This window comes from Dendrobates tinctorius, unplaced genomic scaffold (assembly GCF_039654945.1).
Source record: "Dendrobates tinctorius isolate UK_male_01 unplaced genomic scaffold, ASM3965494v1 ptg000086l, whole genome shotgun sequence".
Classification (NCBI taxonomy): Eukaryota; Metazoa; Chordata; class Amphibia; order Anura; family Dendrobatidae; genus Dendrobates; species Dendrobates tinctorius.
In genome coordinates this window covers 29,995,650-30,139,828 of record NW_027361754.1, presented here as the reverse complement: position 1 = coordinate 30,139,828, position 144,179 = coordinate 29,995,650, and the positions used below count along the sequence as shown (strand labels likewise).

The following is a 144,179-nucleotide window of genomic DNA, read 5'->3' as shown; positions in this document are numbered from 1 at the left end:
TAAAGGTATAGGCATTGTTCACATTTAAATAGTATACTTCCCATTCCAATCAAGTGTTATAATCATGACGAGTGTTTCAGGTTCAAGAAACAAACCAAATAGCTGCATATGGACACAAAATCATTAAAATAAAAACTTCCTTTGGCAAAGACACTGATAAAAACATATTACATCCAAGAAAAATCCCAGAATGATATAAATTCACAATAGGTGAAAATAATGTGAAAAATTTAAGCGGATTTTTTTTTTCTCCTCCTTTAGTATTGTAAGATCAAATCTTGTCTCTGATTTAAACCATTTGGTATTCTTGTTTCCAGAGTGAATATCCAGAAAGATTCTCTGTTTAAAAGTTTGCATTTGTGATCACCACCTCTATAGGGGCGATAAACTTTCTCAATAGCACAAAATTTTAATCCGCTTACAGTTGTGGCCAAAAGTATTGACACCCCTGCAATTGTCAGCTAATACTCAGTTTCTTCCTGAAAATGATTGCAAACACAAATTCTTTGGTATATTATCTTCATTTAATTTGTCTTAAATGAAAAAACAAAAAGAATTGTCCTAAAGCCAAATTGAATATAATTCCACACCAAACATAAAAAAGAGGGTGGACAAAAGTATTGGCACTGTTCGAAAAATCATGTGATGCTTCTCTAATTTGTGTAATTAACAGCACCTGTAACTTACCTGTGGCACCTAACAGGTGTTGGCAATAACTAAATCACACTTGCAGCCAGTTGACATGGATTAAAGTTGACTCAACCTCTGTCCTGTGTCCTTGTGTGTACCACATTGAGCATGGAGAAAAGAAAGAAGACCAAAGAACTGTCTGAGGACTTGAGAAACCAAATTGTGAGGAAGCATGAGCAATCTCAAGGCTACAAGTCCATCTCCAAAGACCTGAATGTTCCTGTGTCTACCGTGCGCAGTGTCATGAAGAAGCTTAAAGCCCATGGCACTGTGGCTAACCTCCCTAGATGTGGATGGAAAAGAAAAATTGACAAGAGATTTCAACGCAAGATTGTGCGGATGTTGGATAAAGAACCTCGACTAACATCCAAACAAGTTCAAGCTGCCCTGCAGTCCGAGGGTACAACAGTGTCAACCCGTACTATCCGTCGGCGTCTGAATGAAAAGGGACTGTATGGTAGGAGACCCAGGAAGACCCCACTTCTTACCCCGAGACATAAAAAAGCCAGGCTGGAGTTTGCCAAAACTTACCTGAAAAAGCCTAAAACGTTTTGGAAGAATGTTCTCTGGTCAGATGAGACAAAAGTAGAGCTTTTTGGGCAAAGGCGTCAAAATAGAGTTTACAGGAGAAAAAAAAGAGGCATTCAAAGAAAAGAACACGGTCCCTACAGTCAAACATGGCGGAGGTTCCCTGATGTTTTGGGGTTGCTTTGCTGCCTCTGGCACTGGACTGCTTGACCGTGTGCATGGCATTATGAAGTCTGAAGACTACCAACAAATTTTGCAGCATAATGTAGGGCCCAGTGTGAGAAAGCTGGGTCTCCCAGCAGGACAATGACCCAAAACACACTTCAAAAAGCACTAGAAAAAGGTTTGAGAGAAAGCACTGGTGACTTCTAAGGTGGCCAGCAATGAGTCCAGACCTGAATCCCATAGAACACCTGTAGAGAGATCTAAAACTGGCAGTTTGGAAAAGGCACCCTTCAAATATCAGGGACCTGGAGCAGTTTGCCAAAGAAGAATGGTCTAAAATTCCAGCAGAGCATTGTAAGAAACTCATTGATGGTTACCGGAAGTGGTTGGTCGCAGTTATTTTGGCTAAAGGTTGTGCAACCAAGTATTAGGCTGAGGGTGCCAATACTTTTGTCTGGCCCATTTTTGGAGTTGTGTGAAATTATCAATGTCATCTGTCCGTGCTGAAAAACTGCTGGGTCCGGACTGAAGGCTTCTAAGTTCCCCCACACTAGGTGAAACGTAATATTGCAGCATGTCTGCAGTCAAGGTGCATAGTGATGCGGCCATGTGCATAACCCCTGCAGATTATCACTATATCAGCATGTAAATATCTTTGCTGACAGCCTTTCGAGACCAAAGAAAAGTTGCAGGAAAACCACAAGCAAGATTTTTTTTTTTTTGCAGGTTACATGTTTATTATACCCATAAGACATAAATCAGAGATTGGTTGGTTAATATTGGAGCAACCATACTCCCAACTTTTGAAACATCACTATTTAATGACAGTGCATTTGCATGGTGCCGGATTGATAGCGGCTTGTCTTTTAGCATCAAGCACATATAAGAATCCCTCATATTTTACCTGCACTGTTGCTTTAGCTCCATTCCTCAGTGTAAAAATCTTTTATGCTTTCACAGTGTTCACTTTTTACTCACTTTCAACTTGGCCCCCTTTCCCCCCCAATTTAAAAGTCATAGTATTGGCATCCTTGCAATTGTTCCAGAAAATGAAGTACGCCTCCCAGAAAATTATTCGAATTACACATTTTGTAAAACACATTTAGTTCCTTTGTATTAGAAGACCAAAAAAAAAAAATACATACAAGTGGACATAATTTTACACAAAACCCCCAAAATGAGCCAGACAAAACGGTTGGCACTAGTGATGAGCGAGTATACTCGTTATTCGGGTTTTTCCGAGCATGCTCGGGTGCCCTCAGAGATTTAGTTTTTCGTCTCATCTGCATGATTTGCGACTTGCAGACAGGCTGAATACATGTGAGAATTCACCAACAAACAGGCATTCCACACATGTATTCAAGCTGTCTAGCAGTCTCAAATCATGCAGATTGAGACAACGAAAACTAAATCTCCGAGCACGCCAAAATACTCAGAGGACACACGAGCATGCTCGGAAAAACCAAAGCAACGAATATAACTCGCTCATCACTAGTTGGCACCTTTCCAAAATTGTGCGTAAACAACTTTGTGTCTAGCATGTGATGCTCTTTCAAACTCACCTGTGGCAAGTAACAGGTGTGCGCTATATGAAAATCACACCTGAAACCAGATAAAAAGGGAGTAGTTGAGTCAATATTTGCATTGTGTGCACCACACTAAGCATGGAGAACAGAAAGAGAAAACTGAGGTCTCGAGAACAAAAATTGTTGAAAAAGGATCAACAATCTGAAGGTTACCAGTCCATCACCAGAGATCTTGAGGTTCCTTTGTCCACGGTCCGCAACATAATCAAGAAGTTTTACAACCCATGGCACTGTAACTCATCTCCCTGGATGGCAAAGAAGAAATCGATGAAATGTTGCAACGCTGGATAGTCCGGATGGTGGATAAGCCCCAATTAAGTTCTAAAGAAATTCGAGCTGTCCTGCAGGCTCAGGGTGCATCAGTGTCAGAATGAACTATCCGTCGACATTTAAATGAAATTAAACGCTATGGCAGGGGAACCAGAAGGACTCCACTGCTGACACAGACAAAGCTAGACTGTAGTTTCCCAAAATGTAAGTGTGTAAGTCAAAATCCTTCTAGAAAAGCATTTGAGGGCAAATGCCTACAAAAGAAAAACTAAAAACAAACAAACAAAAAAAAAAAAACAGTGCCCACAGTCCAATATGGTGGAGGTTCAAAGACCTCTGGCACTGGGTGCCTTGACCGTGTGCAAGGCATCATGAAATCTGAAGATTACCAAAGGATTTTGGGTGGCAATGTAGTGCCTAGTGTCACAAAGCTGGGTTTGTTTCCTAGATCATGGGTCTTCCAGATGAAATATGACCCCAAACCTACTTCAAGGAGCACCCACAAATGGATGGAAACAAAGTACTGGAGAGTTCTGAAATGGCCAGCAATGAGTCTGGATCTAAACCCATTGAACACCTGTTGAGGTCTTAAAGGGATTGTCCACTACTAGGACAACCCCTTCTCATTTCCCGCACTTGACCCCAATAAGTAATAAAACAAAAAAAACAAAAAACAAAACCTCACCTCCAGTGTTGGCACCGTTCCTGCAGTGTCGGCACTCATGTCTTTGTGATGACATATGAGCCCAGCGCCCAATCAGAGCTGGTGTCAGTCTCACCTTCATACGAATTGAAAATGAAGAGGAAGTCTAGGCTGCTCTCTGTCTTCCTCTTCATGTTCAATTTGTACAAAGGTGGAGACAGCGACACGAGCGCTGATTGGGAATGCCACTGTGTATGTGATATTAGAAACCGTGGCTACTAGAGATGAGCGACTTTGCCTTTTTTAGGGTCGAGTCGGGTTTCATGAAACCCGACTTTCTCAAAAGTCGAGTCGAACGAAATAGGCCGACCTTAGGGACAAGTCGTGAAACACGAAACCCAATGCAAGTCAATGGGGAGAAAAGTTGGCAGTGAGTGGAGGACTGTCAACACACCTGGCATGAATTTTAACCCTAGAGGCGGCAAAATCTCTCTCTTCCCCTCCCGCTACGCTCCGCTTCTCTCATTGGCTGAAAAAAGTCACGTGCAAGCATTCGGCGAAACCCGACTTTGGCGCTTGGGTCACCGACCGCATGGCCAACTTCACACTGTGGTTGGGTTTCGTTTCATGAAACCCGACTTTGGCGAAAGTCGGCGACTTTTGAATCTGACCGACCTGTTTCGCTCAACTCTAGTGGCTACAAGTGAATTTGTACCTTGAAGATTTGTTGCAGATATTTCTGAAACTAAAATCATTTTGAGTCATCTGAACTGAGTAATTTGAGGTGCAAGTCTGCCGCGTGTGAATGCACCTCAACAGCGGGGATCAAAATCTTCTTGGTATCTTGGATTTTGATGTGCAACAGTACAGATCCAAAAGTACGCTGATGCATGATGTTAAAAGCCATACCGGATGTACAAGTTTGCAGGCGATGACTCAGTGTTTCTGGAAACTTGTGTGCTCAATTGCCCCAGCAGGTGGGCTTCAGCTTTCACTTGCACAAAACCGAGCACTGAAGAACCGTCCTCTAAACGTAAAGAAGTCTGACTGCAAGTTGTTAATCAGCTCTAACAAAAAAAAAAAAAAAAGAATCTGAATAACTGATGCATAAGAGATACCTTCACAGCATGGTTTCCACTTTTTCAGACTAGTGCATACTGCAATTGTATTTTTTTCACATGAATCGTGCGTATTCCCTGAATTGTGCTGTTGCATTTATCTGCAGTCTGAGTTCAGTCCATCAGGCGCATATTCCATTTACTAGAACAGAAAAAACCCAGACATATAATGATGCAATGTATACACTGAGCATTGGGAATTCCTCTTGGAGGTTCATTTATTGAGTCCATTGCTTTTACAGATACAGGTCAGCACACGACAAAGAAACTAGAAGCGATAAACATGTCAGACGTTGTATCCGATCAGGCCGCCTTTCCCGATGCATTCTCCAATGTAAAACCAGAAGAGGACCTCGGTGGCTACCAGGCCATTCCTCAAGGCTTCCTGTACAGACACAAAAACATCAAGACAATTAATACATTCTATATCCTTAGCTCAACAATCACAGACTGGTGGAGCTCCAGCACCTGGTACTCCTACTGATCAGCTGGGTGTACAAAGTATATGGCTCGGTACATTGGGCAGTGGCCGCTCTCAGTCCAGCAGCATAGAGTACATTCCCAGGATAAAGAGCTGAGCTGCAGTACCTGGTAGTGGTCACTGTATGGAGCTGTGCTGTTCGGCTCAGATCATAACTGGCCACCATCTGAGCAGGCAACAGCTGATCAGTGAAGGTTCCGGGTGTCAGAACCCTCTGATCAGATATTGGGGTTACGTAGTGGGTAACCCCTTTACACAGAAATGGTTACAACTCCCAACTTAATCACTAATAGGAGGGTCCTGCTGCAACTTCTCTGGAGATAGGTTGGGGACCGAGATGGTAAACTGCTGCAAATATAAAATTACAGGAAGGGAACCAAAGATGTCGGGAGGAGCACAAACAGAACCGTGACAGCAGACCAGAGATGCCGAGAGGAGTGCGAGCAAAGCCGCGACAGCAGACCAGAGATTATAGGAGGAGGGCAAACAGAACCGCGACAAGGGACCAGACATCACAGGAGGACGAACAGAACCATGACAAGGGACCAGATATCACAGGAGGAGCACAAATAGACTCACGACAGGGAATCCGAGATGTTGGGAGTAAAGTAGTCCGCCTCAGTAATAGTGAGGATCAGAGGTGGGCTGAGAAGACAAACTAGTGCAGGGGCTATCAAACACGTCTAGGAATGATGACCGCCTCAGCGTAACCCAGTTTCATTTGAATAAGGCTATCAGGGGTTTATAACTTAACTGTGCACAAGCGTGCTAATATATAACATTGTACACATTACTAAAATATCAGGAAAAAGTGCTAAACATAATAGGGTCACCGGAATAACATTTTGGGACCTGACAAACAGGGATGTGGATTCAGTAAGCCAAACCTCAGACTCCTCAATTTTGCTGATTCCCAACTGACTCCACAACACTGCCTCACTACTGAGCATGCACATAAAAGGTGCAGCACGGATTCATTTCAAGCCGAGATTGGGAACAGAACAGACATTTATAGGACATTTCATAACTTTCCCAAATTCTTATGAAAAATATTCAGCACATCCTGCACTGAACTACTCTACCCAATTTATTATACATTTCAGGAGTCAGTCCATTTTATACCGACTCCACAGCCCTGCTGACAAATGCCCTTTAGCAAAACAAACACCTGCAAAAAAAACAAACAAACTGCACTGTCATATCAATAAGGCCATAAAATCTGATCATAAAGGCTCAATCTTCCACCTTACCCTGACGGTCAGTTCAGACAACCGGCCCTTCTGGAAGGACTGTGCCAATCCCTTGATGCCCTCAATGGCTTTTGGAATCTCTGCAGGGCTGGGTGGCGTTAGCTCTATGCGGGCATAGTACCAGAAAGTGGCAAGTCGTGGCTTAGAGTAGCTGACGGCAGCTGCAAGAAAAAAGCAACAAGTGACATAATACAGATGCAGCTCTGCTTCCCTTTCAGACTTTAAAGCAATATCAAATGATCCATGGACAGACCAAACAAATGCAGATGGTATGCTTCCACAAGGGATATAACATCAGGTCATGTGTCAACATCCCCTTACTGTTAATTGTGCATTAAGTTCTTCAGTATGAATCAGACTCCCGACAACACAAGAGTCAAAGGGGGATTTCAATGTACAATACGGGACAGCCCAATCACAAAGCGAAGGATCCGAAGTGTAAAAGTTCTTCCTCATGGGCCAATAACCATCAATAAAACTATTTCCAGCCTCTATCCTGTGTAAACACTGCAGCAATCGTCCATGAGACCCGGAACTTTTTAGATTTTTCCACTGATGGAACAGTGTGAGAGCTTGATTTTTTTTTGTGTGCAACAAGCTGACATTTTTATTGATAGACTATTGATGTATATACAAAGTTTTGATTGCTTTTTTTTAATAACATTTTTGGGCATAAATAAAAATAAATTCTCACATTTCAATTTTTGTTTGCATTATGGCGTTAAACTCATGAGAAAGTGTGTTAGGTTTTCATTTATTGGACTTTTTTTTATTTTAACCTAGAACTTCAGTATTGCAATATATGCATTTAAGAAACCCCCATGACACCACAAGCTGAGCTTTATAGGAGCACAAAGATGATGCCATCTGTTGTGCCACAGCAACTAACCGGCATAATGCAGTGGCATTGGGGTGATAAGCATGCCTTCTGGACCATGGCACTTAAAGAATGTCTATCTCCCCCAGAACTAAAATTAAACCATTTCTATATTTATATAGGGGACTTAGCCCCAGAAAGAATCACTTGTAGAGTAGAATTCACTACTTTAGCATTATACAAGAACTGCTTTATTGGAAGGGTCCTCTGTGCACCCCCGGTAACATTCGACCCCCTAAATTACAATCCTCTGCTTGGGTTGATTAAAAGTGCTGGCTTTGGAGTTCAGCCTGATTTGAAGCCGCAGCCCTGCAGGAAATGTGGGCACAAACAGCGTCAGTGCGAGCAGATGAGTTCTCAGCCCTCTTCTTTCTGCTGCGGTGGCTCACACCCAAGAAACTGTCAGGGGAAGAGGACGAGCATGCGCTCGAGCACACTGACACTGCTGGAGCTGATCGAGTGCATTCTCAGTGTAAGAGTATGCTCTCAACCCCATCTCCTGTCACCATCATCTGCTCATTCCTGTCTGTAGAGAGTGACTGCAGACGGACCAGAGACAGAAGACAGCGCACTCGCGCACACTGACACTGCGTCCTCTTGGCTCCTGATTTATGTCAACATAAGGGGAGGATCCGAGGATAGTAACTCAGGGGGCAGAACTGTGCACTGAGACCTCGGCCACGATACGAGCCCACCAAGGACCCCTCAATTTATTTGGAAATAAAGCGGCTTTGTTTTTTGGGGGGGCATATTCCTTTTGAGCTATGGGGTGCATGTGTGTGTGTGGAGGGGGGAGGGACAGTCCCTTTCAGCCGCTTTGTTGGGGTGGAGGGCACAATCCTTTGTGTTTTTTTGTTGGGGTCCATACTCCCATTTAACTATCTTCTGTTGGGGGGGGGCACACACTCTGAGCTGTTTGTTGGGGGGGCACTCTTTCAGTATGTATTTTAAGGGGGGCATGCTCCCATTTAACTATCTTCTGTCGGGACACACACACCCTTTGAGCTGTTTGTCGGGGGGCACTCTTTCAGTATGTATTTTTAGGGGGGCATGCTCCCATTTAACTATCTTCTGTCGGGGGACACACACCCTTTGAGCTGTTTGTCGGGGGGCACTCTTTCAGTATGTATTTTTAGGGGGACATGCTCCCATTTAACTATCTTCTGTCGGGGGACACACACCCTTTGAGCTGTTTGTCGAGGGGCACTCTTTCAGTATGTATTTTTAGGGGGACATGCTCTCATTTAACTATCTTCTGTTGAGGGACACACTCTGAGCTGTTTGTCGGGGGGCACTCTTTCAGTATGTATTTTTAGGGGGGCATGCTCCCATTTAACTATCTTCTGTCGGGGGACACACACCCTTTGAGCTGTTTGTCGGGGGGCACTCTTTCAGTATGTATTTTAGGGGGACATGCTCTCATTTAACTATCTTCTGTCGGGGGACACACACCCTTTGAGCTGTTTGTCGGGGGGCACTCTTTCAGTATGTATTTTAGGGGGACATGCTCTCATTTAACTATCTTCTGTCGGGGGACACACACCCTTTGAGCTGTTTGTCGGGGGGCACTCTTTCAGTATGTATTTTTAGGGGGGCATGCTCCCATTTAACCATCTTCTGTCGGGGGACACACACTCTGAGCTGTTTGTCGGGGGGCACTCTTTCAGTATGTATTTTTAGGGGGGCATGCTCCCATTTAACTATCTTCTGTCGGGGGACACACACCCTTTGAGCTGTTTGTCGGGGGGGCATGCTCCCATTTAACTATCTTCTGTCGGGGGACACACACTCTGAGCTGTTTGTCGGGGGGCACTCTTTCAGTATGTATTTTTAGGGGGGCATGCTCCCATTTAACTATCTTCTGTCGGGACACACACACCCTTTGAGCTGTTTGTCGGGGGGCACTCTTTCAGTATGTATTTTTAGGGGGACATGCTCTCATTTAACTATCTTCTGTTGAGGGACACACTCTGAGCTGTTTGTCAGGGGGCACTCTTTCAGTATGTATTTTTAGGGGGACATGCTCTCATTTAACTATCTTCTGTCGGGGGACACACACCCTTTGAGCTGTTTGTCAGGGGGCACTCTTTCAGAATGTATTTTTAGGGGGGCATGCTCTCATTTAACTATCTTCTGTTAGGGGACACACACCCTTTGAGCTGTTTGTCGGGGGGGCACTCTTTCAGTATGTATTTTTAGGGGGGCATGCTCTCATTTAACTATCTTCTGTTGAGGGACACACTCTGAGCTGTTTGTCGGGGGGCACTCTTTCAGTATGTATTTTTAGGGGGACATGCTCTCATTTAACTATCTTCTGTCGGGGGACACACACCCTTTGAGCTGTTTGTCGGGGGGGCACTCTTTCAGTATGTATTTTTAGGGGGGCATGTTCCCATTTAACTATCTTCTGTCGGGGGACACACACTCTGAGCTGTTTGTCGGGGGGCATTCTTTCAGTATGTATTTTTAGGGGGGCATGCTCCCATTTAACTATCTTCTGTTGGGGGGGGCACACACCCTTTGAGCTGTTTGTCGGGGGGCACACTACTTTAACTTGTTGTTTTTCTGTGTGGCGGGGGGTGAACTATTTTGCTTTCAAACAGGAATATGCGAATTATGACCGCACTGAATTACCGCACCGCAAGACTGCGACCGATGGAAGCCATATCTGTCCCCCGAGCCGCCTGCTTCCTCCACAGACCCCATCCCCCCTCTCACCGCTCACGAGTTGAGGGGTCTTCACCGTCAGGGTCTTGACCAGTTTCTGTGCCGCCTGCGCCATACTGATACTACTGCTGCTGCCGGAGTCTGAGTGCGAGGCCCGAGTGTGAGCGCGTCAGGAACGGAAAGTGACCTCCAGCGCCGGGGAGGAGAGAGTTCCGGCTGAAGATAGAGCGTCTCCCAATGTCACCCGCCCAGAGCAGACGAGACTGGCAAAGGAGAGGGATAGAGCGCCGCCTCGTCACGTGACTGCAGTTGCAGCTTCTCATTGGCTAGTGAAGGACTTAGGGTTCTGGTGCTACAGTCTGGGGGCTACTGCTAGTGACAGTTTGTGACTAGTGATGGGGCGGGATGGCGACCAGAAATCACCGTCTAGACACTAAGTGATAATTTTAAACCAAACTGCTCCCCATAACATGGGGTAGTCCACCTGCTGGAGGATTTTTTTTTTACTTAAATGCTTCTATTTGTGGCTAAAAATCACTTTTGCAGGATTTTAGTTTCACCTTGGATGTGGTCACTGGTCATACATCAGCAGAGAGGAGCTCAGATAAAAGCTACAAACTGTCCCGTCAGAAGGCGAGCTTCCTGAAGGATTCTCCGTTAACTCATCTTGCCAGCAATAGACAGGAGGCTTTATGCAAAAATGGTGCAACAGGTTTTTGTTTTGTTTTTTTTTCAATGAAACGCATTTGCTGAAATTGTTTTTCGTAAAAAAAGAATATATAGTTACTAAAAGGTGGACAACCCCTTTAAGGCGGCCAGACAGTACAAGTGGTCAAGTGTAATTACTGTATTATCGCTAGCGTTATGAAAGTTGTATATGAACTGTTGAATTATAAAGCGCTGCAAAATATGTTGGCGCTATATAAATAAAGATTATCATTATGTGTTCTTTGGGCATTTTATTTTACTGCATTGGCCAAATCTAACATTATTTTAAGGCTATGTTCACATGTTGCATTTTGGCTGCTTTTTTTTTTTCCCAAGATGGTAATAGCAGAAAATTTTCCAAAGCGTTCAATTTATAATAGATTTGTCCAGTAGAGGGCTTAACGAGATCCTATAACAAAGCGATCACTAGAGATCAAAAGCCTGGAGGGAATTGTGCACGTTCACACACTAGGGACGGGCATATCATTGGTGCAACCTGCGCGACCGCACGGGGGGGGGTCCAAGATGTAAGGGGGCCACTATCACCATGAAAGCAGGTGAGATTGTACGTTATGAGCAGCTATTGGACTACAAGGGCCCAGGTACTGTTCCTGCACAGGGGCCCTCTCCTGTGTCCACCTTGGGCTGCACTATGGCTTGGGTGATCAGATCTTGTGTATAGATTTCTTAAAGGGAATCTGTCACTGGAAGTTGCAGACCTATGTAAATGGCCTGGGTCCGGTCTGATGGGCAGTTTTTCTTTTTTCCCCACCCCATCCGTGGCCCCCGTCCGCGCGTGCGCAAAGCAATCTTGCTTCGTGCACACGCAGTATGCTTTGCCCATCTGCGGGCAAAGTCGAATATCATTACTGTGCATGCGCCAGTCACCATGTTCCGGAAGTATTTCACTGTGTTCCGGGACATAGTGGCCGACGCATGCGCAGTAATGATTTTCGGCTTTGCCTGCAGTTGGGCAAAGCATACTGCGTGTGCGCGAAGCAAGATTGCTTTGCGCCCACGCGAACGATGGAGAAGAATACCGGAGAAGAGCGCGAACGGGGGCCATGGATGGGGTGGAGAAAAAAGAAGAAACACCGCCCATCAGACCGGACCCAGGCCATTTACATAGGCCTGCAACTTCCGGTGACAGATTCCCTTTAAATGGACTCCTGACCTTGGATCTGGAGATTTGCCATTCTTCTAGCCTCTCCGATCCTGGACTTTTATTTATTGCAGTATTAGTCCCATTTCAGTAATTAGTGATCATTGGGGTCTACCCTTTGGGACCCCAACAATTTGTAAAAGGAAGCCGCCATGGTGCGACCTGAGCTTTGTGTCCCCTGTCACAGGGGAGGCTGCAATCAGGGGCCGGGAACGTCCCTGCCCATAGTCCCCGCGCCTGCGCCATACTGGGCCTATACTGGACACATCAGCAAACGACCGCAGCTTCAAGAATAAAAAATGACATGAAATTTTTTTTTTTTTTTATAAATATAAAACAATCTCTGAAGTTTGGATCACCGCTCTTCTCCCAATTCAAGAATAAATAAAGCATTTGTTATTGTCACATTTGCAAAAAAAAAAAGTCCCACCTATCAACATACAGAATTACAGGACCCCAGAATTGCTGTTTTTCACATCCATCCTCTTTGATCACCCCCCAACGTCTGCGGAGAAAAGAAGCCGTCACTCGGCTCTAACAGAAAACAACCGAAAACTATTTTGTCTGTCTTTAAAGTTGAGTTTTTTTAGCCACTGAAATATATAAATAGAAAAGATACCAGTCTGGTATCGCCGTAATCATAAATGAAAAGACAAAAAATGAAGAATCCACCCCCCCCATTAACATGACACCTAGAGGGGAAAATAAGAACTGCAGGACGGAGAGCAGCGAGGGACAATTATCCTGCTACTGAGAAACACCTGGTTGTGGGAGGAGCGTCTGTCAGGGGCGTGGCTTAGCCAGCAGTAAATCGCAATCTGCCTCTAGCTATGTATTATCGGAAGCGCTGATTGGTCAGTACATGTCATATGACCCTCTCACTAGTGAAGCGCGCATGTGCGGCAGTATTAGGTGGGTAGCAACCAATGGGAGCGGCTTTTGTGCCACGGCTTAGCCAATAGGAGACCTCTAAATCACTGTGGTGACGTGTGTGGACGGTTCACCGCGGTCAGTGTGCGGGATGCCTCCGGTGGTCGCGGTGTGTTAATGTTACGTTCCCCGGGCGGGTGTGATGGCGGAGGAGGAGAAGAAGCGGGAAGAGCGGGCTGCGTCCCCGCCGTTGTTAGTGGTTTTGGAGTCGTCTGCTGAGGGTGAAGGAGCTACGTCGCCACATGACCCGGTCACTACTCCACAGGCGGCGGGCAGAGCGGCTCCCGGCAGTGCGGTCAGGCTTTTCCCTGGCCGAACACAGGAAGACAAAGCAGGAGAAGAAGAACCGCTGCTAAAGAGGACCGGGGTCACCTCACCGAAGGCGGCGAGGAAGGGGAGAGCGCGGCTCAGCTCGTCCTCAGACCGGGAGAGTCTGCTGAGCAGTGCGGGTGAGTGCGGGGCGCCGCCTGGCGGTCACTGCGGGACATGTGTAGGGCCGGTGGCGCACAGGATCTATAATTAGTAAATATGTGTAAAACCCGGTCTATAGACTCCCCCGCCCGGAGTATAACTTTACAGAGCGAGAGGGTGGCGGCTGAGGAGCAGAAGGCACCACCCCTCTGCTGACCCCATAACTGCAGAGACCATACCTCCTCTGGTATTAACATCAGCACAAACACTGCACCCCACCAGGATCTTCATGGCCGAGCAGCTGCATGCAGCTGTATATCACCAAGCACAATGCTGAGTGTCGGATGGAGTGGTGTAAAGCCGCCACCACTGGACTCTGAAGGAGACGTGTACTGTGCAGTGACGGATCACACTTCTCTATCTCCGTCTGATGGAGGAGTCTGGGTTTTGCTGACCCCATAACTGCAGAGTCCAGACCTCCTCTGGTATAACATCAGCTCAAACCCTGCGCCCCCGCTGGGAGCTGCATGGCTGAGCAGCTGCATGCAGCCGTACATCACCAAGTACAATGCCGTACAATGCCGAGTGTCGGATGGAGTGGTGTAAAGCTGCCACCACCACTGGACTCTGGAGAAGTGTTCTGTGCAGTGACGGATTACACTTCTCTATCTCCGTCTGATGGAGGAGTCTGGTTTGGTGATTCCAGGAGGATGTTACCCCCTGACTGCATTATGCCCACTGTACAGATGGTGGAGGGGGATAATGCTATGGGTTGTTATTGGGGGGTGGCCTTGGCTCCTTAGTTCCAGTGATGCTAAATCTTAATACTTCAGCACAAGACATTGTGGACAATAGTGGCTTCAGCTTTATGAGAACAGTATGGGGTTCACCCTTTTCTGTTCCCCATGACTGAGCCAAGTGCACAAGGTCCATACAGACATGGGGGGGGGGGGGGGGAACATGAGTGGCCACACAGAGCCCGGACCTCAGCCCCATCCAACACCAATGATGGAGATTGTGAGCCTGGCCCCCCCCCCCCCCCCCCCATCAGGGTCTGACCCCACAAATGCTTCTGGGTGAAGGGGGACTTTTCCTCATATATTGTGTATCAGATTTCCATTACATGTTCTAAGAAATTTGTGCTGATTTTTCAGCTGCTGTAGCAGAATATCAGGTGCATGTCCCTTATTTTTGTATAAAATGTTGACCGATTGAGGGATTAGAGGGCTGTGCTCTGTGACTCTGCTGCGCTCGGTGCTGCCTTTGGCTTCTCTTCTGTACTGTCACACCAGATCATAATTTGCCTTTAAATGGATTGTAAAATTTAAGTTATCTGTCAGAAGGGTTTTTTGCTCTGTAATCTGAGGGCGGAATGAAGTAGGGCCTGAGGCAGTGATTCAGCGATGTGTCTCTCATTAGGCTGTGTGCTGTTTTATCAAGGGTCCGACTCCACCCCAGCACTGATTGTATATTGTCAGCAAAATGCTAATCTAAACAGCTGCCAATCAGTGGTGTGGGCAGACTTCGCTTCCTGAGCTCTGCTACAGCTAAACTGTTTACTGGGTGTAGCAGTTGAGACACCACTGGAATCTGGGTCTCTTCCCCTACACTATGCTGCTCTTAGATGAAGCTCAACAAAAAGATGATTTATAGGCAATAATTGTATATAACAAAGTAAGTTTATTAGAAAACCATTTAAAAACACATGCCAAGATATGGGGAAAGAAGGGAGTGGGCTATAGGCTCACCGCCATGATCATAAATAGACGTGCATAGCCAGTCAACAGACAGTACAATAATATATAAGAGGTGTCTGCTATGAATAGTTAAATCAACATCATATCATAATAACATGGACAATTTCAAATGAGACCCTCATCTCCTTATGATAGTAACACCTGTGTACCCTAGGTAACATATAGCCAAACGGCATAACAGAAAAAAATTCCTTTCCTAATGATAAAATTACCTCCAAGGGATAACACAGCAGTACCGCTGTCAGCTGGGGGCTGCACGTGGTTTTCTAATAAACTTACTTTGTTATATACAATTATTGCCTATAAATCATCTTTTTGTTGAGCTTCATCTGTATTTTGATGATGGGCGTATTTAATCCATATGCACATGACCCATGAGATTTATTGGTAAATATCATGTGTATTCGTCTGGTTTGTTGGTTATGCTCTCAGATGAGTAAGCAAAAACCTGGTGCCCGATTCCCTGTAAGAGGCTCAGTGCGGTAGCCATGCTCGTGACCACCGCTGCCTCCTGACAGGGTATTTCGGAGCCCCATTCTTGAGATTACAGGAGTCGCACCCCCATCGGACTGTATATTATGTTCACATGCAGGGCGTGAGGTTGGCAGTGTGCAGGGGGTATACAAAGCCTTCTGGAGAACATTATTTACCTTGAGTGACATTACACTAATCTTTGAGTACACGCTCTTATTGTCAGGCATGGATGAAGGGCGCGCCATAGAAAAGTAAACTTAACTTTTTTGCGTTTCATGGTGATAGGCCGACCTTAGTGATCTGAAAAACCCTGCTGTGATACATCTCACAGATCTATCAGCACTTATTCCATAGGTTTAACGCGGTGATCTCATCCCATACATGTCTGACTGATGTGGATCCTACCCCCTGGACCCTGATCGCCCCATTCAGAGGATATCCGACCTCCTGTGAGTAGAGAAGAGGCAGCGTGCATCGGCTCTCTCCGCTCATTGCTGTGCTCTAGCCGTATCCCATCAGATCGGTGTGTAGTAACGATCACCATCACATAAAGCTCAGATCAGCTGTTCTTGCAGCTCTTGTATCTCGGAGGGTGATTATAACACCGTCTCCACAGGTGTGAGATGCTAGTTCGTTTCCTGTACATGGATATTAATGAGGACATCTGAAATCTGGGCTTGTGTGATCTGTGAAACTGAACAAGCGCTCAGGAAAAGAGAAGAATGCTGCTAACTAAAAGCTATTAATATGCCTCCTCGCACCCCATGTATTACTCCGTGGCTTATGTTAACTGCATTGCAGGTGTTTAGTCTGAACAGTCCTTGATGTTGATGTGTTGGAACCAGGGCTAAAACGGACAATTGTAAGGTTGGTTCCAAGCCGAATTTTGATGGCTGTATGACAGTCGGAGCATCTCCAAATTGTCAGGACTTGTGGACTGCTCCTGGCATACAGGGTGTAGTACCTAGGAAAGTAAGGACCGTCCTGAAATGAAAGGCCCCTGAGCTTACAAGGCATTTGGGGAGCAAAGGTGATTATTAAGAACTGTAGAACAAAGTGCTGAAAAATGTTCCTGCTGGCCATGATACAGGTGATGACTGTTCAATGAGCCTGTGCTGAAATTAGCTGTGATGGGATCATGAGCACTGGAACTGGACTATGGAGTAATGGAAGGAGGCCACCTGTATGATAGATCATGCTTTCTTCGATATCATGTGGACAGATCGGTGTGTCACCTATTGGGGAATAGCTAAGTGGAGGCCGTGTGATGGGGAAATGATCTGCTGGGAAACCCTGAGTCCTGATATATCGTGGCCACTGACCAAGATATAACCTAATGTCCGCTTTCAGCAGATAATGGCACACGGCAGGTGAGGTCCAGGTGACAACCTGTCCCCAAATTTCTCTGATCGCATCCCTGTCTAATGTGCTGGAAAAAAGTCTGATCAATGGAGGCCACAACAAGCATCTTGCTGGACATAAAAGAATCTGCTTGTGCCAGATATGGATGGACTCCTCCGACGGTCTTGAACCTCCTTGGGTGACTTCAGAGTTGAGATTGATCGTGTTGACTTTCTGATGTAATTGTACAGTTGCACACGTGGCAGCCCTTTACTCTCCTATTTATGGCATCCGACATGGCACCTTGGCAGTGATAAGTCTCACATACAGATAAGTATTTTCACTGTGAGATGGATATATGGCCGACAAAAGTGGTGACGTAAACCGAGGGCAGATGACTGGAGTACGGATAACTCAGCAGATGTCAATATGGTTGACACTGATCTTCCTAAATTCCTACGTGTTTATCCCCCTCCTACAATGCATCATTTGGCAGCTTGCGCTTATCCCTTAGATCACTGCCAGCCTCTCGGAGGAAAAGTCCACATGACGTCTGCACTTTCTGTATCTGGCATTTCCTTTTGTCATTCGAGAAGGCTGCAATCCTATAATGAGGTGTATCAGGACTAGTTATCCCGCAGCTAACAATGACCAGACAGTAAGGGAAAAATCAATGAGCCGGTGACTTCCGATGTCTGAGCGTCGCCCCCGCTCTGAATCACATCATTATGTTTATTATAGATGTCTACTTGTTGCGTGGTATTGCCATTAATGGCATATGTTTTGTTTAATATTTCATCTGTAGGTCACGCTGCTCACGAAGAGCTGAACGTCATTCTGGATGACATTGAATTTGCTGATATCATTCACAGAGCGGAGCAAGCCATCGACGGCGGGGTCTTCCCAGAACGAATATCCCAGGGATCAAGTGGAAGTTACTTTGTTAAAGATCCAAAGGCGGTGGGTATTGTTCAGCACCCCGATATGTTTGCGTGCCTCAGCTTTTGGCGTTTTCACAGCAGTCAGATCTCTCCGTAAAGGATGCATGGATGAAGGTGGACACTACTTTTATTTATTTTTATTATTAATCTTTATTACATTTCAAATAAAAATACATAAGGCGCTAATCGTGCCGGGTTCAGCAAGTCAAATGTAGCCACCGAAAAACAACAATAAACCGTATCCTCACAATATCTGATGGCTGAACGCAATCAGAGGTAATGTCACAAAGTGATTAACTGGATGTAAAGATTCTCAGAGCCATATCTTTCTTTCCATAAGAGGAATGCATGCCCTAGCAGATGCAATTGGGTGTTCCATATTGAATGTTTATACATTTTTAAAGGGATGATGGACAAGAGCCAGATCCAGGTCTGAGATGAGATCTGTGATTTTTACATATCACTAGCTGTACTTTTTCCCAGAAAAGGGAAAGAAGTTTGCAAGATCAAAAGAAATATGTAACAGATCACCCTCCTCCCCACGTCTGCAACACGTGACACTGGAATATGGTGTTGGTAAGCTGGAACCTGGGATAATTATTATTTTTTTTTTTTTTTACGGCCTCTTGAAATTGTGAGCGGATGAGTGATTTGTGTGTTTGGGTACAGACACGTCTCCACTAATCCTTCGTCAGGATACCACCCAGATCACCCTCCCAATGGGTCTGAAAATGGTTTTTTTTGGCTGGTTCAGGGGAAGGGAATTTGAGAGACAAAATATCCCTTAAGGGACATGTGTTCAAGCATACATAAAAATGACTTTCTAAAAAGCTGTAGGCTGGAGTGAGAGAGCTGAGCAGAGGGGCCCTGAGGATGTGCCTTTCGAAGGCCATATGTTTTCAACTCTGAAATGCATCACACTCCAAATCAGCCTCAGTTTAGCCAGGAATGAAAAACGTCATCTTCTATCCCTGGGGGGTAAAAGTGGATTACCCAAGATGGGGTGCATGGAGGGGGATTCATGAACATACTGTAGCATTATTGCTGCATGAAAGAATAGTCCCAACCGTGGGATGAGTTTTGAGTGCAGTAACCATAGAAAGGTCTAACCAGGGAGTAGTAATTTCTGGGATGTTAGTGAAGCTTTGTGCAATCCAAATACAAGCTTTCCTAGAACTATTCGTACATCAGTCCAGAGCTCTACAGAGGTGGGAGGCAATGTAATATGATCTAAAGTCGGGCAAGGCTGCACCCCCTGATGACGTAGAATGGTACAGTATGGCTCTCATGATGTGGGGAGGTTTACCAGACCATACATATGAACTTAGCCTGAATCTCAGCAAGACTCCCAAAGAAGGACGAGGGGATGCCAATCGGAAGAGCTGGAATGACACCTAGTATTGGAGGGGGAATACTAATTTTAAAGATTGCACCTTTTAATAAATTAGGTAGTGCTTACTCCTCACCCCTGTCATTAACATTGGCATGTGAAACTCCAGCCTTAATCAGCGCCTTAATGTATCTGTACACAGAGATAATTTTTTTTTTAATGGAAGAGGTTTTGAAAAATGACCGTACCTAATACTTTCTTCAAGCATCTCCTGATGGAATCCATCCCCTCCGAACTAGGCGCTGTCCAACCAAAAAGCTGCAAGAAAAAAAACACTCCCATCCCAAAAAGAGAATCTCCTCAAGCTGTCTCCATTTGAAAACTTGTCTTTTGGAACGTATGAAAGAACAACGTGTGAACATGGCCTTAAGGTCCTTTGCATCTGGTCAAACTATCTTGAATTGGTAACGGGTATAGTCTCACCCTGCACGTTCCTTACCACAGTACGTTCACTATGCAAGTTTGGCAGCAGCTCTCCTGCAAAGTCACTCTCCATAATGAAATATATAGATATGGAAAGTGCTTTCCATCGGTCTCAGACTGCAGAGCGACCGGAGCTGTCGGGGCTTTCTGCTAATGGGCATAAGCTGCCAAGAATAGGAAAGAAATGTCACACCTGCACTGTGCACTTCTCCTTCAGCTCAGATTTACACTCCGAGCATATCCTATTATATGTATTATACTGTGCTAATATGGGCAAAAGGCATTGTACAGGAGGAGGTGATCTGTATATAGAAGTAGTCATTGTACAGGAGGGGGGGAGGAGGTGAGCGGTGCCATCACCTATTGTGAATGTTGGATCCTGTGTTATCAGAAATTGTGACCCTGTCTTTTTTTTTTTTTTTTTTTTTTTTTTTTTTTTTTGCTACTTTTCTAGAAAATAATTGGAGTGTTTAAACCAAAATCCGAAGAGCCTTACGGTCACCTTAACCCGAAATGGACCAAATATTTTCACAAAGTCTGCTGCCCCTGCTGCTTTGGGCGCGGTTGCCTTGTCCCGAATCAGGGATACCTATCTGAGGCTGGAGCATATTTAGTAGATGAAAAGCTGGGCTTAGGCGTTGTACCTAAAACCAAGGTAAAGGCATTTGTTTTACAGTTCTCTGACGGGTGGGATGTATATTGAACCATATTCCCCATTGCAATCACTGAAACTTTTGATATGTTAATGGATTACACTGCTACTGTACCGGTGAGAGATGACTGGGTCAGCCTGATTGCCCTGTTGTCCCCGCTCACCCTACACAGATACAGAACCTCAAAGTAAAAGTTAATTCAGCTTCCTGATGTCAGATGAGGACTGAGTCCCCAATATTGCAGCCAGAGCTGTGGAGCAGAGGAGTTAGTCTTCCATATTATAGTTTTCATCAAACCCTTTATCACTGCCTGTTTGGCTTTGATCGCTGGCCTAGTGTAAATGTTTGTCTTGTTGGCAGGCTCCTCCACCAGTCTTCCTGTAGAAATTTCAGATTTCACGTTTAACTCTTACCTGTTCCTTTTTTTTAATTCTCCCTTTTTGTTTTTATTTTTTAAGGCAGTCTGGCTCGTCAGCGAAACCTTTAACTACAGTGCAATAGACCGTGCTAAATCAAGAGGCAAAAAATACGCTTTAGAAAAAGTGCCAACAGTGGGCCGCAAATTTCACCGTATCGGTTTACCTCCTAAGGTAAGAAGCTGCCGGAGCCTCTGTCATAGAAAACGGAAATAATGCAGCATGAAAACATCTGACTCCCATTAGAACCAACAGACATGGGTACAAGTGGTGGGGTCCTTGGGTGTCATCTGTGTGATGGATTTGGTGCAGTCAAGTCTTCTGTTTTTTAAAATGGTTGTATTCATGGTTTTATCAAAGCAGCACATTCCTGAAAACTGGACCCAAGAGCATAGCTGCAAGTTCTTTATTCAGATACTTCTTGCATAGTTGACTTTTACATACATGATCTTTTTAGAGTTTTCATAATTTCTTCTGGAGCGATTAGCTCCCGGCCCCCAGGTTCCTGCAGGAAGCGGTGCCCTCCTGATGATAATTCACAGTTCAGACCAGCTGTATAGTTGTGCATCTGATGCAAATTGAGCGCCCTCCCAGACTGCTAAGCAGAGCTGACCTCTGCAGCCTGGGAGAAGCGCAGGGGGACGGAGGCTGATCGTATCCAGCGATCAGCAGGCCGGTGCCTTGCACCCCTTACTTGAGTAACAGGCCACTCTGAGTCTGTGGGCCACCTAAGAATTAAAAAAAAAAAAAAAAAAAATCCTCTCCAATCTTGAATGGACGGAGGATTTTTTTTTTTTTAAACCTTGCACTTCTCATTTAAAGAGGTGGTCTCAAGTGATGCAGCTTACATTGCAGACACTCTTCTTTCCTTATTTTTTGCAGGTCGGTTCCTTTCAGCTTTTTGTGGACGGGTATAAAGAAGCGGACTACTGGCTTAGGAGGTTCGAAACTGAACCTTTACCCGAGAACATCAGGAAGCAGCTGCAATCTCAGTTTGAGAGGCTAGTCATTCTAGACTATGTGATAAGAAATACCGGTAAGTGGTAGGAAGTCACGAGGGTGAGAGGGACACCATGTACACAGTGCATGTCGCTGTTAATACGATTTTCACCATGGGGTGATGTTCTGCCAATAACTATTAAATCAATCAACGAGTGAACACTTTGTATGGTCACTGGATGAATGGCGTCTTGTTTACATGAGTCGATCTGGAACGACCCTTATAAAAACTTTAGACAATTATAAGCCTATATCAGTGGACCTTTTATTCTCAACGAGTCTAGCTGGCATTGTGGAAGCGAACAGATTATATTATTTTTTTTTTTTTTTGTTATTGGTTGAGCCTGCTGATGACCAGTCACTTTGTTTTTCTTGCAGACCGAGGCAATGACAACTGGTTAATTCGATATGAAAGCCAAGAGGATTTCATAGAAGGATCTGAAAAATCCAGCGATGGTCCTGTACCTAAGGCAAGATGTCTTTTGTGTTGCTCTTGGTTTTTCCTGCTCATTATCAGTTTGCTCAGATGCTCATTGCTTTTTTTGTTTTGGTTTCAGGATTGGACAGAAAAGGAGCCAATTATTCAGATTGCTGCAATTGACAATGGTCTAGCTTTTCCATTTAAACATCCAGATGAATGGAGAGCCTGTAAGGAGTGCCTTTTTAACTTTTCTGCTGATGTGTGCTAATTTATTCACCAGTAAATATCTGCATTTTCTTACATCCGTTCCAGTTTAATCTAACTTTTAGCCTACATGTAAAAAAAAAAGTGGTGACCTTTAAGCCACTGACCAAGTCGGGTCGGTGCAGACAGCGACACACGGCACTCGTAGATGCATCATCACAACGTGGGTCTTAAATTGCCCCACAAATACTGTGACTGAAAGGCTTAAGCTTCAAGAAATTCAGATTTGGATTTCACGAGATTTGTTTCTCACAGTTGTTGCAACTTGCAAGACTCCGAGCGACCCATTCACTTTCATCACGGTGCTATGTAACATCGTCATTCTGTCATTTTTAGCTAATTTACGATACAGCAAATTGTCACTTACACGTTCCTTCTGTTCACCTTGCCATGCGCTATCCTCCTGAGCTTTTCCTATTCCATGGTCTGTCGATGCTGCATAGCAAAATGCATGAAAGAACAGGACATATTTGCCCGATTCTCTCCCCTCTTCAGACCCCTTCCTCTGGGCTTGGCTTCCGCAGGCAAAGGTTCCCTTCAGTCAGGAAACGAGAGACCTGATCCTTCCCCGCATCTCTGACATGAACTTTGTACAGGACCTTTGTGAGGATCTGTACGAGCTCTTCAAAGTAAGTGGGAAGTTTTATTTCTGCGCTTGATAAGAGCCATCTACCTGGGTGGCTGATTGTGAATAAAACGTTTTTATTTCCGCAGACTGATAAGGGGTTTGACAAGGCAACCTTTGAGAAGCAGATGTCTGTAATGAGAGGACAGGTCAGTCATCTTGTTGTTTTTTTATTTATTTTGGACTTTCCCTGATTATGGCCAAGACAGCTGCAGGTTCACTTGTAAGAAATGTTTTTATCAATATAACTGTCTACATCTGGCCACCCTGGGTACTAAATCCAGCTGGTCAGTGGGGACATCAGATCACCCCAATTCGATACGGATGACCTTTTGTGATCATAACCCCGGACAACCTCTCGTACATGCGATGGGGATGTCTTCAGTCCAACGTCATGCCAAAGAGCGCAATGCACTAAGTTCCTTTCTCTCCATCAGATCCTGAATCTGACTCAAGCATTAAAGGACGAGAAGTCGCCCATTCAGCTGGTCCAGATGCCCAAAGTAGTAGTGGAGCGAAGTCGTAGCGGGAGCCAGGGCCGGATTGTCCACCTGAGCAACGCGTTCACACAGACTTTCCACTGCAGGAAGCCGTTCTTCTCTTCCTGGTAGCCGAGAAGGGAACGGGACCTAATGTCTTAAATCTATAAAGCTGCTGTTTTGCACAAACACTGCAAAGAGTGAAAACTGCTGTCAGTCCTGTATAGCTGCCAAACCGCTGGCCTCCCGAAGCGAGGCAGTGACCTATGAATGTAATTCACATTAGTCCTGTCATATTCACAGGTGGTTTAGTCAGGGACGCTGTTAGGACTGCATTGACATGTACTGTATTTTTATATATATATATATATTCCCTTTTCTTTAATATATGAAGTAGTGCATTGAAGCCAATCCTCCTGTCGTCCCCTCTATATGCTGGAATGATGCTGCCTCCAATTCCAAATTGCTATTCTGGGTTGTGTATAATTTATAAAAATGAAATATTCTGGGCCCTGTGGTAAATAACCACATGGGTATTTGGGATTTCACTATGAGATGCACTCTTTTTTTTTTTTTTTTTTTTTTTTTTTTTTTCTTATTGTATTTTTCTAAAGTGCCCAGTCTATTTGTCAAGATAAGTGAAAATAAAACCTTTCTTGAATCAACCTAAGCAAAGAATGTGTAAGCCTTGGGATCATAACACCATACATGTTTCATGTCAGTGTGTAGGTCACTTTTTTTTTTTTTTTTATAACACTTAAAGGATATTGTGAAGAAACCGCGCCTCCCCGACTGTCACTATTACGTTGGAGGGATCACTTAGTACGGTTTCCCCACCAATATGGTATTCCGCACCACCTAGGGACACGTAAGGTCAGCTTGAGGGTACACACTGTTACACACACACACACACACACACACACCCCTGTCCACACAGACACAAGGAGTGAGAAAATGTGGCCTATGTAGCCACTGACATGGCACCACAACCCTGAGAGGCCACTTTGACTGCACCAGAGAAACAACCTTATCAGCCCAGTACGATTGTCACCAGTTTCTCGTTGGATATAATCCTGTTAACAGACGGGGCTTATTTCGAGCCAGATACCAGCCGTGGTAGCATTGGAAGTTCAGCCGAGAACACGGATGTGTGGATAACACACTATTATATATAGTGGTCAGATATGCAAATACAGGTAGTAGTACAAAAGGCATTAGTGGATGGAACATGTCAGCTACCAGTCTGATGTTCTAGCATGTTACCCAACTTGGCCCCCCTTTAGAAGTGAACAGCAAGCATGACAAAGAGAGAGTGCCTTACATAAGCCTTTTAACCTGTTGGTCGGTCACACCTCTCTCCCATCTCGACGGAGTTTTGTGGCTATGGCCACATGCGCACATCCAGTATTTGAGTGTTTTTACCCCAGTATTAGCCAAAACCAGGAGTGGGTGAAAAATGCAGAAGTGATGCAAATATTTCTATTATGCTTTTCCTCTGACCGTTCCACTCCTGGTTATGGCTTACAAATACTGGGGTAAAAAAACTCACCAAATACTCAGTGTGCACATGGCCTTAAACTCCTAAACCTACGAAGGATCACATCTTAACAGAAGGTCACAGGGTGGCAGTTCTGGCACCATCGGCTCCGGATGGGCCCCTGTTGGGAATTCGTTTTCTGGCCTACCTCTGGTTACTAATGAAAGTAGTGGAGCTGGTTATATTGACAGAGGGAAAAATAGTAACCAAATTCGCTTTGGGGTCTGTTAATTATAACAGAAATCATGGAAAGTTTACTACTAATGCAGACAGATGAAGCTGCAACCCATAATGAGGTCCTTGTTATGGGGGACTTTAACTACCCGGATATTAACTGGGAAACAGAGAAATGTGAAACCCATAAAGGCAACAGGTTTCTGCTAATAGCCAAGAATAATTATCTTTCACAATTGGTGCAGAATCCAACCAGAGGAGGAGCACTTTTAGACCTAATACTATCTAACAGACCTGACAGAATAACAAATCTGCAGGTTGTTGGGCATCTAGTAAATAGCGACCACAATATTGTACAGTTTCACTTGTCTTTCGCTAGGGGGACTTGTCAGGAAGTCACAAAAACACTGAACTTTAGGAAGGCAAAGTTTGACCAGCTTAGAGATGCCCTTAATCTGGCTGACTGGGACAATGTCCTCAGAAATAAAAATACAGAAAATAAATGGGAAATGTTTAAGAACATCCTTAATAGGCACTGTAAGCGGTTTATACTTTGTGGGAATAAAATGACAAGAAATAGGAAAACCCAATGTGGCTAAACAAAAAAGTAAGAGGGGCAATTAACAGTAAAAAGAAAGCATTTAAACTACTAAAGCAGGAGGGCACTGTTGAAGCTCTAAAAAACTATAGGGGGAAAAATTCTTCATCTAAAAAAATAAAGCTGCCAAAAAGGAAACAGAGAAACACATTGCTAAAGAGAGTAAAACTAATCCCAAGCTGCTGTTCAAATATATCAATAGTAAAAGAATCAAAAGTGAAAGTGTAGGCCCATTAAAAAAATTGTGAGGAAAGTATGGTTGTAGATGATGAGGAAAAAGCTAATATATTAAACACCTACACGGTTTTCACGGTGGAAAATGAAATGCTAGGTGAAATGCCGAAGAGACAAAGAAAACCTTATATTAAGGGTCACCAATCTAACCCAAGAAGAGGTGCAAAACCGGCTAAATAAGATTAAAATAGATAAATCTCCGGGTCCGGATGGCATACACCCACGAGTACTAAGAGAACTAAGTAATGTAATAGACAAACCATTATTTCTTATATTTAGAGAGACTATAGCGACGGGGTCTGTTCCACAGGACTGGCGCATAGCAAATGTGGTACCAATATTCAAAAAGGGCTCTAAAAGTGAACCTGGAATTATAGGCCAGTAAGTTTAACCTCTATTGTTGGTAAAATATTTGAAGGGTTTCTGAGGGATATTATTCTGGATTATCTCAATGAGAGTAAAGGCCCTTTTACATTTAGCGATGCACCAGCGATCCGACCAGCGATCCCACCCGGTCAGGATCGCTGGTGCATCGCTAAATGATCGCTAGTGAGCTTTCATACAGAAAGACCTCACAGCGATTCAGCAGCGACGCAGCGGACGATACTTACCATTCACACACAGCGATCCTGCGTCCTCCCGCCCGCCTCCAGCGTCGCTCGTCGTCACAGCAGGAAGTCTCAGCAGGAAGCGCCCGACGAGAAATGGAGCCGGACATTCTCGCGCGATCAGCGATGGACAGCGGGGGAGCCGGTCGCTGGTAAGTATCACACATAGCGATATCGCTAGCAATATCGCTATAACGTCACAAAACCAGTGACGTTTTAGCGATATTGCTAGCGATATCGCTTAGTGTAAAACCCCCTTAACTGTTTAACTCCATATCAGCATGGGTTTATGAGGAATCGCTCCTGTCAAACCAATCTAATCAGTTTTTATGAAGAGGTAAGCTATAGACTGGACCAAGGTGAGTCATTGGAAAAATCAAGATATACCACATCCAAAGCGTTTGATACCGTGCCACACAAGAGGTTGGTACACAAAATGAGAATGCTGGGTCTGGGGGAAAATGTGTGTAAATGGGTAAGTAACTGGCTTAGTAATAGAAAGCAGAGGGTGGTTATAAATGGTATATTCTCTAACTGGGTCGCTGTGACCAGTGGGGTATTGCAGGGGTCGGTGTTGGGACCCATTCTCTTCAACATATTTATTAACGATCTGGTGGAAGGTTTACACAGTAAAATATCGATATTTGCAGATGATACAAAACTATGTAAAGCAGTCAATACAAGAGAAGATAGTATTTTGCTACAGATGGATCTGGATAAGTTGGGAACTTGGGCCGAAAGGTGGCAGATGCAGATTAACAATGATAAATGTAAGGTTATACACATGGGAAGAAGGAATCAATATCACCATTACACACTGAACGGTAAACCACTGGGTAAAGCTGACATAGAGAAGGACATGGGGATCCTAGTTAATGATAAACTTACCTGGAGCAGCCAGTGCCAGGCAGCGGCTGCCAAGGCAAACAGGATCATGGGGTGCATTAAAAGAGGTCTGGATACACATGATGAGAGCATTATACTGCCTCTGTACAAATCTCTGGTTAGACCGCACATGGAGTACTGTGTACAGTTTTGGGCACCGGTGCTCAGGAAGGATATAATGGAACTAGAGCGGGTACAAAGGAGGGCAACAAAATTAATAAAGAGGATGGGGGAACTATAATACCCAGAGAGATTAGCAAAATTAGGATTATTTAGTCTAGAAAAAAGACGACTGAGGGGCGCTCTAATAACCATGTATATCAGGGGACAAAACAAATCTCTCCGAGGATCTGTTTATACTAAGGAAGGTGACGGTCACAAGGGGGCATTCTCTGCGTCTGGAGGAGAAAAGGTTTTTCCACCAACATAGAAGAGGATTCTTTACTGTTAAGGCAGTGAAAATCTGGAATTCCCTGCCTGAGGAGGTGGTGATGGCGAACTCAGTCGAAGGGTTCAAGAGAGGCCTGGATGTCTTCCTGGAGCGTAACAATATTGTATCTTACAGTTATTGTTAGGTTCTTTAGAAGGCTGTAGATCTGGGGATTTATTCTGACAGAATTTTATAGGCTGAGTTGGATGGATTAATGTCTTTTCGGCCTTACTATGAGTTCTCTTTCCGGGCTCCCTCTGGTGGCTACTGGAGGTAATGGAGCTGATCTAATTAACAAAGGCCTGCCACCTGATAATGAGGAGGATGACTGAAGATCTGGAGTCTCTGACTGGATTTAAAGGACAGCTGACTCCCTCTATCCCTGCTGGTGATTTTTTTTTCCTGCCTCCTGAGGTCTTAGTTTCCAGCTCAGTCCCTCTTTTTGCTCTGCTTTCAGAATATACCAGAGTGCTGATATAGTGGGCGAAGTCTAGTGACTTCAGTATTTTTCTATCAGACGTGTTGGGCATTTTTTGCAGGGTTTTTTGCCTGATTGCAGACAGTCTTTCCTTTCCTGTCTAGTTAGTGTGGGCCCCATCGTTTGCTCAGTCTATTTTCCTACCTGCGTTTGTGTTTTAATCTTGTCTCACCGACAGTATATGTTTGGGGGGCTATCTATTCCTTTGGGGTCTGCTCTGGGGCAGTTTAGATTTCCCCTTTCTTGCTTTAGGCTTAGTTAATTCTCCGGCTGTGTCGAAGCGTCTAGGATCATTGTAGGTACGCTCCATGGCTACTGCTAGTTGTGTGGATAGGATCAGGGGTCTGCAATCCGCTTAGTTACCAACCTCTCTGTTTTAAATCCAGTCAGAGACTCCAGATCTCAAGTCATCCTCCTCATTATTAGGTGGCAGGCCTCTGTTAATTGGATCAGCTCCAGTAACCACCAGCGGGAGCCCGGAAAGAGAACTCGCGACCCCTCTGTCAATATAACCAGCTCCACTACCTTCAATAGTAACCAGATATAGGCCAGAAAGCGAATTCACAACAGGCCCCCTTTACACTTTAAGACCAAACACTGCTTCTAGCCATTCTGCGTAGCTCTCCACCTTGGGTGCGCGAAAGGATCAAGACCCTGGAAGGCCTTTGGCTGTTCCAGAGATCTAAAAAAAAAAAAAATGTAATTGGTGTGTGGCTAGGCCGTATGATAACTCCATATTCTCCTATCTGACTGGATGAAGCAGTTACACAGGAAGAGAACCCCTATGGATACTAGCTAGGCTGGTGGGATGTAAGTTTTCAATGTGGAGCTGGTGTGGCTGAACACCTGCTGAGCCAAATGTCCTGTTACAGCTACACATGCTGAATGATTGTAATCTGCCATTAAATCCCCCCCATATCCTTCAAATATAAACACTTTTCAGGACAGTTCTTTAAATGCATGTATTTTATGAAAAAAAACAACTATCATTTCACTTTTGAGGCTTTGTTTCTTTGATTCTAAGTAAACGCATTTGGCAGCAATTGGTGATCTCATTGTGACAGTTTACAACTGCACGTCAGACCAGAAAGTTGTACTGATCACTATCACTAAAAATCAGGAAAAAAAAAAACTGCTTCAAGTTTTCAGAACAAGCTCATTTCTGCTACGCCTCATTGGGGGACAGAGACCGTGGGTGTTATGCTGCTTGCCACTAGGAGGACACTAAGTAAAACAGAAAAAAAGTTAACTCCTCCCCTGCAGTATACACCCTCTCGCTGGATGAGACTTCTCCTGTTCATGCTTAGTGTCTGTAGGATGCACTTGGGTCTGGCTTCAGACCCCACCGTTTTTATTTTATTTTTGAATTTTCTGTAAGTTTTTATTTTTTAATTAACGGAGTGAAGGGGGCAACGGTTCCTTTCTACGGCCCGCTCCCCCCCCGAACCAACAACAGGCAAGCACACGGAGTATACCTCCCCGTACACTTTCCTGCGACGTTTGGGGCTGATTCCCCTGGCAATAATGGCGATGATCCTTACGACTGACGGATATGAGGGCAGGCGCACGGAAAAGACTGGACAGCGCTTCCGAAGGCCCTGAATCTGCCCCATAGCTCTCCATCCCCCTACCATAGGGAAGATCGATTGAGCATGCCCCTTTAAGAACTCCTCCAGCTCTGCTACATCAGCCCAGGAGGATGAGAGCCTGCATGGATGGCCCGGACAGCGCTGAGCACTGGAGTTGAGGTATGGGGAGAAGCGCTGACTTAGCGTCAGCGCTCCAGCGCCCCCACCCCCTCAGCGCTACCGCAGGTAGCCCAAAAAATGTAGTCCCCGGCTTGCTAGGCCGCAATTTCAATAGCGCCGTCCACTAGCGCTGCCGCGCCTACCGAGGGTAGGCCCCAAAATTTAGCCCCTGGCTTTTCCAGCTTACTAGGCCGCAATTTGAATAGCGCCTCCCTCGTCTTGGCGCCTCTCATCCCTTACGAGACGCGCAATTCTAATCTCGGTGGCCATGTCTTTTTTACCTTAGCCTGTTCTGGACATGAGCTGTGTTAAGCGAGCATTCTGCCGGATACCGGGTGACACCGCAGGGCCACCGCTATTCCTCCCGGGGGACACAGCACAGGACCGGGTAAGCTGCATCTGCCCTCAGAACAAAGCTTAACCCCTTCCCGGCACATTCCCTGTAGCTGCAGACAGACGCTGCCGTTAACCCTTTCAGGAGCGCTATGTCTCAATCTAAGGAGGCTAAACTGGCTACTAAAAAGCACACTGCGTTTTTTACCGTGTGTACAGACTAATCCATTATGCACGGAGTATTTGTTCAAGGGATGGTCAGGTCTCTAGAAAGCGGACCCATGACGCGTCCCCTAGTCTCGGTCGCACCTCAGCATCTGCGACTCCTGTCTCTCGCTCTCCCTCCCCTGGAGTTCTCAGCGAGCCCGACTCTGAATTCGAATCTGACACGTCAGCCCCTCAGAATCCCCCAGCTGATCAAGAGTCGCTTGATTCTTTTATAGAATCAGTCAACAGGATTCTGAAGTTGGATGAGGATAATGTTCCCGCTCCGGCACATCCTATCCTATTCTTAAGAAAACCAAGCGTATGCGCAGGTTATTTACCAGCCATCCGGACTTTAAGGAAATTGTCTAGAAACACAGGGATCGTCCGCATAAGCGGTTCACAGGGCAAAAGTCTACTCAGGCTAAATACCCTTTTGATCCAGACCTAATGAAGGATTGGTTACAGTCCCCTCTGGTGGACCCTCCTGTATCGCGTCTTGCTTCGAAAACGCTCCTATCAGTTTCTGAGGGTTCCTCAATCAGAAACCCCTCCGATCGTCAGATTGACTACCTTGCCCGTTCAGTTTTTGAAGCTTCAGGAGCAGCGCTTTTTCCATCTTTCGCGGCAATTTGGGTCACGAAGGCAATGGCCGCTTGGGCAGAAGTCTTGGTTACTTCCTTCCAGGGCACCAATCTTCCTCCGGAGGCAACCACGGTCGCCAGGCAGATAATTCACGCAGCGGACTTTGTAGTGGACGCCTCTTATGCCGCCAATTGTGCTGCTCAAACTGCCGCTAATGCGATCTCCATTAGAAGAGCCCTATGGCTCCGCGACTGGCGGGCGGATGCCACATCTAAAAGATCGTTGACTTCTCTCCCCTTTCAAACGGGTCGTCTTTTTGGAGAGAAACTGGATCAGCTCATTTCTGATGCTACCGGAGGAAAAAGTAAATGCCTTCCTCAACAAAAGGCTGTTCGGCCGTTTCGCCACCAACAGATGATGCACTTTCGATCTTTTCGCAACAATTCCGGTTGGTCCTCCTCTACCTTCTCTTCCGGATCAGGTCCGTCCCCGCGCGGAGACAGAGGCTCCCAGGTCTCATACAGACCTAACCGCTCTTGGAAACCCAGGCTTAGGACTTCTGGATCTAGGGGAGCCAGATCTCATAGATCTACCAATGACTTGTTGCGGTATCCGGCAGACACCGACAGAGTAGGCCGTCGCCTACTTTCCTTCAGCCACACTTAGCTCGCGATAGTTCACGACTAGTGGGTCAGGGAGCTGGTGTCCTCCGGATACAAGATAGTTTTCCTCTCCCCCTCCAACTCGCTTTTTCCTTTCCTCTCCCCCCAAGGGAAAGACAAGAGCCTTCCTTCGGGCCGTTCAGGCTCTGGTAAGGGACGCAGTCATCATTCTGATCCCTCATCACCAAAGGTTCACAGGATTTTATTCCAACCTTTTTGTGGTCCCAAAAAAGGACGGGACGATGCGACCCATTCTGGATCTCAAACTGTTAAATCAGTTTGTCAAGGTACGGTGATTCCGAATGGAATCTCCGATCAGTTGTCGCTTCCATGGAAAAAGGAGAGTTCCTAGCATCCATCGGATTTCCTTTTTAGGAATGATCTTGGGACAATAACCCGCTCTCCCTGGACTGTCGGATCCTTCTGTCCCTGCGGGTCAGACAAGCCCTCAGGTGGTGGACACCGAGGTCCTCCCTGAATCAAGGGAGGTCTTTTCTCCCAGTAAGATGGTTGATGGTAACCACCGACGCAAGCCTTCTCGGCTGGGGTGCGGTCTTTCGTCACCACACGGCACAGGGTCGTTGGTCAAACCGAGAGTCACGTGTCCCATCAACATTTTGGAGATACGAGCAATCAGATTAGCTCTACGGAGTTTCCACCATCTCCTCGCGGGTCACCCCCATCAGGATCCAATCCGACAACGCCACGGCTGTAGCGTATATCAACCGCCAGGGAGGTACTCGGAGCAGGATGGCCATGCACGAAGTGAGTCACATCCTCCATTGGGTCGAGACCAACCATTCGCCCATCTCGGCAATCCACATCCCGGGCGTAGAAAATTGGGAGGCAGATCTTCTCAGTCACCAAGGCATTGCCTCGGGAGAGTGGTCTCTTCATCCAGAAGTCTTTCAGCAGATTTTCCGTCGTTGGGGGACTCCGGATGTGGATCTCATGGCCTCAAGACTAAACAAGGTTCCTCGGTTCATGCGCCATCGGAGCGGACACCCTAGTTCTGCCATGGACACCGGTTCCATCAGGGTCGATCCCCTCTGGTGTTCTCCATTCCGGCCATATTGGGATTCCTTCAATCCGGATTAAAGTCAGGACTCGCGCTTGGCTCGCTCAAGGGCCAAATTTCAGCCTTGTCAGTGAATCATAGAATCGTAGAGTAGGAAGGGACCTCCTGGGCCATCTGGTCCAACCCCCTGCTCAAAGCAGGATTCGCTTAATCATCCCAAACAGATGTCTGTCCAGCCTCTGTTTGAAGACTTCCATTGAAGAACTCGCCACTTCTCGTGGCAGCCTGTTCCACTCATTGATCACTGTCAGTTTTTTTCTAATATCTAATCTGTGTCTCCTCCCATTCAGTTTCATCCCATTGCTTCTAGTCTTTCCTTGTGCAAATGAGAATAAAGATGATCCTTCTACAATGTGACAGCCCTTGAGATATTTGTAGACCGCTATTAAGTCTCCTCTCAGTCGTCTCTTTTGCAAGCTATACATTCCCAAATCATGCAACCTTTCCTCATAAGACAGGGTTTGCAGACCGGTCACCATTCTGGTCGCTCTTTTCGGAACTTGCTCCAGTTTGTTGATGTCTTTTTTAAAATGTGGCGCCCAAAACTGGACACCATATTCCAGATGAGGTCTGACCAAAGAGGAGTAGAGGGCAATAATGACTTCACGTGATCTAGACTGAATGCTTCTGTTAATACATCCTAGAATTGCATTTGCCTTTTTTGCTGCTGCATCACACTGTTGACTCATATTCAGTCTGTGATCTATTAGTATACCCAAGTCTTTTTCACATGTGCTGTTGCTTAGCCCTGTTCCTCCCATTCTGTATATGCTTTTTTCATTTTTATTGCCCAGATGTAGTACTTTGCATTTTTCCCTGTTAAAAACCATTCTGTTAGTTGCTGCCCACTGCTCCAGTTTATTTATATCTTTTTGAATCCTCTCTCTCTCTTCTTTAGTATTAGCTATCCCTCCTAGCTTTGTGTCATCAGCAAATTTAATCAGTTTACCCTCAATTCATTCATCTAAATCGTTGATAAAGATGTTGAACAATTCAGGGCCCAGGACAGAGCCCTGTGGTACCCCACTTGAGACATTCTTCCAACTGGATGTGCAGCCATTTATGACCACTCTTTGGGTCCGATCACTAAGCCAGTTATGAATCCACCTAACAGTTGCCTTGTCCATTCCATACCTAGTCATTTTTTCAATAAGGATTGTATGAGATACTTTGTCAAATGCTTTGCTGAAGTCAAGATATAGTATATCTACAGCATTTCCCTTATCCACCCAATCCGTGATTCCATCATAGAAGGAAATTAAGTTAGTCTGACATGACTTATTAGTTACAAACCCATGCTGACTGTTTAATCACTTCATTCTTATCCAGGTACTGACATACATGTTGTTTAATTATTTGTTTAAAGATCTTTCCTGGTATAGAAGTCAGACTCACAGGCCTATAGTTGCCTGGGTCCACCTTCTTCCCCTTTTTGACGATAGGAACATTTACTCTTCTCCAGTCTTCTGGGACTTCTCCTGTTCTCCAAGAATTTTCAAAGATTATGGAGAGGGGTTAATAAATTTCTTTTGCTATCTCCTTCAGTACTCTGGGGTGTAATTCATCTGGACCTGGAGACTTGAATTAATTTAGGTTAGCTAAGTGTTTCCTCACTATCTTTCGGTTTATAGATATCCTGGATTCTTCTATTCCCTTAATAGGACAGTGAAGAACAGTTGATGTTATATTTCCTTTCAGAGAGAAAACAGATGTAAAATAGGAATTTAAAAGTTCAGCCTTCTCAGCATCCTGTCTTACCATTTCATCATTTTCATCCTGTAAAAATCCTATTGCATCTTTGAATTTTCTTTTACTTTTGACATATCCCCAAAATCCTTTATTATTGCTTTTGACGTCTCTTTCAAGCCTCAATTCATTGTCAGCTTTAATAATCTGATTTGTGCCCTGCAGGTTCTGCAGACAGCATTATATTCTTCTTTAGATATGCCTCCCTCTTTCCATTTTATAAACATTTCTTTCTTCCTTTTTAGCATGTGTTTACGTTCTGTGTTCATCCATCATGGCTTCCTATTCTTCCCTCTTTTCGGAATTGTTAACAATTGTGCTTTGAGAACTTCATTTTTCAAGATTTCCCATCCTTCCTGGACATTTTTGTCTTTAAGGATATCCAGCCATTGGATTCCTCCAATTCTCTTTCTGAATCCCTTAAAATCTGCCTTTCTGAAATCTAACCTTGATGTCTGAGTCTTCACAGGTCTTCCTCCTCTAGTTATCCAAAATTCTAAAATAGCATGGTCGCTACCTCCTAGGGTCCCAGCCACTTTTACCTCCGCAACCATTTCCTCCCTATTTATAAAGATTAGATCCAAGGTAGCAGATCCCCTTGTTTTCTCCCCTACCTTTTGGAAGATAAAGTTGTCAGCAAGAGAGGATAAGAATTTCCTTGACCTGTTAGTTTTGCCTGAGAGAGATTCCCAACAAATGTCTGGATAGTTGAAATCTCCCATGACAACTGTGTCATATTTTTTGGAGAACTGCGCCATTTGATGCATAAAGAGTTCATCCATATCTTCAGCTTGCACAGGCGGCCTGTAGTAAATGCCTACAATGGTGTCCTTTCCATTGTTCTGTCCTTGTATTCTTACCCAAACAGTTTCCACAGAACTCCCTGTCTCTGAAGATTCAATCTCTGTACAGATATACGCGTTTCTAACATACAATGCGACACCTCCTCCTCGTTTATCAAGTCTGTTTCTTGCAAATAAGTTGTATCCTTCTAGCCTAGTATTCCAATCATGTGATCATCCCAGTAAGTTTCAGTGATTCCAATGACATCATATTTCTTTTCCTGTTAGTAGTTCCAGTTCGCCTTGTTTGTTGCCCATGCTTTGTGCATTAGTATAGAAAGAAACATTTTAGTTTGTGATTGGTTTCTTTCTCCAATATTTTTATTTAGATTCTTTTGTCTTTGTTCTTCCTTTCGACTTCTAATAGAAGAGTTCTCAATAGCATTTGCCAGGTGTATGGCTTTATCTGGCCTTTTGCTTCCCTTCCCACATTGTTCTAGTTTAAAGCTCTCCTGATGAGTGTAGCAAGGCGACTTCCAAATACATGTTTTCCAGTCTTCGTAAGGTGCACCCCATCTCTAGCAAGTAGTCCATCGTACAGGTAAATCACTCCGTGATCCAGAAATCCAAATCCTTGCTGACGGCACCATCGATGTAGCCAGTTGTTCACCTGCAGAATCTTATTCCACCTCCTTGTTCCATGGCCATCCACTGGGAGGATGGAAGAGAAGACCACCTGCGCTCCCAATTCTCACTTTCTTGCCTAAGTTCTCTAAGTCACTGCAGATGGTTTCCAGGTCGTTTCTTGCTGTGTCATTTGTCCCCACATGTGTTAGCAGGAATGGGTAGTCATCTGTAGGTCTGAAGAGTCCTGATATCCTGTCAGACACATCTTTAATTTTTGCACCTGGAAGACAGCACATTTCTCTTGAAGTTCTATCCGGTCTGCAGATAGCGGCCTCTGTTCCTCTCAACAGGGAATCCCCCATGACCACCACTCTCCGTTTCTTCTTCACAACATTTTTCTTTCTCCATCCAGAAGGATTCTGAAGGCGTACAAGGTTTCTGTTTGTAGGAAAAGTCTTATCCCGATGTATTTCTTCATCGTTCTCCTGCGTGAGAGCCTGGTACTGGTTCCCGAGCAGTATGGGTGCTGACTGCCTCCTGATCCTCCTACTTCTCTGGGTCACATGCTTCCATTACTCTGTTTCTTCTGGTGCACTTCGAATTTCTTCTCTTTGTGACATGAAGAGATAATACTGCTCTAAGAACTCTTCACCTTCCTTAATGATCTTCAACGTAGCTAACCGCTCTTCGAGATTTTGCAACTTTTCCTCCAACAGGGACACAAGCTTGCATTTGTGGCATGTGAAGTTTGGCTTTTCCACTGGTAAGTCTGTGAACATGTAGAAAGAAATGCAGCTCACCAAATGGGTCCTTGCCTCTTCCATATTGTTATAGTTAGAGATTTCAAAATGATGAAAAATGAGCCAAAATCCAGATTTCCTCTTTTCAGCTGCAACGGCCAAAATCCAGTGATCGTTGAGCTCGCGGAGACTCTTCACTTATCCCAGAAGGCACTAGGAATATGCAAATGAACTCCTCAGGACTCTTCCCCTGGTTTGCTTTTCCAACGCAAAATTGCCACCAAACTTCAGGTCAAGACGTTCATTCAGGGAGTCTCCCATGTAGCACCTCCTTATAGAAGGCCATTGGAATCATGGGACCTTAATCTGGTTCTCGGGGCCTTACAAGAGGCTTCTTTCGAACCGCTGCAGGATGTGTCACTGACCGTCCTCTCTTGGAAGGTGGTCTTGTGGCAATTACAGCATTTAGACGAGTTTCGGAATTGGCGGCCCTGTCCTGCCGTTCTCCATTCTTGAATTTTCATCAGGGCAAGGCAGTTCTCAGGACGTTCCAGTCCTTCCTGCCCAAGGTCGTCTCCTCTTTCCATCTCAATGAGGAAATCGTTTTGCCTTCCTTTTGTCCGGCGCCAGTCCATCACATTGAGAAGGCCCTCCCCACCCTGGATGTGGTTAGGGCTCTGAGATGGTACATCTCGCGGACGGCTCCCTTCTGCAAGTCAGATGCCCTGTTAGTACTTCCTGAGGGGCAAAGGAAGGGTCTAGCCGCTTCAATAGCAACGCTAGCCAGGATGATTTGCTTGGCAATTCAGGAATCCTACCGTGTCAGGAACGCGCCTGTCCCAGCAGGGATTAAGGCGCACTTTACCCGGTCAGTGGGCGTGTCTTGGGCCATTCGGCACCAGGCCTCGGCAGAACAGGTCTGCAAGGCTGCGACTTGGTCCAGTCTGCATACTTTTACCAAACATTACCAAATTCATTCTCAGGCCTCTGCGGATGCAGCTCTTGGCAGACGCATCATGCAATCGGCAGTACCATAGTGTTAAGTCAGTGGTACATGGGGTATTAGCAGTTGCATGCTCCCCACCCAGGGACTGCTTTAGGACGTCCCACTGTCTGTGTCCCCCAATGAGGCGTAGGAGAAATAGGGATTTTTGTGTACTCACCGTAAAATCCTTTTCTCCGAGCCAATCATTGGGGGACACAGCACCCACCCTGTTTAGCCTATTCGCTCACTGTAGCATTCTTAGGTTGTGACATAGTTATCATTATTGTTGACTGTTTAAGCTCCTACTGCTTTTTTCACTGAACTGGAGAAGTCTCATCCATCGAGAGGGTGTATTCTGCAAGGGAGGCGTTAACTTTTTTTCTGGTTTACTTAGTGTCCTCCTAGTGGCAAGCAGCATAACACCCACAGTCTCTGTGTCCCCCAATGAATGGCTCTGAGAAAAGGATTTTACGGTGAGTACACAAAAATCCCTATTTTATAGATTCTCAGTGAACTCATTTTGAGGCCAGAAATTAGTAGAGAGGCAAAATTTATTGAAACCCAATTACAAAAAAAAATTCTTTATACATGTTTATATAGTGATGGGACCTGAAATGTCCTACAGCTCGGTTTGGTCCATTTCCTGACTTTTCATTCATTTCCTGACTTTTCATACACCACTCTGGCTTGGGAGCACTCCACTGACTTGGATCTATCAGTGGAGTCTTGTGACCTGGATCCCCACTGATCTGCTGGGCATTTCTGTCTGTCTCATATATTGGGGCAGGGGAGTGTAGGCAACCTATAAGGTCTTCAAGGCCCCATTCACATTACAGTAAACTTTGCCCAACGGACTAATTTTGGCAGGTCTTGCTAACCACAATGTGAGGGCTTCTTCAGCCTCCCCAAGTGGTGTATGGTAGATTAAAAGGGGGACCAAACAGACTATTGCTGCTTTAAGTTATACACAGTGTATTCAGCTCCAGCAGCTTACTGTTTTTTTTTTGGTCTTAAAGTGGATCAAAGCAGTTTACTGTGAGGTCCAAAGAATTAGTCACTCTGTGTCCACAAAACATGTTTTTTGAATATACAAGAAAAAATTCCCAGACAATCCAGGCTTACGGTGACTGTAGTGACATGGATACTGATGACTTGGCTTTATGATAGGCGATTGGGAGTCGAATTCTAGCACGCCACACGTCAGCTCTATAGTAGCGGTGGGACTACTTACGTTTAACTTTATATACACCTGAACTCTACTTGGCAGCAATGCCCTGCACTACAAGCTGCAGAATAGAGCTGTGTTGGGTAGATGGTGAGAGGGATATGGTACTTGATAAGTGCTGCAGTCAGTAAGACCCTGGGAAGGGTAAGAGATGAAACTAAGCAAACTGCAGCCAGTGGACAGTAGATTTACATTTTCAGAAATTTCTTTTAGACCTCAGTGCAGAGCCTCTCACCTAGTCAAATAATTACTCATACTTTGCACTGATGAGGGGCAACACCCCTGAAACAGTGTCTGCACATTTAGATTCTGGTTTGGCTTTAATCCTAAGTCATATTGTAAGGCTCGTTAAAGGGACGATAGTGACTTGTAGGATTGCTGATGCCAACAGGTGGCACTATAGAGTTCTAGTCCTCTTCCTCTCTGAAGAGGCAATTTGCATTTTCAGAAAAGATCTCCAGCTCCATTTTTAAAGGGAATCTGTCCGCAAAAACAAAGTCCTGTTGCTTGGTTCTCCACGATGTGGCCAATCTATTAAAATACACCTTCCATCTCCACCCCACTATTCCTTGACAGCTCTGGCTTCATAGTCAGAAAAGGGTTGAGATTGATGGAAAATGTATATAAATTATTGGGCTAACTGTGGCCCACTGAGCGCTGGGACTTGGTTGGCACAGTCCCCCTTGTGCTGACAGTTCCTTTAATGTGTAGTAAGCACCCTCTAGTGGTGGTTTCAGGCACCCAGAATGGGATCTTTTAGCCGTCTGTGTGGAGTGTTTCAGAGCTCAGATTAGAAGAACACTGCTATGTTTTTGAGATCAATTAGCACAGAACCTTTGCAATAAAACTGACATGATAAAGGGTACAGATACTTAATGGACAATCAAACACATTTATTCTGGTTATGACCCTTTAATCGCAGAAATATTCATTAGTCGGTGGCTGATTTCATGTGAATGGCACAATCACACTGTGATACTTGAGAATATAAAAAGAAAAAAGGACCTTTTAAGGGGTTATCCCAAAAAAAGGTGTTCAGGGAACTGCTGCAGTGAGCGTAGCGCATCGCTGGGCTTTTTCTGGCAGTCTGATATTGAAATGGAGGCCGTGCACCTCTGCCCCATCCTTACATCTGCGCAGAGCCTGTTCTCGGGATCACAGGGCATCCCATCAGTTGCACCTCCTGCGATCATTAATTTGGGCATTAGCCTTTTAAAGTATGAAGGAGTGCAAATGCCAGTGGATAATTCTGTACCGTCCGAGTCTTTAATGAACCCTACTTAAGCCTCTCTGTGTTTGGTTTCATAACGGATTAATATATTTAGTTTGCAAAAGTTAATTTACTCTGTCGCCTAATTGGGGGACACAGAACCGTGGGTGTTATGCTGCTGTCCACTAGGAGGTGACACTATGCATAATCTGAAAAAGATTAACTTTGGCTCCTCCTCTGCAGTATTCACCCCTGGACGGCGTCAGCCTTCTCCAGTTTTTGCTTAGTGTCGCAAGGAGGCACACCTAAGATTTTTTTTTTTACTCCGTTTTTTTCCTTGATTTTCTTCAACGGATTACAGATGAAGAAAAGCGGGTCTCCAGCGAGACTCCCGGCATGGCTCCCTCCTCGGTCCCCTATTAAGGGGTACCCGGTTGAGGTCGAGGTGGCTCTTCCCCATGTCACTCCTTCCCCAGTCCTTCGGGTACTGGTTCGAAGTCGAGAACCCCCCCTCCTTCCCCAGTTCCCTTGGGCTCTGGGTTGAGGTCGAGGATAGGATGAAGCCCCCTGACGGTGACAGCAGCACCCTCCCTAATCCCCCTCTGGGGGCATTAAGTGGAGACACCGCAGGTAGGGCCTGTACCAGGCACCATTCGGCCACTTACAAGTCCAGGGACCCCAGCCCAGCTGCGGGCTCCTGTTGGGACTGGGGGAGGTGCAGGCAGGCATGGCACTTGTCAGAGACAGGGCTCCCTGCGCCCCTGTCTCTCCGGCAGCACCAGCTGCATAGCGCCTCAAAGGGACCCCCCACAGGGCCCAGGTTGCGCTCATGACCCCACCGCTAGCCTACCATTCAATCCGGGGGGGGTCTGGTTTGAATCTGACCCCCCCTGGACAACCGCGCCGTCCTGGAGCCCTTCCGGGCATGAGGTATCAAATTTAGGCTGCGGCTTCCGCCTAGCCGAAGTAGCCGCCTTATTCCCTCCCCCCGGATGACGAAAATGACACTCTGCAGTGTCATAGAAGGGGCGGATCGAGTCAGGAAGGGCGCGCTTTTACATAGCTCAGCGCGCCATTTTTCAGCTCTCTGCCCCCTTCATCTCAGAATTCCGGTGGCCATCTTGCTGCACCTGAAGCTGAAGGCAGCACAGCGGTCTCTGGGGGGGCACAGGACTGGGATTTATCGGCGCTGGACCTAGGGGCGCACCGGTGGGGTAAGATCACAGCTGGGTTCTCTGTACTCAGCTGTGAGTTCATATAACCTATAACGCTCCCCTATTCCTTTTCCTCTGCGTAGATACCCCTGTAGGGCCTCTGCTAATCAGCCTCTAGGCACTATGTCGGGCGCAAGGAAAAGGACCAGACAAGACTGCTTTTATGCAGTCTGCACAGCCTGCAAGGCCACTCTCCCCAGCGGCAGCACGTACCCGCACTGCCGGGACTGTACCCAAAACACAGGATCAGAACCCCAAGAAGTCCCTACCAACGCTTCTGCGACCGCTACTGCGCCAGAATGGGCGACTCAGATATCGCAGTCTATGACAGTCTATAGATAACCTGACCTCCACACTACTGCAGGCTCAGCAGGGTCATGTCTCGGCTATGAACGTTACCCAGCAAAGGGACATCCGGTCTCAGGGACAGGCCGCTTCTGACAGTTTGAGACGTAAGCGGACCCACAGGTCGCGTTTATCTGCATCCTCACATAGCACTAGGTCGTCCCCCTCCAGGGAGAGACAAAGTGGCTCCAGGTCACCGAGACCATCCCTTGATAGAGAAAGACAATGCGGATCTCCACAACGATCCCAGACCACAGAACACCTCCGCCCTAGTTCGCCCACTAGGGAGCTCCTTAGCGATGCGCAAGACTCAGAGGGCACATGTGACTCTAACTCAGATAATGAAACAGAACACTCTGGTCCCTTGTCCCCCTAGCAATACGGCGCTAGTTGAGGATATAATCTCTTCCATCCTTCGGGTGCTGGACATTTCTGATCCAACCCCGGAAGCACCAGAACACAAGATTTCCTTCGAAAGTGTTCAGAAACCATCTCAGGTCTTCCCTAATCACCCGGAATTTCAAAAAATACTTTCTAAGCATTTTTCGCAGCCTGAGAAAAAATTCGCCAATCACAAATACTTGGAAGCAAAGTACCCCTTCCCACAGGACGACACTAAGGATTGGACAGATCCGCCTGAAGTGGACCCCCCAGTCTCTAGGCTGGCAGCACAAAGACTTCTCTCACTGCCGGACAGCTCAACCCTCAAGGACACAGCAGACAGACAGGTAGAACGCATGGCTCATTCAATCTTCGAAGCGGCAGGTGCCTCTCTGGCTCCCGCATTTGCTTCAGTTTGGGCAGCCAAGGCCATTATGGCCTGGGCTAATCTATTGCAACAGGGCCTCCAAGCTTCAAATCCTCAGCTGGTGGACCAGGCGGTGCAAATTGCAGTAGTGGCAGATTACATGGTCCATGCAGCGTTGGATTCTGCAAGAGGGGTAGCGGGAATAGCATCAAACGCCATCACAATCCGGTGTATTCTCTGGCTGAGAGAATGGAAGGCGGATGCGGCCTCAAAAAAGTCCCTGACAAATCTCCCGTACTTCAGTGGACGTCTTTTCGGTGAAAAGCTGGATACAATGATATCCAATGCTACTGGGGGTAAAAGTACTTCTCTCCCTCAACTAAAACCAAAACGCACGTTTAAAAGACGTAATCAATCTCGTTTCCGATCCTCTCGGAATTCTTCAGGCTGGTCCGTCTCGCGCCCAGCACAAAATCGTAACCGCTTCCCCCGCAGAGACAACCACGGGCGGCACAGAGGCCGGACAGGAACTGGCAGTCAAAAGCAAGCCAGGCAAAATCCAAAGGAGGAAAAGCTCAGACTTTCCCCTCATCATGACTCATGCCCTCCGGAAGACACCCCACTTGTGGACGGACGACTGCTACTCTTTCAGCAGGTCTGGCTTCCTATTACAGAAGACAAGTGGGTCAAGGAAATAGTGTCTTCAGGATACAAGATCGAGTTTACTACCAGTCCACCGCACAGGTTCTTTCTCTCCGTTCCTCCAAAGCCTCCACTCAAAGCTTGAGCCTTCCATCAAGCGGTTTCTTCCCTCCTGCAAGCAGGAGTCATAGTACCGGTTCCAGCAGACGAGCGCTTCCGAGGGTTCTACGCCAATCTGTTCGTGGTGCCCAAGAAGGGAGGCAGCGTCCGACCCATACTAGACCTCAAGCAACTCAACAAGTATGTTCGAGTTCGTCACTTTCGCATGGAATCCCTCTGGTCAATCGTTGCATCCATGGAAAAAGGAGAATATCTCGCCTCCATAGACATACAGGACGCATACCTGCATATACCGATTGCTCCCGCCCATCAGAGATTTCTCACATTCGCAATCAACCAAGACCATTACCAGTTTGTGGCCCTCCCGGTCGGTCTCGCCACGGCTCCCAGAACATTTACAAAGGTCATGGCAGCCACCATGGACGTTCTACACTCCAGAAGCATAGTAGTCGTTCCATACCTGGACGACCTTCTCGTCAAGGCCCCCACCTTCAAGGACTGCGAGGTCAACGTCTCAATCACAATCGACACAGAGTCGCCAGGGATGGTTAGTCAATTTACAGAAGTCCTCGACTACCCGAGTCAGTCTCTGGCCTTCCTGGGGATGATATTCGACACCTCCAGGGGTCTGGTGATCCTCACCAGGGACAAGACACTAGCCCTCCGTTTGGGAGTTTGCACTCTCCTCCGCAAGTCTCTCCGGTATGCCATGAGAGTACTTGGCAGGATGGCAGCAGCAATGGAGGCGGTACCATTTGCCCAGTTTCACCTCAGACCCCTTCAACTGGCCATCCTCAAGTCCTGGGACAGGAATCCATTCTCCCTCGACAGGGAGTTCCGGTTATCATCGAAAACCAGGAGGTCCCTGCACTGGTGGCTCAAGCCAACCTCGCTTGCAAGGGGAAAATCCTCTCTCTCCGGTCAATGGAAGGTTTTGACCACTGACGCAAGCCTTACGGGTTGGGACGCGGTGCACCTACATCACAGAGCGCAAGTGGTCACCAATGGAAGCGAACATGCCCATCAACATCCTGGAAATTCGGGCCATCTTCCTGGCATTGAAAGCCTTTCATCACTTGCTAGCAGACTCTCATATCAGAGTACAGTCGGACAATGCCACGGCGGTGGCATACGTGAACCATCAAGGCGGGATCCGCAGCATCCAGGCGATGAACGAAGTAACACGTATCCTACACTGGGCGGAGGATGCGAGGTCGGTACTCTCTGCGGTCCACATTCCGGGTGTGGACAACTGGGAAGCCGACTATCTCAGCAGACAAGGAATGGACTCGGGGGGTGGTCTCTCCATCCCAAAGTTTTTCGTCAGATCTGTCATCGCTGGGGGACCCCGGACGTGGATCTGATGGCATCCCATCTCAATGCCAAGGTTCCCAATTTCATGGCCAGGACGCGCGATCCGCGGTCACTAGGAGCAGATGCCCTGGTCCAGGACTGGACCCAATTCCAGCTTCTGTACATTTTTCCACCCCTCCCCCTGATCTCCAGAGTCCTGAGGAAGATCAAGCAAGAGGGAGTTCCCACCATCCTGATCGCTCCAGACTGGCCCAGGCGTACATGGTACGCCGACGTCGTGCAACTTACAGCAGACCCTCCCTGGCGTCTCCCCACACGTCCCGACCTTCTGTCACAAGGCCCGTTCTTCCACCAGAACTCAGGGGCTCTCAATTTGACGGCGTGGCCAATGAGACCTGGGTTTTGACCCAAGCAGGTTTTTCACCGGACGTCGTTAAAACCATGATCAGGGCTCGAAAGCCAGCTTCAACCAGGATTTACTATCGTACCTGGAAGGCTTTCTTCACATGGTGCGAATCTCGCGGACAGGTCCCACTTCCCTACTCTCTTCCAAAGGTCCTCGGTTTCCTTCAGTCAGGCCTGGACGCCAGGCAATCCCTGGGCTCGCTTAAGAGCCAAGTGTCAGCGCTTTCAGTGCTCTTTCAGAGGCGTATTGCTAATAAGCCACAAGTGAGGACTTTTCTCCAAGGGGTTTCCCGATTGGTTCCCCCCTACAAACATCCATTGAAGATGTGGGACCTCAACCTTGTCTTGACAGCATTGCAGACACCTCCTTTCGAACACCTTAAGGAGGTATCACTCCGCCTGTCACAGAAGGTGGTCTTTCTGGAGGCAATCACCTTGCTACGCAGGGTGTCCAAACTTTCAGCACTTTCCTGCAGACAACCCTTTCTGGTTTTCCATCAGGACAGGGTGGTTCTCCGTACAGTCCCATCCTTCCTTCCGAAGGTTGTGTCCAGCTTCCACCTCAATGAGGAAATCTCACTACCATCCCTTTGCCCGTTTCCTGTTCATAGAGTGGAGAAGGCTCTGCATACGCTTGACCTTGTCAGGGCATTGCGTATTTACGTGTCTAGGACTGCTCCCTTCCGGAAGTCTGATTCACTTTTCCTTCTTCCAGAAGGCGTTCGCAAGGGCCTACCGGCTTCCAAAGCCACCCTTGCTAGGTGGATCAAGTCCACCATACAAGAGACTTACCGCCTTGTCAATTCTCCTCTTCCGGCCGGTATCACGGCACACTCTACGCGGGCGGTAGGAGCCTCTTGGGCCATTCGGCATCAAGCCTCGGCATATCAAGTGTGTAAGGCAGCCACTTGGACTAGCCTGCACACATTTACAAAACACTACAGAGTGCACACTCAGCCCTCAGCAGATGCGAGCATGGGTAGACGGGTCCTGCACGCAGCAGTACCCCAAATCTAGGGGACTGTCAGCACAATATTCGTCCACTGCTTCCCACCCAGGGACTGCTTTGGAACGTCCCACGGTTCTGTGTCCCCCAATTAGGCGACAGAGTAAAGGAGATTTTTGTGTACTCACCGTAAAATCTCTTTCTCTTAGCTTTTAATTGGGGGACACAGCTCCCACCATGTTGCCCTTGCGGGCTGTTGTTACGGTTGGGTTCTCATATTGTTTGAGCTCGTTTATAGTAGCCTTCTTACAGGCATGCTTATGTTTCTTGTATATTCCTCCTAATGCTTTTGCACAAAACTGGAGAAGGCTGACGCCGTCTAGGGGTGTATACTGCAGAGGAGGAGCCAAAGCTAGTCTTTTTCAGATTATGCATAGTGTCGCCTCCTAGTGGACAGCAGCATAACACCCACGGTTCTGTGTCCCCCAATTAAAGGCTAAAGGCCCCGTCTCACTAAGCGATCTCGGTAGCGAGATCGCTGCTGAGTCACAACTTTTGTGACGTAACAGCGATCTCACCAGCGAGATCGCTGTGTGTGACAGCGATCAGCGAGCGGCCCCCCTGCCGGTATCGCTGGAAGAAACCTCTGGACATTTCTTTGGTCGCTGGTCTCCCGCTGGCCAGCACGCATCGCTGTGTGTGACAGGCGGGAGGACCAGCGATCAGGTGTAAAAAATAATAAAAAAAATAAAAAATATAGTTATTCTCACCTTCCGACGTCGCGTTCAGCCATCCTGCCTCTCTCCACTCTCCGGTCCCAGTGATCCTTTGCACGAATGACCGCGAGATGTCACGGTCTCACGGGATAACAAAGTCTCGCGGTCATTCGTGCAAAGGATCACTGGGACCGGAGCGTGGAGAGAGGCAGGATGGCTGAACGCGACGTCGGAAGGTGAGAATAACTATATTTTTTATTTTGATTCTATTTTTTACAGCGATAGCAAGCGATGCCGGGCGCTCGGCATCGCTGTGCAGATCGCTGGTGAAGCGGTCTGTGTGACAGCTCACCAGCGATCACATAGCGACTTACTAGCGATCCTGACACCTTGATATCGGTGTCGGGATCGCTGGTAAGTCGCTTAGTGTGACGGGGCCTTAAGAGAAAGAGATATTACGGTGAGTACACAAAAATCTCCATCATTTCCTCCTCCCCATCATTGGCCCTCTCCCAATCATTGACACACACGTGCGCGCTCACACACAGCAGCTTCACTGTCGCAGCAGCCACACTCGCCTCTCCGCACGTTGGCAGCTTCTTTAATCTCACTGGCCCAGCGGCCGCAGAGCTGAATGATGATGTCATCCAGCTGTACCGCTCAATGTGAGAGGCAGGAAGCTGCAGCTCGGAGCTCCGGATCAAGGATGAGGTGATGCCGCATGCCAGCTGAGAGGGCTCTGCGTGCTCTCTCTGGCACGCATGACATAAGTTTGCCATCGCTGGTATAGACGGTGCTGGGCAATAGTTCACTTCCTTTACACTTCACATATTTGCTACTTTGTGTTGATCAGAAAGTTTACAGGGTATGAATCCTATTTCAAGGAGTTTTAATTCAACCGCACAATTCCACAGGACTGAAGACCAAAATGAGAAAATATTTGCATTTATTACTTTTACAGAACTGCAGACAAACTGGTAAGTTTGTTGACACCGGTTATTACTGGGATCTGCTCTTGAACGCAAACATCGATATATTAGACCCCGGTAGCAAACCATGCAAAATTCCTCATAGAGGAAGGCAAATCGGAGATGTGGGGGTCTCGCCTCTGTTCATTGCTGATTACGGTAGAGAGCGTTGAAGCCTTTCTGCCCCACTGTATATACTGCAGGAGGGCTCGATGGATAAAGACTAGTGATGAGATAACGTGCTGGAATAAGGTGTTATCGGAGCATGCACGGGTCCTAACCAAGTGTCTTCAGAGCACTCGAATATGTTTGAGACCCTGTGGCTGCATGTCTTGCAGGTAACAAACAGGCAATCCCTGCATGTGTTGCAGCTGTCGACCAGCCGTGAGACATGCAGTCGCGAGGACTCCCAACATATTTTCGAGAACACAGAAGACATTCGGTTAGGACCCGAGCATGCTCAGATAACCCCTTATCCCAGCACGCTCGCTCATCACTAAAAACAAAACTAGCCACCAGAAACAATAGATGATACAGTATTGCTTACTAGCATTGATCTAAGTGGTAATTTATCATATATGCTCCATAATATTGTGGGCAGCAGCATCCAGAACCTTATCGGCCATTAATGCGTAATTGTATTGGCTCTTACACCAACCTATGCCTGGATACAGTTGTTTACCCGTTCATTGTGGATATCACTGCATGAGCTTCACCGAAGTCTACTGGAAGTGAGCTGAGGGCCACGCTTCCTAGCAGCGTCAGGGCTCCAGACTTTCTTCTGTAACATCTACAGCTTCCAGGCCAGTGTTCGGTGCCTCACCCGTAGAATGATCCAAGTCTTCCTCTGTGACTTCTTGAGAATGACATTCTTCTTCCTCTTCTTCGTCAGCTTCTCCATCGTCTTCCACGTCCATTTCGAACACTCGTATGTGTCGCAGATTGGAACTTAGCTGCAGAGTAAAGAGAAAAACCTCAGTCAATTCTGCCATTTTCAGAACCAATACATTTCAAGTTTTGGGAGGAAACCTTTACAGAATTGGAAAGATCAAACGCTCCATGAAGATGACCCTAAACGTGTCCCTCGTTCTTCTCGGGAAACACCACAGCTAGGAGCAGTTGAATAGATGGTGGCATGTATCATGGTACTCCATTCTACACCAACTGCAATAACAGGATTTTTGGTTACTTACTTTAAAATCTGTTTCTCAGAGCCTTCATTGGGGAACACAGGAAACCATAGGGTGTATGCTGCTGTCACTAGGAGGCTGACATTATGCACAAAAAAGCTAGCTCCTCCTTTGCAGTATACACCAACCGACTGCACTAGGTTAATCAGTTAGTGAGAAACAAAAACACACAAACTCAAACTGTAACAATATAACACAGTGAGAAGAGCTGATAAACATGAGAGGATGCTGTGTCCCCCAATGGAGGCTCCGAGAAACAGATTTTACAGTAAGTAACCAAAAATCCTGTTTTCTCTATCGCTTCATTGGGGGACACAGGAAGCCATAGGAGGTCCCAAAGCAGTCCCTGGGGAGGGAACAGCAGAAACTCTGTTCAGGACGGAGAACTAACCACTGCCGCCTGCAAGATCCTTCGACCTAGGCTGGCGTTCGCAGAAGCGTAGTTATGGACCCTATAAAATTTTGCGAACGTGTGAATGGAAGGTCAGGTTGCCGCTTTGCAAAGTTGCAGGGCGGATGCACCATGGTGTACCGCCTAGGAGACGCCCAATGCCCGGATAAAGTGAGCCTTAATTTCAGGGGGAAGGACTCTGTTTTTGACCCGATAAGCCTCCAAAATTGCCGTTCTGATACAGCGAGCAATTGTAGCCTTTGTGGCCGGCAGACCTCTTTGCCCGCCCTTTGGAATGACAAAGAGAGGGTCCATCTTCCTAAAGGGGCGATCCTAGACAAATAGACCCACACCGCCCTGACCAGGTCCCAGGGCTCCACGGGTGTCCAGTATGGGGCGCAGCATACGCTACCTCTTGGAGAAAAGTTCTGACCTGAAAACGGGAGAATAAATTATTCTGAAAAAGAACAGAAAGCGCTGACACTTGGCCCTTTAGTGAACTAAGAGCAAGACCAGCGTCAAGTTCCGCCTGGAGAAACTCTGGAATAGAATGGAGAGCAAAGGACATAGGCTGTCAGGATTCAAACCTAGCAGCTCCTGTGCACCAGTTGGCAGCTCTTCCTTCTGAGCTATTCAGCTCGCTGGACAGTTCCATGCTTATCCAAATACTTGAACCTATGATGTTGCTGATGTCTCCTCCCTGAGTTTCTTGTTGGTTACCACCCTGAGTTCCTGACTGGCTCATTCTGTTTGCCCACCCTATTTAAACCTAGCCTCTCTCTCAGTTCCTTGCGTGATTATTGCGCTACCTGCCTATAGCCAAGCTTCCTTCCACCTGCTGCTCCTTCAAACGATACTGCTGCTCCTGCTAAACAAACCTCTGGGTTCCTTGACCACAATTCCTGCTTATTCCTTCAAACTACAATGCTGTTCCTGTGTATCGACTCCTTGGCTATTCCAGACTACGCTACCTACCTGGAGCTGCCCCTAGTGATTGCAATATCACTACTCCAACCAGGTCAGTCCATAACAGAATAATCACGTGCACAAAATGGAGTCCGTTGCAGCCCAACTGAGGCAGCAAGTTGCTGAACTTCAGAATTTTGGTACCACCTACCAAAAAACATTTTCTAAGTTGCAGACACAAGTGTTGGGTCCGCAAAAGGAAATGATTGTGTTATACAGGCAACTTCTGGAATTGCGCAACTCTGGCCCGGACTCCAGCGCACGCATGCCACTGCCTGCAAAGGTCAGCGGGGATCGTTATCGCTACCGTGGATTCCTAAATCAATGCCGTCCCTTTTTCCAGATGCATCCTTCTCCATTTACCAGTGACAGAAAAAGGGTTCTGTTTATCAATCTCCTGACAGACGAGGCTCTTGCATAGGCCTCACCTTATGTGGAGAAGAATTCTGACCTCCTAAATGACTTGGTCTCTTTTATCACTGCTATGGACCAAGTGTTTGAGGACCCAAATCGTTGTGCTACAGCTGAAACCAAATTGCATAACCTACCCCAAGGGCAGCGCTCTGTAGCTGAATATACCTCTGAATTCCGCTGCTGGGTTGTAGAAACCACATGGAATTTGGCTGCCCAGAGAAGTCAATTTCACCAAGGATTATCAGAGCTAATCAAAAATGAACTGGCAAGGGTTGAGACCCCTGATAATTTGGAGGTCTTTATTCAGCTATGCATCTGAATTGATCAGAGACTCCCTGAACGAAGAAAGAAAAGGCTGCGAGTGTTTGAGTAAAGGAGTAGTTAAGGATGTCTCCAATGAGCATTAAAAAACCAACAGGAAAAGGAAACTGTTCCTGAACCTATGCAAATCGATGTAATCCATAAACCTCTCTCTGCAGTAGAGAAGGAGAGGCGGCATACAGAGAATCTGTGTCTCTATTGTGGGGGCACTGGACATTTTGCTAACAAAAGGACCATAGCCTTCACAAACGCCAGGGCTGAAAGCGATTTAGACCTCTTTGAACAGCCAGACCCAGTTCTGCAGACTATCTTGTACATAACGCAAGATAAAGGCAAAGAGAAGTCACCATCATCTCATTTTGTCGCTCCCATACAGGTCATATTTGGGAGCCAAAAAATACAATGCTCTGCCATATTAGATTCTGGAGCAGGAGGGATATTTCATAGACTTACAATTCACACTTGACAATAATATTGCAAGTAGGAGTATAAATCCATGCTCATCGATATGGAAACGGTGGATGGATCACCTTTATCATCTGGACCTGTTACGAGACAACTGAACTGGAAATCTGTATGGAGTCGAATCATCATGAAGCGGTTAGTTTTCATCTTATTTCTTCTCCAAAATTTCCAGTTATTCTAGGAATTCCCTGGCTTTCAATTCATAACTCATCTATCAACAGGGCATCGAGGACCATTACCTTTCCCTCTCAGTACTGTAAGAACAATTGCCATGCTAATGTATCTGCTTCCAACCAAATTCAAATTTCCAAGATTTCTCATCAGAGTGATGATAAACTACCACCTCAGTATCAGCAGTTCAGTGACGTCTGCAGTAAGAAGAAAGCCGATCAACTGCCTCCTCATCGTCCTTTTGACTGTCCCATTTAATTACTTCTTGGAGCGTCAATTCCTTTTGGACGAATTTACAACCTTTTGAGCCAGAATTAAAAGTATTAAAGGAATACCTCGACAAAAATTTAGAGAAAGGCTTTATTCAACCTTCTTTGCCAGTTGGAGCACCCTTAGGGCCCCGTCACACATAGCGACTCACCAGCGATCCCGACAACGATATCAATGTGTCAGGATCGCTGGCGAGTCGCTACATGATCGCTGGTGAGCTGTCAGACAGACAGCTTCACCAGCGATAAGCACCAGCGATTTGGGAATGTTTAGTTTGCAAAAGAGAAGACTGAGAGGAGACTTAATAGCTGTCTACAAATATCTAATGGACTGTCACATTGTAGAAGGATCAACTTTATTCTCATTTGCACAAGGAAAGACTAGAAGCAATGGGATGAAACTGAATGGGAGGAGACACAGATTAGATATTAGAAAAAACTTTTTGACAGTTAGAGTGATCAATGAGTGGAACAGGCTGCCACGAGAAGTGGTGAGTTCTCCTTCAATGGAAGCCTTCAAACAGAGGCTGGACAGACATCTGACTGGGATGATTTAGCGAATCCTGCTTTGAGCAGGGGGTTGGACCAGATGGCCCAGGAGGTCCCTTCCAACTCTACGATTCTATGATTCTATGATCATGTCAAATATTTTTATGATCAAAGTACCAGATAAATTCAAGGAAATCTGAAATTATGTGAACATTTATTCCCTTTAAAAACAACCTTTAATGATTAAATTTCTAAAAAAAACACCAACCCATTGAAAAAAGGTACACATGGAAATATACCAAAAAAATAGACTAGCCTAACAGATACCCTATAATAGGCTTAAAATTGCCCCTGCCAGAGTGTGGAAGTTGGCACCCTAAAGAACGATTTTTTGGCGCCCCCACTCAACATAGGCTATCCCTCACTGCCCCTATTGCCCCCCCCATCAAAACAGGTGGAAAAACAAATTATAGGGCAGAAATGGAGAGTCTTGAAACTAATAATACATTCCCAAAGGGTATCTTATAAGGCACATAGATACTCAAAAATTACCTTAAAAAATCATGATTAGTACTCCACCATGTCTCATGCTATAAAGGGCTATTCACTGATACAGACCCAAACAAAGAGCTTAATAGACAATCTTGATATATCACTCAAAATCAAGGAAAAATGTGTACCCCGCATTGGTGACCACAGTTATAATTGTTGTCCCACAATATACATGGTGAAATGGGTGAGATCTGTATCTATTATTCATAGTTTTATGACTCGGTAATTCCGCCAGCCATTGGGTGGACAGAGCGTATTTTGGTAGCGCTAATTGATGGGGGTTATTTAAGTCCACCATTTCATCGCCGGCATATGTCATCATCCATCATGGCATCCGGCATCTCTATCTCTCACACCTCCTGATGAACCGTGCTATTGACGGGGAAACTTGTCGGTGCATCTGAATCATGATAAGTTATACTCCAAAACTTTTCAGCTGTTGCATAATAGTATGGCATTGAATTCCTACCGCTGAACAAACTGCAGAATTAGTGGTCAAAGAGGTATTCAGACTGCATGGAATTCCTGACAATGTAATTTCTGATAGAGGTGTTCAGTTTACATCAAGATTTTGGAAAACCTTCTGTTCAGCGTTAGGAGTTACTGTCAATTTTTCTACTGCCTTCCACCCACAATCCAATGGACAGATTGAAAAAACTAATCAAACCCTTGAAACACTACTTGCGCTGTTTTATTTCTTCCCTACAGGATGACTGGGTGGATTATCTACCAACAGCAGTATTTGCATATAACAACTCCAAACACAGTTCTACATCCCAAAGCCCATTTTTTGCTAACTATGACTTGCATCCGGTATTTATTCCTAATCTTCCTTTCAATACCTCAGTTCCTGCTGTTACAAACAGACTTAGGGCCCTGTCACACATAGCGACTCACCAGCGATCCAGACAACGATATCAACTTGTCAGGATCGCTGGTGTGTCGCTACATGATCACTGGTGAGCTGCCAAACAGGCAGCTTCACCAGCGATCAGCACCAGCAACGCCGAGCGCGCGGCATCGCTGTGTACGTTAGTTACCAGCGCGCTGATGCAGGGAGCTGGTAACTAAGGTACACATCGGGTTTCTAAGCAGCGCGTGTCACTTAGAAACCCGATGTGTACCTTGGTTACCAGCTCCCTGCATCAGCGCGCTGGTAACTAAGGTACACATTGGGTTTCTAAGCACCGCGCGCTGGTAAGAAACCCAACGTTTACATTGGTTATCAGCACGCTGACCGCTGGTCGTTGCTCTCCCACCTGTCACACGCAGCGATGCGTGCTGGCCAGCGGGAGACCAACGACCCAAAAAAAGTCCTGACCTTTCCTGAACGATCAGCGATACCTGGCAGGGGGGCTGGTCGCTGACAGCTGTCACACACAGCGATCTCGCTGGTGAGATCGCTGTTGCGTCACAAAACTTGTGACTCAGCAGCGATCTCGCTAGCGAGATCGCTATGTGTGACGAGGGCTTTACAGAGTTGCAGAAAGCTCAAATAGAACTATCTGAGATGTTACAAAAGGCCTAAGAAGATTATAAAGAAACAGCAGATAAACATCGCAAATCCCCTCCTACCTTTTGGGTCATGACAAGGTTTGACTTTCTACCAAAAATCTGAAGACAAACGTACCATCTTCTAAATTAGGTAAAAAATTCATAGAACCTTTTCAAATTTCTGCACAAATTAACCCAGTTGTTTTCTGTTTAAAACTTCCCTGCCTGAAAATTCACCCAGTGTTCCATGTGTCCTTGCTTAAACCATTCAATGAAAACCTATTTCCAGGAAGAACTTAGCCACCTCCTCCACCAGAAATTGTCCATGGTGAAGAAGAGAACATCGTCAATGAAATTCTGGACTCTAGAAAATTTAGAGTGAGAAGCAGCCGGTGGGGTGATTACTGGGCTCTGTCAGGCGCGCGCGCGCGGGGGGGCGGGGGGGTGATCACCGTGGTGGGGGGTGGAATCAGACAACGGAGGGCAGCAGCGGCAGATCGGTCAGGCGGCGGCAGGGCAGCAGGCAGGGACCTCGCTCTTCAGCTTCCACGAACAAGATGAGGCTGAAGAGCGAGGGCAGCCATAGTTCACTCCACCCCTCCACATCTGATTGGAGGGATAGCGTCACATGGACGCTAGCTCTAATCAGATCTGGGGGGGGTGACACAGAGGTCACCAGAGCGATCGTAGCCACGGGTGTCAACTACAAGTCCTGATGTACCTGCATTTCAGGTGACATTTCAGTGACCCCGGTCACCCGACCCGCAGGAACGTGATCCCGCCATGTCGCCTATGTGGCGTCACAGGTTGGGAAGGCACAGAGTTTCATGACGCCTACGTGGCGTCACAGGTAGGGAAGGGTTAAATTTGTTATCAGTATAAAAGACACCTGTCCACAACCTCAAACTGTCACACTCCAAACTCCACTATGGTGAAGCCAAAAGAGGTGTCGAAGGATGCCAGAAACAAAATTGTACCCCTGCACCAGGCTGGGAAGACTGCATCTGCAATAGGCAAGCAGCTGGCATGATGAAATCAACCATGGAAGCAATAATAAGAAAATGGAAGACATACAAGACCACTGATAATCTCCCTCGAATTGGGGCTCCTCACAAGATCTCACCCCGTAGGGTCAAAATGATCACAAGAACGGGACCTAGAGAATGACCTGCATAGAGCTGGGACCATCGTAACTAAGGCTACCATCAGTAACACACTACCCCGCCAGGGACTCAGATCCTGCAGTGCCAGACGTATCCTCCTGCTTAAGCCAGTACCTGTCTGGGCCCATCTGAAGTTTGCTAGAGAGCATGTGGTTTAGCTAGAAGAGTAATGGGAGAATGTCATATGGTCTGATGAAGCCAAAGTGGAACTGTTTGGTAGAAACAAAACTCGTTGTGTTTGGAGGAGACAAAATGAAGAGTTGCATCCAAAGAACACCATACCTACTGTGAAGCATGGGGGTGGCAACATCATGCTTTGGGGCTGTTTCTCTGCAAATGGACCAGGACGACTGATCTTTGTCCATGAAAGAATGATTAGGGCCATGTATCGTGAGATTTTGAGTGCAAACCTCCTTCCATCAGCAAGGGCATTGAAGATGAAACATCCATGGGGGTTTCAGCATGATAATGATCCCAAGCACACCACCAGGGCAACGAAGTAGTGGCTTCGAAAGAAGCATATAAAGGTCCTGGAGTCGCCTAGCCAGTCTCCAGATCTCAAACCCATAGAAAAACTTTGGAGGGATTTGAAAGTCCGTGTCGCCCAGCGACAGGCCCGAAACATCACTGCTCTAGAGGAGACCTGCATGGGGGAATGGGCCAACATACCATCAACAGTGTGTGCCAAACTTGTGAAGACTTACAGAAAACATTTGACCTCTGTCATTGCCAACAAAGGATATATAACAAAATAATGAGATGAACTTTTGTTAATGACCAAATACTTAGTTTCCACCATAATTTGCTAAATAAATCTTGCCAAATCAGACAAGGTGATTTTCTGGATTTGTTTTCGCATTTTGACTCTCATAGTTACAGTCTACTTATGATGTCTATTACAGGCCTCTCTCATCTTTTTAAGTGGGAGAACTTGCACAATTGGTGGCTGACTAAATACTTTTTTCCCCACTGTATGTTGTTGCTGATATCTCCTCCCTGAGTTTCTTGTTGGTTACCACCCTGAGTTCCTGATTGGTTCATTCTGATTGCACACCCTATTTAAACTTGGCCTTGCTCTCAGATCCTTGTTTGATTATTGAGCTACTTGCCTTTAGTCAAGCTTCCTTCCACCTGCTACTCCTTCAAACAATACTGCTGCTCCTGGTAAACGACCTCTGGCTTCCTTGACTACGATTCCTGCTTATTCCTTCAAACGATACTGATGCTCCTGGTAAACGATCCTTGGCTTTCTTGAATACGATTCCTGCTTATTCCTTCAAACTACATTGCTGTTCCTCTGTATCGACTCCTTGGCTATTCCAGACTACGCTACCTGCCCGGTGCTGCCCCTAGTGGTTACAATATCACTACCCCAACCAGGTCAGTCGGTAACATAGGCAGGGTGTAGTTAGGACTCACACCAGCTGAAATAGGCTCTCCAAGTCCAATAATAGACCCTGGAAGACGACAGCTTCCTATCCTGGATCATAGTGCGAATCACCCGATCTGAAAACCCGGACGCTCTCAGAACCGCGGTTTCAACAGCCACGCCGTTAAATTGAGCGACCGAGAATTCTGGTGGCAGATCAGACCTTGGGACTGACGATCCGGTCTGTCTGGGAGCCTCCAGGGGGTGTCCGCGAGAAGATTGACGATCTCTGCGAACCAAGACCTCCTGGGCCAACTCTGTGCTAACAGAATGACCGGCACCCCTTCCACCTTGATCGTCTTCAACAGCCTGGGAAGAAGGGAGAAAACAGATAGGGAAAAGCAAATTGTGACCAGGGTTTCGCCAGACCATTGGCGCCCACGGGAGGGTTGCGGGACCTGGAAACGAACCGTGGAACCTTCCTGTTCAGCCGGAACACCACGAGGTCCATATCCGGAGTTCCCCATCGAAGGCAAATCTGATGGAAGACCACTCTCACGCCGCGAGACCCTCGCGACTGACAAAGTCGGCGGCCCAATTGTCCACGCTGGGGATATGCACTGCAGTTATTGCAGGAAACATCGCCTCTGCCCAGAGGAGAATCTTGGATAACCTTGGCCATCGTCAAGGGGCTCCGAGTACCTCCCTGGTGATTGACATATTCCACCGCCGTGGTATTGTCCGTCTGAACTCGGATTGGCAGACCCTTGAGAGGCATGTCCCAGTGACGGAGGGACAGAATAATGGCCCTTATCTCGAGGATCTTGATCGGCAAAGAGGATTCCTCTGCCGACCAACGTTCCTAGACAGTCAGGTGGCGAAAGACTGAAAAAAAAAAGGCTGGCGTCCATCATCACCACCTGCCAGTGAACGAGAAGAAAGGACCGACTCTGAAAGATGAGAGGGGATGACAGCCACCAATAGAGAGATCTTTTGACTCGGGAAGAGAACTGAAGCAGGCAATCCAGAGAGAGAACAGATTTGTTCCACTGAGATAAGATGGCCTGCTGAAGTGGTCTTGAATGGAATTGCGCAAAATGAATTGTTTCCGACGCTGCCACAATCCTTCCCAGGACCGCCATGGCTGAGCTGAAAGATGGAAGCCGAGAGCCCTGCAGAGAGCGAATGCCCTGCTGGAGGATTGCCCTCTTCTCTTTGGGAAGAAAAACCCTTGTCTGGCGGGTGTTGAATAGCATGCCTTGTAAAATAAGGCGCTGAGACAGGACAAGGCAAGACTTTTCCCTGTTAACTAGCCAACCGAAACGGGACAGGGTGTCAAGAACGATGGCCACACTTTCCTGGGCATGAACAAAAGACGGAGCCTTGATGAGGATGTCATCGAGGCACGGGATGAGCACTAGGCCTCTGATCTGCAGAATAGCCCTTAACGCTGCCATGATTTTTGTGAAAACCCTGGGAGCTGTTGCGAGCCCAAACGGCAGGGCGGCAAACTGAAAATGGTCCTGCTATACTGCAAAACGCAAGAATCTCTGATGCCCTGGGAAAATAGGGACATGGAGATGGGCGTCCTGGATGTCTATGGAGCATAGGAACTCCTGCGCTTCCATGGAAGCAATTACTGAACGAAAGGACTCCATTCTGAAATGTCGCAGTTGGACCCTTTTGTTCAGTAACTTTAGATCCAGGATGGGTTGAACCGCGCCGTCCTTCTTCGGCACCACAAACTGGTTTGAATACAATTCTGTGAAACGTTCCTGGTCTGGGACGGGAACAATGACCCCTGAACTGAGAAAGGAGGCAATGGACGCATGGAAACACGGAACCAGAGAAGAAACTCTTGGAGGATGGGATTCAAAGAATTGATCTCGGGGCTGCAAAATGAAATTATTTTGTATCCGGAGGATACCACCTCCCTGACCCATGCGCACTCACCCGAGGCGAGCCAGACGTCTCGGAAAAATTGGAGACAGACGCCCAGCCTGGGCGATTCCCTGGAATCTGGAGAGGAGTCATGCAGAGGAAGATCTGCCAGGTCTAGGCCTGGCGGATATACCCTGCGTGCTAAGGGGACGCCAGGAGGGGTGTGTGTTTAAAGGAAGCCCTTTTCCTATCCTGGCAAGCCTGCAGCCTCTCTTGGCAGGGCAAAACCTCAGTCGCCGAGAAACGGCGAAAGGACCAAAACTGACAGTTCAGAGGAGGCCAGCGAGGTTTGGACTGAGGAAGGAGGAAGCTCCTCCCCCCGGTGGCCTCCTTAATAATTTGGTCCAATTTGGAGTCAAATAGACGGGAACCCTGGTAAGGCAAGTTGGCAAGAGACTTTTTTGAAGATCAGTCCACCTGCCTCGCTTTTAGACAAATGGTCCGTCGGATGGCCACAATATTATGCCTAAGCCACGCATGAAGCGGCGTCCAGAGAGGCAGATACCATGTACTTCCCTGCATGAGAAATCTGGTCCGCGAGGTCAGCCAATTCCTCCGGTCAAGCTCCAGCAAGAATACCCTGAGTTGTTTAGCCCAAGCAGCTATGGACTTTGAAACCCAGGTGGTGGCAAAGGCCGGGCACAATGTAGAAGCGGCCGCTTCAATGGCAGACTTAGCAAAAGACTATGATCCTGTCATTGGAGTCCTTGAGGGATGCTCCATTTGTAAGAGGGAGGACCGTGTTGGTGGACAGTCTGGAAAATGGAGTGTCCACAGTTGGAGAAGCGGTCCAGTTCGCAGTGAGCTCAGGGGTGAAGGGATATAGGATGCCGAGGTGCTTCCCTCTTTGGAAGCATCTGGTCGGGTTCTCCCGTTCCCTGCCAAGTACCTCCTCAAATTCTCTATGTGGAGCTAAGACCTTGGGAGCTGGTTTTGACCATCTAAATAAAACCGCCTGTTCTGCGGGTTCTGTAGAGGTATCCTTAAAGGGAACCTGTCACCCCCCAGGCGTTTTTAAGTAAAAGAGACACCTTGTGCAGCACTAATGCTGCATTCTGTCAAGGTGGCTCTTTTATTTAGCGTCCCTTCCACCGCCGAAATAATTGTTTTCAAAATTGATCAGACATACCTGAAGTTTGACCGGGGGGCAGGTCTTTCCCCCCCGGACACAGACGCCTCACATCCGTCAGTCATGTCCTGCTTTTGAATTTGGCGCCGCCTCCTCAGCATTCATTTCTTTTTCTCACGCCTGCGCTGTAATATTCTGACGTCACCATAGGTCCTGCTGCACCGCTGCCCTGCTCAGCTCCGCCCCTACTGGTTACATGGTGCTGACGTCATCACAGTTCCTGCTGCACCGCTGCCCTGCTCAGCTCCGCCCCTACTGGTCACATGGTGCTGACGTCATCACAGGTCCTACTGCACCACTGTTCTGTTTAGCACCGCCCCTCCTGGTCACATGACACTGACATCATCACAGGTCCTGCTGCATCACTGCTCTGCTGAGCTCCGCCCCTACTGGTCACATGGTGCGGACGTCATCACAGGTCCTGCTGCACCACTGCTCTGCTGAGCTCTGCCCCTCCTGGTCACATGGTGTCACATCATATGATGTCATAGGACGGGCAGCGCTAACTGTGCATGCCCAAGAAAGAATATTACAGCACAGGCACGAGAAAAAGAAATAGAACACTGAGGAGGCGGTGCCAAATTCAAAAGCAGGACATGACTGACGGATGTGAGGCGTCTGTGTCCGGGGGGAAAGACCTGCCCCCCGGTCAAACTTCAGGTATGTCTGACCAATTTTTTAAAAAATTATTTCGGCGGTGGAAGGGACGCTAAATAAAAGAGCCACCTTGACAGAATGCAGCATTAGTGCTGCACAAGGTGGCTCTTTTACTTAAAAACACCTGAAGGGGGCGACAGATTCCCTTTAATGTTAAAGGTCTGGTTGACAGCCACAATGAGTCTCTGGACCATGTCTCTCATATTAAAGCCCTGGTCAGAATCCAGGTCCGAGTCATGTCATCCCCTGATAGTGCATCCGAAACCACTTCACCTGACTCAGGAGAGGAGGATCGGGAAGAGGCTGACTGCCGGGAAAGACCAGGGGAAGAGATAGAGCAGGAAGAGGACCTACAATGACGCACCTGCCTGGATCTCTTAGGGTCTATGTTCGTAGATACAGCCGGTGAGTTTTGAGTCCCACTAGTAACGGCGAAGGCCGGAAGGAGCAACCTGTCAAGAATGGACACCAGAGTCTGTGACACCTTGGTGAGGTCCACCACTGACTGTGACAGAGAGGAAGCCCACAATGGGATAGGGGCACCACTCTCTCCTGGGTAGTGGGCACAGGGGGGCTGGTGGAGTCCTGACAGAAGGGAGAAGGAGCTTGCATTTACATGAAGAGCATACTAAGTGTATGATAATAGCATAGGAAGAAGAAGAGGAAGCAGAACGATGAGAAAACTCTTCTTTAGGATTAGGCATGATGAGCAGACCCACTACAGTGGGGAAAAAAAGTATGTAGTCAGCCACCAATTTTGCAAGTTCTCCCACTTAAAAAGATGAGAGAAGCCGTAATTGACATCATAGGTAGACCACAACTATGAGAGTCGAAATGAGAAAACATATCCAGAAAATCACCTTGTCAGATTTGGCAAGATTTATTTTACAAATTATGGTGGAAAATAAGTATTTGGTCATTAACAAAAGTTCATCTCAAAATTGTTATATATATATACACTTTGTTGGCAATGACAGATGTCAAACGTTTTCTATAAGTCTTCACAAGGTTAGCACACACTGTTGGTGGTATGTTGCGCAATTCCTCCATGCAGATCTCCTCTAGAGCAGTGATGGTTTGGGCCTGTCGCTGGGCAACACGGACTTCCAAATCCCTCCAAACGTTTTCTATGGGGTTGAGATGCGGAGACTGGCTAGGCCACTCCAGGACCTTCATATGCTTCTTACGAAGCTTCTTACGAGCTAACCGCCGGGTTCAGGAGAGGAGAAAGATGGCAACGGCGGCAGAGTTTGCCTGATGAAGTCAGGAGGAGGTGGCGGAGCTAGCTGCCGGGGACAGGAAGAGGAAGCGTGGAAGGGAAGGGCGGGAGAAAAGCCCGCCCGAAGTGCTGAGAAGGGGCGGAGCAAAATGCCAAGACTAGGCCCGAGAGAAGCCAGGACCTAGATTAAACCAAAACAGGGGGAAGCCCTAAAAGAGCTGCAAAAGGTAGCCCAATCCATAGGGAATCAAAAGGAAACGCCACATATGGATCTCAAAAGGACTAGAATTACACTAAAGCCCTAGAAATAAAGTGAGGGTTTACGGGGGGGACACTCATCATCATCTTTCTGTCTTCATCCTTCTTCGTATCTTTTTCTTTACTTGGATCTTTACTTGGAACTTCTCGTCGCCTCTGGGGAAGAGAGGGAAAGAGATGTACCTCTCTGTTCAGGAAATATCAGACGTCCGAAATTCCTGTATTGTGTGACGTCCACGCCTCCTAAAACCAACAGGCTCTGGTGGGCGAGTGGGTAGGAGACGGGGGCCAGGACCAAATCCAGATCACCTAAACACTCTGTGTTAGGGGTTGGGGTCGGGTCCTACCGACTAGACCTATGAGGATACGGGGTGGCAGTACACGCCGTGCTCAGTCTCTATGTGGGAGTACAGTTGTGACTGTTCACATTGTATCCCTCAAGACGTAGGGGAGAAGATCCATCTGAAAAAGAAGAGAGGTTACTGGAAAACACCAAAACCTGAGATAGATATCGGTCTATTGAAAGACCCGTGTCCACCTCCTACTGACACTAAGCCAAAACTGATTAAGCTAGTGCCAGTCGGTGGAGTGTATACTGCAGAGGAGGAGCTAACTTTTTGTGCATAGTGTCAGTCTTCTAGTGCCATCAGCATACACCCCACAGTTTCCTGTGTCCCCCAATGAAGCGATAGAGAAATTCAGTTACATTTGTATTTTCACAGACTTGGAATATGGCATCTAGGCGCCTGTGTGACCTGCCGCTCCACGCACCTACTCTTGGGCACCATCTTGCAGACTGGAGACCGTAAAAGTCACAAATTCCCCATTCTGCTCCCACAATGGGAAATTGTGGTGGGATCAATGCTAAATTGGCAGATATGCTTTTTTTGTGTCCAATAAAATGACTCTGCAAACAGTCTTACTGGAAATCTCTCTAGTGTTTTGTGTCTACAGCTCTAAATTGAGACCTAAGCGTGCAGATGGTAACAGACTACAAACAATGGTGTAGTCTGGACCGACCTTCTTACTAACCGGGGAATGTACGTTTGAAATAATTAGGGGAGATATAACTGTAGGTCCAGACGACTCAGCTCTTGCTGTTAAGTTGGAGACACAAAGCGGGCGGACACTTCATTATGGCTACATGCGCAGGGCATCGGATCAATAACTATTTGGATACAAAAGGTGAATCTTCTCATTGAATAGTTCTGAAGCATAGAGTAATAGTTATTATTTTGCATGCATGGTTACAAACAGGTGACAGCGCAGCGTCACTTACCACAGATGCTACTTTGCGTATTCCGTTCACAGACACATAATGGGCTTTGATATTTTCCAGGATGCGCCACTGATTTTCCAGGTAAGCCATGCGAGAGGGGATGTTGGCACGCTGCTCCTCCAGCCTGTGCAATATCACATAAGTAACCAGTAATAAAACTTGCTATTGTACTGATAACAACATATGTAAAATATCAAGGTCCACATACAATACGTTTCCCCCTCAGGTGGGGGACACATAGGTCTACAAACATGGCAGATACAGGAGGTCTGTATCATTGTACCATATCACTGGCACCGCCACCATAGCACTGGAGGGAGGACGATGAAAGTCAGAAGGGGCGCTCTTCTTATTCCTAAAAACTTCAAAGCTGTTGAACTGCTGCAATTGGAGCACTTAGGGCTTGTTCACACCAAGCATTTGTGATTCATTTTTTAAAGTGACGGCCAAAATGATTGAGAACACTGGGTCAAAAGAGCAGTGATCAGCCACCAAACAAGCAAGACACTTGGTGGCTGACTGGATCACTTACACCTACACATCTCCCTCCAGCCAGGATAGCACTTTATATTATAGTAAAGATCTGACGCACTTACTCCGTGCTCCGCCCACATCTACCCCTCGTGGCTGTATATACACAGAATGCGTTCACCGCTTCTCACCTCTTACTGGCATCTCTAATGAAAGGATGATCTGCCTGGTCGTCAGAATACACTGCAGACAGCGGGAGAAGAGCTAACACCCGGTCTTTCCCCTCCGGCTCACTGTGGTCTCTTAGCACCAAAGTCACAACTTCATCTTCATAAAAACGAGCATCGAGACAGCTGTAATGTCTGAGGAGCAGAAATGGCACACTACGTAACCACACTAATGACGGCAACGTCACCAATTCCACCGTGCCAATATCTCTCCAGAGCTCCCCGCTATTTCATTTACTGGCTGTGGTACGGTCGTCAGTATTCACAGAGAATAAAGCAGCAGCGTGAGTACACCGGCTCCATTCAGCCCCTCCTGGCCGCCTTCACTGACCATAGTGAGGGTCTCTGCTTTATTACCTACAGCATGGATGGGTGATCATCTTTTGGCCCCTTTAAATATTTAATGACATTACTAAAAGACCTACGTGGATTCTGGATTTTCACACAAGCTTCTATTTAAGGAACCTCCAAATTCCACTGCAACGAAAGCATCATTCACAGATCTAAAGAAGAAAAAAGGAAGCAAGCGTTAATAAACAGCAGATGAGCAATGTTCAATGACAACTCCAACCGCCTGAAATTGTCCGTCCTGCGCCACGCAGTCTGTTTACGACCCTCCGAGGGAACGATAAAACGGCAATACCCAGTCAATTCAGGCAATACCCGAGGAGAGGAACACACATCAGATCCACCTCCTCTGCCTGCAGCCTGTCAGTCCCCTGCTTTCCTTCTTTACTGGGTTGTCATGATAGAACAATTCTGGATTATCTTTTCTCATTCGCATTATGTTGTAACTCTGTTATTCCTCCTGGACATTTATTAATAGATAACTGGGTGCCACTGCAGAAATCGTGGGGTTAAGGCACCTCTGATTATTGTGGTCAGCATCAAGTGGTGAATGTCCAGGATAGAGGATAGCCAACCATCAAGCATAATCCAGTCAATGGGGAATCCACTCCATAGAAAAGGGGTCTGCCTCAAGACACTTTATTGTTGAGGGAAATGCAAAAGTGCTCACCACACAGGGGAAAGGTCAGTATCTACACTGTTTTGGGAGTTTTACCCTTCCTCAGGTCAATGTAGAATCATATAAAGAGTAGGCAGCCAATGATCCAGGGTGGTATCCCCTGTGGTAGATCGGTACAATGGCACCTCTTACCCTTAGACCGATATGTTGGCACTCGGTGCCCTTTGACCACTATGTTGGTTTTTGACTGCTAACTTTTGCGCTCGGTACTGTAAGGTAGCACTGTCAATCAAGTAGGGGATACTTGCTTAGCAGCCACAAAACCAGATCCGGCACAGGTTTTCCATAAAACAATCATAGTCCATGCAGTTTTCTAGGCATCATAAACCCACAGCAGTAACAAACTTCATAACATCAGCATAGCGTCCATGACAGAGTTCGGCTCTGTCCTCCCTGTGGTCACACAGGTTATGCATACACAGGCTCTTCAGCCTCAGTGATCTCACCCGTCAGGGTTCACTCATGGTTACTTCACCATGCTGCAGACGTCCATTCCCTCCAGGGAATTACCAGGCACGTGCAGCCATTACACACAGCGTTCACTTGCTGTCAGAAGGCAGCCCCATCTCTCTCAGACGGGACCTTCCAAAACAGACCAACCAGGCATTCACTCATGTGACCTACCCTGGCCACCTTATATGATCCGTAGCCACGCCCACCGGGTCACATGGCTATGACCTCATCACAGGTCCTTCACACACTCACAGTCTTTTACTACAGGCGTTTTCAGACACACCCCTGGGTGGATTTGTAGGCAACTGGTCCCACCCGTCTCACCAGTCACCTGAAGACTTCTCCCTCACACATTGACACAGAACCTCAGCAGTATCACTGCTGATCAACACATACACAAGTCTTCATCTCAAGTCCACCCACCCTGAGATACATTACGATCATTCAGCATCCTACTCCTATCAGGACACTGGAAATGCTTATACGCCTGTCCTGGGACACCCACACAGTGCCCCCTAGCGGACACAGTGGTCACTACACCACAGTACCCTTAGACAGCTACGTTGGCACTCGGTGATCTTAGACCTCAATCTTTTGCCATCGGTGCCCTTAGGCTGCTATATTAGCACTCGGTGACCTTAGACCTCTACATTGGTGTTTTTAGACCGCTACCTTTTGCACTTGGTGGTCTTAGACCACTAAGGTGACATTCGGTGACCTTAGACCTCTACTTTGGTGGCTTTAGACAGCTACCTTTTGCGCTTCGTGCCCTTAGACCACTATGTTGGTGCTCGGTGCCCTTATGTGGTGGTGTTGAATAAGGACACAGAGTACAAGTATACCACAGGAGATACAGGTCTTTGGGCAGCTCTTATGACTGTGGACAGACTGAACACCTTGCACTTTTGGATTCTTCTCAGCCATATGGAGTGGTCTTCGGACTGCTGCTCCCCCAATATTCCTAACATACTTGCCAAATTATGAAAACATTTCTAGGAAGAATAAAAGAGGAACGGCACAACTCAAAATTATAAGAAAAGATGTTCTGGAATGAATGCGAAATAGAAAAATTTACTAAAATAGACCCGTAAGGAGAGACGACGGGGTCAGGGAATAATCAAATAAGAAAGCGAGGAAGGGAAAATACAATTCCCCATGGTTCCACTGCCCGCAGACATGGGACGTTTAGTTTGGCCACGTGGAAGGTGCATAAACAGCGAATAAAGGCGATCAAGGTTTTAGTCTTCACAATAATACTGCAAATTAAAAACAATTCGAGTTTAATTTTGAACACTTAACAAAACAAACAACCCATGGGATCTATAAATCCTGGAAAAACATAGAAATTGTAAACAATTATTTTTCTTTGCCTCTCCGTCCTGTAATACCTGGTAACATCTGTCGGCTGCCGGAAGATGAACAGCTTGGTGTCTGAGCTTTCCTTCATGCGGAACATGATGTAATGCAGATTCTGCGATTTATCGTTCCAGCTGTGAAACAAGACAGAAAAAGTGTCCGTAAGCTGCAGATCACCCCGAAATATGTAGTCCTAATGTAGTGCAGAACTTACAGGGATGGTAAAGAAATCAGCCGTGGAGAGGACTCCTCACTGCAAGAAAAGCAGAAAGACAGTCATCTATTCCACACTAATCATTACAGGAGGAGGAGGAGGTGAGCTGTGACATCACCTATGGTGAATGGTGGATCATGTGTTACCTTATAATATAGGGATTTTTGTGTACTCACAGTAAAATCCTTTTCTCTGACCCAATCATTGGGGGACACAGACAGTGGGTGTTATGCTGCTTGCCACTAGGAGGACACTAAGTAAACCAGAAAAAAAAGTTAACTCCTCCCCTGCAGTATACACCCTCTCGCTTGATGAGATTTCTCCAGTTCAGTGAAAAAAGCAGTAGGAGCATAAACAGTCAACACCTAAGAATGCTACAGTGAGCGAATAGGCTAAACAGGGTGGGTGCTGTGTCCCCCAATGATTGGCTCGGAGAAAAGGATTTTACAGTGAGTACACAAAAATACCCATTTCTCCTACGCCTCATTGGGGGACACAGACAGTGGGACGTCCTAAAGCAGTCCCTGGGTGGGGAGCATACAACTGCTAATACCCCATGTACCAATGAATTAACACTGTGGTACTGCCGATTGCAGGATGCGTCTGCCAAGAGCTGCATCCGCAGAGGCCTGAGAGTGAATTTGGTAATGTTTTGTAAAAGTATGCAGACTGGACCAAGTCGCAGCCTTGCAGACCTGTTCTGCCGAGGGCTGGTGCCGAATGGCCCAAGAGGCGCCCACGGAGCGGGTAGAGTGCGCCTTAATCCACGCTGGGACAGGCGCGTTCCTGACACGGTAGGATTCCTGAATCGCCAAGCGAATCCACCTGGCTAGCGTTGCTTTTGAAGCGGCTAGACCCTTCCTATGCCCCTCTGGAAGTATGAACAGGGCATCTGACTTGCGGAAGGGAACCGTCCGCAAGATGTACCGTCTCAGAGCCCTAACCACATCCAGGGTGTGGAGGGCCTTCTCAATGCGATGGACTGGTGCCAGACAAAAGGAAGGCAAAACGTTTTCCTCATTGAGATGGAAAGAGGATACGACTTTGGGCAGGAAGGACGGGGACGTCCTGAGAACTGCCTTGTCCTGATGAAAAAGTTCAGGAACAGAGGACGGCAGGACAGGGCTGCCAATTCCGAAACTCGTCTGATTGACGTAATTGCCACTAGAAAGACCACCTTCCAAGAGAGAATGGACAGTGGCACTTCCTGCAGCGGTTCGAAAGGAGCCTCCTGTAAGGCCCCGAGAACCAGGTTAAGGTCCCATGATTCCAATGGCTTTCTATAAGGAGGCACCACATGGGAGACTCCCTGAATGAACGTCTTGACCTGAAGTTTGGTGGCAATTTTGCGTTGGAATAGCACTGACAAGGCCTGACTTTAATCCGGATTGAAGGAATTCCAATATGGCTGGAATGGAAAACACCAGAGGGGATCGATCATGATCCTTGCACCACGAAAAGATGGTTTTACAGGTGCGGTGATAGATGCGCATGGACACAGGCTTCCTAGCACTAATCATGGTGGAAATCACGTCGTGAGAGAACCAAGCCTGTGCTAAGATCCAGGATTCAACGGCCACGCCGTCAAAGACAGGGCCCTGGAGCTCTGGTGGTAAATCGGGCCCTGTGAGAGCAGATCCATGCGATCCGGAAGTCGCCAGGGGACGTCGACGATTAGTTGTATCAGTTCTGCGTAACATGCTCGGCGCAGCCAATCTGGCGCGACTAGGATCACTGGTACTCACTCTGTTCTGATCTTCTGGATTACCCTCGGAAGCAAGGGAAGAGGGGGCAAGATGTACGGGAGCCGGAACCGGTGCCACGACAGAACTAGGGCGTCCGCTCCGATGGCGAATGGATCACGCGATCGGGCAATGAATCGAGGAACCTTGTTGTTTAGTCTTGAGGCCATGAGATCCACATCCGGAGTCCCCCAACGATGACAAATCTGCTGAAAGACTACCGGATGAAGAGACCACTCTCCAAGGCAAGGCCCTGGCGACTGAGAAAATCTGCCGCCCAATTTTCTACGCCCGGGATGTGGATTGCTGAGATGGGCGAATGGTTGGTCTCAGCCCAATGGAGGATGTGACTCACTTTGTGCATGGCCATCCTGCTCCGAGTACCTCCCTGGCGGTTGATATACGCTACAGTCATAGCATTGTCGGATTGGATCCTGATAGGGTGACCTGTGAGGAGATGGTGGAAACTCCGTATAGCTAATCTGATCGCACATATCTCCAAAATGTTGATGGGGAGATGTGACTCTCGAGTTGACCAACGACCCTGTGCCGTGTGGTGACGAAAGACCGCACTCCAGCCCAGAATACTTGCGTTGGTGGTTACTACCAACCATCTTACTGGGAGAAAAGACCTCCCTTGATTCAGGGAGGACTTCAGTGTCCACCACTTGAGGGCTTGTCTGACCCGCAGGGACAGAAGGAACCGACGGTCCAGGAAGAACGGGTTCTTGTCCCAAGCTAACAGCAACGCTTGTTGTAAGGGATGGAGATGGAACTGTGCGAATGGGACTGCTTCCATCGCTGCCACCATCTTTCCGAAAACTCTCATGCTGAAACGAATGGAGTGAGAAACCGGTCGGGAAAGAGTCCGCGCTGGTTGTTGTAAGGCTTGGGTCTTTTCTGGAGGGAGAATGACCAACCCACGGGAAGTGTCCAAGATCATTCCTAAAAAGGAAATCTGCTGGGACGGTTTTGGGAAAGACTTTTCGAAGTTTATCTTCCATCCCAGGTGAGAAAGTGTATTTACTGTTATATCCCCGAATTCCTCGCAGGCTGGAAGGGACGGACCCTTGATGAGCAGGTCGTCCAGATACGGTAACACCACCACTCCCCGATAGTGCAGAATGGCCATGACAGCAGCCATGACCTTGGTAAAGACCCTGGGGGCGGTGACGAGTCCGAAGGGCAAGGCAATGAATTGGAAGTGTTCCTTGCGAATTGCAAAACGCAGGAACTGCTGGTGGGACGGGCAGATCGGAATGTGAAGGTAAGCGTCCTTGATGTCGATGGATGCTAGGAACTCTCCTTTTTCCATGGAAGCGACAACTGATCGGAGAGATTCTATTCGGAATCGCCGTACCTTGACAAACTGATTTAACAGTTTGAGATCCAATATGGGCCGCATCGTCCCGTCCTTCTTTGGAACCACAAAAAGGTTTGAATAAAAAGCCCTGAACCTTTCGTGATGAGGGACCGGAATGATGACTCCGTCCCTTTGCAGAGCCTGAACAGCCCGAAGGAAAGCTCTTGTTTTTTCTTGGGGGGGGGGGGGGGGGGAGAAAATTCTATCTTGTATCTGGAGGACACCAGCTCCCTGACCCACTTGTCGCGGACGACCGCGAGCCAGGTGTGACTGTGATGACCACCTACTTTGTCGGTGTCCGCCGGATACCGCAACAAGTCATTGCGTAGAAGATCTATGGGATCTGGCTCCCCTAGATCCAGATGCCCTTGGCCTGGGCTTCCAAGAGTGGTTAGGTCTGTATGAGACCTGGGAGCCTCTGTCTCTGCGCGGGGACCGACTTGATCCGGAAGAGAAGGTAGTGGAGGACCAACCGGAAGTGTTGTGAAAAGGTCGAAAACGCGTCAGCTGTTGGCTCCGAAATGGCTGAGCAGCCTTTTGTTAAGGAAGGAATTTACTCGTTCCCCCAGTAGTATCAGAAATGAGCTGGTCTAGTTTCTCTCCAAAAAGATGACCAGTTTGATAGGGCAGAAAAGTCAACAATCTTTTAGATGTGGCATCCGCCCGCCAGTCGCGGAGCCATAGGGCTCTTCTAATGGAGATCGTATTAGCGGCAGTTTGAGCAGCGCAATTGGCGGCATCTAAAGAAGCGTCTACTACAATTGGCTGCGTGAATTATCTGCCTGGCGATCCTAGTTGCCTCCGGAGGAAGATTGGTACTCTGGTAAGACTTCTGCCCAAGCGGCCATTGCGTTAGTGACCCAAATCGCCGCGAAAGATAGAAAAAGCACCGCTCCTGAAGCTTCAAAAACTGAGTGGGCAAGGTAGTCAATTTGACGATCGGAGGGGTTTCTGACTGAGAAGCCCTCAGAAACGGATAGGAGCGTTTTAGAAGCAAGATGCGATACAGGAGGGTCCGCCGAAGGGGACTGTAACCAATCCTTCATTAGGTCTGGAGCAAAAGGGTATTTAACCTCAATAGACTTTTGCCCTGTGAACCGCTTATGTGGCCGATCCCTATGTTTCTGGACAATGTCCTTAAACTCCGGATGGCTGGTAAATAACCTGCGCACACGTTTGGTCCTCTTAAATGAGATAGCGTGTGCTGGAGCGGGAATATTTTCCTCATCCAACTCCAGAATCCTGTTGACTGATTCTATAAGAGAATCAAGCGACTCTTGGTCAGTTGTAGGATTCTGAGTTGCTGACGTGTCAGATTCGAATTCAGTCGTGCTCGCTGCGAACAATAGGAGAGCGAGAGACAGAACTCGCCGCTGCTGAAGCGCAAGCGTGACTAGGGGACGCGTCATGTGTCCGTTTCATAACCTGGCCATCCCTTGAGCAAGTACGGCCCCTGCTGGTGGACGGTTCCCCGACGTCGCCAGTGCCCTGCTCGAGCGGTAGACGCTTTCTGACTTAAAGAGGCCGGGTAGCCTATGGCCTGGGTCAGTGACTCCACCGACCGTGACAGGGACGCAGCCCACTCGTGGGTACTATACACAGGAAGCCCCGCAGCAGCGGCGGCGAGGGGCGTTTGAGCGGAGGCCGGGTGGCAGTCCATGCATAATGTATTAGTCTGGGCACTGGGCAAGGCAGACTTGCAAGTGCTACACACCGTAAAAAACGCAGTGTGCTTCTTAGCAGCCCGTTTAGCCTCCTTAGATTGAGACATAGTGCTCCTGAAAGGGTTAAAGGCAGAGTCTGCAGCTGCAGGGAATGTGGCGGGAAGGGGTTAAGCTTTGTTCTGAGGGCAGATGCAGCATACCACGGTCCTGTGCTGTGTCCCCGGGAGGACTAGCGGTGGCCCTGTGGTGTCACCCGGTATCCGGCAGAGTGCGCGCCTCACAGCCAGTTTCCAGAGCAGGCTGAGGTACATGACATGGCCCCCGAGACTAGGATTGCGCCTCTACTAAGGGACGAAAGGCGCCAAGGCGGGGGCGCTAGCGTGGGCGGCACTATTCAAATTTCGGCCTAGTAGGCTGGAAAAGCTGGGGACTAAATTTTCAGCCTACCCGCTGTAAGCGCTGAGAGCGGGGGGGCGCTATGGGGCACCGGTGCACCGCCGCTGAGACAAAGCCAGCGCCTCTCCCGGGGACCAGGACCCGACCCCATACCACTACTCCAGTGCTCGGGCCAGCCGCGCTGTCCGGGGCCATCCACGCAGGTCTTCTCATCTTCCTGGGCTGATGTAGCAGAGCTAGAGGGGTTCTTAAAGGGGTATGCTCAATCGATCCTCCCTATGGGCAGGGAGATGGAGAGCTATGGGGCTGATTCAGGGCATTCGGAAGCGCTCTCTGTGTCCGTGGTCTCCATGCACTCTATGCTTCTTCTGTTGCGCTTGCCCTCATATCCGTGGATTACCACCATAAGGAATCATCGCCAGAGGAATCAGCCCCGTTCGTCGCAGGAAAGTGTACGGGAAGGTATACTCCGCGTGCTTGCCTGTGGTTGGTTCGGGGGAGAGTGGGTCGTAGAAAGGAACTGTCGCCCCTTCACTCTGTTAATTAAAAAATAAAAATTTACAGAAAAATCAAAAATGAAAATAAAAACGGTGGAGTCTGAAGCCAGACCCAAGTGCCTCCTACAGACACTAAGCAAGAACTGGGGAAATCTCATCCAGCGAGAGGGTGTATACTGCAGGGGAGGAGTTAACTTTTTTCTGGTTTACTTAGTGTACTCCTAGTGGCAAGCAGCATAACACCCACTGTCTGTGTCCCCCAATGAGGCGTAGGAGAAAATAATTTTATTTCTAAAGCACCAACATATTCCGCAGCACTTTCCATTTTAGAGTTGACTTGTACAGGCAATAAAAGACATTAAAGAGTAACAATAATCACAACAACAACAGATACCGAGAGGAATGAGGGCCCAGCTGCTCACAGCTACAATCTATGAAGAAATAAGGGAAAAAAACGAATGGTGCATGGTAACAATTACTTTAATTGTTCTGACCAGCCATAATGTAAGAAATCGGGTGTTCATGTAATGCTGCCTGAACTGGTTAAAATCCAGTATGTGTAAAAGTACAGACACAGAGGGTTATTAAATGCATAAAGCGTGTGAGAACAAGATACAAGGGTCCTGGTTTTGAAGAACATTTTGAATGAGCAACACAGGGATAGTTAATTAAATGTGTTGAGGCGGTAGGCCAGTCTGAAGAAATATGTTTTTAGGGCACGCGTAAAACTGTGGGTATTGATCGAATTATCCTGGTTAATGCATTCCAAAGAATTGGCGCAGCACGTGAGAAGTCTTGGAGATGAGAGGCTCTGATTATTGAGGATGTTAATCTTAGGCTATTAGCAGAATGAAGGGCACGGGTAGGGTTGTAGACTGAGACGAGGGAGGAGATGTAGGGTGGTGCTGAACCGTGGAGCGCTTTGTGGGTGAGAGTGATACGTTTATATTGAATTCTGCAGGGGATAGGTAACCAGTGCAATGACTGGCACAAGGTATAGGCATCGGTGTAACGGTTGGTGAGGAATATGCCTACTGCATGTAGAGGTGTTATCAGTTATTGTACAGGGAGTTGGTGAGCTGTGACATCACCTATAGTAAATGGTGGATCTTGTGTTACGTACTGTATAAAAGAAATGTTATCAGTCATTAAGATCCTGTCTGTAACGATACTGTTGAAAAGTCATCTGTACAGACCAGGAATTATAAGTCCTGGTAGTTAGTGTAAAAGTTACAGGATTTCTCTATTTTTTATGTAGATTTTATGTGTAATACGTATATTTTGTTGTATTTCACGAACTTATAAATATAGTAGAAAAATAAAGCAGTAGTAAAAGTTACCTCTTGGGTGCACAAAATAGAGGAATACACAGTCTCTGTTGCACAGACTTCCCTATAATGTCCTGTGAGATAACGTACATATAAGGAAAATCCACCGCACTGTATAGAAATTCATTGTAAAACATAAAATAAATACCGTATATACTCGTGTATAAGCTGAGATTTTCAGCCCATTTTTCGGGGGCTGAAAGTCCCCCTCTTGGCTTATACACGGGTCATATACATGGGGGTCGGCGGGGTGTCAGAGATCATACTTACCTGTCCTGCCGCGGTCTCTGCAGCCTCGCTCGCTTCTCCACTGTCTCCCTTCCTGTCTTTAGCGGTCACGTGGTGTTGCTCATTACCACTCATGAATATGCGCATATTCATGAGTGGTAATGAGCGGTACCACGTGACCGCTGAAGACAGGAAGGGAAGGGAGACAGTGGAGAGGCCAGCGAGGCTGAAGAGACCGCGGCAGGATAGGTGAGTATAGCGATATTCACCTGTTCCCCGGGCCATCGCTGCTCACCGCTGTCTCTGCTGCATCCTGTGTCAGTGACGTTTATGCAGCAGGGGGCATGGTGACATGGTTAGTGCGCGCCGCCCCTCTGCTGGCTGAACAGTCACTGACACAAGAAGTGGCAGACAGCGGCGATGGACCCAGGAGAGGTGAGTATGGCTTTTTTTTTTTGCAGCATATGGGGGCATATTCTATGGAGCAGCATATGGGGGCATAGTCTATGGGGCAGCATATGGGGGGCATAAACTATGGAGAAGCATATGGGGGCATATTCTACGGGGCAGCATATGGGGGCATAGTCTATGGAGCTGTATATGGGGGCATATTCTATGGAGCAGCATATGGGGGCATATTCTATGGGGCAGCATATGGGGGGCATAACCTATGGAGCAGCATATGGTGGCATAGTTTATGGATTCCACCCTCAGCTTATACACGAGTCAATAAGTTTTCCCCGTTTTTTGTGGCAAAATTAGGGGAGTCGGCTTATACACAAGTATATACGGTAAATAAAAAAAAAAACTACAAAGATAAAGAAGCACAGTCTTACCGCTGGCTTTTCCAGACATTGGTCAATAACGGCCTCCATCTGTTGTTTCACGAAATGAAGTGATTTTTCTGGATAGTAAGGAAACAGCAATGGACTCTCTGCGGAAGAAACACACAGTTACTTACCAGTAATGGGATTTCTCAGAGCCCATGACAGCACCACAGAGAGAGGGGTTCAACCCTTCAGAGATAAGAAACCTACAGATAAAAGGGCGGTACCTCTCCCTCGCATCAGTTGGTTTACAGAGCATAGGAAGACCTCCAGGTTATTAACAACAATTAAATATCTTTATCATATTACTTATCAGAAACACACCGTGATTATACATAAATCACCCCACAAACAGTGAAAATGTGCTCATCGAAATGTGACAGGAGGGAATAAATGGGTGCTGTCATGGACTCTGAGAAATCCCGTTACCGGTAAGTAACTATGCCTTTCTCCTTCCCCCATGGCAGCACCACAGAGAGAATTACAGAGAATTGTAACTTAGGGAGGCACCACAGCCTGAAGAACCCTTCTCCCAAATTTTAGGTCAGAAGAAGAGGCAAAACCCAGCCGATAGTGATTATAAAAGGTTGAAGGTGATGACCAAGTGGCAGCCTTACAGATCTGTTCTATTGATACCTTCGACCTTTCTGCCCAGGAGACTGCCAATGCTTTTTTTAAATGAGCTCTCAGACCCTCCGGGGTGACATTACCACTAGATAAGTAGGCCAATGATATTGCATCTCTTATTCATCTTGCCAGGGTAATTTTGGAGGATTTAAGTCCTTTTCTAGGCCCCTGAAAACATAAACAGAGATCCTTCCTTACTACACCCCTGCGTGGACTCTAGGTACTGAACCAAACACCTCTTAACATCTAAGGTGTGGAATTTTTCTTCCACCCTATCTTTGGGATTAGACCTGTAAAAGTACAGGAATTGGAAAAACAGTTGTGTGAGGCCCAGAATGCTTTGGTTATAGCACAATGTCAGAATAAGTTATTAATGGACAGATGTGATGGATATCAGCATGTTGCAGAAAAGGCTGTCATACATGTAGCAGAGTATAAGTACAGAAGGAGGCAAATAAAAAGAAAGCAGCTTTGGCCATTGCCAAAGCAGGGATAGAGTGGAACCTTGATCAGTAGGATGGTGATGTTTGGAATTCAACTGACTCTGAAAACATCACCGATCCCAAGTCTGAGGATGAACATTTCCATGGTAAGAGGGAAATTGATACTGCTCTTAACCCAGTGAAAGTTCATCCTATATATCTGAGATGGATTGTAGAGACAGCTACAGGTAAACAGAATGAGAATGCGGTAGAGGATTACAGTCAGCAGTAGCTTAATAACCTTCATGTTCCTTTTTCTCAAAAGCCAAATAAACCCCTGGTAGCTTGGGAAGTCAGATTATGGGAGATGAGGACTCATGGACTACAGGTGCACGCTGTGGATGGCCCAAAATTTGTCCAACTCAGTCATGAGCCTGTAGTGCAGGAGGCATTCTGTACTTTGATACTCTAGTAACCACATGTGGTGTGTACAAAAACAAGGAGAAAACTGAGCCAGAAAAATGGCAATAAAAATATCAAAATTTATTATTTCAAATACCGTATATAGTCATGTATAAGCCGAGTTTTTCAGCACCTTTTTTTTACATGAAAAAGATCCCCCTCGGCTTATACACGAGTCACGGTCCCACTTACCTGTTCCCCGATGCAGTGCGGAGGTCCCCTGTGTCTCCGGATCGTCTGCGTGCTCCTCTACATCCTTGGTAAGTATTCCGGTGGCTGCTGACAGGGCCAGTGGTCGGCGTTGGCACCGGGACAAGTGCCGGGGTCCTGAGCAGGCGGGGACACCGATGCTCTATTGGGGCCAGGTGCCTGTGCCGCCGCTTGGTCAGGCCCCTGGCACTTGCAATATTCACCTGTCCCCGTTACACCGCTGCGGTGTGTCTTCCGCGTCCTCTGGCTGTGATGTTCGGATCAGAGGGCATGATGACGTGAATCGTGTGCGCCCTCTGCCTGAATAGTCACTGCAGAGAGCTGGCGACGCTGAGGAGCAGCGGTCAGCGACGAGAGGTGTGTATGTAATTTTTTTTTGCAGCAGCATTATACGGTATATGAGCATCTTATGGGGCCCATCATGAACTTTATGGAGCATATTGTATGGGGCATTATATGGGGCATATTTTGTATGGAGCCCATAATCAACTTTATGGTGCATATACTGCATTTCCCACCCTAGGCTTATACTCGAGTCAATAAGTTTTTTTTTAGGTAAAATTAGGTGCTATGGCTTATACTCGGGTTGGCTTATACTCACGTATATACGGTAAATATACAACAATTCAAATCAATACAAAAAATAATAAATACAAAAAATGTAAACCATGGGTTTTAATCAGAAAAAGGTAATTAAATCCATAGGTGTGAAAAAAGGGGACAAAGAGAGGAAGCGACAGTCAAATGCGAAACGCGCGTCGGGGTACGTGGCCAAGGTCAAGGTAGGTCGGACTATTAAAATGGGTAACTATTCCCAATGTTATTAGTATTATTTTTGACAAATACGGGGTGCGACTTATGGATTTAGAAACTATCTTTTTGAATGTATATTGTCTTAGTTATCCATATGTGAAGGAGAATGGCTAATGAAATCAATTAATAAACCTTATATACCGTATATACTCGTGTATAAGCCGAGATTTTCAGCCCATTTTTTTGGGCTGAAAGTCCCCCCTCTCGGCTTATACACGAGTCATATACTGGGGGGGATCGGCGGGGGAGGGGGAGCGGGGGTGTCAGATCATACTCACCCTTCTCTGCAGCTCCCCTGCTTGTTACATGTTGTCGGCGCTGCTCTCTTCCTGCTTCAGCTGTCAAATGGTACCCGCTCATTAAATATGCGCATATTTAATGAGCGGGTGCCACGTGACCGCTGAACCAGGAAGAGCGCAGCACCGACAACATGGAACAAGCAGAGGAGCTGCAGAGACAAGCGCCAGGACCCGGTGAGTATGAACGGGGGGTTGGGAGGCATATTCACCTGTCCCTGCGCTCTGCTGTCTTGCGTCCTCTGCAGTGACATTCAGGACAGAGAGCGCTATCGCTCTCTGCCTGCACAGTCACTGCAGAGCGCAACGCTGATGAGCAGGGGGCAGCGACTGAGGTGAGTATGCAGGTTTTTGGTTTTTTTTTGTAAGGGAGGCAGCGGCAGCAGCAACATGAAGGGGCCACACACTGTGCAGCATAACTGGGGCCACTCACTGTGCACATAACTGGGGCCACTCACTGTGCATCCTAACTGGGGCCACTCACTGTGCATCCTAACTGGGGCCACTCACTGTGCATCCTAACTGGGGCCACTCACTGTGCATCCTAACTGGGGCCACTCACTGTGCATCCTAACTGGGGCCACTCACTGTGCATGATAACTGGGGCCACTCACTGTGCATGATAACTGGGGCCACTCACTGTGCATGATAACTGGGGCCACTCACTGTGCATGATAACTGGGGCCACTCACTGTGCATGATAACTGGGGCCACTCACTGTGCATGATAACTGGGGCCACTCACTGTGCATGATAACTGGGGCCACTCACTGTGCATGATAACTGGGGCCACTCACTGTGCATGATAACTGGGGCCACTCACTGTGCATGATAACTGGGGCCACTCACTGTGCACATAACTGGGGCCACTCACTGTGCACGATAACTGGGGCCACTCACTGTGCACGATAACTGGGGCCACTCACTGTGCACGATAACTGGGGCCACTCACTGTGCACGATAACTGGGGCCACTCACTGTGCATGATAACTGGGGCCACTCACTGTGCAGCATAACTGGGGCCACTCACTGTGCATCCTAACTGGGGCCACTCACTGTGCATCCTAACTGGGGCCACTCACTGTGCATGATAACTGGGGCCACTCACTGTGCACATAACTGGGGCCACTCACTGTGCAGCATAACTGGGGCCACTCACTGTGCATCCTAACTGGGACCACTCACTGTGCATCCTAACTGGGGCCACTCACTGTGCATGATAACTGGGGCCACTCACTGTGCACATAACTGGGGCCACTCACTGTGCAGCATAACTGGGGCCACTCACTGTGCAGCATAACTGGGGCCACTCACTGTGCATGATAACTGGGGCCACTCACTGTCCTTGATAACTGGGGCCACTCACTGTGCATGATAACTGGGGCCACTCACTGTGCACATAACTGGGGCCACTCACTGTGCACATAACTGGGGCCACTCACTGTGCACATAACTGGGGCCACTCACTGTGCATCCTAACTGGGGCCACTCACTGTGCATCCTAACTGGGGCCACTCACTGTGCATCCTAACTGGGGCCACACACTGTGCATGATAACTGGGGCCACTCACTGTGCTTGATAACTGGGGCCACTCACTGTGCTTGATAACTGGGGCCACTCACTGTGCACCCTCGGCTTATACACGAGTCAATAAGTTTTCCCAGTTTTTTGTGGCCAAATTAGGGGGGTCGGCTTATACTCGAGTACATACGGTTCTTGATAACTGGGGCCACTCACTGTGCACGATAGCTGGGGTCACTCACTGTGCACGATAACTGGGGCCACTCACTGTGCATCCTAACTGGGGCCACTCACTGTGCATCCTAACTGGGGCCACTCACTGTGCATCCTAACTGGGGCCACTCACTGTGCATCCTAACTGGGGCCACTCACTGTGCATCCTAACTGGGGCCACTCACTGTGCATCCTAACTGGGGCCACTCACTGTGCATCCTAACTGGGGCCACACACTGTGCATCCTAACTGGGGCCACTCACTGTGCATCCTAACTGGGGCCACTCACTGTGCATCCTAAATGGGGCCACTCACTGTGCATGATAACTGGGGCCACTCACTGTGCATGATAACTGGGGCCACTCACTGTGCATCCTAACTGGGGCCACTCACTGTGCATCCTAACTGGGGCCACTCACTGTGCATCCTAACTGGGGCCACTCACTGTGCATCCTAACTGGGGCCACTCACTGTGCATCCTAACTGGGGCCACTCACTGTGCATCCTAACTGGGGCCACTCACTGTGCATCCTAACTGGGGCCACTCACTGTGCATCCTAACTGGGGCCACTCACAGTGCATCCTAACTGGGGCCACTCACTGTGCATCCTAACTGGGGCCACTCACTGTGCATCCTAACTGGGGCCACTCACTGTGCATCCTAACTGGGGCCACTCACTGTGCATCCTAACTGGGGCCACTCACTGTGCATCCTAACTGGGGCCACTCACTGTGCATCCTAACTGGGGCCACTCACTGTGCATGATAACTGGGGCCACTCACTGTGCATGATAACTGGGGCCACTCACTGTGCACATAACTGGGGCCACTCACTGTGCACATAACTGGGGCCACTCACTGTGCATGATAACTGGGGCCACTCACTGTGCTTGATAACTGGGGCCACTCACTGTGCTTGATAACTGGGGCCACTCACTGTGCTTGATAACTGGGGCCACTCACTGTGCACGATAACTGGTCCACTCACTGTGCACGATAACTGGGGCCACTCACTGTGCACGATAACTGGGGCCACTCACTGTGCATCCAAACTGGGACCACTCACTGTGCATCCTAACTGGGGCCACTCACTGTGCATGATAACTGGGGCCACTCACTGTGCATGATAACTGGGGCCACTCACTGTGCATGATAACTGGGGCCACTCACTGTGCATGATAACTGGGGCCACTCACTGTGCATGATAACTGGGGACACTCACTGTGCATGATAACTGGGGACACTCACTGTGCACATAACTGGGGCCACTCACTGTGCAGCATAACTGGGGCCACTCACTGTGCAGCATAACTGGGGCCACTCACTGTGCATGATAACTGGGGCCACTCACTGTGCATGATAACTGGGGCCACTCACTGTGCATGATAACTGGGGCCACTCACTGTGCATGATAACTGGGGCCACTCACTGTGCACATAACTGGGGCCACTCACTGTGCATCCTAACTGGGGCCACTCACTGTGCATCCTAACTGGGGCCACTCACTGTGCATCCTAACTGGGGCCACTCACTGTGCATCCTAACTGGGGCCACTCACTGTGCATGATAACTGGGGCCACTCACTGTGCATGATAACTGGGGCCACTCACTGTGCATGATAACTGGGGCCACTCACTGTGCATGATAACTGGGGCCACTCACTGTGCATGATAACTGGGGCCACTCACTGTGCATGATAACTGGGGCCACTCACTGTGCACGATAACTGGGGCCACTCACTGTGCACGATAACTGGGGCCACTCACTGTGCACGATAACTGGGGCCACTCACTGTGCACGATAACTGGGGCCACTCACTGTGCACGATAACTGGGGCCACTCACTGTGCACGATAACTGGGGCCACTCACTGTGCATGATAACTGGGGCCACTCACTGTGCAGCATAACTGGGGCCACTCACTGTGCATCCTAACTGGGGCCACTCACTGTGCATCCTAACTGGGGCCACTCACTGTGCATGATAACTGGGGCCACTCACTGTGCACATAACTGGGGCCACTCACTGTGCAGCATAACTGGGGCCACTCACTGTGCATCCTAACTGGGACCACTCACTGTGCATCCTAACTGGGGCCACTCACTGTGCATGATAACTGGGGCCACTCACTGTGCACATAACTGGGGCCACTCACTGTGCAGCATAACTGGGGCCACTCACTGTGCAGCATAACTGGGGCCACTCACTGTGCATGATAACTGGGGCCACTCACTGTCCTTGATAACTGGGGCCACTCACTGTGCATGATAACTGGGGCCACTCACTGTGCACATAACTGGGGCCACTCACTGTGCACATAACTGGGGCCACTCACTGTGCACATAACTGGGGCCACTCACTGTGCATCCTAACTGGGGCCACTCACTGTGCATCCTAACTGGGGCCACTCACTGTGCATCCTAACTGGGGCCACACACTGTGCATGATAACTGGGGCCACTCACTGTGCTTGATAACTGGGGCCACTCACTGTGCTTGATAACTGGGGCCACTCACTGTGCACCCTCGGCTTATACACGAGTCAATAAGTTTTCCCAGTTTTTTGTGGCCAAATTAGGGGGGTCGGCTTATACTCGAGTACATACGGTTCTTGATAACTGGGGCCACTCACTGTGCACGATAGCTGGGGTCACTCACTGTGCACGATAACTGGGGCCACTCACTGTGCATCCTAACTGGGGCCACTCACTGTGCATCCTAACTGGGGCCACTCACTGTGCATCCTAACTGGGGCCACTCACTGTGCATCCTAACTGGGGCCACTCACTGTGCATCCTAACTGGGGCCACTCACTGTGCATCCTAACTGGGGCCACACACTGTGCATCCTAACTGGGGCCACTCACTGTGCATCCTAACTGGGGCCACTCACTGTGCATCCTAACTGGGGCCACTCACTGTGCATCCTAAATGGGGCCACTCACTGTGCATGATAACTGGGGCCACTCACTGTGCATGATAACTGGGGCCACTCACTGTGCATCCTAACTGGGGCCACTCACTGTGCATCCTAACTGGGGCCACTCACTGTGCATCCTAACTGGGGCCACTCACTGTGCATCCTAACTGGGGCCACTCACTGTGCATCCTAACTGGGGCCACTCACTGTGCATCCTAACTGGGGCCACTCACTGTGCATCCTAACTGGGGCCACTCACTGTGCATCCTAACTGGGGCCACTCACTGTGCATCCTAACTGGGGCCACTCACTGTGCATCCTAACTGGGGCCACTCACTGTGCATCCTAACTGGGGCCACTCACTGTGCATCCTAACTGGGGCCACTCACTGTGCATCCTAAGTGGGGCCACTCACTGTGCATCCTAACTGGGGCCACTCACTGTGCATCCTAACTGGGGCCACTCACTGTGCATCCTAACTGGGGCCACTCACTGTGCATCCTAACTGGGGCCACTCACTGTGCATCCTAACTGGGGCCACTCACTGTGCATCCTAACTGGGGCCACTCACTGTGCATCCTAACTGGGGCCACTCACTGTGCATCCTAACTGGGGCCACTCACTGTGCATGATAACTGGGGCCACTCACTGTGCATGATAACTGGGGCCACTCACTGTGCACATAACTGGGGCCACTCACTGTGCACATAACTGGGGCCACTCACTGTGCATGATAACTGGGGCCACTCACTGTGCTTGATAACTGGGGCCACTCACTGTGCTTGATAACTGGGGCCACTCACTGTGCACGATAACTGGTCCACTCACTGTGCACGATAACTGGGGCCACTCACTGTGCACGATAACTGGGGCCACTCACTGTGCATCCAAACTGGGACCACTCACTGTGCATCCTAACTGGGGCCACTCACTGTGCATGATAACTGGGGCCACTCACTGTGCATGATAACTGGGGCCACTCACTGTGCATGATAACTGGGGCCACTCACTGTGCATGATAACTGGGGCCACTCACTGTGCATGATAACTGGGGCCACTCACTGTGCATGATAACTGGGGACACTCACTGTGCACATAACTGGGGCCACTCACTGTGCAGCATAACTGGGGCCACTCACTGTGCAGCATAACTGGGGCCACTCACTGTGCATGATAACTGGGGCCACTCACTGTGCATGATAACTGGGGCCACTCACTGTGCATGATAACTGGGGCCACTCACTGTGCATGATAACTGGGGCCACTCACTGTGCATGATAACTGGGGCCACTCACTGTGCACATAACTGGGGCCACTCATTGTGCACATAACTGGGGCCACTCACTGTGCATCCTAACTGGGGCCACTCACTGTGCATCCTAACTGGGGCCACTCACTGTGCATCCTAACTGGGGCCACTCACTGTGCATCCTAACTGGGGCCACTCACTGTGCATCCTAACTGGGGCCACTCACTGTGCATCCTAACTGGGGCCACTCACTGTGCATCCTAACTGGGGCCACTCACTGTGCATCCTAACTGGGGCCACTCACTGTGCATGATAACTGGGGCCACTCACTGTGCATGATAACTGGGGCCACTCACTGTGCATGATAACTGGGGCCACTCACTGTGCACCCTCGGCTTATACACGAGTCAATAAGTTTTCCCAGTTTTTTGTGGCAAAATTAGGGGGGTCGGCTTATACTCGAGTATATACGGTTCTTGATAACTGGGGCCACTCACTGTGCACGATAGCTGGGGTCACTCACTGTGCACGATAACTGGGGCCACTCACTGTGCACATAACTGGGGCCACTCACTGTGCATCCTAACTGGGGCCACTCACTGTGCATCCTAACTGGGGCCACTCACTGTGCATCCTAACTGGGGCCACTCACTGTACATCCTAAATGGGGCCACTCACTGTGCATGATAACTGGGGCCACTCACTGTGCATGATAACTGGGGCCACTCACTGTGCATGATAACTGGGGCCACTCACTGTGCATGATAACTGGGGCCACTCACTGTGCATGATAACTGGGGCCACTCACTGTGCATGATAACTGGGGCCACTCACTGTGCACATAACTGGGGCCACTCACTGTGCACATAACTGGGGCCACTCACTGTGCACATAACTGGGGCCACTCACTGTGCACGATAACTGGGGCCACTCACTGTGCACGATAACTGGGGCCACTCACTGTGCACGATAACTGGGGCCACTCACTGTGCACGATAACTGGGGCCACTCACTGTGCACGATAACTGGGGCCACTCACTGTGCACGATAACTGGGGTCACTCACTGTGCATCCTAACTGGGACCACTCACTGTGCATCCTAACTGGGGCCACTCACTGTGCATCCTAACTGGGGCCACTCACTGTGCATCCTAACTGGGGCCACACACTGTGCATCCTAACTGGGGCCACTCACTGTGCATCCTAACTGGGGCCACTCACTGTGCATCCTAACTGGGGCCACTCACTGTGCATCCTAAATGGGGCCACTCACTGTGCATGATAACTGGGGCCACTCACTGTGCATGATAACTGGGGCCACTCACTGTGCATCCTAACTGGGGCCACTCACTGTGCATCCTAACTGGGGCCACTCACTGTGCATCCTAACTGGGGCCACTCACTGTGCATCCTAACTGGGGCCACTCACTGTGCATCCTAACTGGGGCCACTCACTGTGCATCCTAACTGGGGCCACTCACTGTGCATCCTAACTGGGGCCACTCACTGTGCATCCTAACTGGGGCCACTCACTGTGCATCCTAACTGGGGCCACTCACTGTGCATCCTAACTGGGGCCACTCACTGTGCATCCTAACTGGGGCCACTCACTGTGCATCCTAACTGGGGCCACTCACTGTGCATCCTAACTGGGGCCACTCACTGTGCATCCTAACTGGGGCCACTCACTGTGCATCCTAACTGGGGCCACTCACTGTGCATCCTAACTGGGGCCACTCACTGTGCATCCTAACTGGGGCCACTCACTGTGCATCCTAACTGGGGCCACTCACTGTGCATCCTAACTGGGGCCACTCACTGTGCATCCTAACTGGGGCCACTCACTGTGCATCCTAACTGGGGCCACTCACTGTGCATCCTAACTGGGGCCACTCACTGTGCATCCTAACTGGGGCCACTCACTGTGCATCCTAACTGGGGCCACTCACTGTGCATCCTAACTGGGGCCACTCACTGTGCATGATAACTGGGGCCACTCACTGTGCATGATAACTGGGGCCACTCACTGTGCACATAACTGGGGCCACTCACTGTGCACATAACTGGGGCCACTCACTGTGCATGATAACTGGGGCCACTCACTGTGCTTGATAACTGGGGCCACTCACTGTGCTTGATAACTGGGGCCACTCACTGTGCACGATAACTGGTCCACTCACTGTGCACGATAACTGGGGCCACTCACTGTGCACGATAACTGGGGCCACTCACTGTGCATCCAAACTGGGACCACTCACTGTGCATCCTAACTGGGGCCACTCACTGTGCATGATAACTGGGGCCACTCACTGTGCATGATAACTGGGGCCACTCACTGTGCATGATAACTGGGGCCACTCACTGTGCATGATAACTGGGGACACTCACTGTGCATGATAACTGGGGACACTCACTGTGCATGATAACTGGGGACACTCACTGTGCACATAACTGGGGCCACTCACTGTGCAGCATAACTGGGGCCACTCACTGTGCAGCATAACTGGGGCCACTCACTGTGCATGATAACTGGGGCCACTCACTGTGCATGATAACTGGGGCCACTCACTGTGCATGATAACTGGGGCCACTCACTGTGCATGATAACTGGGGCCACTCACTGTGCACATAACTGGGGCCACTCATTGTGCACATAACTGGGGCCACTCACTGTGCATCCTAACTGGGGCCACTCACTGTGCATCCTAACTGGGGCCACTCACTGTGCATCCTAACTGGGGCCACTCACTGTGCATCCTAACTGGGGCCACTCACTGTGCATCCTAACTGGGGCCACTCACTGTGCATCCTAACTGGGGCCACTCACTGTGCATCCTAACTGGGGCCACTCACTGTGCATGATAACTGGGGCCACTCACTGTGCATGATAACTGGGGCCACTCACTGTGCATGATAACTGGGGCCACTCACTGTGCACCCTCGGCTTATACACGAGTCAATAAGTTTTCCCAGTTTTTTGTGGCAAAATTAGGGGGGTCGGCTTATACTCGAGTATATACGGTTATTGATAACTGGGGCCACTCACTGTGCACGATAGCTGGGGTCACTCACTGTGCACGATAACTGGGGCCACTCACTGTGCACATAACTGGGGCCACTCACTGTGCATCCTAACTGGGGCCACTCACTGTGCATCCTAACTGGGGCCACTCACTGTGCATCCTAACTGGGGCCACTCACTGTACATCCTAAATGGGGCCACTCACTGTGCATGATAACTGGGGCCACTCACTGTGCATGATAACTGGGGCCACTCACTGTGCATGATAACTGGGGCCACTCACTGTGCATGATAACTGGGGCCACTCACTGTGCATGATAACTGGGGCCACTCACTGTGCACATAACTGGGGCCACTCACTGTGCACATAACTGGGGCCACTCACTGTGCACATAACTGGGGCCACTCACTGTGCACGATAACTGGGGCCACTCACTGTGCACGATAACTGGGGCCACTCACTGTGCACGATAACTGGGGCCACTCACTGTGCACGATAACTGGGGCCACTCACTGTGCACGATAACTGGGGCCACTCACTGTGCACGATAACTGGGGCCACTCACTGTGCACGATAACTGGGGCCACTCACTGTGCATCCTAACTGGGACCACTCACTGTGCATCCTAACTGGGACCACTCACTGTGCATCCTAACTGGGGCCACTCACTGTGCATGATAACTGGGGCCACTCACTGTGCATGATAACTGGGGCCACTTACTGTGCATGATAACTGGGGCCACTCACTGTGCACATAACTGGGGCCACTCACTGTGCAGCATAACTGGGGCCACTCACTGTGCATGATAACTGGGGCCACTCACTGTGCATGATAACTGGGGCCACTCACTGTGCATGATAACTGGGGCCACTCACTGTGCACATAACTGGGGCCACTTACTGTGCACATAACTGGGGCCACTCACTGTGCAGCATAACTGGGGCCACTCACTGTGCAGCATAACTGGGGCCACTCACTGTGCACGATAACTGGGGCCACTCACTGTGCACATAACTGGGGCCACTCACTGTGCATCCTAACTGGGGCCACTCACTGTGCATCCTAACTGGGGCCACTCACTGTACATCCTAAATGGGGCCACTCACTGTGCATGATAACTGGGGCCACTCACTGTGCATGATAACTGGGGCCACTCACTGTGCATGATAACTGGGGCCACTCACTGTGCATGATAACTGGGGCCACTCACTGTGCATGATAACTGGGGCCACTCACTGTGCATGATAACTGGGGCCACTCACTGTGCATGATAACTGGGGCCACTCACTGTGCACATAACTGGGGCCACTCACTGTGCACATAACTGGGGCCACTCACTGTGCACGATAACTGGGGCCACTCACTGTGCACGATAACTGGGGCCACTCACTGTGCACGATAACTGGGGCCACTCACTGTGCACATAACTGGGGCCACTCACTGTGCATCCTAATTGGGGCCACTCACTGTGCATCCTAACTGGGACCACTCACTGTGCATCCTAACTGGGACCACTCACTGTGCATCCTAACTGGGGCCACTCACTGTGCATGATAACTGGGGCCACTCACTGTGCATGATAACTGGGGCCACTTACTGTGCATGATAACTGGGGCCACTCACTGTGCACATAACTGGGGCCACTCACTGTGCAGCATAACTGGGGCCACTCACTGTGCAGCATAACTGGGGCCACTCACTGTGCATGATAACTGGGGCCACTCACTGTGCATGATAACTGGGGCCACTCACTGTGCATGATAACTGGGGCCACTCACTGTGCATGATAACTGGGGCCACTTACTGTGCACATAACTGGGGCCACTCACTGTGCACATAACTGGGGCCACTCACTGTGCATCCTAACTGGGGCCACTCACTGTGCATCCTAACTGGGGCCACTCACTGTGCATCCTAACTGGGGCCACTCACTGTGCATGATAACTGGGGCCACTCACTGTGCATGATAACTGGGGCCACTCACTGTGCATGATAACTGGGGCCACTCACTGTGCACCCTCGGCTTATACACGAGTCAATAAGTTTTACCAGTTTTTTGTGGCAAAATTAGGGGGGGTCGGCTTATACTCGAGTATATACGGTTCTTGATAACTGGGGCCACTCACTGTGCACGATAGCTGGGGCCACTCACTGTGCACGATAACTGGGGCCACTCACTGTGCACATAACTGGGGCCACTCACTGTGCATCCTAATTGGGGCCACTCACTGTGCATCCTAACTGGGGCCACTCACTGTGCATCCTAACTGGGGCCACTCACTGTGCAGCATAACTGGGGCCACTCACTGTGCAGCATAACTGGGGCCACTCACTGTGCAGCATAACTGGGGCCACTCACTGTGCATGATAACTGGGGCCACTCACTGTGCACATAACTGGGGCCACTCACTGTGCATCCTAACTGGGGCCACTCACTGTGCATCCTAACTGGGGCCACTCACTGTGCATGATAACTGGGGCCACTCACTGTGCAGCATAACTGGGGCCACTCACTGTGCATGATAACTGGGGCCACTCACTGTGCATGATAACTGGGGCCACTCACTGTGCATGATAACTGGGGCCACTCACTGTGCATATAACTGGGGCCACTCACTGTGCACATAACTGGGGCCACTCACTGTGCATCTTAACTGGGGCCACTCACTGTGCATGATAACTGGGGCCACTCACTGTGCACATAACTGGGGCCACTCACTGTGCACATAACGGGGGCCACTCACTGTGCATCCTAACTGGGGCCACTCACTGTGCATGATAACTGGGGCCACTCACTGTGCATGATAACTGGGGCCACTCACTGTGCATGATAACTGGGGCCACTCACTGTGCATGATAACTGGGGCCACTCACTGTGCATGATAACTGGGGCCACTCACTGTGCATGATAACTGGGGCCACTCACTGTGCATGATAACTGGGGCCACTCACTGTGCATGATAACTGGGGCCACTCACTGTGCATCATAACTGGGGCCACACACTGCAGATAACTGAGGCCACTCACTGTGCACCCTCGGCTTATACACGAGTCAATAAGTTTTCCCAGTTTTTTGTGGCAAAATTAGGGGGGTCGGCTTATACTCGAGTATATACGGTAAGTCAGAATTCAAGAACAAAAGGGGGTTATAACACGGAGGACCGTGAAACCAAGTATAAACAACATAGAGAGAAATGGTCCTCCAAAAATGTTGTATAAAAAGTTTATATTTGATTAAAAACACAAAATAACACAAAATAAAAGAGAAACAGCAAACCATACAGAAATTGGAAAAATAGCTTGACACTGGGTGAAAAAAATTGATGGCTATTGCATGACTGCCATAAATAAAGCACATGAGGGAGCATGTGGGGAAAAAATGCATGTAAAATACACAAAGTGCTGGTAGAGCAAGCAAACAATAAGTTACATAATAACACTTAATAGTTAATGGTAAAAACACATATCAAAGTTTAAATACATGCTAAATGAAGCTTGCAGCGAAATCATGCACAAAGTGTTTGGTAAGGCACAGACATTGCTGGTATTTGAATTCTTGGTACACACTTATGGTCACATAATGCTTTGAGCATTTTTTTATATTGCAATTTTGCACTACTTTCTTATGCACTTTAGTTTTTGCTGCCAATTGTCTCACTTTATATCTATGTTGTAAAAGTCTTTATGGATTAATTCACCTCTATGGGTTCTCACTACTTTTAATAAATGATTCACTGATTTATGTGGTGGTTTTTTTATTTATTATTTTTGTATATATATATACTTCATTTGATATATTCAAATATCTTATAAGAACCTTGGATGATGCATGTGGGCCCGCATGCATCACCTGTTTGGTTATAATATTTATTCAAGATTATAAAATTTTAATCTAAATTTAATATGTGATGTTTTGATTTGAATGTGTTGTATGGGGATGAATGTTTGATTGTTCTTGAGATTTGCCGTGTTGCCTTATTTAGACCTCACTGCGGTTTATATATGTCCCATTTGTGCACTTTGTGAGCTGTTCAGACTGCAGTGCAGTTTGCATCCGCCATATTTTATATTCCTCCGCATGGTGGGCCTTATTATATTAGCTATTCAGACTGCAGTGCGGTTCAAACTGCAGTGCGGTCTGTATCTGCCATATTTAATATTTCTCTGCATGGTGGGCCTTATTATATGAGCTATTCAGACTGCAATGCGGTTTTCATCCGCCCTATTTTATATTTTTTGTATGGTGGGCTTCCAGGAATTATGAGCCCGGGATGACGGGTTCACAGGTGATTTGTATTTTGAGCCTCACATCTAGGTATAAAAAGGTGGTTGTTAGTAATAGGAGGTTATGCACCCCTTCTGAGGAAGACGTTTATCGAAACGCGCGTTAAGGGGGACCCTGGGTGACCTTCTACCTTTGGTAAATATGTAACTATTATATATGTATAAGGCCTGTTTCACACTTCCGTTTGTGACCATCAGTCAAGATCCGCCGATTTGGGAAAAAAACGGATCCGAAATTATCGGCAGATCTTGACGGATGGTCGTCCGTTTGATCCGTTTTTGTACGGATCCGCCAAGATTTTGGCGTCCGCTCAGCGGCCCGGACGGAGCATGTAACGTTTTTTTCGTGTCCGGAGCCGCTATTGGCCGATTTAACCCACGTTTCTGTCTGGCTGCTGGACAAAATTCTCTCTCTCTCGATCCGCTGACCCCCGTTTCTATCAGTCCGCCTGCGGATCCGTTTTCTGCTATTTTGGCGGATTTTAACTGACAGAAAAAACTGAAGTGTGAAACAGGCCTAACCATGAGATGAATCTCCTTTACCTGATCTTCTCTCTATACTTAAATCACATAGCCTTATGAGGGTTTTGTTTTCCTTCTGAGATCAGATATGGGAATACCAGCAATGTCTGTGCCTTACCCAACCCTTCGTGCATGATTTCGCTGCAAGCTTCATTTAGCATGTATTTAAACTTTGATATATGTGTTTTTACCATTAACTATTAAGTGTTATTATGTAACTAATTGTTTGCTTGCTCTACCAGCACTTTGTGCATTTTACATGCATTTTTTCCCACATGCTCCCTCATGTGCTTTATTTATGGTAGTCATGCAATATCCATCAATTTTTTCACCCAGTGTCAAGCTATTTTCCAATTTCTGTATGGTTTGCTGTTTCTCTTTTATTTTGTGCATTTAATAAAATATAAACTTTTTATACAACATTTTTGGAGGACCTTTTCTCTCTATGGTGTTTACACTTATATAAGTCAGTTCAGATATGGTGTAGTAAGATGGCGTTTATGTCCTGGACAACACCCTGGAAGGAATCATTGGAATGTAGAAGTGAAGACACCATATATGGAGTGAAGTTGAAACGGACCTGTCATAGACTGAACTGACACTGGCTGCTCAGATGATTGTGTGACGCCCTTTTCCTGTCTGTTACAAGAGTCTTTGTTTTTAAGAATAAAGTTCAGTTGTGTGCAAGCCTTTGCTGACAAAAGAGGGTGCATCTAACTCTGTGTTCGGTGTGTCTCTTTTAAGCTAGCACATAGCTATTTATTAGGTCAGGAACAGGCAATCACTAAGATCTCAATTTAAGAGATCACCCTCACACATATATTCAACTAGATGGTGGCCCAATTCTAACGCATCGGGTATTCTAGAATATGGCCAGCGGGAAACAAAAAAATTTAAAAAAAGGTTATTCTCACCTTCTGACGGCCCCCGATCTCCTCTCCACGCTCCCAGCATCTTCCGGTCCCAGTAATGCTTAGCGTGAAGGACCGGAGATGACGGCACTCTAGCGACAGCGCGGCATCATCAGCGGTCTTTCACGCAAAGCATCACTGGGACCGGAAGATGCCGGGCGCGTGGTGAGAGGAGGGAAAGAGTCCGGGGGCCGTCGGAAGGGGAGTATATCACTATTTTTTATTTTAATTCTATTTTTGACAGGTTTTTGGTACCCAGGGCCTGGAGGAGAGTCTCCTCTCCTCCGGACCCTGGGTACCATCCGTACATTGAGTGCTGCGCCGGTCACCTCCCGGCTGCGTCGCACCTGACCTCCGTGCGGGAGGAGAGGACATGCGGCAACGGGTAGCGGTGGTGTGCGTCGTTCAAATGCCACGCCAATTCGCGGCCGGACTGCGCCTGTCGCTGATTGGTCGCGGCCGGCCGGGCGTGACCAATCAACAACGCGGGATTTCCGTTACAGACAGACAGAATTAGACGATTATATAGTAGATGTTAATGTGGAATACTAGTTCATATAAGCATTTGACACTTTTATTTCTTTCATTATAAACCCTGACCTTCTCTTTGGACCCTTTTTTCACACCTATGGATTTTATCACCCCCCCCCATATTAAAGGGTTGGACTCTAGCACTTCTTTCCTTGACACCCCCTGCCGGAGCTGTTTGTCTAGCTGATCTATCCAGATCATAAGGGATCTAGTTGTGCAGGTAGCCACTACGGCAGGCCTAATATTACTCTCAGATGTTTCCCATGCCCCTTTAAGGAAGCAATCTGCCTTCTTGTCTAACGGGTCTTTTAAAGTCACCATGTCCTCAAAGGGGAGGGCAAATTTTTTAGAGGCCTTTGCTTCCGCAACATCTAATTTTGGTGCTTTATCCAAGGATGCAGACGCTGAATTCTCGAAGGGGTATTTCCTGTTAAGGGATGGAACTGAAGAAATTTTTCTCAAGGGTTTCTCCCATTCTCTACTGATCAGGGCCTATATGTTTTCATTCAAAGGAAATTATCTCCGCTGTTTCTGGGCTAATCCTCAAAACATAATATACTGCACCGTTTTTTCGGGCCGAGGGTCTATCATCCCCATAGTAGATCTTACAGCCTTAACCAGGCTTTCAACCTCCACTAGAGGAAAACAGTGGCGCCCACCCCCTTCATCGTCCGAGGATGAAGCAGAGTCTCGATATATACGAGTCTTTTCCCTTGGAGATAGAGGACTCAGACTGGGGGGTGCTTGGAGGCTGTTTTCTAAAATTATCCCCCGCGTGAGGTATCTAAAGGTACTTTCACCCTCCGATTTAATCACCGATCTTAGCTCGGAGGCGAAGTTTGGGGTCTATTCACACAACACTTGCTCTATGCAGGAATGGCATAGCCTCTTATCCCAGGTGACAATTAACTCTCTGTTACACATGGGGCAACTCCTGTGTTTGAATTTTCCCACTCTTCCTTCCCTGAATAACGAAAGAGAAGTAAAGGGGGGACCCCAATTACAAGGTGTCCTTTCACGAAGATTAGTCACCAATCAGACGCAGCCGTGGGTACCTGTTCTGGAGAAGGAGCAGGGTCCATTAAGTGGCTTTTTGACGACGGAGACTTATCTATTGCTCCGGATCTCCTGCTGTGCTGAGTAGAATGGCTGCTGGAATGTCCGCTCCGCTTGCCCGTAGAATCATGCCTCTTAGGTTGCTGCTTCTGTGGTGGCTGCTGCTGTTGCTCCTGCTGTGGTTCGCTGTCCTCCATCATTACGGGGGACCGCTAGATGCAGGGAGCGTTTTTATGCTTCTTCTCCCTTTTAAATAAACCGCACGGCGTCCTCAGCCTTACTTCCAGTTTATCCCAGAAGTACCTCCTTCCTTGCATGACATCCCCGGCTGCGTCATCAAGGGAAATTCGGAAGCCCTGCACCTAAAATCTGTTGGGGAGGCTGCACTCCCCCCCCCACTCACCCTGCAAGACTCATCGGTCCCAGCAGTGGCGGCTTCAGGGAATCGCACCAGCCGCGGAAGGGACCTCCCCGCTGCCTGAACCAGACTGGCCGGGCCTGGCCCATCTTCTTTATTCCAGGTACGCCAAACTGAAAGTTCCACATCAGGGACAGGAAACCAACTGATGCGAGGGAGAGGTACCGCCCTTTTATCTGTAAGTTTCCTGTCCCTGAAGGGCGAATCCCCACTCTCCGTGGTGCTGTCATGGGGGAAGGAGAAAAATGCAGACATTAAAGCTCCGCCGTTCTTGTATCATCTCCTATTCCACGCGGCTGCATTTCTACAGCAATGCGTGTCGGACAACGAGGCTTCATGTGTCCTAGGTGGAAGCTGGCAGCACCATCGTACTGGGATGATCTTTTGGTCGCTGCAGTTTGGCATGACCTTTACATACCTATATACATATATATGTTTCACAGGAGAACGTAAAGAGATCACAATTTAACCTGTTAAAGTAAAGGTAAGGCCATAATGCCACTGTTATACTGGTTTAATAGATACCTGTAGAGAAAAAAAATCAGTAACCTGGTACACAATTCACAGACATTTTGGTGCAATAGGCTTTTCATGCAACGGGGCGGGACTGTGGTAGGATCTTTGGCTCTACCGTGGCCCTTCTGCATTTCTATGAGCCTCCTTTTTGAAATTTTGTACAATCACCGCCTGCACACATTCATTTCCCAACTTTCTCCAGCAAAATGGCACCGGAGAAGGCGAGTGCTCAGCTCAACCTCTGACGTTCTGCAGCAAAATCAAAATGGCGCCGGGGTGGCAAATGCTCAGATTGACCTACGGCGGTCAAATTTGGTTCTCGGCTCAATGATGAGCACAATGGACCCCTCAAGCAGAAAAAAAAATTGATTTCCAGTTTTGGTTAATTACCTTTCAAAGGAGCACTGTCCTGGAGAAAGTTAAACCACTGGTTCCCTTCTGTGCTGGGGGGCGACATCAAGGTGTCATCTTCATCTTTTAAATACTAGAAGAGAGAACAGTTTCACCTTTATACATCCTATGTTGTGCCTGAGGACACAATAATTGGGCTGCAGCCCTCCCCTCAGACAATGGCCACTTTGTTTTTGGACTTAGAAAGCTAGGGGTGCATGCACAGGAATAGGTAAATCTGGATTCAAAAGTTTTCCCAAGTGATACAACAAATCTCAGTTCTAAGAGATAAGAGACCTACCTGTCCGACTCGCTCCACGTTGAAGTATTTGCCCTTCTGGTTATATAGATCGGGAGACTACAACAATATACAGAATTAAATATGGCACCCGGCGTATGATCAGCTATATAATGTTCACCGGGACTTACCTCATTGAAGTGTTCTGTAAGGAAATCTGCCACAAGGGTGATGTCCTTCTCCATCATCTGCACACAAATAATAATATATGTAGCCACCATCCCTCAGCCATCGGGGCTCAGTCAGACGATACGTTACCTTATTCAGTTCAGGAAGGACGTGATCTTCTGACATCCGCAACATGGCTGCAGAGACACATCGTAAAGGAGCTTTACTCAAGGGAGTGGTGTTACGCAGACATTTATGTTATAAAGAATACAATAAGTCAGTGAGACATTTCCACCTCCTAAATCTTTCATCACCTGTGATTGATTCAGCAACGCAGACACAAAGGGGAGACCCCGAGTGGGGGCCGAGACGGCAGAAAAGTCACCACCACTCTGCTGATCCCATAACTGGTATCAGCAAAAACACTGCGCCCCCACCATAAGCTGCATTCAGCCTTACATCACCAAGCACAATGACAAGGTCCATACAGACACTGTTGGAGAAGTTTGATAGGAAGAACATGGCCTGCCTCACAGATCTCGGACCTCAACCCCATCAGTCCCTATCCACTAATGTATTATCCCTGTATAAAAACAGATTATTCCTCTTACCTACATACAGCCATCGAAAGAACGCCTTGAAATTTTTCATACCACTGTCTATGACTCTGAAAGAAAGTAGACGATAATGGTCACTGCTGGACGATAATCAATATTAATAATGTGGATGTTGCATCCTGTCTACAATCACAAATCATAATAAGTCTTAGTAAAATCTTACAGTATATGTAAAGGTAATTTCTAGTGACACCTAATAGCAGCACATCTTAACAGACAGGCGATGGTATGAACTATCCGATCTCCTCAGTACATGTGCAACTTACTGAAGAAGCTCATTGACTTTAAGAGTGAAGGAACCGACTGACGACACTGCATCTGCAGGAGAAAAGGGTAAAATACAGTCATTACTGCGAAAAGTATTACTGACATTTCTTACTTTACATTTATCATCTGATTATTTCCCATTTACTGCCACAATTAGGACACACAATCTCATTTTTCACTGTCTTCATAGCTCCTAGTTTTGCTGACTTCCAGGCACGTCAGCTATATGTGTGAGAGAACCCGCCACCACTTCCCTCGTTCTCGTGTTAGGGCTGTATACTGTGCCTAGCATCCAGCTGAAAATCACTAGAGGACAGTCAGGTCTGTCCGCCACAACTTCCCTCGTTCTTGTGCTAGGGTTGTATACTGCACCTAGCATCCAGCTGAAAAGGACTAGAGGACAGTCAGGTCTGTCCGCCCAAAAGCAATGCTGAGAACACTCCCCAACACCGCTGCCTGGAGAGGAGCAGCTGATTAAATGATAGCAAATCACAATGGGCTTCCAAAATGCCATTTTCATTCTGTCACCAGGCCTAGTATACATTCCGGCCTTGGGAAGGGGTATATACTGAGAGGTGTTTGGGCAGTCTACGCGGTATATACTGAGTGGTGTATGGGCAATCTACGCTGCATTTACTGAAAGGTGTATGGGCAGTCTATGTGGTATATGCTGAGAGGTATATGGGAAGTCTAAACGGTATATGCTAAGAGGTGTATGGGCAGTCTACACGCTTTTGTCTCGTAATAGATGATTTTTCGCCCTTATGGGTGAAATATCTCCTAACTAAAATGTTTTTTGTTTTTTTTTTATATAACAATAGATCGGACTTTTCTTTTGGGGTATAATTTAGACGCGCACACGTAAGATGAAAGTCAGCTGAGCCCCCCACCCCTCGACTACGGCCGACCATCTGATGTGTATGGCGGCCTCTTAACTCTCCCACAACAGGAGATGTTGGGGATAGAGAAGGATCAGGCAGGACTTTCATCGTCAGATCCTTTTCTTTTCAGGGGAGATTAGATGTGACTGGCAGCGGCTTATGTCAGCGATTAAAATACATGAGCGCTCCACAGAAGAGTTCATAAGTATGAGGAGGGTCAGGACTAATGGTCTGCCGATGGACCATTCTCAAGTGTCTGACTGGTCGGTCGACAGACTAGTTTTCCTGTCCCCTCGTCACCCTCATGAGTGGTGGTTTAAAAACCTGTTCATACAAGCCTGACCGCGCCCCATATGTGCACTAAATGATCTGCAATAGATGGCTCAGTGTGCATAGGCTGTCATTAATCTCATCAGTGCGAGTACTGTTTCCACAGGAGGAAGTGCTGCAGAGAATGGTGATCATCTGCTCAGCACAAAAAAATTTTGTTTCACCTGACCAACAAGCGTTTTGCAACCTGTTTAGACTGCATGATTATCTTTCTAGGAACGATCCTACAAGAAGATCGTTTGGTGTGAATGGACCTGAATGGACCTTAATTATTTGCTAATTACCCATCAACGCACCTTCAATTGCTTTGGCATCCAAACCAAGCGGCTGATATTTCTGCTTCCACAAGGCCATGCCTTTCAGCTCACTTAGGTGGTAGAGCAAAGCTTCTGAACCACTGCAAGAAGAGAGGGCAGGTAAAATCACAGACACCGCAATCCCACCAGTGTTTCCAACAGTTTCTAAACAGCTACAGATAAACACACTAGAGTCCACTAAAGTATATATAGTTATCGGATGTCATTTAATTTCTGCAAAAATGAAAACTGCAGCCATAAAAAATAAAAATATTAAAATATAAATGTACCATAAATATCCTGGAAGGCAGCGGAGGGGTCTGCATCCAGCGCGGATTGCACTAATGTGTTTCGGGACTTACAATAATTTTTACGTTATCAGAAAACTAAGATGACGACTGTAAGGACTCTCACTACTCAGCGCTGGGTAATATTGGGACGCCTGTGATAATGACATGAGCAGAGCTTTTACCTCTGCAGATGACTGATAACCAGTTTCTGAATAGTGGAGTATGAAGACTCAACAGACTGTCCAAGCTTCTTCAGCCCCTGATGAAAAGAAAACCAATTAGTTTTGACTGTACACTTTGTTGATGGAGAAGAGAGGAGTGAAAGTCACCTTCACAGTCAGCTGGTTCATCAGTAGCGCCTGCAGCTCAGGACTAAAGGCCAAAAACAAAAAATGCAAGTATCAGACGAACGTTGTTACATTAAAGGTCATTAGCGAGACCTGAAAGTTGGTTCAGGCCCCATCTACACGTCCGTTTTGACCTATCATTGTTTTTTCCACAGAAAGACTATATTGGGTACTTGTTCTATGGGGCTGTTCAGATGTCAGGGTCTTTTTTGCAGACTGAAAAAAAAACCTGAGTCGTTCAATTATTATCAGATCTGGCGTTAATTCGGTTGTTTCCCTGAATCCGTTTTTTTTTTTTCCTTTTCTTCCTGCGCTTCTCCATTCTCGAGATATGGGCTCTTCTTCCCTCTATATAAATGCTGCCTTTTTCGCCAAGGGGCGTGGTGCTCAAGAACATGCCCACAAAAAACCCCTGAGGACCACGCCACCTTAGATAGATTTACATACAGGGAAGAAGAGAACATATCTCAGGAATAAAGAGGTGCAGGAACAAAAGAAAAACAATGCCGGATTCAGGAGAACAGTGGTATTTACATCAGGTAACAATTTACATATTTATGACAAGTGACTGATTCTCTTTAAAGGCTCTTTTACATGGGTGGTTGCAAACTATATGGTAAAAAACAGGATTTTTGGTTGCTTACCATAAAATCTGTTTCTCGGAGCCTTCATTAGGGGACACAGGAAACCATGGGGTGTATGATGCTGCCACTATGCACATGAAAAAGTTAGCTCCTCCTCTGCAGTATACACCCCACTCATTGGCACTAAGTTAATCAGTTAGTGAGAAAGTAGTAGGAGAAGCAACAGGATAGGAAGAAGACAGACAGACAACTCAACTGTAACAATAGCACACAGAAGAAAGAACAAGAGTTGTAAAACATGGGAGGGTGCCATGTATCCCAATGAAGGCTCAGAGAAACAGATTTTACGGTAAGCAACCAAAAATCCTGTTTTCTCTATTGCTTCATTGGGGGACACAGGAACTATGGGACGTCTCAAAACAGTCCCTGGGAAGGGAAACAGCAGAAAACTCCATTCAGGCTGGAGAACTCACCACTGCTGCCTGCAAGATCCTTCTGCCTAGGCTGGCGTCCGCCAAAGCGTAGGTATGGTCCTTGTAAAATTTGGCAAACGTGTGGATGGAAGACCAGGTTGCCGCTTTGCAAAGTTGCAGGGCGGATGCCCCATGGTGTACCGCCCAGGTGGCGCTGTTTTGTAACGGATTCGAATGGATTATAATGAATAAGAAAATGCTCACACGAGAATTGAATAAAACCAAATTGATTTACTTAATAAATAAGATTAAATAATAAACAGTATAAACAATAAATATACATGTGAATTAAACATACATTACATTATTCATGTAGAATTCAATCTGTGTCCATCCGTATCGTCTCTTGTCTGTCACATCTTCCCTCTTCTGTTTGTGTCCTTCCCTGTCTTCTTTCTGTGTGCTCTTTTTATATGTAAAAACTTCTCTAAAGCCTTTGATGTCCCTAGGTATGTGTACCGGAGGCTAATTCTGCCTCCAATTAGGATAAACATCTCCTGGGAAAGCTCCAATAAACTGACTCCCATCTTTGGTCCTTTTTCTTAGAAGATAAGTGTAAAAATAATAAAAACCCTGCCCTGTTTGGACAGTTTGAACAAGCTGACCTTCAGGAAAGGATAGCAGAAGGATAATATATTATGCCAGATCAATAATTAGTAAAATAATTTGAGTGTTGAAACCATTAAAAATAACTCGTACTATACAGGCACCCACTGCCTGGGTAGAGTTAGCCTTAATCCCAGGGGGAGGCACTCTGTTCTTAACCTGGTAAACCTACAAAATTACAGTTCTGATCCAGTGAGCAATCGTAGCCTTGGAGGCCTGCAGGCCTCTTCGCAGACCATCTGGAATGACAAATAGGAGATCAGTCTTCCTAAAGGAAGCGGTCCTAGCCAGATAGATTCTCACCGCCCTGACCAGGTCTAGCCTGTTCAATGAACACTCCAGAGAATGAGTCGGAGCAGGACAGAAGGGAGGGAGGACAATATCCTCATTCAAGTGAAAAGTGGATACCACCTTGGGAAGGAAAGAAGGCGGAGGCTGCAATACCACCTTATCCTGGTGAAGAACCAATAAGGGGGGGCAACAAAAAAGAGACACCAACTCTAAGACGCGTCTAATGGGAGGTGAAAGCCACAAGAAACTCCACCTTCCAGGACAGAATGGACAGGGAGACCTCTCTGAGAGGTTCAAAGGGAGAACCCCTCATGACCTCCAGAACAAGATTGAGCTCCCAAGGGTCCACGAGATTCTGGCACGGGGGAGCCGCATGCGCCACTCCTTGAAAGTTTTGACTTGAGAACGGGAGGCTAAAGACTTGTGAAAGAGGATGGAGGGGGCTGATACCTGACCCTGTAGAGAACTAAGGGCAAGGCCAGCATCAAGTCCCACTTGGAGAAAAGCCAAAATGAAAGAAAGCTACAAAGTCATTGGCAGAATGTCATTGGACTCACACCAGCGGAAATAGGCTTTCCAGGTCCGATAATAGACCCTGGGAGACGACGGCTTCCTAGCATGGATCATGGTGCGTCTCACCCGATCGGAGAAACTGGACGCCCTCAGAACCGTGGTTTCAACAGCCACTCCGTCAAATTGAGCGACCGAGAATTCTGGTGGCAAATCGGTCCTTGTGACAGAAGATCTGGCCTCTCTGGGATCCAGATTGACGATCTCAGCAAACCAAGACCTTCTGGGCCAATCCGATGCGATCAGAAAGACCAGTACCCCCTCCGCTTTGATTTTCTTCAACAGCCAGGGAAGAAGGGGAAGAAACAGGTAGGGAAGTGTGAATTGTGACCAGGGAATGGCCAGAGCATCTGCGCCCACTACGAGAGGATCGCGGGACCTGGAGACGAACCGTGGAATCTTCCTGTGCAGCTGGGATGCCATGAGCTCCACATCCGAAGTTCTCCATTGAAGGCAAAACTGATAGAAGACCTCCTGATGCAGAGACCACTCTCCTGCTGCGAGACCCTCGCGGCAGAGAAAATCAGCGGCCTAGTTGTCCACGCTGGGAATATGCACTGCGGATATTGCCGTACCGCCCAGAGGAGGATCCTGGATACTTCGGCCATCGCCAGGGGACTCCGGGTCCCTCCCTGGTGAATGATGTATGCCACTGCTGTGGCATTGTCCATCTGAATTCTGACTGGCAGACCCCTGAGAAGTCTTTCCCAGTGACGGAGTGACAGAAGGATGGCCCTTATCTCGATGATGTTGATCGGTAGAGAGGACTCCTGTGCCGACCAACGCCCTTGTACCGTCAGATGGCGAAAAACCGCCCCCCAGCCGAGAAGGCTGGCATCTGTCCAGGACCGGCCCTGGAGGATGAGAGGGGATGACAACCACCAGTCAAGAGACCGCTTGACTCGGGAAGAGAGACAAAGCGGACGATCCAGCGACAGGACAGACCTGTCCCACTGCGAAAGGATGGCCTACTGAGGTGGTCTCGAATGGAATTGCGCAAAGGGGATTGCTTTCGAGGCTGCCACCATTCCACCCAGGACCTTAATTGCTGAACGGAAGGAAGGAAGCCGAAGGCCTGGCAGAGAGCGAACTCCTTGCTGGAGGATTGCTCTCTTCTCTTCGGGGACAAAAACCCTCACCAGTTGGGTGTCGAACAGCATGCCTAAGAAGACAAAGCGCTGAGTCGGAACAAGGCAGGACTTTTTCCTGTTGACTAGCCACCCGATCCGGGCCAGGGAGTCGAGGACGATGGACAGACTTTCCTGGAGAGAGCGACTGAGCCTTGATGAGGATGTCGTCGAGGTATGGAATAAGCACTAGGTCCTTAATCTTCAAAATGGCCATCAATGCTGCCATGATCTTTGTGAAGACCTTGGGAGCGGTCGCGAGACCGAACGGCAGGGCGACAAATTGGAAATGGTTCCGCTGCACCGGGAAACGCAGGAACCTCTGAAAAATGCTGGAAAAATCAGAACGTGGAGGTAGGTGTCTTGGATGTTTATGGAGCACAAGAATTCCTGCGCCTCCATGGAAGCAATTACTGAGCGGAGGGACTCCATCCTGAAATGGCGCAGGCAGACTCAAACAGGTTTGAATAGAAACCTGTGATGCAGTCTTGTTCTGGGAAGGGGTCGATAACTCTCAAACAGAGAAGGGAGGCGATGAAAGCAAAGAAACCTGGAACCAGAGCAGGATCCTTTGGAGGACGGGATTTGAAGAATCGATCTCGGGGACGCGAAGATACTACCTCTCCCTGATCCATGCGTCCTCCACCGAGGCGAGCCAAACATCCCTGTTGTGAAATCGCTTTCTGGCCTACCTCTGGTTACTAGTGAAGGTAGTGGAGCTGGTTATATTGACAGAGGGGTCGCGAGTTCTCTTTCCGGGCTCCCTCTGGTGGTTACTGGAGGTAATGGAGCTGATATAATTAACAGAGGCCTGCCACCTGATAATGAGGAAGATGACTGGAGATCTGGAGTTTCTGACTGGATTTAAGACAGCCGACTCCCTCTATCCCTGCTGGTGATTTTTTCCTGCCTCCTGAGGTCTTAGTATCCAGCTCAGTCCCTGCATGCTCAGCTAAGTGTTCTTTTGCTATTGTTCACATTTGATCAGGTTTTGTCTATTTCAGTTTTGTGTGCTCAGCCAGCTCCGGCTGGGGCTGTGCTGAATTTCCATCCTTATGTTACTGCTTGTGCCAGTTTGTTTTTGTTCCTTATTAGATTGGCATCTTTTTGCTCTGCTTTCAGAATATACCAGAGTGCTGATATAGTGTGAGAAGTCTACTGACTTCAGTATTTTTCTATCAGATGTGTTGGGCATTTTTTGTAGCGTTTTTTGCATGATTGCAGACAGAGTCTTTCCTTTCCTGTCCTGTCTAGTTAGTGTGGGCCCCATCGTTTGCTCAGTCTATTTTCCTACCTGCGTTTGTGTTTTCATCTTGTCTCACCGACAATATATGTTTGGGGGCTATTTATTCCTTTGGGGTCTTCTCTGGGGCAGTTTAGATTTCCCCTTTCTTGCTTTAGGCTTATTTAGTTCTCCGGCTGTGTCGAGGCGTCTTGGATCATCGTAGGTACGCTCCATGGCTACTGCTAGTTGTGTGGATAGGATCAGGGGTCTGCAATCCGCTTAGTTACCAACCTCTCTGGTTTTCTGTGGCTTAGCTTGGTCTTGCTTTCCTCCTCGGTGACCCAATCATAACACGTCCCTGAAAACTGAAAAACAGGAGATGACCGCCAAGCCTGGCAGATTTGCTGGGATCTGGACACGAGTCATGACGAGGAAGATCTGCCAGGTCCGGGCCTGGTGGACCTACCATGGGAGCTCTTAGGACGCCATGAAGGAGTGGGCTTGAAGGAAGCCTTTTTTCTGACCTGGCAGGTCTGCAGCCTGCGCTGACTGGAAGAATCCTCAGTCGGCGTGAAATGGCCGAAAGGGGTGGAATTGCCGCTTCCGGGAAGGCCGGCGTGTTCTAGACTGGGGAAGATGGGAACTCGTGCCTCCTGTGGCCTCTTTAATAATCTGGTCCAACATGGGGGCCAAACAGGTGGTCCCCCTGGAAGGGTAGGCTGGTAAGCGACTGCTTTGATGATAGGTCCGGCTGCCATGCTTTGAGACAAATATTCCTCTGGATGGCCACCATATTGCTGGACGCCTGAGCAGAACATGACGCGGTGTCCAGGGAGGCAGCTACCAAATATTTCCCTGCATAGGAAATCTGGTCTGCAAAGTCAGCTAGCTTCCTCGGAGGAGCTCCCGCAAGGATGCCCTTACGAAGATGTTTGGCCCATCTGGCTATGGTCTTTGAGACCCAGGTAGAGGCAAAGGGCGGGCATAATGCCGAAGCAGCAGCTTCAAAGCCTGACTTTGACAGCGATTCTATAATCCTATCGGAGTCTTTGAGGGATGCTGCATTAGAAAGCGAGAGGAAAGTGCTGGTTGACAGTCTGGAAACTGGTGGGACCACAGCCGGGGAAGACGTCCAGTTAGCGGTGAGCTCAGGGCAGAAGGGATATAGGATGCCGAAGCGCTTCCCTCTTTGAAAGCGTCTAGTAGGGTTCTGCGGGTTCTGTAGAGATATCCTTGATGCCTAAGGTCTGGTTGACCGCGACAATCAGGCTCTGGACCATATCTCTCATGTTAGAGGCCTGTTCTGAACCTAGGTCCGAATCATCCTCTGAAAGCACGTCCGAAGATGCCTCGCCTGACTCGGGAGAGGAGGATCTGGAAGAGGGATCTCGCCGTGAAAGACCAGATGGTGAGATGGAGCGGGAAGAGGACCTAGAACGGTGCTCCTGTCTGGGTCTTTTGCGGCCTGTGTTGGAAGGGCCAGGCGAGAATCCTGTGACCCACTGGCAACTGCCGGAGCCGCAAGGGGCAACTTATCAAGCACGGACACTCTGGTGAGGTCCGCCACAGACTGTGACAGAGAGGAAGCCCACCCTGGGATAGGGGTCTCGGACTCACCTGGGGTAGAGAGGGACTCCTGGGCGGTGGGTACAGAGAGATTGCTGCAGTTCTGACAGAGGAGAGAGGACTGACCTGAGGGGATTTTGGACTTGCACGAAGAACACGTGAAGAGTCTGACCAGAGTAGAGGAAGCAGAGGGACAAGCAGGCTCTCCTTTGGGCTTAGGCATGATGAGCAGACCCACTAACTGATACCAGAAAGGTTAGGGGACAGAAGGATGCAGAGGAGAGGGTCAGTCTGCAGGGCAGAGCTACTAACAGTATCCTGTCTGTTCGCAGGTTGTAATTCCGATGAGCGCAGGACCAGGCAGGCAAAACACAGATCTTCTGAGAAAAACCGTCATCCAGGAGTAGAAACCGGAAGATGGCGTCTTTAGGGAGAAAGCAGGGAACCCAGCAGGCGAAGGCTTGCGCTGCAGAAGAAACCTGCTCTCGGGAGCCGGAAGAGGGGCGGAACTAGGCGCAGGTTTCGGGGGAGCAAAATGGCGGCAACTCCAACCGACTGAGGAGGCTGGGAGTAGTGGGCGGAGCCACCCGCCGCACACAGGAAGAGGAGAGGTAGAGACAGGCGGAAGAAAAGCCCGCCCAGAAGGCTGAGAAGACGGGGGACAGAGCCAGCACTGTATCTAGGCCTGAGAGAAGCTGGGACCTAGATTACAGGCAGTGACCGCCGACGCCTGGGTGGGGGGGCGGAGGTCCCCACAGCGGCGCAGAGGTCCCCACAGCGGCACAGACAAAGCACCAGGCACAGGCTGCAGAGGAGCACACAACAAAGGAAGCTCCGGTGCCCTCAAAACATCCGTTCCTCCCAAGGATCTACGAATCACGTGCTCCCCCGAAAACGCCGCAAAAAAAAGGTATGCCCGGTGCCCCCGGATTTAAATGGGACATAACCTCCAAATGCTCTCACTGAATAAAGGAACCAAGCTTTTTTTCAATCTTTCTTTTTCTTTTCCTTGCGGGTCCTTCAGTATCCTGGGGGAAAAGAGGGAAAGTACCTCCCCATCCATGAAGATCGGACGTCCGGAATCCGTGTTGCGGGACGTCCACGTCCCCTCAAACCGACAGGCTCTGCTGGGCGAGTGGGTAGGGGGACGAAAGCAGGACCGTGTCCGGATCACCTGAGCACGCGTCTGTGTTAGGGGTTGGGGTCCTGCCGAATAGACATGAGGATACGGCATAAAGTGCTGGCCTCCTAGTGGCAGCAGCATATACCCATGGTTCCTGTGTCCCCCAATGAAGCGATAGAGAAAAATGATTTTTTAACACAGTTGCATATTGGAGAATAATAGAAACAAGCTGTGCATCTTTTTTTCTGTTGGAGTCATTCATAGTAACTATGGATATGGATAATATCAGAAGCATACGGTAATACAGTAGGGCACCATACACCACTATAGCCACTGGATTATAGCTCTGAAACCAGAAGCTGTAAAACAGCTGTCATACAAAATGGCAGAAATACATTAGAAAAAGTAAAAAGACATTATATCACTGTATGCCAGTGCAAATGGGTCAAAATATTACTAATTTACACCCCCGTCTCTTGGAAGAACTGACAGATACTCCTCTTGTAACCACAGTGAGATTAGGCTCTGGAGTTACCTGGCTTTACCCCAAAGCAGAAGCTGCATGAATTCATCCTGGACAGAAGTTGTTGTATTTTTTTCCTAAAAGTATAAAAAGCATAAAGTATATTATTTATATTACGCAGAACAGACACGAGGAAAAAAGTTGGAAGTAAAAGGTCATATATAGTTAGGTTTTAAGTTTTTCACTCCAGATTTGAGCCTTTATCTTAGGTGTTTGCTGGGTGCATAACTCTGATGTACACCACTAAAGGCATACAGCAGCATATGTTGACCATGTGGGTTTGGTTTTTAATTCACGATTCTTTCATTTTGTCTTATGGTATTTGTTGTTGTGTTTTTTGTGCCTAATTTTTCAAAAAGGTGAATGCTGTTTATGAATTTTGCAGAAAGTCAAAAATAGGGATTTTTGAGCGTACTCACCATAAAATCCTTTTCTCCCCCAATCCTTGAGGGGACACAGCGGTCATTATTTTTGTCTTTAATACAGATGAGTGAGCCCAAACTGTAAAATTTGGGTCTTGTACCTGTCCGATGCTGAACTCCGAGCACGGATTTCTCCTGGAAGTTCGTTTTACAGTTCGGCCAGAGAGAAAAAAAAAAGCTAGCGAGCCCTAGCCCTTACAACGACTATTTTACAGCACCAAAGTTCAGATCCCCATTGGCTTCGGGTGGAGTTCTGGTACCCAAACTGAACTTTGGACTAAAGTTCGGTCAAAGCCGATGAACCTGAACTTCCACGGGTCTGCTCATCTCTAGTCTTTAACCTTTTTTGGAGAATTTTAGTACAAAAAGTTGCACATTTTGCAAAATATCATTAAAATTGCTGGCACACATAAAATCTCTTTCTGGGGGAAAAGGGGTAAACTGGAGTATATTTGCGCAAAAAAAATTTGACTTTTCAAAAAATTGCAAATGATGAATCAAGCGAAAACATCTGGAAAGCCTAAATACACCCAAAATGGTAAACAATAAAAATAATAAGAAAAGGAGATTTTTGTGTACTCACCATAAAATCTCTTTCTCTTAGCCTTTAATTGGGGGACACAGAACCGTGGGTGTTATGCTGCTGTCCACTAGGAGGCGACACTATGCATAATCTGAAAAAGATTAACTTTGGCTCCTCCTCTGCAGTATACACCCCTGGACGGCGTCAGCCTTCTCCAGTTTTGTGCAAAAGCATTAGGAGGAATATACCAGAAACATAACCATGCCTGTAAGAAAAGGCTACTATAAACAGGCTCAAACAACAATATGAGAACCCAACCGTAACAACGGCCCGCAAGGGCAACAGGGTGGGAGCTGTGTCCCCCAATTAAAGGCTAAGACAAAGAGATTTTACGGTGAGTACACAAAAATCTCCTTTACTCTGTCGCCTTATTGGGGGACACAGAACCGTGGGACGTCCTAAAGCAGTCCCTGGGTGGGAAGCAGTGGACGAATATTGTGCTGACAGTCCTCTAGACTTGGGGTACTGCCGCCTGCAGGACCCGTCTACCCAGGCTCGCATCCGCTGAGGACTGGGTATACACTCTGTAGTGTTTTGTAAATGTGTGCAGGCTAGTCCAAGTGGCTGCCTTACACACTTGATGTGCTGAGGCTTGATGCCGAATGGCCCAAGAGGCCCCTACCGCCTGCGTAGAGTGTGCCGTGATACCGGCCGGAAGGGGAGAATTGTTGAGGCGGTAAGCCTCTTGAATGGTGGACTTGATCCACCTAGCAAGGGTGGCTTTGGAAGCCGGTAGGCACTTGCGAACGCCTTCTGGAAGAAGGAAAAGTGAATCAGACTTCCGGAAGGGAGCAGTCCTAGACACATAAATTCGCAATGCCCTGACAAGGTCAAGCGTATGCAGAGCCTTCTCTACCCTATGAACGGGAGCCGGGCAAAGAGACAGTAGTGATATTTCCTCATTGAAGTGGAAGCTGGACACGACCTTCGGAAGGAAGGATGGTACTGTACGGAGAACCACCTTGTCCTGGTGAAAAACCAGGAAGGGTTGTCTGCAGGAAAAGAGCTGAAAGTTCAGAAACCCTGCGTAGCGAAGTGATTGCCACCAGGAAAACCACTTTCTGTGATAGAAAGCGGAGTGAGACCACCCTAAGGGGTTCAAAAGGAGGTGACTGTAGTGCTGTCAAGACCAGGTTGAGGTCCCACGTCTCCAACGGACGTTTGTAGGGGGGAACCAATCTGGAAACCCCTTGGAGAAAAGTCTTCACTTACGGCTTGTTAGCAATACGCCTCTGAAAGAGCACTGAGAGCGCTGACACCTGGCTCTTCAGCGAGCCCAGGGATAGCCCGGCGTCCAGGCCTGACTGAAGGAAACTGAGGACCTTTGGAAGAGAATAGGGAAGTGGAATCTGCCCACGAGGGTCGCACCATGTGAAGAAAATCTTCCAGGTACGATATTAAATCCTGGCTGAAGTTGGCTTCCGAGCCCTGATCATGGTTTTAACAACGTCCGGTGAAAAACCTGCTTGGGTCAAAACCCAGGTCTCAATGGCCCCGCCGTCAAATTGAGAGCCCCTGAGTTCTGGTGGAAGAACGGGCCTTGTGACAGGAGGTCGGGACGTGTGGGGACACGCCAGGGAGCGTCTGCTGTGAGTTGCACGACGTCGGCGTACCATGTACGCCTGGGCCAGTCTGGAGCGATCAGAATGGTGGGAACACCCTCTTGTTTGATCTTCCTCGGGACTCTGGAGATCAGGGGGAGGGGTGGAAAAATGTACAGAAGCTGGAACTGGGTCCAGTCCTGAACCAGGGCATCTGCTCCGAGCGACTGCGGATCGCGCGTCCTGGCCATGAAATTGGGACCCTTGGCATTGAGATGGGATGCCATCAGATCCACGTCCGGGGTCCCCCAACGATGACAGATCTGACAGAAGACTTCGGGATGGAGAGACCATTCCCCCGAGTCCATTCATTGTCGGCTGAGATAGTCGGCTTCCCAGTTGTCCACACCCGGAATGTGGACCACGGAGAGTACCGACCTTGCAGCCTCCGCCCATTGTAGGATACGCGTTACTTCGGTCATCGCCTGGATGCTGCGGGTGTCGCCTTGATGGTTCACGTATGCCACTGCCGTGGCATTGTCCGACTGTACTCTGATATGAGAGTCTGCCAGCAAGTGATGGAAGGCTTTCAACGCCAGGAAGATGGCCCGAATTTCCAGGATGTTGATGGGCATGGTCGATTCCCTTGGTGACCACCTGCCTTGCGCTCTGATGTAGGTGCACCGCGCCCCAACCCATAAGGCTTGCGTAGGTGGTCAAGACCTTCCATTGACCGGAGAGAAAGGATTTTTCCCTTGCAAGCGAGGTTGGCTTGAGCCACCAGTGCAGGGACCTCCTGGTGTTTGCTGATAACCGGAACTCCCTGTCGAGGGAGAACGGATTCCTGTCCCAGGACTTGAGGATGGCCAGTTGAAGGGGTCTGAGGTGAAACTGGGCAAATGGTACCGCCTCCATTGCTGCTGCCATCCTGCCAAGTACTCTCATGGCATACCGGAGAGATCTGGGGGACTTGCGGAGGAGTGTGTGAACTCCCAGACAGAGAGCCAGTGCCTTGTCCCTGGGGAGGATCACCAGACCCTTGGAGGTGTCGAATAGCATCCCCAGGAAGGTCAGAGACTGACTCGGGGTAGTCGAGGACTTCTGTAAATTGACTAACCATCCCAGGCGCGTCAGAGTGTCGATCGTGATCGAGACGTTGACCTCGCAGTCCTTGAGGGTGGGGGCCTTGATGAGAAGGTCGTCCAGGTATGGAACGACTACTATGCCTCTGGAGTGCAGAACGTCCATGGTAGCTGCCATGACCTTTGTAAATGTTCTGGGAGCCGTGGCGAGACCGAACGGGAGAGCCACAAACTGGTAATGGTCTTGGTTGATTGCGAATCTGAGAAACCTCTGATGGGCGGGAGCAATCGGTATATGCAGGTATGCGTCCTGTATGTCTATGGAGGCAAGATATTCTCCTTTTTCCATAGACACAACGATTGACCAGAGGGATTCCATGCGGAAGTGACGAACTCGAACATACTTGTTGAGTTGCTTGAGGTCTAGTATGGGTTGGACGCTGCCTCCCTTCTTGGGCACCACGAACAGGTTGGAGTAGAACCCTCGGAAGCGCTCTTCTGCTGGGACTGGCACTATGACTCCTGCTCGCAGGAGGGAAGAAACCGCTTGACGGAAGGCCTGAGCTTTGAGCGGGGATTTTGGAGGGACAGAGGGAAAAAAACCTGTGCGGTGGGCTGGTAGTAAACTCGATTTTGTATCCTGAAGACACTATCTCCTTGACCCACTTGTCTTCTGTAATAGGCAGCCAGACCTGCTGAAAGAGTAGCAGTCGTCCGCCTACAAGTGGGGTGTCTTCCAGAGGGCATGAGTCAGGATGAGGGAAAAGTCTGAGGTTTTCCTCCTTTAGGTTTTGCCTGGCTTGCCTTTGATTGCCAGTTCCTGTCCGGCCTCTGTGCCGCACGTGTGTTGTCCCTGCGGGGGGAACGATTACGGTTTTGTGCTGGGCGTGAGACGGACCAGCCTGAAGAATTCCGAAAGGATCGGAAACGAGATTGATTACGCCTTTTAAACGTGCGTTTTGGTCTTAGTTGAGGGAGGGAAGTACTTTTGCCCCCGGTAGCATTGGATATCATTGTATCCAGCTTTCCACCGAAAAGACGGCCACTGAAGTACGGGAGATTTGTTAGGGACTTTTTTGAGGCCGCATCCGCTTTCCATTCTCTTAGCCAGAGAATACGCCGGATTGTGATGGCGTTTGATGCTATTCCCGCTATTACTCTTGCAGAATCCAACGCTGCATGGACCATGTAATCTGCCACCACTGCAATTTGCACCGCCTGGTCCGCCAGCTGAGGATTTGAAGCTTGAAGGCCTTTTTGCAATAGATCAGCCCAAGCCATGATGGCCTTGGCTGCCCAAACTGAAGCAAATGCGGGAGCCAAAGAGGCACCTGCCGCTTCAAGATTGAACGAGCCATGCGTTCGACTTGTCTGTCTGCTGTGTCCTTGAGGGTTGAACTGTCCGGCAGCGAGAGAAGCGTTTGTGCTGCCAGCCTAGAGACTGGAGGGTCCACTTCAGGCGGATCTGTCCAATCCTTGGTGTCTTTCTGTGGAAAGGGGTATTTTGCTTCCAAATACTTGCGATTGGCGAATTTTTTCTCAGGCTGCGAAAAATGCTTAGAAAGGATTTTTTGAAATTCCGGGTGATTAGGGAAGACCTTCGATGGTTTCTGAACCCTTTCAAAGGAAATTTTGTGTTCTGGTGCTTCCGGGGTTGGATCTGAAATGTCCAGCACCCGAAGGATGGAAGAGACGATATCCTCAACTATTGCAGTATTGCTAGGGGGACAAGAGACGAGATAATTCTCTGTTTCGTTGTCTGGGTTAGAGTCACATATGCCTTCCGAGTCTGTGGTCGGAAATCGTTGCGGAGATCCGCATTGTCTGTCTCTGTCAGGGGACGGACTAGGTGACCTGGAGCCACTGTGTCTCTCCCTGGAGGGGGACGACCGAGTGCTATGTGAGGACGCAGATGAATGCGACCTGTGGGTCCGCTTACGTCTGAGACTGTCGGAAGTGGCATGTCCCCGAGATGGGCTGTCCCTTTGCTGGGTAACGTTCATAGCCGAGACATGACCCTGCAAAGCCTGCAGTAGTGTAGAGGTCAGGCTATGTATGGACTGTGTTATAGACTGCAACATCTGAATAGCCAATTCCGGTATGGAAGAAGACGCAGAAGCGTTGCTTCTGACCCAGTGTTTTGGACACAGTCCCGGCAGTGTGGGTCCGTGCTGCCCCTGGGGAGTGGTCTTGCAGGCTGTGCAGAATGCATAAAAGCAGTCTTGCCTGGTTTTCTTCCTTGAGCCCGGCATCATGCACAGAGGCTGGCTAGCAGGGGTCCTACAGGGGCTATGCAAAGGGGAGAACTTATAGGTAATATGAATGCACAGCTGAGTAAAGAGAACCCAGCTGTGATCTTACCCCACCAGTGTGCCCCGAAGTCCAGCGCCGACAAATCACAGTCCTGTGCCCCCCGGAGACTGCTGTATGGCTGTCAGCTATGTTTCCTGCTGCAGCAAGATGGCCACCGGGATTCTGAGGTGGAGGGGGAAGGGGGCGGAGAGCTGAAAAGAGCGCGCTGAGCTATGTAAAAGCGCGCCCTTCCTGCCTCGATCCGCCCCTTCTATGACACTGCAGAGTGTCATTTTTGTCATCCGGAGGGCGGGCCAGGGGGCGGGAATAGGGCGGCGACTTCGGCTAGGCTGAAGCCGCGGCCTAAATTTGATACCTCATGTCCAGAAGGGCTCCAGGACGGCGCGGTTGTCCAGGGGGGGGGGGGGGGTCGGATTCAAACCAGACACCCCCGGATTAAACGGCAGGCTAGCGGTGGGGATATGAGCGCGAAGTAGGCCCTGTGGGGGGTCCCTTTGAGGCGCTATGCAGCTGGTGCTGCCACAGAGACAGGGGCGCAGGGAGCCCTGTCTCTGACAAGTGCCATGCCTGCCTGCACCTCCCCTGGTCCCAACAGGAGCCCGCAGCTGGGCTGGGGTCCCTGGACATGTAAGTGGCCGAATGGTGCCTGATACAGGCCCTACCTGCGGTGTCTCAACCTAATGCCCCCAGAGGGGGATTAGGGAGGGTGCTGCTGTCACCGTCAGGGGGCTTCATCCTATCTTCGACCTCAACCCAGAGCCCAAGGGAACTTGGGAAGGAGGGGGGGGTCTCGACTTCAAGCCAGTACCCGAGGGACTGGGGAAGGAGTGACATGGGGAATAGCCGTCTCGACCTCAACCGGGTACCCCTTAATAGGGGACTGAGGAGGGAGCCATGGCGGGTGTCTCGCTGGGGACCCGCTTTTCTTCATCTGTAATCCGTTGAAAAAAAAAAATCAAGGAAAAAAACGGAGTAAAAAATCTTAGGTGTGCCTCCTTGCGACACTAAGCAAAAACTGGAGAAGGCTGACGCCATCCAGGGGTGTATACTGCAGAGGAGGAGCCAAAGTTAATCTTTTTCAGATTATGCATAGTGCCGCCTCCTAGTGGACAGCAGCATAACACCCACGGTTCTGTGTCCCCCAATAAGGCGACAGAGTAATAAAGGTGACTTTAAAAAGGCGCAAATGAAAAGCAGGAAAAAAAAAAATAGACAAAAGCAAGGATGAACCGGACACCGGGACTGTGTATTTCACTCATACTTTTTTACTTTTCTTGTGGGAGAAAAATAAAAAATAAAAGCTGCATAACCCCTTTAAGTAGTAATCATCCCATAAGGATGATCTGTACATACCTGTACAAACTTAGTGAGTCGTGAATCCATCTGCATGAGGATTTCTTCCCAAGCTTCACACATACAAGTCAGGGATAGCTTTAAATACTGCACACAGTACAAAGAAAATGATTATTGTAAGAAAAAAGCAAATATGGGACGTCCCCAGCACAGAACGAGCATTCCTGGCGTGTGCCAGCTTTGCTACACCTGCCTTAAACAGCAGTGATTGGAGCCGTCTCTGATCACTACGGTTTAACCACTTAAGGCTATGTGCCCACGTAGCGTTTTTGATGCAGAATATTCCTGAGCGGAAACGCACACCCTCTTTCCGGGAAAACGCATGCGTTTTATGAAGCACTTTTGTAAGTGTTTTTTGACGCTTTTGTTAAGCGTTTTTGCATGCGTTTTCCTATGCGTTTTTGCAATACAATTGAATGTATACAGAAACGCACGCGTTTCCGCAAAATTAATGAACATGCCGCCGCAGCGGAAAAAAACGCACCATTAGCACAACATGTGTGTTTTCCATTATATTACATTGGATGCTTTTCTTAAGCGTTTCTGCAGCAGAAACGCTTGTCTAAAAGCGCTGCGGAAACGCTTAAAAAACGCAACGTGGGCACACAGCCTAAATGTCTCTGACAGTAGGATTTAAGTAGGCAATCTGGGCTGGGCGTCCATCCGTTCCAATGCTCACTGTAGCCCCGTGACATGATCACTGTGACAAAGGATTCTTTGTGCTGAATTATGTAACATGTCATGTTTATTGCACACTTGAAAAAATTACTGCAAACTTGCAGGATTTTTCTTTTTTAAAACTATTTCACCCCATTTTGAATTTTTTTTTCTGTGCATTTTCAGTAAAATGAATGAGGTCATTCAAAACCATAATTCAACCGCTGCAAAAAGAACAAACCCTATATCGATGGAAATAAAAAACAAACGACATATGTCTCCTAGGATATGGGGAGGAAATAAGATGGAGGCTGAAAGCTGAGAGCGTATCAATGACACAACAACACGGTCCAGCAAACTACCTGAAGAAGAGTTGAAATGTGGGTAAACTTTCTTGCCATTCGGGTCACCTCCGGTAAATATTCAGATAGTAAACTAGTATCTAGCTAGGAAAAAAAAGAGACAAGAACTGATATAAAAACTAAAACAGTTCTCAGTCCTCCCAGTACAGAACACAGACCGAGTACAGAACACAGACCGAGTACAGAACACAGACCGAGTACAGAACACAGACCGAGTACAGAACACAGACCGAGTACAGAACACAGACCCAGTACAGAACACAGACCCAGTACAGAACACCTCCTCCAGCTCCTCACCAGGAAATAGGTGATCTCCGAAGTTGTGTTTGTAGTCATCTCAGTAATGACAGAAAGGGACTTTAAATCACTGGCCAAGCACAAGCCGAGACATGATCCAAACACCTGAAATGCAAAAGGAGGAGGACAGACATGAACCTCGGTGCAGGGAAGGGGCGCTATCTCATGTGCTGGATTGAGGAAAGGTAGCAAAAATGGGACCGGGGCAAAAATGTTTTTACATTCACGTGTTTTCCCAATGGTTGTTTTCTGCATTGTTCAATGTCACAGCCCATGAATGAGTCCATAGACATCGAGGATGTATGTATCTATGGAGCATCGAGGATGAATGATTGTGTAATATGGTACCTGGAGATAATATATACTGCTGTAATATCATGCATTATACTATAAGATTACACATTTTACCTCTGTGATTGTTGCGATCTTGTACATGCCGTACGCGTAGATTTCAATCTCCCCCGAGACTCCACCAACAACCAAAGCATTAAGTCTTAAGGAACAAGAAAAAACAATATATCAAATACCAGCGATGTCTATTCTCTATAGAAAGCAGATCAGAAATCCAACGGGCATCTGCAAAACCCTTCACTTTTGGGGGTCTTCTTACTGCTCCTCTGCAGTGCTCGTGATGTCACTTTCATCTGCACCAAAGTCGGTGACGTTGATTCACAATCGCTTCTGCTCCCTAACTGGACATATTGATATCCCCTGACCTGGGGATAGTATTGTGCAAATATTCCAGTCCATTTTTTGGAGCAATACATAATGGGATAATGGCACACGCCATATGGCAAGGACCAAATAAAGACCCTTCAGGTTAAAAATCGCTGCCCCACCTCTACAACTTTTCACCTATTCTGTGAAGTGTCTGATCGCTGACAACATGGCTTGATTTGAGAGGAGGTCACACATGTGCACCGACACTAATCATTACCGATAGGACTGGAGAAGACAGACGAGCATTGATCTCAGTCATCTCCATCAGTCCGATCACCAATAAATGGAGCGTTGGGGGTGCAGGACCTGCGTTCTCGTGATCGGAGGGGGTCGCAGCAATCAGTAATGCTGGGGCAGCTTATTCAAGAAGTAAGAATCCTTCTGAAGTTGCTTCACAGACCATGAAAGCAACAAGGAAGGAAGTTTTATGACCACGGTTAGTACTTTACCTACCGTACATCTCCCAAAAGCTTTATTATCTCATCAGATTTCTCTTCACTGCAACAAAAAAAGTAAGGAAAAGTTAGTGAAACCATTCACACCACATATCAACTTCTTAGGTGATTGAATTACCATGAAGTCTATTAGCAGATGGCAGAACAAGAGCATTCACTATTATCAATAACTTTCATTACTTTAGGGAGTTACACATTTTATCATTTTCGCTGCTATCACGATGCAACTTCTCCCATTGCCGTAATGAGAGCAGAAAGCAGAAGTATCTGTAGTTTGCTCGGGACACGTTTATTTAGGGGTATATTAGTTTTAAGGAGAATTTAGCATTTTTTCTTTATCTGGGGTTGTTTCGGCAGCATGTGCATGGATTTCTGTAAGGCTTGTTCACATCTATGTGACGGTTGCAGAAAAATTTGCAACAAATCTGCAGCATTTTCTTTTTACGGTGTTCATTGTGTAGTAAAAATTGACTTGGTAATGTGAATCTCCAGGTCAGTACTGTTACACCAGTATAATATATATAAAATTCAAAAGTCTTTAACCCCTTTCTGACATCTGACGTACTATTCCGTCCATGGGACCCGGGCCCCTATGCCCATGGACGGGATAGTACGTCATAGCGATCAGCGGCGCTCACGGGGGTAGCGCCGCTGATCGCGGCCGAGTGTCAGTTGATTATCACAGCTGACACCCGGCACTGTGTTAGGGGCGGTCACGGACCACCCCCGGCACGTTAACCCCTGGCACACTGCGATCAAACACGATCGCAGTATACCGGGGGTTTAGGGAAGCATCGACAGGGAGGGGGCTCCCTCCGTGCTTCCCTGAGACCCCCGCAGCAGCGCGATGTGCAGCGCTGCTGCAGGGGCCTCCTTCCCTGCAGGTCCCCGCATCCAATATGGCGGCGGGGACCTTCGGGGGCCTGCAGGGAGGCGGCTTCCTCACTGGCTACAGAGCGCAGGCATGAGGAAGCCTTGTGCAGCGCCTGCGTCAGATTGCTGATCTGTCACAGCGCTGTGTGCCCATACAGTAGTTTTCTTCCATATTTGGGGTATCAGTTGTTGGACGACAACTTTTGGGGTCCAATTTCTCCTGTTACCCTTGGGAAATTAAAAAAATTGGAGACTAAAAGATCATGTTTGTGGAAAAAATATGATTTTGTTCTTTTCACATTGAGGGTTTCCAATAGGTACATCAGGGGCTCTCCAAAGGCAACATGACACCCGCAGACCATTCCATCAAAGTCTGCATTCCAAAACGTCACTACTTCCCTTCCGAGCCCCGACGTGTGCCCATACAGTAGTTTTCTCCCACATATGGGGTATCAGCGTACTCAGGACAAATTGGACAACATCTTTGGGTCTAGTTTCCAAAATGGTGTCATTTGTGGGGGGTTTCCACTGTTTAGGCACATCAGGGGCTTTCCAAACTGCGGAATGGCGTCCGATCCCAATTCCAGCCAATAAAGTCAAATGGGGCTGCTTCCCTTCCGAGCTCTGCCATGCACACAAATAGTGGTTTACCCCCACATGTGGGGTTTCAGCGTACTCAGGACAAATTGCACAATAACTTTTGGGGTCCTGTTACCCTTGGGAAAATAAAAATGGGGGGTGAAAAGATCATTTTTGTGGAAAAAATGTGATTTTTTAATTTTACGGCTGTACATTATAAACTTCTGTGAAGTCCTGGGAGGTTCAAAGTTCTCACCGCACATCTAGATAAGTTCGTTTGGGGGTCTAGTTTCCAAAATGATGTCATTTGTGGGGGGTCTCCACTGTTTTGGCACATCAGGGGCTTTCCAAACGCGACATGGCGTCAGATCTCAATTCCAGCCATAAAAGTCAAATGGCGCTGCTTCCCTTCCGAGCTCTGCCATGCGCCCAAATAGTCGTTTACACCCACATATGGGGTATCAGCATACTCAGGACAAATTGCACAATAACTTTTATGGTCCTGTTACCCTTGGGAAAATAAAAATTGGGGGTGAAAAGATCATTTTTGTGGAAAAAAAAAATTTGATTTTTTAATTGTACAGCTGTACGTTATAAAATTCTGAGAAGCCCTTGTGGGTTCAAAGTTCTCACCATATATCTAGATAAGTTCCTTGGGGGGTCTAGTTTCCAAAATGGGGCCACTTGTGGGGGGGTTTCCACTGCTTAGGCACATCAGGGGCTCTCCAAATGCAACATGGCGTCCGATCTCAATTTCAGCCAAAAAAGTCAAATGGCGCTGCTTCCCTACTGAGCTCTGCCATGCGCCGAAATAGTGGTTTACCCCCACATATGGGGTATCAGCGTACTCAGGGCAAATTGCACAATAACTTTTGGGGTCCTGTTTCCCTTGGGAAAATAAAAATTGGGGGTGAAAAGATCATTTTTTTTCTGTTTAGGCACATCAGGGGCTCTCCAAACGTGACATGGCGTCCGATCTGAATTCCAGGCAATTTTGCATTGAAAAAGTCAAACGGCGCTCCTTCCCTTCTGAGCTCTGCCATGCGCCGAAACAGTGGTTCCCTCCCACATATCAGGTATCAGCGTACTCAGGACTAATTGCACAATAAGTTTTGCAGTCCAATTTCTCCTGTTACCCTTGGTAAAGAAAAAAAAAAAATTGGACCAGAAGTAATTTTTTTTGTGAAAAAAGTTAAATGTTCATTTTTTTTTTTAAAAACATTCTTGTGACGCACCTGAAGGGTTAATAAACTTCTTGAATCTGGTTTTGAGCACCTTGAGGGGTGCAGTTTTTAGAATGGTGTCACTTTTGGGTATTTTCTATCATATAGACTCCTCAAAGTGACTTCAAATGTGATGTGGTCCGTAAAAATAAAATGGTGTTGCAAAAATGAGAAATCGCTGGTCAACTTTAAACCCTTATAACTTCCTAACAAAAAAAAAATTTGGTTCCAAAATTGTGCTGATGTAAAGTAAACAAAGATGAAATGTTACTTATTAAGTTTTTTGTGTGCCCTATCTCTGTGATTTAAGGGCATAAAAATTCAAAGTTGGAAAATTGCAAAATTTTCAAAATTTTCACCAAATTTCTGTTTTTTTCACAAATAAACACCAGTTATATCAATGAAATTTTACCACTAACATGAAGTACAATATGTCACGAGAAAACAATGTCAGAATCACCGGGATCCACGGAAGCGTTGTTATTACCTCATAAAGGGACAGTGGTCAGAATTGTAAGAATTAGCCCGGTCATGAACGTACAAACCACCCTTGGGGGTAAAAGGGTTAAAAAAAAAATAGATTTAAATCTTTACAAAACAATAATTGGTTTGTGTCACTATTGTCCGAGACCCATAACCTCTTATTTCTCTATCGCTTCATTGGGGGACACAGAGACCATGGGTATATGCTGCTGCCACTAGGAGGCTGACACTATGCACAAAAAAAGGTTAGCTCCTCCTGCGCAGTATACACCCCACCGACCGGCACTAATTTCTTCAGTTTAGTTTAGTGTCAGTAGGAGGTGGACACAGGTCTTTCATTAGACCCATATCTACCTCAGTGTGTGTCGTTTTCTTTTCAGGTTTTCCAGGAGGGATACAGAGTGAATAGTCACATCTGTAGTCCCACAAAGAGACTGTGAGTACGGCGTGTACTGCCACCCCGTATCCTCACAGCTCTCCGATGCAGGACCAACAGCCTTCTCAGGCGGCCGCCAACACGGGTACGTGTCAGCGATCCAGATGGTCCTCATCTCCCACCCACTCGCCTACCAGAGCCTGTCGGTTTGGATGAGGCGCGGACATACTTCTATCCAGGACAAGCAGGATGTTCAGGTACCTTTATTCATGACAGGTTACGGGTCCGGGACAGGGTAAGTATAGGGCCCCCATTCGCATCCTCCTCGGGCGGCGCCGTTCGCTGTTTCAGGGATTCCTTAGGAGCGGTTTCTGCGGCAGTGCTGCGGGCCTCCGCGGCGACCCCGCGCCTCCAGGCAGCCGCCGCTTTTGCCCCACAGCCCGCTTTCTTCTCCCCTTGCCAGGTTTCAGTCAGCAGCACTAGTGCTGCGTCACCTCCATGCCGCCCCGCACTGACAGGCGGCCGCCACATTTAATTAAGGTCCCGGCTTTATTTTAGGCCTACTCCAGCGTCACGGCCACGCCCCCCGCCGTCATTCTCAGGCGGGCTTCCTTTCCGCTCGTTCTAGGCCCGCCCACCGCCTCTCCTCCTGCTCCTAAGCGCCCGGAGGTGGCGCTCAGCCCTCATTTTCCAGCGGGCGGTATCTTGTTCAGCGTGCTCTGCCCATCATCCTCTCAGGAAAATCGCGCTTCCTTCTCATACTCCTCAGGCGGCCGCCATTTTCCCTGCCTGTCAGCCAGACACTGCACTCTGCTGCGGCCCTGCAAATCCAGACGAGCTGTGCAGCATCTCTTACTGGGATTATCCACAGGACAAAGGACCGTGAGTAGCTCTGCTTCTGCAGACTGACACCCTCCTCCCTGTCCCCCAACCTTCCGGGACTCCTTCAGTGACTGTCTCTCAGTATGTCTACCTCTAAACCTGATTATGCTCCCACGGGCACTTTAGTCAAGTTCTTTGCATGTTCTTCTTGCAAACGCAAACTTCCCTCAGGTCAGTCCACTCCCCTCTGCCTCAACTGCAGCAACCCCATTCAGTCCGCCACCCAGGAGCCCCCTATGGCTACGCGTGAGAGTGAATCCCCTATTCCTGGCTGGGCTTTTTCTCTATCTCAATCAGTGGCAGATCTTACTAAGGTGTCTCAGTCCCTAGTGGCCGTTCTTGATAAGTTGCCCCTGGACATTTCTGCAGTATCCAACAGGGTACAAGACGCTCCATCTGAGCCAGCCAGCATCAGCCGCAAAAGACCCAGGCAGGATCTCCGGCCGGAATCCTCCCCTCGCTCCATCCCACCACAAAGTCCTTCCCAGCAGTCTCCTTCCCGGGCCTCTTCACCCGAGTCAGGCGAAGCGTTCTCGGATGCGCCATCCGAAGAGATTTTAGAGCTGGATTTGGACCATGACGCGGACATGAAGGTTACAGTACAGAACCTCATTGCAGCGATTAACCACACCTTCGAAATCACAGACTCCCCTGCGAAACCCTCAGATCAGGAGTTTTCGTTCAGACGGGCAGAAACACCTTCCAGAGTCTTCGCTTCGCACTCTGAGTTTGACAAGCTTACCAGGGAAAGAGAAAATCCGACCAGGTGCTTTCAAAGAGGGAAGCGCCTCGGCGTGCTGTATCCATTTTCTCAGGAGCTCACCGAGAAAATGGATCCTAGCTGGACCAGATTATTAAAGACGCCACTGGAGGCACTAGCTCTCTTCTCCCCCAGTCCAAGCCTCGTAGACCTCCTCTAAGGCGTCAGTTTCGGCCCTTCCGCCGCTTTGCGACGGCGGAGACCTTTTCCAACCAACAAAAGCCGCAAGCCCGTCAGGATAGGAAGGTTTCTTTTAGGCCCACCCCCTCCTGGCGATCTCACTCCTCCCAAGGCAGATCCTCCAGGTCTAGAACTGGACGGTCTACTTCAGCATGACTATCATCGAAGCCCCGAGGCGCCTCCCCAACTGGGCGGTCGACTCCTTTTCTTCAGAGACGTCTGGCTTGCCTCAGTAGCAGACGCTTGGGTCAGGGAGGTTGTATCCTCAGGATACAAGATAGAGTTCGTTTCTTGGCCCCGGGATCGTTTCTTCGAGTCCCGACCTCCAAAAGACCCTGCCTTAGTTCCGGGTCTCTTTGCATCCATTCACAGGGTTTTATTCAAACCTGTTTGTAGTGCCGAAAAAAGACGGTGCAGTTCTGCCTATCCTGGACCTCAAGTTACTGAACAAGAGAGTCCGCCTACGACATTTCAGGATGGAGTCTCTTTGTTCAGTAATCGCTTCCATGGAGGCGCAGGAATTCATGTGCTCAATAGGCATTCAAGATGCCTATCTGCAGGTTCCCATCTTTCCCGGGCATCAGAAATTCCTGCGTTTCGCGATTTACCAGGACCACTACCAGTTGTTGCCCTGCCGTTCCGTCTCGCCACCGCACCCAGAGTATTTACAAAAATCTTGGCGGCGTTGATGGCCTTGTTGAGAATCAGAGGTCTTGTCCTCTTTCCCTACCTCGACGACATTCTAATCAAAGCTCCGTCTTTTCACCATACTCGCCAAAGTCTTACCATCGTCCTCGACACCCTGTCCAGTTTCGGGTGGCTCGTCAACAAGTCCTGCCTGGTTCCGAGACAACGTCTTGTGTTTCTAGGCCTATTGTTCGACACCTGTCGATCGAGGGTTTTTCTCCTAGAAGAAAAGATAATCTCTCTGCAGCGAGATGTACAATCGCTGCAGAGCACACGGCTTCCATCTCTCCGGGCAGCCATGAAAGTCCTGGGAAAGATGGTGGCAACGACCGAAGCAGTTCCCTTTGCCCAATTTCACTCCAGACGGCTTCAACAGGCTATCCTGTCTCGGTGGAACAGGTCTGTTCTATCCATGGAGCGTCCAATTCGCCTTTCATACAGAGTCAAGCAGTCCCTCAATTGGTGGTTGACGTCACCTCTCATCTCTCTGGGCTGGTCATTCCTTCCAATTCACTGGCAGATTGTGACAAACGGATGCCAGCCTCCTCGGCTGGGGGGCAGTGTTTCACAATCAGACTGTTCAGGGTCGGTGGTCAACTCAAGAGACAGCTCTGCCTATCAACGTCCTCGAGATTCGGGCAATCTGTCTCTCATTCACTGGGAAACGCTTCTCAAGGATCTGCCGATCGGGATTCAGACAGACAATGCCACAGCGGTGGCATATGTCAACCACCAAGGGGGGACACGGAGTTCCTCAGCTCTAGTGGAAGTGTCCAAAATTCTTCACTGGGCAGAGGTTTCAGTCCCAGCAATATCCGCGGTGCACATTCCCGGCGTGGACAACTTTTCTCAGCCGCGAGGGTCTCGCGGCGGGAGAGTGGTCCTTACATCCGGACGTCTTTCATCAGCTTTGCCATCGTCGGGGGACTCCGGACGTAGATCTGCTGGCGTCTCGCCTGAACAGGAAGGTCCCACAGTTCGTATCCAGGGCCCGAGATCCTCTCGCAGTGGGCGCCAACACTCTGACCATTCCCTGGTCTCAGTTCAAGCTCCCCTACCTGTTCCCTCCCCTTCCTCTTCTTCCCAAGCTGTTGAAGAAAATCAAAGCGGAAGGGGTTCCAGTCATCCTCATCGCTACAGATTGGCCCAGAAGGTCTTGGTTCGCGGACATCGTCAACCTACTCGCGGACGCCCCCTGGAAGCTTCCAGACAGGGCAGATCTGCTGTCTCAGGGTCCAATCTGCCACTCCAATTCTCGGCCGCTCAATTTAACCGCGTGGCTGTTGAGACCGCGGTTCTGAAACTATCAGGTTTTTTGGATCGAGTTATTCACACCATGATCCGGGCTAGGAAGCCATCGTCTTCCAAGATTTATTATCGTACATGGAAGGCCTATTTCTCTTGGTGCGAGGCCAATGACATTCCGCCTATGTCCTTTTCTCTCCCTTCTGTCCTGGCGTTCCTCCAGACAGGCCTTGACGCGGGCCTTGCCCTCCGCTCTTTGAAGGGTCAAGTCTCGGCGCTTTCCATTCTGTTCCAGAAGACGTTGGCCTCCCGTCCACAGGTCAGGACCTTTCTTCAGGGAGTGGCTCATGCGGCACCTCCGTACCGCGTTCCTGTGGATCCATGGGATCTTAATCTGGTTCTCGAGGTTTTACAGGGTCCAACCTTTGAACCTCTCAGAGAAGTTTCCCTATCCCTTCTCACCTGGAAAGTAGCCTTCCTTGTGGCCATCACATCCATCCGGCGCATGTCGGAATTGGTGGCCCTTTCTTGTCGCCCCCCTTTCTTGGTGCTCCACCAGGATAAGGTGGTCCTGCGGCCCCCGCCTTCCTTCCTTCCTAAGGTAGTGTCCACTTTCCATCTGAATGAGGACATTGTTCTCCCGTCCTTTTGTCCGGTTCCAACTCACCCTCTTGAGCGCTCCTTGAACAAGCTAGACCTGGTCAGGGGAATGAAGGTCTACCTGGCTAGGACGTCTCCCATGCTGAAGACAGACTCTCTCTTCATCATTCCAGATGGTGCGCGGAAAGGTCAGCCGGTGTCCAAGGCTACTATTGCTCGTTGGATCAGATCGGCAATTTTGGAGGCCTACCGGGTCAAGCATCAAGTGGCCCCTCCTGGAATCAGAGCTCACTCTACCCGGGCGGTGGGTGCCTCCTGGGCAGTGCACCACAGAGCCTCCGCGCTGCAGCCTTGCAAGGCTGCAACATGGTCTTCCATCCACACGTTTGCCAAATTTTACAGGGTCCACACCTATGCTTCAGCGGACGCCAGCCTAGGCAGAAGGATCTTGCAGGCAGCGGTGGCGAGTTCTCAGACCTAATGGAAGTTTGCTTCTCCCTCCCCAGGGACTGCTTTAGGACGTCCCATGGTCTCTGTGTCCCCCAATGAAGCGATAGAGAAAACAGGATTTTTGGGTTGCTTACCATAAAATCTGTTTCTTGGAGCCTTCATTGGGGGACACAGCACCCTCCCATGTTCTGCAACTCCTGTTCTTATGTTGTTGGTTACTTACAGTTGAGTTGTCTGTTCTGTTCAACTATTTTGTTACTTCTCCTACTGCTTTCTCACTAACTGAAGAAATTAGTGCTGTCGGTGGGGTGTATACTGCTGAGGAGGAGCCAACTTTTTTTTTGCATAGTGTCAGCCTCCTAGTGGCAGCAGCATACACCCATGGTCTCTGTGTCCCCCAATGAAGGCTCCGAGAAACAGATTTTACGGTAAGCAACCCAAAAATCCTGTTATTTCCTTCAATTAAGCTCAGATTTTTGTGTAGTGAGCTTCTTTTACCATTGTAGGGTATACACCATGTTCTTATTACATTTTTTGGAAGATGCAGTGATAAGAAAACAGCAATTCTGGTGTTTCAAGTCTTTTATTTATGGCCGATACCATAAAGGTTAAATTTATATGTACATAGATCAGACTTTTACAGATGTGGTGATACCAATCTTTTATTACTTTATTTTTTGCACTGTGAAATAGGGGTGATTAAAAAAATAAATAAAAATAGTTTTTTTTTTTCTTTTTTAGACCCCTCATGGGAACTTGAACCCTCAACCATTTCATCGATTGTCCTATAAACTGCTTGGTGTTTTGGGCCTTTTAAATCACATAGATCAATATTTAATAACGGGACAAATGTCACAGACAAATAAGTGAACATGACAGCATAATAATGCTGTTACATGGCAGCACTATAGAACATATTGTGCATTTCCAATAAACAAAGCCCAATTTTATTTTTCCTTACCTGAATATCTTAGCTGTGGCATTGTAACTAGGAAAAAAAAAGGTTAATTAACAGAGTGAAGTTATTCAGAGGAAAAGTAACATTCACATATAAAATGTGTTGCCTTCAATATCCATCTGTGTGACAATGTAAAACTTGTGTGTGCTTGTGAAATTACCCTTTAAAAAAAAAAAAAAAATCAGCTTGGGTACTAAAATGCCAGGTAAATACCTCCAGAGACCCCAAAGACCTATCATACTAGCCCCTTCAGAACCGAGCAATTATTGTTATTTTTTTATTATTTTTTTTAGCTTAGTTTACATTTTTCTTTAGAGATTTTCACACCTCTTGTTCCAAGAGCCATAACCATTTCTTATTTTTCCCAGTGATGTAGCCATTTTTCGGCTTGTTTAGGATTTTTTTTTCTGGAGGGGGGATGTAGTTGTGAGTGAAACAGTTAATTTTCTCATAAAATGTACTGAAAAATGGAGAGAGAAAAAAATACAAGGGGGATGAAATAGTAAAAAAAAAAAAAAAAAAAGATTATGCTTTTTTGTGAGGATGTTGTTTTTACAGAAACATGATTCTCCAGGTCAGTACGGTTACGACAATACCAAACTTTCATAGTTTAAATAATGGTGAAAAATAACAAAACAAAAACTAGACTGTGGCTGAGCTTCATAACAGTACCAAGACAGAAGCAAGGAGGTTTTCAGCAGACCACTGGCTGCCATAATAACCTATAGGTGCCCCGCCATCGTGCTGCAGGGGTCAGTGGCTATAATGCCGCTGTTAGATGATTAATAGAGCTCATGATGGAAAGAAAATGACCCGTCCAAAAAAGCAGGTCCCCCTCGGATTCTCATCACTTCTGACAGGTCTGTCCCCATCTGTATGTATAGGGAGACATCTGTAAATTAGGGGGGAGTGAGGAGACAAACTGAACACTTGCAGAAAACTTTTCCCATAGATTAAAGCTTGCAGAAAAAAAAGTAAAAGTCATATATGGAAACATAAGTATGGTAAATGACAACAACAAAAGATCTTTACTTTTTGGGCAAAGCAGGCAGCCTCGGGAGAAGCGTTCCGGACTCGTCTTCTGCACTGTAAAGCGACTTCAGGATACTAGGATAATATATATAAAAAAATCTGATATTAAGAGATCACACAATAACAGCCACTACTCAGTCCTATGCATATCTGCAATGGTTCCCGACACCCGAATTGGGCCAAAGCGACACTTTTTGATAAGTGGGTGAAATGGCAAATGAATTGAGAGAACACTGATGATGCCATCAGCTTCTCCAGGGGTTAGCTAGGCACAACCATACCAAAAAGTGTCTCTAAGGATCAGTGTACACAGCATTTCCGTCTACTGTCAGGATGTATGAAACGGCAGACAACAACATGCAGCACTAATAAATCCACAGTATGTCACATACCTTTCTGCAGAATTTCAGTGTAGATTTCACCATTTGCAATGCAAAACTTTTTAATCAATTTCAATCTGAGATTGGTGGGGGGTTCTACACGCGAGAAACCCACCGATGAGCTGTCATATAAGCGCCAGAAATTCACAGCTTCGTACATTGTGTAGTGGCTGTTCTCTTTCACTGAAGTGAATGGGAGCTGACCAACAGTATCCAAGAAGGCAGTGTACACAGTGAACATCCAGTGACCAAGAGAGCTGCAAACAGCTGTGTTCCGGACCCTGAATTATATTATATTGATTTCCTAACCATAAGGCCCACTCAGACAGTAATATAAATTGTACCAAGATTGGAACAAAGCACACGGACTGGCTGGTCAGTCTCCTGACCTGAGCGTGACAGCTGCATAGAAATACATGAAGTTGTCATGCTCGGGTCAGGAGAGTCGCCGGCCACTCTGTGAGCTGCGTTCCGATCTCTGTCCAATTTATACGGACTTAAAATAAGCCATCAATATCTTTGAGGTCACTTAACAGGTTTGTCCAGGACGATCTGTGAACTCACCTTTTCTCCTCTGCTACTTCCATCCAATGCATGCAGGACACTGACGTTTCCACAGAGAAAGAATGAAGGCTCTCAGGCTTTTCGACATCACAAAGCACGACCTTCCTTGTGTCAGCCAGACCAAAAGCCAAGACTTTGGGTACATACAAAGAAACCAAAAAGGAGATTTTTGTGTACTCACCGTAAAATCTCTCTTAGCCTTTAATTGGGGGACACAGAACCGTGGGTGTTATGCTGCTGTCCACTAGGAGGCGACACTATGCATAATCTGAAAAAGATTAACTTTGGCTCCTCCTCTGCAGTATACACCCCTGGACGGCATCAGCCTTCTCCAGTTTTGTGCAAAAGCATTAGGAGGAATATACCAGAAACATAACCATGCCTGTAAAAAAGGCTACTATAAACAAGCTCAAACAACAATATGAGAACCCAACCGTAACAACGGCCCGCAAGGGCAACAGGGTGGGAGCTGTGTCCCCCAATTAAAGACAAAGAGATTTTACGGTGAGTACACAAAAATCTCCTTTACTCTGTCGCCTTATTGGGGGACACAGAACCGTGGGACGTCCCAAAGCAGTCCCTGGGTGGGAAGCAGTGGACGAATATTGTGCTGACAGTCCCCTAGACTTGGGGTACTGCCGCCTGCAGGACCCGTCTACCCAGGCTCGCATCCGCTGAGGACTGAGTATGCACTCTGTAGTGTTTTGTAAATGTGTGCAGGCTAGTCCAATTGGCTGCCTTACACACTTGATGTGCCGAGGCTTGATGCCGAATGGCCCAAGAGGCCCCTACCGCCCGCGTAGAGTGTGCCGTGATACCGGCCGGAAGGGGAGAATTGTTGAGGCGGTAAGCCTCTTGAATGGTGGACTTGATCCACCTAGCAAGGGTGGCTTTGGAAGCCAGTAGGCCCTTGCGAACGCCTTCTGGAAGAAGGAAAAGTGAATCAGACTTCCGGAAGGGAGCAGTCCTAGACACGTAAATACGCAATGCCCTGACAAGGTCAAGCGTATGCAGAGCCTTCTCTACCCTATGAACGGGAGCCGGGCAAAGAGACGGTAGTGATATTTCCTCATTAAGGTGGAAGCTGGACACGACCTTCGGAAGGAAGGATGGTACTGTACGGAGAACCACCTTGTCCTGATGAAAAACCAGGAAGGGTTGCCTGCAGGAAAGAGCTGAAAGTTCAGACACCCTGCGTAGCGAGGTGACTGCCACCAGGAAAACCACTTTCTGTGATAGAAAGCGGAGTGAGACCACCCTAAGGGGTTCAAAAGGAGGTGACTGTAGTGCTGTCAAGACCAGGTTGAGGTCCCACGTCTCCAACGGATGTTTGTAGGGGGGAACCAATCGGGAAACCCCTTGGAGAAAAGTCTTCACTTGCGGCTTGTTAGCAATACGCCTCTGAAAGAGCACTGAAAGCGCTGACACCTGGCTCTTCAGCGAGCCCAGGGATAGCCCGGCGTCCAGGCCTGACTGAAGGAAACCGAGGACCTTTGGAAGAGAACAGGGAAGTGGGATCTGCCCACGAGATTCGCACTATGTGAAGAAAACCTTCCAGGTACGATAGTAAATCCTGGCTGAAGTTGGCTTTCGAGCCCTGATCATGGTTTTAACGACGTCCGGTGAAAAACCTGCTTGGGTCAAAACCCAGGTCTCAATGGCCACGCCGTCAAATTGAGAGCCCCTGAGTTCTGGTGGAAGAACGGGCCTTGTGACAGGAGGTCGGGACGTGTGGGGAGACGCCAGCGAGCGTCTGCTGTGAGTTGCACGACGTCGGCGTACCATGTACGCCTGGGCCAGTCTGGAGCGATCAGAATGGTGGGAACACCCTCTTGTTTGATCTTCCTCAGGACTCTGGAGATCAGGGGGAGGGGTGGAAAAATGTACAGAAGCTGGAACTGGGTCCAGTCCTGAACCAGGGCATCTGCTCCGAGCGACCGCGGATCGCGCGTCCTGACCATGAAATTGGGAACCTTGGCATTGAGATGGGATGCCATTAGATCCACGTCCGGGGTGCCCCAACGATGACAGATCTGACAGAAAACTTCGGGATGGAGAGACCACTCCCCCGAGTCCATTCCTTGTCGGCTGAGATAGTCGGCTTCCCAGTTGTCCACACCCGGAATGTGGACCACGGAGAGTACCGACCTTGCAGCCTCCGCCCATTGTGGGATACGTGTTACTTCGGTCATCGCCTGGATGCTGTGGGTGCCGCCTTGATGGTTCATGTATGCCACTGCCGTGGCATTGTCCGACTGTACTCTGATATGAAAGTCTGCTAGCAAGTGATGGAAGGCTTTCAACGCCAGGAAGATGGCCCAAATTTCCAGGATGTTGATGGGCATGGTCGCTTCCATTGGTGACCACCTGCCTTGCGCTCTGTGAGGTAGGTGCACCGCGCCCCAACCCATAAGGCTTGTGTCGGTGGTCAAAACCTTCCATTGAGACCGGAGAGAAAGGATTTTCCCCTTGCAAGCGAGGTTGGCTCGAGCCACCAGTGCAGGGACCTCCTGGTGTTTGCTGATAACCGGAACTCCCTGTCGAGGGAGAACGTATTTCTGTTCCAGGACTTGAGGATGGCCAGTTGAAGGGGTCTGAGGTGAAACTGGGCAAATGGTACCGCCTCCATTGCTGCTGCCATCCTGCCAAGTACTCTCATGGCATACCGGAGAGATCTGGGGGACTTGCGGAGGAGTGTGTGAACTCCCAGTTGGAGAGCCAGTGCCTTGTCCCTGGGGAGAATCACCAGACCCTTGGAGGTGTCGAATAGCATCCCCAGGAAGGTCAGAGACTGACTCGGGGTAGTCGAGGACTTCTGTAAATTGACTAACCATCCCAGGCGCCTCAGAGTGTCGATCGTGATCGAGACGTTGACCTCGCAGTCCTTGAGGGTGGGGGCCTTGATGAGAAGGTCGTCCAGGTATGGAACGACTACTATGCCTCTGGAGTGCAGACCGTCCATGGTAGCTGCCATGACCTTTGTAAATGTTCTGGGAGCCGTGGCGAGACCGAACGGGAGGGCCACAAATTGGTAATGGTCTTGGTTGATTGCGAATCTGAGAAACCTCTGATGGGCGGGAGCAATCGGTATATGCAGGTATGCGTCCTGTATGTCTATGGAGGCGAGATATTCTCCTTTTTCCATGGACACAACGACTGACCGGAGGGATTCCATGCGGAAGTGACGAACTCGAACATACTTGTTGAGTTGCTTGAGGTCTAGTATGGGTCGGACGCTGCCTCCCTTCTTGGGCACCACGAACAGGTTGGAGTAGAACCCTCGGAAGCGCTCTTCTGCTGGGACTGGCACTATGACTCCTGCTTGCAGGAGGGAAGAAACCGCTTGACGGAAGGCCTGAGCTTTGAGCGGGGATTTTGGAGGTACAGAGGGAAAAAACCTGTGCGATGGGCTGGTAGTAAACTCGATTTTGTATCCTGAAGACACTATTTCCTTGACCCACTTGTCTTCTGTAATAGGCAGCCAGACCTGCTGAAAGAGTAGCAGTCGTCCGCCTACAAGTGGGGTGTCTTCCAGAGGGCATGAGTCAAGATGAGGGAAAAGTCTGAGGTTTTCCTCCTTTAGATTTTGCCTGGCTTGCCTTTGACTGCCAGTTCCTGTCCGGCCTCTGTGCCGCACGTGTGTTGTCCCTGCGGGGGGAACGATTACGGCTTTGTGCTGGGCGGGAGACGGACCAGCCCGAAGAATTTCGAAAGGATCAGAAACGAGATTGATTACGTCTTTTAAACGTGCGTTTTGGTCTTAGTTGAGGGAGGGAAGTACTTTTGCCCCCGGTAGCATTGGATATCATTGTATCCAGCTTTTCACCGAAAAGACGGCCACTGAAGTACGGGAGATTTATTAGGGACTTTTTTGAGGCCGCATCCGCTTTCCATTCTCTTAGCCAGAGAATACGCCGGATTGTGATGGCGTTTGATGCTATTCCCGCTATCCCTCTTGCAGAGTCCAACGCTGAATGGACCATGTAATCTGCCACTACTGCAATTTGCACCGCCTGGTCCGCCAGCTGAGGATTTGAAGCTTGAAGGCCCTTTTGCAATAGATCAGCCCAGGCCATGATGGCCTTGGCTGCCCAAACTGAAGCAAATGCGGGAGCCAGAGTGGCACCTGCCGCTTCAAAGATTGAACAAGCCATGCGTTCTACTTGTCTGTCTGCTGTGTCCTTGAGGGTTGAACTGTCCGGCAGCGAGAGAAGCGTTTGTGCTGCTAGTCTAGAGACTGGAGGGTCCACTTCAGTCCAATCCTTGGTGTCTTTCTGTGGAAAGGGGTACCTTGCTTCCAAATACTTGCGATTGGCGAATTTTTTCTCAGGCTGCGAAAAATGCTTAGAAAGGATTTTTTGAAATTCCGGGTGATTAGGGAAGACCTTCGATGGTTTCTGAACACTTTCAAAGGAAATCTTGTGTTCTGATGCTTCCGGGGTTGGATCTGAGATGTCCAGCACCCGAAGGATGGAAGAGACGATATCCTCAACTATCGCAGTATCGCTAGGGGGACAAGGGAGCAAAGCGTTCTCTGTTTCGTTATCTGAATTGGAGTCACATATGCCCTCTGAGTCTTGCGCATTGCTAAGGCGCTCCCTAGCGGGCGAACTAGAGCGGAGGTTTCCCGTGGTCTGGGATCATTGTGGAGATTTGCATTGTCCTTCTCTATCAGTGGACGGCCTCTGTGACCTGAGGCCACTGTGTCTTTCCCTGGAGGGGGAAGACCTATTGCTATGTGAGGACGCAGATGAACGCGACCTGTGGGTCCGCTTACGCCTCGAACTGTCGGAAGCGCCCTGTTCATGAGACCGGACGTCCCTTTGCTGGGTAACGTTCATAGCCGAGACATGACCCTGCAGAGCCTGCAATAATGTGGAGGTCAGGTTATCTATAGACTGTGTCATAGACTGCGACATCTGAGTCGCCCATTCCGGCGCAGTAGCGGTCGCAGAAGCATGGTAGGGACTTCTTGGGGTACTGATCCTGTTTTTTGGGTACAATCCCAGCAGTGCAGGTACGTGCTGCCGCTGGGGAGAGTGGCCTTGCAGGCTGTGCAGACTGCATAAAAGCAGTCTTGCCTGGTTCTTTTCCTTGAGCCCGACATAATACCTAGGCTGCTTAGTGGAGGCCCTACAGGGGTATCTACGCAGAGGAAAGGAGTAGGAGAGCGCTATAGGTTATAGGAATTCACAGCTGAGTACAAAGAACCCAGCTGTGATCTTACCCCACCGGTGCGCCCCCTTAGGTCCAGCGCTGATAAGTCCCACATCCTGTGCCCCCCAGAGACTGCTGTGCTGCCTTCCTTCAGGTGCAGCAAGATGGCCACCGGATTCTGAGGTGGAGAGAGAAGGGGGTGGAGAGCTGGAAAAGGGCGCGCTGAGCTATGTAAAAGCGCGCCCTTCCTGCCTCGATCCGCCCCTTCTATGACACTGCAGTGTCATTTTCGTCATCAGGGGGGCGGGCCGGGGGGTGGTAATGGGGCGGCGACTTCGGTGGGGCCATGCGCGTGACTAGGGCCCTGTGGAGGGTCCCTTGGGGCGCTATGTAGCTACTGCTGACGCAGAGACCGGGGCGCAGGGAGCCCGGTCTCTGATAAGTGCCGTGCCTTTCTGCACCTCCCCTGGTCCCAAAAGGAGCCCACAGGTGGACTGGGGTCCCTGGTGCCTGGTACAGGCCCTACCTGCGGTGTCTCAACCTAATACCCCCAGAGGGGGATTAGGGAGGGTGCTGCTGTCACCGTCAGGGGGCTTCATCGTCGCCTCGACCCAGAGCCGAACGGAACTGAGGAAGGAGGGGGGGTCTCGACCTCGAACCAGTACCCGAGGGACTGGGGAGGGAGCGACATGGGGAATAGCCACCTCCACCTCAACCGGGTACCCCTAATGGGGGACCGAGGAGGGATCCATGCCGGGAGTCTCGCTGGAGACCTGCTTTTCTTCATCTGTAGTCCTTTGGAAAAAAAAACAGGAAAAAGATGGAGTAAAAAAAAATTCTTAGGTGTGCCTCCTGCGACACTAAGCAAAAACTGGAGAAGGCTGACGCCGTCCAGGGGTGTATACTGCAGAGGAGGAGCCAAAGTTAATTTTTTTCAGATTATGCAAGGTGTCGCCTCCTAGTGGACAGCAGCATAACACCCACGGTTCTGTGTCCCCCAATAAGGCGACAGAGTAAGTTAGTGTAATGAAGATTTTTCATAGACAGAACACGAGGATGCACTTACTTTTGCCGTCTGGTCTCCATGCCAAGCATGTCACTTCCTTTCCTGTATTCTCGTTAGGTGGTAAAACCCAGACTCTCTGAATATTGGCCAGTCTGTGGAGCAGCACCTGGCAAGACAAAGAGACATTAATGTGCAAGACACAATTCACACATTTAACACATTGTATATTTTCTGTACTTTTACACATCCAGAAACTCTACAGAACATTGGGACAGAAATCAAACATTTCTAAGATGTAATTATTGCTTTCAGGAAAAAGGTATTTTTGCAGGGCTCCCATCTGTCAGATTACAGACATAACCATTGGACTAGGTCCTACAAATCGATCCGACGCAATCTCTACTAACCCCTACCGCTTTCACCGGTGAGGGTTTTTGGAGGCTGGAATATCTTGAATGTTCCTTATAAAGTTTACTAAATCATAAGTGGAAACAAGGTGTTGCTGCAGACAATCAGAACAACGCCCAATTCTGACACTTACCTCTCCAGCTTTGTTGACAAGTGCAATGAGATCCCTCTTGGGAGACCAAGACATAAAGATAATTTCATGGGGTAATTGCTTCTCCCCGACTTGCCTAAACGAGGGCATCGCAGAATCTCAACTATTCCTATAACAGCTCTCCACCGACATCTGCAAGGAGAGAAACGACATTAGCAATGGTGTTGTGGTAATGGAAGGGAATTGCAAGTAATAAACATTATATGGTCTCTCTCTTCTACATCCATAGACATAATATAGAGTCGCTCCTCTGCAGATATAATGGCTCCCACTCTTCTGGGAAGAACTCCTATAAGATTTTTGAGGTGTCTGTGGGAATTTTTTTTCCTTTTATCCAGAAGAGTATTTGTCGGGTCAAACCCTGATGTTGGGGGGAGGCTAGGCTCACAATCTCCATTATGGGTGTTGGATGGGGCTGAGGTCCGGGCTCGTTGCGGCCACTCATGTTCTCCCCTTCATGTCTGTATGGACCTTGTTCACTAGGCTCAGTCATGGGGAACAGAAAAGGGTGAACCCCAAACTGTATCTCAGAAAGCTGAAGCTACAAATGTCCACAATGTCTTGTGCTGAAATATTAAGATTTCCCTTCACTAAAACTACAGGGGAGAAAATAAGTGTTTGATACTCTGAAGATTTTGCATGTTTTCCCACCTACAAAGAATGGAGAGATTTGTAATTATTATTGTAGGTACACTTCACCTGTGAGAGACAGAACCTAAAAATAAAAACCAAAAAAATCACATTGTATGGTTTTTATATAATTAATTAGCATTTTATTGCATGAAATAAGTATTTGAAGCAATAGAAAAACAGAACTTAATTTTTGATACTGAAATCTTTGTTTGTAATTACAGAGGTCAGACGTTTCCTGTACTTCTTGACCAGGTTTGCACACACTCCTCCATACAGATCTTCTCCAGATCTTTTGGGTTTAGGGGCTGTCACTGGGCAACACTGTGTTTCAGCTCCCTCCAAAGATTTTCTATTGGGTTCAGGTCTGGGGACTGGCTAGGCCACTCCAGGAGCTTGAAATGTTTCTTTCATTCTAATGTTTCAACTGCTTAGTTGCCCTGGCTGTGTGTTTTCGGTCACTGGCATGCTGAAAGATCCAGCCACGACCCATCTTTAATGCTCCTACTGCGATACATGACCCCATCCATCCTCCCTTCAATACGCTGCAGTCATCCTGTCCCCTTTGCAGAAATACACCTCAAAGTATGGTGTTTCACCCACCATGCTTCATGGTTGGGACGGTGTTCTTGGAGTTGTTCTCATTCTTCTTCTTCCTCCAATACGGTGAGTGGAGTAGATACTTTTATATTTCGGTCTCATCTGACCACATGACCTTCTCCGGATCATTCAGATGGTCATTGGCGAACTTCAAACAGGCCTGGAAATGTGCTGGTGTGAGCAGGGGAACCTTGCGTGCCCTGCAGAATTTTAATCCATGACAGCATAGCGTGTTACTACCAGTAATGTTTGAGACTGTGGGCCCAGTTCTCTTCAGGTCATTGACCAGGTCCTCCTGTGTAGTCCTGGGCTGATTCCTGATCTTTCTCAGAATCATCCTTACCTCACAAGGCAAGATTAAAGAGCCCTAACTTTTATTTGTTTGTCACTATAGAGTATTATGGGGCAAGAAGGGCGAGTCATCAGTGAGTGGGGGCGCCATTCGTGCAGGTTATAGGGTGCCAACCTCCACAGCAAGGTAGGATCAGACAGTGCCAGAATAGGGTACGGCACGTTCTCCCTTTTTTTGTACTATTTGTGTATTATTAATGTTCTTAGTCTTTCACTGTATTTTAATAATTATATATTGAAGGTCATATTTTAATTGCTATATAGTACAGACTGGCTTGGTGAATTTAGGACTTTTCGGTTGTACTACATGAACTTAGTGACGCTGTGAATAGTAGTACACCAGAGGAGGTCTCGATCTGCAGTTATGGGGTCAGCAGAGCGGTGGTGACTAGAGTTGAGTGAATTTGTTCAGGTTCAGCAAGCTATAGCGCTTACCGAATAAGCTGCAGAGGGAACCCGGCTTCCTGGATCGCTCTGGCTGATCAGCGCTGCAGCTGCATTTGTCATGACTGTGTCACAGCACATGCATGGAGGGCCTGTGTGTTGGTGTCTCCATGCATGTGCTTTGACACAGCTGCGACACATGCAGCTGCAGCGCTGATCAGCTGCCGCGATCCAGGAAGCCGGGTTCCCTCTGCAGCTTTGTTCGGTAAGCGCTATATCTTGCCGAATAAGAGGGAACCCGAACAAATTTGCTCAACTCTGGTGATGACTTTTCTGCTCCTCAGCCATAACCCCCGCGCTCTGTAACATTACGGGGTCTCCAGTTCATGGCTGAGTTGCTGCGGTTCCTTCCACTTCTCATTAATATCACTCACAGGTGATGGGGGAAGATTCAGGAAGAAGAAATGTCATGGACGGACCGAACTGGTATCAGTGAGCTCTGCACCACCGCCCGATCAGTCACTTTAGTGAAAGCAAATGACAGGTGGGGGGCCGGAGGTTATATACCAGGAGTGAGGGGTCAGAGGTTATACACAGGGGGTGAGGGGTCGGAGGTTACACAGTGGGGGTGAGGGGTAGGAGGTTATATACCAGGAGTGAGGGGGTCGGAGGTTATACACTGGGGGTGAGGGGTCAGAGGTTATACACTGGGGGTGAGGGGGTCGGAGGTTATATACTGGGAGTGAGGGGTCGGAGGTTATACACCGGGGGTGAGGAGTCGGAGGTTATATACCAGGAGTGAGGGGTCGGAGTTTATACACTGGGGTGAGGGGGTCGGAGGTTAAACACTAGGGGGTGAGGGGTCAGAGGTTATACACTGGGGGGGTGAGAGGTCAGAGAATATACACTGGGGGGGCAACGGGTCAGAGGTTATACACTGGGGGGGTGAGGGGTCGGAGGTTATACACTGAGGGGTGAGGGGTCGGAGGTTATACACGGGGGGGCAGGGGTCGGAGGTTATACACTGGGGGGGCAGGGGTCGGAGGTTATACACTGGGGGGGTGAGGGGTCGGAGGTTATACACTGGGGGGGTGAGGGGTCGGAGGTTATACACCGGGGGTGAGGAGTCGGAGGTTATATACCAGGAGTGAGGGGTCAGAGTTTATACACTGGGGTGAGGGGGTCGGAGGTTATACACTGGGGGTGTTCTGCCCTCTGATATAGGGCAGTCTGTTTGTGTTATGTGCTCTGAATAAAGCAATGTTTGTATTATTGCTGTGTTAATTATAGCACCATCTAGTGGTGGCTGAATTTATAGCTAAGTCCTATGTAGCATTTAAAGCCTGAGACTTTAACAGAAGCAATGCACTGTGGGATTGAAGCAGTGTATTCTGGGAGGAGGGGACTCCATTTTCCTTTTGTGAATCTCATAGGATGCACATGTTATTTTGTCCTCCTGTGTAACCTTTGTTTTTCCTGCAACTTCTCTACTTGAGTCACTAACCGGCTAAAGCATATCTTGTAAGAGTCAGTGTTTTCTTGCAATGCAGTGATTCAGAGGTGTTATTTACGGTCTAGCAGCCAAGAGATGTCATTAACCCTCTAGTTGCCAGTTCTCAGTAAATGTAATCATAAACTAATGTATTCCTATGTAATGTTTGCATCTCAGTGTACACTTCTGTGATTGTGTTAGCTATGATCATCTGCCTAATACTTATGCATGTTATTTGTATTCCTTGTAATTTTACCGCGCATGGTCTATACTCTTCACAAATAAACAAGTTAGACTACAGAGAACAGTCTGCTTATTTTGGAAGACAGAGCTGTGGTTTATACTGTATGCTGGATTGCACATCGTGTCAGCGTGCCTGAAAGCAGAATAGGGGGTGAGGGGTCGGAGGTTAAACACTAGGGGGTGAGGGGTCAGAGGTTATACACTGGGGGGGTGAGAGGTCAGAGAATATACACTGGGGGGGCAACGGGTCAGAGGTTATACACTGGGGGGGTGAGGGGTCGGAGGTTATACAATGGGGGGGTGAGGGGTCGGAGGTTATACACTGGGGGGGTGAGGGGTCGGAGGTTATACACTGAGGGGTGAGGGGTCGGAGGTTATACACTGGGGGGGCAGGGGTCGGAGGTTATACACTGGGGGGGTGAGGGGTCGGAGGTTATACACTGGGGGGGTGAGGGGTCGGAGGTTATACACTGGGGGGTGAGGGGTCGGAGGTTATACACGGGGGGCAGGGGTCGGAGGTTATACACTGGGGGGGCCAGGGGTCGGAGGTTATACACTGGGGGGGGCAAGGGGGCGGAGGTTATACACTGGGGGGCCAGGGGTCGGAGGTTATACACTGGGGGGGGCAAGGGGGCGGAGGTTATACACTGGGGGGTGAGGGGCTGAATGTTGTTCATTGGAGGTGGTGGGAGCAATGGAGGGAAGTGAATAAAGCGGAGCTCAGTGATGACGCGCTCTGCAGTCTGCACACATGATACATATGACGCACAGGACCCGGCTGCTGGAGGTAACACATTACTGCACAGGACGCTGCATACATTGCTCAGAGCTACTGCGGTCAGTGACGTGAGGACGCGCAGAGCAGGTACATTGCAGGGTGAGCCGTGCAGGTACCGCAGCCCCGCCATATGCCGCGCTGCACCCGGGCCGGCACTCACTGACCTCCCAGCGCCGGCTTCACCTCACCGGAAGTAGACGTAGCCCCGCCTCCTGACGTCACTCATTTCAGTTTCGCGCCTGTCGTCTACTAAGGAGGTGTGACGCAGACCAGGATGACGTCACGGTCACATGACCGCAGAGGCCACGCCCGCTGCGCTCACGGTCGCTTTTGTATTCTGACTGCTGCTCGTGTCATTGGCCTTCTGTTCAGTGTCGTCATCATCATCTCTCCGCAGCCTTGTGGGGGGGGTTCTGATTTCAATAAACCCGTTTTTTTGTTTTTTTTTTAAACCAAGCTTCGGTTTCTCCCCCTCCCCAGGTCCAACACTGAGCTCCACTTGTTGGTCGGCCATTGTCTGTAACCATATATTTACACAATGCGTCCAAATATTACTATATGGCACTTCAGCATAAATATTTCAACAGCAAAGTGGCAACAAATCAATGTATCAACCACGAAGAAGCGAACCACTTTAACAAAGGTAAAAATTTTCTTTTTTATTGAAAAATTTAGCTTATATTTTAAAACGACCACATATACAAAAATCCACAGAAAATTAACCCACAAGAGGTCAGCAGTCAGGCACTAAAATAGTTAAATACGCAATCACAGATGTAATCCAAATTAATCCATAAAAAACTTTCCTCTGTGCTTTTTTGCACATATATTATTTCTACAAACAGCACACTGGAAAAATATATTTTATATAATTTTGCCCAAATACTCAGTCTATACAAAATTGTATAGACGGAGCTGATACTGTTCCTGATAGCGCCGCAGCGTTATAATAGAAACAATGTCCCAGACAAAAAAAAAAGCGTAAATGAGGTTTACCTGAAAAGGTGCCGATAAACAGTGCCCCACTGCTGACCCTGCGCCCCGACGCGCGTTTCGCCCTACTGCTTCTTCCAGGGACGTCCCCGGGGCGCTATCAGGCACAGTATCCGCTCCGTCCATACAATTTTGTATAAACAATGCTTCACAAGCAATTTGCTGGCAGAGCGCTCTGTTGGGAGTTGGATTATTTCCGCCCTTATAATTTGTACAAAGCTCTTTTCTATTAGCGATTTGCTAAGCTATTTGGGCATTAGTTTAATAGTGGAGTTCTGTTTATCAGTACCTTATCAAAACAATATTTCTATGCCCTTTCTAATTTTTGTTTATAACATTATTGTTGTGTAGTCAGACAATCTGCTTTAAAATGCTGTAGTTTATTATAAAGTATCAGCATTATTGCTAGTTTGATTTTGTACAGGCATTTTTTTTGCATCTTGCCGAGTATTTGGGCAAAATTATATAAAATATATTTTTTCAGTGTGCTGTTTGTAGAAATAATACATGATGCTTTTTTGCACATAGGAAAGTTTATGGATTAATTTGGATTACATCTGTGATTGAGTATATAACTATTTTAGTGCCTTACTGCTGCCCTCTTGTGGGTTAATTTTCTATGGATTTATGGATATGTGGTCATTTTATAATAAATGCTAAATTTTTCAATAAAAAAGAAAATGTTTAAATTTATTAAAGTGTTTCACTTCTTCGTGGTTGATACATTGATTTGTTGCTGTTGAAATATTGTCTGTAACCAGTCTGCGCCTTTTCCCCAGTAGCCAGCAGGAGCTGCTGAGCTTATTGATTGGCTGCACCGCTGTCCCCTGCGCTGCAGCCAATCCCCGCTGCACCTTGGGGGTCAGGTTTTCAGAAACAGAAAAGCCCATTAAATCGTTATTCTGATCATAAATGGTTAACAAAAACTGAACAACTTTGCTATTTGACTTTTTAGTAAAAATCCCATCTGTTCTCAAAACCATTAATTGTTAAAATCACCTTGTTTACCGCTCGTTGCCTAGGTTACTGGCCTCCTTTGCTGTCTAGCAGCAGTGGTGACGTCTGCACAGGGGAACACTGTGCTCCCGCAGAAGAGACCGAGACAACGCTTAGGGGCGGAGTCACACTAGCGAGAAATACGGACGAGTGCTATGCGAGAAAAAAATTGCATAGCACTAGGACCAAGGTTTCTCCATGGGGCAGCTCCCATCAGCAGTCTTTTGTCTCGTCCATTTTATACGGGCTCAGAAAATCGCAGCATTCTGCGATTGTCACCGTATTACACCCATAAAACGCCAATGCAAGTCTATGGGGGCGAGAAAAATACAGATTATACACGGACCAGACGTGTTACTTGCGAGAAATACGCACCGGTGTCCTTTAACAAAAGTCAGCAATTCAGTGCATGATACAGTAAAATCATAATATAGAAAAAATTGATATATATACACATAGAATGCATATATTTATACATGTCATTGAGACATATATATATTTATATTTCATAGAGTTCTACATAGCAGAATAGCCGCTAAATCATTTGCCGGCTTCTGTAAAATCAATACAAAACCCGAAATGAAATGACACATCATTTACATACAGTAAACCATTTCATTTTTTTTTTATATGTCTTTGACTAATAGTGTGTGTAAAATTTGGGATATGTAGGTGTTAAATTAATGGGTTAATTCATTGAAAAAAATTTGCATGGGCTCCCACAGTAATTTCTCTGCCAGAGAGGGAAAGCCAATGAGGGCAGATATTAATAGCCTAGAGAGGGACCTTTGTTTTTGTAATGATTTTACAGAAGCCGGCAATTGATTTAGCAGCTATTCTGCTATGTAGAACTCTATTATATATATACACTCACTGGCCACTTTATTAGGTACACCTGTCCAACTGTGTGTTAAGACTTAATTTCTAATCAGCCAATCACATGGCGGCAACTCAGTGCATTTAGGCATATAGACATGGTCAAGACAATCTCCTGCAGTTCAAACCGAGCATCAGTATGGGGAAGAAAGGTGATTTGAGTGCCTTTGAACGTGGCATGATTGTTGGTGCCAGAAGGGCTGGTCTGAGTATTTCAGAAACTGCTGATCTACTGGGATTTTCACGCACAACCATCTCTAGGGTTTACAGAGAATGGTCCGAAAAAGAAAAAAAATCCAGTGAGCGGCAGTTCTGTGGCCGGAAATGCCTTGTTGATGCCAGAGGTCAGAGGAGAATGGGCAGACTGGTTCGAGCTGATAGAAAGGCAACAGTGACTCAAATTGCCACCCGTTACAACCAAGGTAGGCAGAAGAGCATCTCTGAACGCACAGTGCGTCGAACTTTGAGGCAGATGGGCTACAGCAGCAGAAGACCACACTGGGTACCACTCCTCTCAGCTAAGAACAGGAAACTGAGGCTACAATTTGCACAAGCTCATCGAAATTGGACAGTAGAAGATTGGAAAAACTTTGCCTGGTCTGATGAGTCTCGATTTCTGCTGCGACATTCGGATGGTAGGGTCAGAATTTGGCGTAAACAACATGAAAGCATGGATCCATCCAGCCTTGTATCAACGGTTCAGGCTGGTGGTGGTGGCGTCATGGTGTGGGGAATTTTTTCTTGGCACTCTTTGGGCCCCTTGGTACCAATTGAGCATCGTTGCAACGCCACAGCCTACCTGAGTATTGTTGCTGACCATGTCCATCCCTTTATGACCACAATGTACCCAACATCTGATGGCTACTTTCAGCAGGATAATGCGCCATGTCATAAAGCTCGAATCATCTCAGATTGGTTTCTTGAACATGACAATGAGTTCACTGTACTCAAATGGCCTCCTCAGTCACCAGATCTCAATCCAATAGAGCATCTTTGGGATGTGGTGGAACGGGAGATTCGCATCAGGGATGTGCAGCCGACAAATCTGCGCCAACTGTGTGATGCCATCATGTCAATATGGTCCAAAATCTCTGAGGAATGCTTCCAGCACCTTGTTGAATCTCTGCCACGAAGAATTGAGGCAGTTCTGAAGGCAAAAGGGGGTCCAACCCGTTACTAGCATGGTGTACCTAATAAAGTGGCCAGTGAGTGTATATGTCTCAAAGACATGTATATATTATATATTTCGTTTGTGTTTTGAAACCTGTCATTGGGATCAATTATATGTCCATTTTGCAAGCCGGCGAGAAAATCTCAGCATACGGATGTCATATAGATGCTTACATGTGCAAGAATCGCATCCTAGCATTGCCAACAGATGACATACGGATCACTGTTCAGGGAACATTTCTGCGTATTTCGACCGTAAAATACGGACCGTATTTTTATATGTTGTGTCTGACTCTGGCCTAATAGGAAAAGTATCACAAAATGACTGTTCAAACCAAGCACTGGTACTTGGTGCACCCTCAGTGTGGCCGGGCGGTCTCTGTCACCTTATCCCCCCCCTACCTGTTTTCTCTCCATCTCCGCCAGCATCTTCCTTGATTGACAGCTCTCATTTTACATTAGGAAAAAGAAGGGGAAGGAAGGATGGCAAAAAAAAG

At 48.0% G+C, this 144,179-nt stretch overlaps 3 protein-coding genes across 6 annotated transcripts; 1 reads left to right on the top strand and 2 right to left on the bottom strand.

The window, feature by feature from the left end:
* Nucleotides 1-5,191: 5,191 nt before the first annotated feature.
* Nucleotides 5,192-10,545, bottom strand: ATP5MG (ATP synthase membrane subunit g). The gene is made up of 3 exons (XM_073585271.1): nt 10,327-10,545; nt 6,732-6,892; nt 5,192-5,385 (listed from the first exon to the last, which is right to left on the bottom strand). The coding sequence occupies exons 1-3, from the start codon at nt 10,388-10,390 to the stop codon at nt 5,287-5,289; spliced, it is 324 nt and encodes a 107-aa protein (XP_073441372.1). The 5' UTR covers nt 10,391-10,545; the 3' UTR covers nt 5,192-5,286.
* Nucleotides 10,546-13,043: 2,498 nt separating this feature from the next.
* Nucleotides 13,044-24,334, top strand: PI4K2B (phosphatidylinositol 4-kinase type 2 beta). Of its 2 annotated transcripts, XM_073585268.1 has the most exons (11): nt 13,044-13,524; nt 17,864-18,018; nt 19,629-19,760; nt 20,267-20,467; nt 20,924-21,055; nt 21,764-21,917; nt 22,259-22,350; nt 22,438-22,528; nt 23,061-23,194; nt 23,280-23,339; nt 23,628-24,334. In XM_073585268.1, the coding sequence occupies exons 1-11, from the start codon at nt 13,218-13,220 to the stop codon at nt 23,799-23,801; spliced, it is 1,632 nt and encodes a 543-aa protein (XP_073441369.1). In that variant the 5' UTR covers nt 13,044-13,217; the 3' UTR covers nt 23,802-24,334. The 2 variants fall into 2 exon arrangements, with proteins under 2 accessions (XP_073441369.1, XP_073441370.1); XM_073585269.1 differs by lacking the exon at nt 19,629-19,760 and having other exon boundaries at nt 13,045-13,524.
* A 23,583-nt stretch (nt 24,335-47,917) lies between these two features.
* ANAPC4 (anaphase promoting complex subunit 4) lies at nt 47,918-139,937 on the bottom strand. Of its 3 annotated transcripts, none has more exons than XM_073585265.1 (29): nt 139,812-139,937; nt 135,152-135,301; nt 134,671-134,776; nt 128,448-128,580; nt 127,504-127,578; nt 126,475-126,501; nt 117,174-117,218; nt 116,409-116,493; nt 116,001-116,105; nt 115,704-115,787; nt 114,685-114,771; nt 107,403-107,467; nt 99,285-99,327; nt 99,138-99,214; nt 98,666-98,766; nt 97,158-97,209; nt 96,886-96,941; nt 96,425-96,471; nt 96,298-96,354; nt 96,170-96,226; nt 95,869-95,962; nt 75,496-75,593; nt 74,444-74,505; nt 67,442-67,480; nt 67,260-67,361; nt 64,817-64,894; nt 64,356-64,526; nt 63,694-63,817; nt 47,918-48,909 (listed from the first exon to the last, which is right to left on the bottom strand). In XM_073585265.1, exons 2-29 carry the CDS (start codon nt 135,257-135,259, stop codon nt 48,718-48,720), a joined length of 2,370 nt encoding a protein of 789 aa, XP_073441366.1. In that variant the 5' UTR covers nt 135,260-135,301; nt 139,812-139,937; the 3' UTR covers nt 47,918-48,717. The 3 variants fall into 3 exon arrangements, with proteins under 3 accessions (XP_073441366.1, XP_073441367.1, XP_073441368.1); XM_073585266.1 differs by having other exon boundaries at nt 139,836-139,937; XM_073585267.1 differs by lacking the exon at nt 114,685-114,771.
* Nucleotides 139,938-144,179: the final 4,242 nt, after the last annotated feature.

Bases quoted from the DNA above. Each gene is read 5' to 3' on its own strand.
- ATP5MG (XM_073585271.1), bottom strand. From the start codon at position 10,390: ATGGCGCAGGCGGCACAGAAACTGGTCAAGACCCTGACGGTGAAGACC. The intron at 6,893-10,326 runs GTGAGAGGGGGG...TTTTTCTTGCAG, and splicing joins GACCCCTCAACTCGTGAGCG to CTGCCGTCAGCTACTCTAAG. The intron at 5,386-6,731 runs GTAAGGTGGAAG...GTGTCTGTACAG, and splicing joins TGTCTGAACTGACCGTCAGG to GAAGCCTTGAGGAATGGCCT.
- PI4K2B (XM_073585268.1), top strand. From the start codon at position 13,218: ATGGCGGAGGAGGAGAAGAAGCGGGAAGAGCGGGCTGCGTCCCCGCCG. The intron at 13,525-17,863 runs GTGAGTGCGGGG...TTTCATCTGTAG, and splicing joins GAGTCTGCTGAGCAGTGCGG to GTCACGCTGCTCACGAAGAG. The intron at 22,351-22,437 runs GCAAGATGTCTT...TTTTGGTTTCAG, and splicing joins GCGATGGTCCTGTACCTAAG to GATTGGACAGAAAAGGAGCC.
- ANAPC4 (XM_073585265.1), bottom strand. From the start codon at position 135,259: ATGCCCTCGTTTAGGCAAGTCGGGGAGAAGCAATTACCCCATGAAATT. The intron at 64,895-67,259 runs GTATTACAGGAC...TTTCTTCTTTAG, and splicing joins CAGCCGACAGATGTTACCAG to ATCTGTGAATGATGCTTTCG. The intron at 48,910-63,693 runs GTAAGTGACGCT...TTTACTCTGCAG, and splicing joins TACGCAAAGTAGCATCTGTG to CTAAGTTCCAATCTGCGACA.